We start from the raw sequence: 144,179 nt of genomic DNA, 5'->3' as shown, positions 1-144,179 counted from the left end.
CTGACTGAAATTAGTATCACTTACCACGATATATGTGCATTTAATATATAAAATTCGTTTCCGTTGTTATAAATATACACAGTAAATTTATTAGGTCATTTCTTTTTTTGGACAATGTCTGTACACTAGCATTTTATAAAACTGCCTTGAATTTAAAAAGGCGTAAACATTCAACACAAACATAAGTACCTTTTAGAGTTTTAGCCACAACGTTTTGTCCGTTGTAACGTGCTCTGTAGATGTTTGCAAAGTGTCCACTCTTCAAGAGCACGTCAAATGTAATCTGGTCCCTACTTATGTACCCTTTGCTGGATGAATTGAAGTCCATTCCCCCGTACAAGTACAACTCACTCTGACGGTTCTGAAATAGGGACTATTGACGTATGCATATGATAATCTTCACTATGTAGCTTATAAGCATACCAATCGAAATCGGATCAAGCATAAGCATGATAATCACAACACCGAATTATGCAAACAAAATCGTGTGTATACCTCATGCTGTCGAACTTATTTCCAACCAATTTATAGTTCAGTCAATATATCGGGGTAAAACATTTAAAACGGTATCAATCGGAATAAAAGTGATATTGAAATACCCATACATCATACGCATAGGCCTTGTTCTCGTGTGACTGTCCCTGCGTCTCAGGTGCAAACATTCTCGATTGCCGTACACGCTTCGTAACGGCTCGACGTATCTCGCCCATTTTGCGTTGCGGTTGAACGTCGATAATCCCACGACGAGTTAGGAAGAAGAGTACGACAATAACCAAAACACACAGCACAAGTATACCTGAAACAAATATATGTGTATATGTTTGTATAATTAAATAAAGAATGTGTCGGTTAATGATTTAAAGCAGATAATACGAATCAGGATAATGACTATTCAGATTCGTTTAAACTTGGCGTTTTCACGCCATGACATTACCATGTTGTTTCGTACATACCAAGTATTATTCCGACAACAGCGCCAGTAGAAACCCCTCCGGGTGACTCTTCTTTTGCTGAAGAAAGACTCACGAACATTATTGTGCATTTAGTAAAAGGGAAGGGCTAGTACGTTTAAGTCGGACAAAAAAGACACAAATGTGTTTCCTATAACAGGAGCTTTAACACAATATCACTTTTAAGATAGCAATACTGCATGGATACAATAACTCACAGTTGTCACAACAATCATCCGTTGTGGCAAAGAAATGAACTTATAGAAAACTTAACTGTTCCTCTTTAACCCATCGATGTACAAACATAGAGGCTACATGTGCCCTTAATAGACAATAACATCATTGGCTTCTATAAAAGCTTAGTATTACACATACAATACTCGCAACTATTTTGCTAATGCGTACGTACAAGTAACAACAGACAGGTCTTGCCCAAATGCCTGAGCCGTTCCACCTTCGGCCTTTATCTGAAGCCCTAAGTTGTATTCAACTTCAGGGTTCAGTCCGAGAAAATCAAAGTAAGTAGCAGTACTTGGAGTTTCAAAGGATTTAATTTGAATTTCGCCAGTTGGACCCTGTATAAAAATAAAAACAACAACTTTATTTTGTAATTATTTTTTATGGAACAAAAATTAAGCTTTTTAAGTTTATTTTTAAAGAGACAATTGAATATCCATTGCCACTACATAACAAAATACAAAATATTAATATTAGTAAATCCCCAATAAGTATTATCATATACAAAAGTGTAGTGCTGTTTGGGGCCATTTTATCAAAACCTTTATCGTACGATCGTTTTATTCGAATTAATATTTCGGTAAAGTTTAAATAACTTCTTAAAAACTAAGCTTTATTGGCCAGCTAACGGACAGTTTATTTAATCTTGCAAGGTTAACTGCCAGTTTGATTGGTGACAGTCGCTTGGTATTTAACAAAAATTCCTCATCTTAAGATGTTTTGTCGTACACATGTTGATAAGATGCCCCAATTAATTGCAAAATTTATTTTCCTCTTATGTCGATATAGCATGTAGTACAATATTTGTAATCATTTGTATGTATTTGTCTACATATACAATTGTTCCTTGTAATTTTTTATACGTGTAAATTAAGGAGCTACGTCCTATGTATGAAAGTAGTCGTTTTTTATTAAATGCTATTGTTGTCGGTTGTTTCCTTTCGATGAGTACCAAGTTAACTAGTAAGTATAAACTTCTTAACACCTGGTCAGTATGCTATGTCTTACCTTGTGTGTAAGGATAATGACGATGTCCGCTGCTCCATAACAGGACTCTGATTCAGGCAGGTCCCATGCAAGTCTGAAGCCAGTTGGTGATTTGTTTTCAATTCTCATGTTCGTTGGACCACTGTCTGTAGATTAAAACAAACTCATTTACTTTAATAACTGGGCTTTAATAGGGAAAATAGCTTATAATGATATAAGCGTATACAACCGCGTTCGAGTCCTTATCATGTGTAGAAACAAGCGGCAGTATCAATTAAGAGAGATCATTAGACAATTTCTCTAGTGGGGCTAAAACCCATAAACTCTTCAGTGAATGGCGAGAACCTTTTGGCAACAATATTTATATGAATAACTACAGAAACAAGCTCAGTAGGCAAAAGTTTAAACATAAACCCCGTTTATGGCACATGGTAAACAAACCACTCTCACCTTAAAAAGAAATCAACAATCATATTCAAGCTGAGCATCCATCCAATTATGGAAACAGAAGTGTCGATTTGAGAGAGACTATTCACGATAGAAACTTCTTCACGTTTTATAGGGTAAGATATCAAATGATTTTCGTGTGAAATGTGAACGAACAAAATGCTAGTAACAATGATTAAACACCATCGCAAGTTCAAAAAGGAGCTCTATTGTTAACATGTTTTTAATATGAGACATATTTTGCAGAATAGTCTTAAAATCGCTATCAAAAATTGATTGATAAGGCTAACATTTGCATAATGATGTTTAAATTGGTTTCTACAATTTACTATTTGGTTTTGTCAAACAAAGAAGTTAAATACATCAATTTACCCGTTTGATTTAGAGTTAACAAATGGGAAAAGGATCATCATCGATGCCTCCTAGAATCGGCTTCAGCGGTACTATATTTCAAAGAATCATTATGAAGCTGTAAATTTAAACCGACGGACCAGATAAAACAAGAATGTAGCAAAAGGCATACAGTCTTAACATTAAAATGAACAAAGCAATTGGTTTCTATATATTAATTTTACTTACATTTTTCCAAACCCTGAAGCTTTGTCAATGGACCCATCTGAAAAAGAGAGACCATATATAGTCTTTAACAAACCGATCCGCAACTAACTAACAAAATAGCATTTTGTACTCGTATGTTATATTTCTCTGGTTGGGAGAACATGCACGTGATATAAGGCTATGATATATCAGAGGCTTATTCTAATTCATTGTAGCCCTACAGTGCAAACATCCATTAGTTGACATGCTTAACGCTTTAGTCTGTTTGGTGTCTTTTTTAGGTGGTCATGAGGTGTCCCTGCTGGCACTCGACGCTTCTCAGTATAAAGGGTCAATCGTAAATTGCATTGAGCCGAATGAAACTCTGAGAAGCTAACGATCAATAACAGAAAATGATCCACAACCGACCTTGACATTAAATAAAATTGCTGCTTCATTTATATTACAAGCTAAGCAAAATTGATTCAATATTTTTATGAAAAACTACAGGAACAATCTCAGTAGTCGAAAGTTTAAACATAAACCCAGTTTTATGGCAAAGGGTAAACGCCAAAGACGTAGAACTTGATCTCGGGCTGCCTGGCCCAGACAAATGCGCTTAAGGCGGATCCCCCAGTTTCCCAATAGACCTCATTCCGCATGACATTTTTAACAAAAAGCGTTATTATGATAGCGTTGCATGCACTTGCCTTACAAGGTTAGAATAATCATGATGATACTGAAAGACTTAACATTGAATGCGAATCTTACATCAAATTTAGTGGTTGCTGTAAGCATCGCTTGGTTGTAAGCTGTGAGCTCTAGCTCGCCTGAAGCCGTCTCAAGGTCCTCCTTGCTTACAGTTAGCCAGCAGTTGTCAATTTCCACAATCTGTGATGGCAGGAGGCACATCCCGATTTTGTCGAAACCAATACACCGCGGATCTGTGATGTCATTCTGAAAATTACACCCGAAATCGATAGCGACATTATAAATGAAAAAATCTTATCGTAAAGAAGAAGTATTATTTCTGTTAATGAAAACATCCGTGTGTGGTCTGTTTGTGGAGTTTGCATCAGTGTAGAAGGTGTTTATACGTTTGTGTGTCTATCTCATTGTCGTTTTGGCCCTTAACTTTTGCAGCTAAACAGAGTGTTTTTGTGTGTTTTTTTCGATTACTAGGCTTGCCCCTATAGTGAACATTGTATTCAAATTAAGTTACGAGTATGTTATCCGTTTTGTCTGTCTGTGCTGTGTAGGTGGCGTTCGTACGTTTAAGTCTCTAGTTTATTGTCCTTTTGACCATATACAGGGTAAAATAAAAATCCAACTGCTGGGCTTGTATGTAGATCTTTTGCGATGATGTTTAATGGTATATGCAACCACAAGCCCTTAAATACATAAACTGTCGAATAATATTGAACCATTTGATCAACCATGTAACAATATGCTCAAGGTTTCACTAGCTCAACAAAAATCGTCTAAATTGGAGCTTGGACGTTTTATGCGTTTGCTACGTGCTATTTATGGGTTTTTTTTCTGAAATGATTTGCTTGACCTTGTAGCTTTCATTGCAGTCTTATTGATACAATAATGGAATGAAAATTCCAAGAACAAGCCTTGGTAATTTGCCTTATGATCAATATATTAAGTTTATTTTACAGGTAAAGACCTTATAATGAAATGTACAATTGTATGTATTCAAGAGTCAATACACATGCGGAATACTCCGTTAAAACAAGCACAGATATCATAAGATAAATTAGAGTACCCCTCTTCTAGCTTCTGTGAAATTACGATATGTGACCATGTCTTCCTTGCCAGGCGATTTCACTGTTAGTTTTATTTCGATCTTGTGAACACCACTTTGCAGATCAGAAGCCAGAAAGCTCGCTCTGAAAAGGAAAAATAACCTTTTCTGTCATTTGAGAAATTAAAAGACAGCCCTGGTGTGATTCGGACTGTTCCTTTATGATTAAAGAAACTGCAACATTGTAAACGATTGTTTGAGTTTTAATAGGAACGAAAATGTAAACAAATTACTGTAGAAAATGAAAAGTAATTTCTATACCAAAATCATAAATCGTATTACTGACTCGCACATGTAAAAGTGTATGAATAAGAAGCAACTATTGTTCAAACATATCACAAACCTTGACGCATGTTTGAATTCTTCACCTTCAATATTTAATACGACTTGATGTTCAGAGCCATTTCCACTTGAAATGAACGGAGGTGATCCGTCAATTCTCATGAACGTCGAGTCTGTATTTGTATTTCCCATTACGTCAGTAGCTCGGACCCATACGCGCAAACGGTCGCCATCTTCAAGGATTCTTTGTGTGGATATACTTTCTTGAAGTGGGATAACTGTCCATCCTGTTGTTGGCACTTCCTCTGATGGGGATTGGACATATGCTACCTCAAATTTGATGATACCATGGTAGTTAGTAATGGCTTCCCGTGTACGTTCACCCTCGTCGTCATCAAGAGTGTCGGCAACAAACCTGAACATTAAACTCATGGATTTACTTCCTTCATGTTTGCTTCTTAAATTCAGTGGACTGATTTGTTTTCAATGTGGTAGCCTTTATTTATAAATGTGCTAGTTGTTTTGTGTGCTTTTGTTTTATTATCCGTTTGTTCCTATAGTTTCTTTTATTAATGTCAATAACAAATAGCTCAATATCTTATGCAGGTTAAATGAACTTTATATCGACGCTTAATTTGATACCAATATCTCGCTACAAATCGCCATCATTTAATTGCCAACCTCTCATGCGAAAACGTGGTGGTCATAATCAAAGCATAGACCAATCAATTCTTACTTTAAACTCATTAATATTCCATCATCTTCTATGTCCTTGAACTGAATTGGGTACTTTTCGATTTCAGCAAGAAATTTCCCGTCTTCATGCAGTTTGTTTGCAAAGTGTCCATCCCATCTCACGTTCACCGTTACGCTGTTATCTGTTTAAATATAACTTCAAAATGTTGATACAAGCGCAAATTACGTAAACAATCAATCACCTTACAAGAGAAGAAATGTGAAATATAAATCCGGAAAATGAATTTCTAGTACGAAAACCGCGGTCTCGTTTTAAACTGTTCAGTGACGGTTATGATTAGTGAAAAATGTGATCTTTAACAGTATTAATCTCCGTAGGACAATTAAGATACATTTAATGATCTCGGAAGATTAGAAGATCACTTCACTTCATAACGCCACTGACCGCGAACGTATGATAAACATCGTTTTTAGATAGTATCCAATATTTTCATTAGATATACTTTTTCATGTGACCACGTTTATACCTTTATTGCAACAATACCGGTACTTATAAATTTATACATGTACATTGAGTAAGGGTGGATCAATGAACTTGCGCATATCGTAAAGCATGTGCATACCGGTCCGGTTAACCACGAAATATACAAGCAAAATGTGTATTGGTCGATCCCGGACAGACGATATTGTCATATTAGCGTATATATTGGGTATCGTACCCTCACTGTTCGAAGACGTTTGCCAAGCGTATCCAGTCTCTTCGACAGCACTGGAGATGTACAGTTTCTTGTCCGTCTCGTTACTCAATGATATCACCGATGTATCATCGTAAAGAACAAAGCGCCGAGCGATTCGAGAATTGTTGGCCATATCGGACACTTTCAAGAGCACACTGAAACAGATATTTCCGTTTATAGGTTTCGGACATCTTAAACATAAAATAACAAGTAACTGTATTTCGATTTGATTAAAATGTACAAAAGAAAGGTAACAAATTAAGGATACTTAAATTATGTGAAATGCGTTTATATCTCTTAATCCCATAGTAGATCTTTTTCTGTTATTAACAACGTGTATGTAAATATAATGGAACAGATGTATTTTGTTAATGAAATATTTAATTGTAGAGTTCCAGAAGATGAAATTTTAAAAACCAGTTGATTAAAGTCTCGCATTTCTGTCTCATTTTCAAAATCGTTATAAATCGAAAATACCTGTACATTCCAGGTTCCTCGGGCCTGTATGAACTAATCATTTCTCCTTTGGTGTGGTTTAGTGTTTCTTTGTAAACAGGATCAATGGGTGTGACCTCCACTAGTCTTTCGTCTCTGTTGGGTGCCAGTTTAAACACCTCGATATAGTACTGCCACATGCCAGACATCGCATCTGTCCAACCAGACCAACGGGCTTGAATATTACTCTTAAATAATGATCCAAAATATAAGATTATAACGTGGTTTTATTTCATTACTTACTGAGAACATACCATCAAAAGATGCATAATTCAACCATCAATTAATTCAGAACTTTGTACACAATATTCCGTGCCTTGGAAGTATTCAGAAATACCTTGGAAAAACAATCAACGTTAGGCAAAGTTGTCTGATGATTAACTCAGATGGCTTATCGTTTTATACTCTCATTATAATAAAGTCAATAAGTACTTACGTTGGTAAACTCATCGTCTATGTGAAGTGGCTTGGAAGGGCACGACCCGGAATCTAAAGAACAGTGCTCGGGTACAACAAAGTCGAATCGAAACTCCAACTGTAAGGAAATGGACCCATTTCATGAAATGCGAAACTATCTGATAAATACAACCATAGACTAAAGACACAGTTTGCACACTTAATGTTGAAATACATAGACACTTACTTTTTCCTCGCCTTGAAGTCCATTGTAATGTTTGGTCGTATACGGTTTGCCTTGGTCATCGATGTTTATAAGCTTTTGAAACCCACCGCTACGCGATCGGAACTTAAGAAGGAGTCTGCAATCAAAACGATTTACAATAAACATATACTGGCATTGTGTATGTGATACTGACATTTGTATTGCTGTTTCCAAATCAATCTCTTTAAGATTACAATGTTTGGGGAAATGATTCTGCTGCAAAAACGTTTTCATTACAAACTACGGAATTGTGATTTATCGCAACAAACGATTATTATCATAACTGGTAACAACTTACATATCTCCATGTTCAATCAAGGTCGCAAAGTTTTCATCGTTGATTTCACAAGTGTCCTTCTCTACTGCAGGATTATCTTCGCTTATACCAGTCTCACAGTTGTAGGTTTTGTTGGAAGCTATGTATCGATTAACACCTCCTGGTATAAAAGAAACATACCATGTTACAATAATATGTAATAAAAAGAATAAAAATATAGTTTAGCTATGTTACACTAGAAACTAATGTTTATGAATATCAATCAAATGGAGTGTTGACGAAATACTTTGCATACGCTGGCATCAGTAATAACATAAGAACATCAGTAAACAGATGCACTTACCATCACGTGGTATTTTGCTTACAGATGCCTCTATACTGCTTGCGACTATTCCAATTTTAGCGTCATGGACATAATTAGGCCTTTCCGGGATTTCAGAAATGTCAATCAGCGTATCAAACTCAAACCTCAGATTGTTGAATCGTTTTTGATTACTGTCAATATAAAGAAACTTCACAATCTACTAATTTTTTAAACAGAAAGTTGTGCTCATATTTCAAACATCCTTTTCTATTATTGTTAAAAAATAACTTTGACCTTTACGCCTAATCGAATACAAGAAATCTTTCCACAGCCTGATTTTCCCTGTACTTTTAAATCTATTATTCAGTATAATTGGGCCGATTTTGTTCATAATTTTGTTAAAAGTTAACAAGTTTTGTTAAAGTTAACAATGCTTTTCAAGTCATCGCCATTTACGTTCAAAATGTTATTGCTCTGAAAAAATAATTGAATACAAATTAAAAAAATAATTGAGCACATCATCAATATGTCACGTTTAAAAGTTAACAACAATGTCGTTAATCGCGTTCTAAACAATCTGCCCATTTTTAATATTTGGATGGTATGCCGTATTTTTTCAACGTATGCTTTTATTATATCTTGTATCATCATCAAGTATAATAGAAAAGTACATCATTCTTAAATATCAATATTCTTCGAACTATGAAACAAACCTCCACACAAGCGTAAAGTCATTTTCATCCTTCCCGACCACAGTAAACATGTACTGCGTTTCATTATCAGAGCGCCGTATGTGGGCCAGTGTTACATTGCTTTGGACGATTTCTGGACGAAACTCCTCTGCAGTGCCGTTAACTTAAATAATAAAGAGGTTCAAGCTCTAGCTATACCCTTATAGTTTTTTCAATAATTAATTGAAAAAAACAGCATATAACGTTGTATACCATGTGTGTGTGTGTGTGTGTGTGTGTGCGTGTGCCCGCGTGTGTGCGTGCGTGCGTGTGCGTGCGTGCGTGCGTGCGTGCGTGCGTGCGTGTGTGTGTGTGTGAGTGTTTGTTTTTTGGTTTGTTAGTTGGTTTGGTTGCATTCTGTCATTTATGCGCATATTGCCTTACGTTGGCGAGCACCGAGTCGTTGGTTATCGGACTCTGAATCAAAGAATCCTGGGTTTGATCCCCACTCGGAGCTATGTCGATCATAGTACTGGTTATAACCAGGAATGGAAAATGGTTATTAATGTAATAGCAGATTTTTAAAACTCTGCATGCGTTTATCGATTTAAAGGTATACATAGCTTATGTTACATGTTATTGACCGTCAATGGCCATTGCGATGTAAATAAATCTTACCTTTCAATTAAAATTTCATTAATATATGTATTTATTGATTAAAGAGAATAATGACTAGGTCATTCATCCATTGACTTTTTTATTTAGATATTCACGAATGTTCGTGTTAATTATTCTTACTGTTTATGCATCCGTCGTTTAGGTTCGTGGAATAAAACGAGGGTTCACACTTGCATGAGTTAGCTTCACAGTCCCCAGGATAGCAGGGGCGTTGATAAGAACAGGTAACTGCAGGTATAGTCCTAGGTTTAAATTGATTTTCTAGACGTTTCTAGAACATTGGTGTCCGTACTTTGATTAATAGCAGCACTAATTTATTTCAGTATTTCATGAATTGAAAGGTGTTTTTTTATCAAATGATGGAAACCGCACTGCATCAATCGACAACCTCGATAACATTTGCTTCATTCAATGTATGAAATATGTTGAATCAATTACAATTTTATACTCTATTTATTATATTAAAGACAATTCTATGCTCTTTTATATATCTTTCAAATTTTCTTAGCTTATACCAAATACAAATTTGAAAACAAACAACAATCTATACTCACGTGTCTGACATGATCCACCAGTTGACGTACTAGGGCAATCACATACATTTGGAGATTCACATGTCCCACCATTCTTACATGTTGGTCGACAAACAGCTGAAATTTGGGACAAATGGACGAAATGAATGATAAATGTTATGTTGCGACACGTGGGCATCCATGTCGTATTTATATCGGGCTATCTTTCGTACTCATCATGCTTAGTAACAACTCCTGATACGATACACATGCAACTGTTTTAATAATATTGATCTTTTAAATTTCTGCCATTGCTGTAGCAAGTTTACGCAGAATAAGCCAAACAAAGTCACAGTAACCAATGCGGCAGTTAGTGTATTCTAGTACGACCGGGCGTTAGACTCGATTATGGTAAGTGAATTTATTCTCGAAATAAGTATTAAAAATTGAATGCTTCGGATGTGTAATTACAAAATGGATCAATGTTCTGATAAAGGTTCGGTATTCATTCACTAAACGTTTGCTTTCAGAATGATATATTTGGTAATCGTGTTTCAATTCTCAATGGTTAAATCGAAAGAGACGATCAGTGACAAACAAAAAAGACAACAATCGCAGTTTACAATCTGTTTTAAACCCCCATGATGTTTTACTTAGATTTCATGAACGGTGCCATTGCGATTACCCTACAGTTTACAAATAACGAAATGTTGATAGTTTTGTAATGCATGTTGCCTTGTGTTATTACTCTCGTCTCATGTTCGATGTTTGTATATCCATTATCCGTTTGCCTTTTTCATTGTATTTACATGTGTTAACTAGATAGTAAGGATAGCTTTAGCCAAGACAGGGCACTCATTATTGTGCTCTATGAAAAATGGTGAACTGGATTTATTTTCAATTTAAAGATTAATATATGTCCGCGCGGTCCTTATTTATGATGATATCCGTTATATGCTGATATTGGCGTAAGAGCTTTACTTCGACGGTTAATGTTTACTGTCGGGGATAGGGTCACTCAATTGCATGTCTAGTCCATTTATTTGCCTTTTTTACAGATTTTGTTTCATTTGGAAAATCGAAAATTAAACATGTAAAGGGAAATAACTGCTGCGTGTAGTTTGAAACCTCTGGTCATGGATTGTTCACTTTAAGATTCTTACAGTGATGATGTAATGTTGATAAAGCAAATATGTAAAGAAAATTCAATGTAAACGTAAAACAAAAATGTTATTTATGAGAGGTTCACAAAAGGAAATACATTATTTAAATGTCATGTGGGTTTATTTTTGCTCAGATAATACGTCTACCGTGACTATGTTTGTCACCTACATTACAATAATGCATTGTTATTACAAGTAACTGTGTGAGAATAAATTGAACTTTGTATTGCCAGATAAGTTTGACTCGTACAACATGTACGTTTTGTTATACCGTGACGTAAGCATTGTACGGGTGCAATTTCGGCGGGACATTTATAATAAAGATAAATAAAGAATCAGAGACAGAATTTAAAAAAATAATGTAAAAGTGATAACGGTTGTATGTAACATATATTTTATTTATAGGTTTCACTGTATATAGTAGAATGTGCATAAATATTAAATAATACCCTCAATAAGTGTAACATCTGTACATCACTCACGTATATTGCAGTTCCAATTGCCGTTATGTGTCCAACCAGCTTTACACCAGTAGATATAGCCATACACAGCACGGCGGTAATAGCTGTAAGCGGGACACCTGAAATAACACAATATACATTCATAACAAAAACAAAATATCACTAATGCTTCGCTGACCGCTAATTCTACACACGATTTATGGCATTCGGCAATTATTGATATAAGTGAAATAATCAATGATAAACAAATGAAATAAAAAAAAGTGATTTACAATTTAATACTTCTCATACGCAATGTAAGACAATTTCAATATTGCTTCCTAACATATCATTAATTAAAGTACCCAATTAAGCAATAAAAACAACCGTACTTCATAAAACCAAAACACTTTCTTTTATGGTTAATGTTGGATGATTGCTTCAAACAAAACAAAAGAAAAAACAATAAAACCCTTAATAGTTTCCTTAAGTTTCATTTCCTTCACAATTTTAAGACAACTACGTTTTTATTACAGTATCTGTATTCCATAGCGCTACAAAAACAGTAAAACAATGGCGCTTAACTTCCTGTTTATGACACCATGAGTGAAAAAATATCTTAGATAATTGACAATATGAATTCAAAAAAGAATGGAGATGTAACGCCACAATGATTTATATATATAAGAATAGGGACACTGTTTCATTTCCTGGGCATTTATCATTATAAAAAACAAAAATACCACGGCAAGGTATAATACATATATGACAAAAACAGGAAACTATAGTCTTTAAGTTCAATTTGACCGACAATAGAATTGCCGCGCCTATGTACTTTAAAATATAAGGGCTCTTATAAATCTCAAAATTTCTTTCTTAAATGTAAAACGTACCTAATATAAGATAATACCGACAGCTGCAAATGTAACAGAAACAAACTTGAATACATGTTTTGCCTGTCACAGCTCACTAGGTCAATAACATACTTACCACCAACGCCTATACCATCCATATCCCCAATACCACAGGTACCAGTAACGGTAATAATAACGGCATCGGCAATACCAGACCGATTCGTAACGTATCACTCCATATCGCTTCTGGGTGTTTCTGCAAAATATCCCTTCGATAATCATATTTGAATTTGATTGCTTTCACATATTTCTCGTGTATTTCTAATGTAATGAAGTGATTTCTTCCGACAAAGACAATGAAATATTTTATTTGTAAGAAATGTCATTTGAGGTGTTGTTATTTGCTCATTCCAATGTTTAAATCAATCTTTTTTTACATAGCCATATGCCCTGAAGGCTTGTCAATGGAGTGTATATTGTATACTGAGCCAAACTCCTAACGCACGACCAGAATTACTTAATCGCCAAAATTACTTCTAAATTTATCAAAGTTGGTATATTTTTCATTTTGCAACAGAAATGGAAATTAAATGTTTACTCTTCTTCTGTGTAAAAGTTTGTGTTCTTTTGTACTTTTACCACTGTATTTTATTGTATGTTATTTTTGTATGGCTATGATGTTGTCACAACATTAATGCTAATAAAACTTATGTTATGTTATGTATGTTAAATGGTGTTTGATACATTGTCAATGTAGTTTCCTTACGTTTTTAAAGTACAAACCTTTCGGTAATCAAAGTACTCACGGTCAGGGAAACGGTGTTTATTATTTAGTATGTTGTTGCCCGTTTTTTTCCAAAACAGTCCAAATATTTAAAACAAATATAGCAGCAGAAAAACCCTGTTAATGTAACCCGTTCAATTAAAAAAATGAGTGCATGTAAAGAATGCATTAATGGCTTTGTTCAGCAAATGCGGAAAATCATGAAAGGACCTTTAGGCTACACACCAACATTGCCATTTCTTCTTTAACTCAATGTAAAAATGAACATTTTTAGACAGCATTTAAAGGCATTACGAGCAAATGCAGATTATGATAACCTTAAATTACCTTTTAAGCCAATATAACGAGGTTAAAGTTATTCCTAAGAAAAATATCTCAAAAAAATAAACCTCTGAACATTGCATGGGCTGCCATGACAGTTCTTCCAAAATGACCTTTCAACTTTAGGGCAGCAGTAAATGCTTTTATTTGTACTTTAAATGATTAATCAAGAAAGAAAAGATACTCACGGTTTCAAAGTTTCAGGAATAATGACATGTTTTATTTACAGTGTATTGAGCATGTGAAAACATGTCTATCACTCAAAGAAAAACATATGTAACTTCATACCTATAATACATAGGCAAAAACCTGCCTTTAAAATATTCACAATCCATAATATGTACATAAGTTTGCGTTTGGTAGAATGAAAATTAAGGTAAACATCTCGTGAAAAAAAATTCAGTGCTACTTTCTGTTATCAAACAGGGCTTAGGGTGAATGGTTTTGGTTGGATATTTAAATACAAGGATGTACTCCATTCTCTGTTTGGATGTCTTTATAAGAAATTGAATAAAAAAAACTTCGTTGATTATATTAAGCCAATGAATTATACTTTTCAAATCTTTAGTTTTCCTGTCCTTAGATCGAAATTTCAACTTAACATAAACTTTTGTGTGAAAAAGCAAGCATTCGGTGTCATGTATTAAGTAGCAGGAAATACGTCCGGGTCACAAATGATCCAGCTGAATATAACAATTAAATTGAAAGAAAGAACTATTCTTCATTTAAGATCATCCAACTAAATAACTATATTTTTACATGCATTAGGTAACTTTTTTAACATTTCGACATTCATTGTTTTTCCCTTCACGCCACAAGCACACCGATTTATACCAATTTAAAAAATACTCTTCAACTGTAACTCCACAAAAATACTGAATTGTTAAAAAAGGTTCCACATAAATGATATAGTAGCCAATACCTAATACTAATTCTATAATTTTAAACAAAGAACTAATGCAAATCGGCTTCTGTCAACTTTCCATCGCTTTTTGCTTCTCCGAAAGTGACATTTTATCTTTTCGATTATTAAAGGGGCTGTACTCGGTATGATGAAATAGCGGAAAAAAGAGAAAATTATCAAAAACTGACATAAACTTGGTATCGATGTGTACAATGCATAGAAACTTACTAACTGAAGTACCACTTAGTTTACAATTAATTCATTTTTCGCAGTTTTTTCGTATTTTCAATTGAAAAAGATTACTAGGTATGTCTACCTAGACATACCTAGTAGAATTCATTCTTTATGCGTGATTGGCTAGTCGATGTTATCACGTGGTATTACCAAGTTAGGTATATAGCTTAAATATTCCAAATGAATATGGTGAGCCTTCGTAGCATAGTGGATACGAAACTGGACTGCAATTTTGGCGACACCGGTTCGAACCCCTTCTCAGACTCGATCTTGTTTATATATTTTGGTATATTTTTTTACAATTATGATATCAAAGAGTAAAACATTTTATTAAATAATTGTCCTGAGATTCGTTACAGAAAAAAACTTTTTTTGGTGCCAATCTTGTGTACAGTCCCTTTAATAGGTGTGTTATCTTTACGCAAGAAGTTTTAAGCGCTAGGATTTTGCAGTCGACTCGCCCAAATCAAATATTGTCAAAAGACTCTGAAGCGGCTGTTTAAATGTACTAGCATCCCTTGATGTAGACAAAGAATATGCGTGTTCAAGGTGTCGATACACTCAAGTTGACAGTTTTTAAGGCATTTAATTAAGTTTTAAATGCAATTCACCCGATTTGTAATGTCAATTATTTGCAGAACAATCACAAATTTTACGGGGAAATTAAGAGAAAACTCACGTTGAGAAAAACTTTGGTCCAGGCTTAGATCGGAGCAACACACACACACATATTTATATTTGTATATATGTAGATCATTTTTTCATTGGTTTTGGGTTTTACCATGCTCATCATGGTCTAAATGTAGAACTTTATTAATTTGCATCCAGTGTCCTCCCTAGTTTTCGTCACAACCTTAATCGTTTGCAAACGAAGACGGGAATCAATATAATGGCAGTTCAAGTTGAAAAAAAATGAAGAAAACGATATCTGGTTTCAATGTATACCTTTTGATATTATTAAAACCGATTAATGCACAACCTCTCCAGATATTTACAAATCAGTAAGGCTACGAATTTAAGAAGCTACGATGGTTTTGGTTCGTGGGCCCGTTTCAGTCAATGGTCTTAGTCGTAACTATTGCACTTAAATATGTACAAACGTCAAATGACAACAATTCAATTGTTTTAATTTGTTAACTTTGAGATCATTTGACACTAATATGCAGCAAAATAATAAAAATATTGGACTAACATCATTTCAATTTTACGACAAAAATAAGATTTTTATTTAAATGGGCTACTTGGTCGCACTGATTTGGCCCGAAATCATAATTTATCATAACTTACTTACACTAACTTTAGCTTTTATTTTAGGAAATATATTCCAATGCTGAAATTGGTGTAACTCAGATTCTATTTTACAGCGCTTAGTTGGTCAGATAAGTTTAAGAATGTCAAAACGTTCAATTTGAGGAAAGGTCACATGTCATTGCCGTTCATAACTTCCACCTATCATCATTCACTAATATCATTGTTTTTAGCAGAAGGGATGATTGTATGCTTCAGAGAGTAAGTGTATGCTTGATGTTACGTACGTGGTCGTCGAAGTAAATAATAAGGTTTCCCTTTCATCCGTTCAAATGTACGTTGGTAACAATATAAATCAATATTATTTTTCTCATATATCGCCATTAATAAAGCATTTAAAACATTGGCAGGGCAGAAATGAGATTAATATTTTTTAAACGTGTCAATAAAGTTGTCAGTAGAAATGGTTCCGTTTTATGGCGTATAATCTACAACAAGTAACCTGATATTTTGGTAAACAAGAACTAAGACCTACCCAGACCAGCTCTGTGACGTTACGAATGTTACAGCCAAAGCAGCAAACACAACAAGTCCGAAACACATCCCCCGCATCATTCTGAATTTGTTTCAAATAAATTCACATCTACAATTACAATTTATAGTTATTTGAACCAGCTTTTGATATTTATATTCTGCTCGAACAAAACATGTACCCCTAAACGATGAGTTTATGCCGTAGACTATCCCTTTGGGCGGAAGATTGAGCTGTTTTATAGATCTGGATCCGGAAGTTTTGTAAGTAGGTTACCCGTACGGGGATTTTGTTTTGCAAAGAGCTTGCTGTCTCACACTGTACTGGTCTCTGCTAAAAGCCATCCGTTGATGCGCATATAGCCAAGCTGGTTCAGGTTAATTTTGAAATAAAAATAACGAACTGATTTGATGATGGAATTGCTTGGCTGACTTCCATCTATAAGCGCAAGATATGAAGGAGTAAAATTACAGCCATTCAAGTATAATTAAAGGTTATATTTTACATATTCACTTAATTAAACTGCAACGTGGTTTTGAATACGATATCAAATCTACATTATTTATACAAATGGGGGGGGGGGACTGTGTGCGGATGTTAAAGAACAATGTGGGTTCTGCAAATGATGTATGTTACGGTACAATTTCAATAAAATATTGGTAATCAGTATATATTGTTTATTTATTTATTTAATTGTTACTTAAATGCTAAGATATCGATTTATTGACTAAAGTTATCGTCTGTATCTTGACAGACACTGACAAAGTCAGAACAAATGTAATATGTATATGTCTTGGATATTCAATATATATTGTAAAAACACTGAATGCTATACACATAACATTTGGTTTTGCCTTGCACAGGAATAAATAATGCAGCTGCCTGCTCGAAACATGGACAATGGGATTACGTTGCGGACTGAGGCTGTATCATTAGGACTTATAAACTAAACTTGATTTCATGCAAAGAAAACAGGTGTTAATAATATGTTTACATTTCTATATTTTTTTTAAATAAACGATTCTTTGTTTTAGAAAAAGAAAAAAAGAAACGGGTGCATATAATTTGTTTACATTTCTGGTAATCATTTGTTTGTTTGTGTAAAGACAACAGTCAGTTCTTCACGTACGCATACTATAAGGGGAATATAAATTGTGTTAGGTGGTTTTGTCCTTACATAGAAATTTAGTATAGATAATGTTCACGAATGACCTTATGTATTTTAAGCGACATTCTCGTATTAGAATAGTTTTTCTTTTTGTTCTGTCTTTGTGTTTTAATTAAAGAGACACTTAAATATTTAAGAAAGCGTAAAATAGCATGCCATGCTTTGTTTGTTCATTCTTTAGTTTTGTGGATAAAAACAGGAAATTAATTTGAGGACATGAAATTTTACGACAACGTTAACAATCTGAAGGAAATTATTTGGAAGTTTCTTTAGTTGAAAGTAACACTTGATACCTTTTCGTTTTGACTACGTGTGCTTTCATCAAAACAATTTTTACCTCTATTTGTAAATAAACTCAGCATTTCAAGTTGTTGATGCATTGAATCATCCTGGCTTTAAGTCTGCCCAAATCCTACAAATGGCGTTCAGATCAAGTGCAACATCTATAGACTATCGATCGATCGACTGCTGATATAAGCGAGTTCGCATATTAATTTATCTTCATGAACTAACTGATAAAGAGGCGCGTTCATACCCCCACAAGTCATTCATATGATTGTGTACAGTTTGCATCGGTTTTACAGTAAGCGATCAAAACAACATGCATCAACATAAACTGATTTACATATGTTGAGATAACCACATTGCGACGGACTGTGAAACATAAGCTCACTTGGGTTTTATACTGTGGAACGGCTTATGCAAAGCTTAAAAATCTTGCCATCCTAAGAATTTCTCAAAAATATATTAACCCATTTGTACAGTGTTGTGCAACTGCAATAGACGATGTCGTGTATTATTTTATAGTTAATTTTGTTCACCCATACCAAAATCCACCGAGTCATGGTGAATTTACGATGAAGCGCGTTTTTACGAGCAAATTCTGTACGTCGCCTTCAGGTGGATTCACCTGTATGTACGCGGAGCCTTATCGCTTTCAAGCATTCACATTATGCAGATTGAGTACGTAGTGATATTTACTAAAATTTTCATGTCAAACACAGTTTGTATAAATACTAACGATTTCGTTTATAACGCGCATGATAACAATTTAGGTCCCACTTACCATACATATGTTGTACGATATCCTACTTTATCGTAAAAACTCGTGCTTTCTTTGACTGCATTGCACCTTAATAATTTGGCACTGATGCTCCGTCTGTGTCCATACGTCTGCAGGGGATGTCTGTTTCATCTCGTTCATTACTTTAACTGAATTCAATACTTTATAAGATTTGTTATTTTTAATTGACTTGGAGCCTATGTAGCCTCCGTGTAGGCTGGTATATAGGAAGCCTTGCATACACATTAGATTATGCAATTACATGTATCGTACAAAACTTTCCATATAAATATTGAAAAAGTTATAAACTCCTGCAAAAATCTCTCAAAATTGCGTACCATTAGTTAAGCTACATTTGTTTCACAAAGAATGTGTGGAAGATTATCACAAATGCATGATGTTGCACGAGAGTGTTGTCTTGAGCAATGGGGGGAAACCGGAATACCCGGAGAACCCACCTGTTCGGCTTGGTAAACCGCAAACAAAACTCACATTACCACGGTTTGGTGAGAAGCGAGTGTGCTAACCAATTATGATCGTTAATTATCAAAGAAATGTTGTAAAACAACGCAACTTCTTTAATACGCGCGACTTTCCTTTACGAGTCATCGTTTCAATAGTATTTTAGTTAAAATAATCATAAAATCTCCTATTCACATTTTTGTTTACCTTTTTAAAAGAGTATTCAAAATTATTGCATTAAATTAAATGCAATAGTTTTATAATTAAAAGTTATAAATATATCAGTTTTAATGATATTAATAATTATAAGCTTACATATCTAACCGCAGTTTGAAGTATCTACAAATTTAATAGTTAGCTTTTAAGGTACATCTGTACGTTAGATTGTAACATGAAGACAGTAGAATGCGGTAATAAATTATGAATAAACATTTGTACCACCCAATTGTAAAGATCTGTTTTTGTTTCAGCATTTTAAATAATTTTCGTTTAACAAAGAATTTTGTATTTTTTGGTAACAAGACACTCTACAGTTTAACCAAATATGGCTCATTTTCTAACCAAATAAAATGGGCTGGTATTTTGTATGACAAATATATAAAATCTATGAAATGCATGAAATATCATTTTCAATATCGTTGATATACTCTCACAGCTATAGGATGTTATATTATCCATATTAAGATGATCAAAAAATGTTTGTGTTTGTACCTTCTCCATTCATTATAAGTGCATTTATCTGAACATGTTTTTGTGTTTTGCGCAATCAACTTATCGACTCGTATTGCGTTCCATTTTAACCAGCAAGTGATGCAAGAGTCATGTTAGTGCGTATGTAAATTAAAGACTAATCTGTCTTAGTGAGTCATTCATTTGCTGCTGATGCTTGATTTGATACTCATTTGGATGCAAGATCGGGTTCGTTTCGATAAGCCTTTTTACTATCAACTTTGCTTTAATTGTCATTTTTTATATTGGTAAAAGGCAGAAAATAAATGTTTAAAGATGCACTCTTACTCCCAAATAAGATTTACAACATTAGTTAATATTGTTTTAATATTCAAAAAAGGATAAATAAATGTCAAAAACAATGGTTCTTATGAAGGATACCGAGTTTTATTTGAAAGAAATGAGCATAAAACACGGTATTTCTACATTACGAGACTATAGTACATCACGGTAAATCTTTTAGCATTCACCAATCATTTAATATTGTTTGCGCTTTCTGCTTTTAGAAACGTGGTTTCAATCTTGTTATAAGTGATTAAAACTTTACAAAAATGCATTTTTTAGTAAGTAGTTTAAGGTTTATCAGTCAAAATTCATGTTTGTTATACATGTGTATGTATTGATTTTGAATAAGAGTGTCATTTTAAGTGACCCATCCACCTTCACTTACCTCGAGTTAATAACCCAGTATCTTGCTTTCAGTCGAGCTTTTAATTACCATCTGATTCAACTTTTCCAATGTGCTGTCTTAAATAAACAAGAATGAAAAGTAAATGCAAAGATCAAGACATTTATCAGCTAAAACAGTGCTTTTTAAAAAATATAAAGTAGATAAATAAATAAATAAATAAATAAAAATCACTGAATGAACCAACTAAAATTAATTATAATGTAATAATTAATCTTATAAGTAAATAGTAAAAAGTAAGGGACATAATAAATAAACAAATGAGTAAATAAACTAAAACAACAAAAAAGAGACAATAAATCAAAGCGCGAGGCGCTGAAAGACTATCTGCGGGCAAATATGTGAGAGCTGCAAATTTTATTTGAACTATGGGAATGGGTGAAGGGCACATTGATATAAGTGAAAAATGTGCCGAGGGCCAAGCGCGCTTTTGCCCACACTGGGCGAGGAAAAAACAACATCTTTACCTATTTTATGGCGTCTTGTGTCATTTTGTTTATGTAAATGTCACTTCAATCGTCGTAAACTCCCCTCCGCATGTATTTAATGTGACAATGCATGCTAAAGATTTTTCGTTGCTTTTATTAGATATCATACGATATGAAAGTATAATACATCATATATCATTTCCTTTAATGAACATACACGTTTTGTTTAAGGAAAATCATTTTTTACAAACAACTTCAGCAATAATTCCGTTCAAGATGCACAGCTTATCACTTAAGTCGACGTATCCCCATGTATTTAAAATACAATCAGAGGCGTAGCCAGACTTTACCGAATGTTACGCAATAAAGGGGGAGAGTGGGGGATTGGGAATATCCCTGTAGCCGGTTGGGGGTTCGGGGGGTGGGGGTCTACCCAGTGGAAAACAATGGAAAATGGAACGAACATGTTGAGCTCTGAGGTGTATTTGGAGGGATTAATAGGTTCGAGGCAGCCGACTTTGTAGTTACCAAGTGATTGATTTCGGCTCAGAAAGCTATCTATCACAGGGAAGCAACGTTTTCTTTGGCTGCTCTTCCTTTTATTCTGATATCAATTTTTAGCTTAGCCCTCGACCTTTCATTTTTCAAATTAATGTTACGCACATGCGTAAGTGCGTAACGCTGGCTACGTCCCTGACAATGCATGCCCCTTTCAATCGCTTCTAAAGATTTTCAGTGCTTTGATTATATATCATACGTTATGCAAGTGAACATACACGTTTTAACTAATTAAGGATAATTATTTTATTTTTACGAAGAACTTTAGCAATAATTCCTATCCGATTTAAAATGCAGAGCTTATCAGATGGTCGTTTTCCCGCGGTGAGGGCAAACATGTGGTCAGTTAATGTATGTAGAAACTAATTTTAGAAAATCAGTGAGTTAATGTAGTTGAAACTATTTCTAAATTATCGGAAATTGTCTGTTCTAAGAATGGGAATATGATTGTGCCTTTTCAAGTATTATTGATAAACAAATGTTATTTATGTTTTATGTAAGTATCTGTGTAGAAATAATACTAGTGCTGTTATGAATGCTTCGCACTCTTTGGGTGTTTAACAGGTTAAATCCGAACTACTTTGCTTCATCAAAAGTATACATAACTCACTGTCGTACCAGGGAATGTGTGTTAGAATAAATTGAAAGGCTAATGTCCAAAACTATGCCAAGAATACACCGGAACGAAGCTTTTACGCAAAAAATGTGAACATCTTATTAGAAAAGTATACGCCTAAAAATCATAGAATGAATAGTATTTTGTTTTTGTATAGCAGGCAAATCATAGTATTTGAAGCATTAGCAACGCGAAACCTGGGATACAACTATATTGACTTTCAGACAATCATTTTTGTTTCTTATCTCATAAAAGTTATATTAGAAATACACCCTTACAAATAAGCGTGCTTCATGGTCACACAAGGTTATAATAACAAACCCTGCAGGCGATGGTACACTTGCGGTCGGTAATAATTTCTAAAACATCTTGGTCTGAACTCAGAGTGAATATCAGTATGTTACCTTCCTACCAGAGCATCTATTATTTTGACCCACTCTAACCTGATAAATATAACGATCTATAAATAGTTATATTCTGCTTAAAATAAAACGCCGGAATACAGAAATACAGCGCGGAAATAGCCTCACAAGCAAGAACTCATACTCGGATAATCTATTTTTATGGTTTCGACATCATTCTGCGTCTAAACATAGAGCGCATTGAGACAAAAAATGGGTTGAAACGACAGGAATAGAAGTAGTTCTTTGGAGTTTGCGGTCTTTAGACTACCTGCGCGCATGCGCAGATAGTCTAAAAATGAATCATTTCCTGAAAACGATAGGCAAACATTTACATATTTACCCGGCCATTTGCTTTTTGTCCATGACACTTCCAATGAAACAGGTTCACGCTGCAACACTGAATGAATGTAACGTAACGTGCATGTGTTCCTTCAAAGCGCTTCAAATAGTATTAATTCCGATATTGAACCCTTTGGTTCCAGTTTGACACCAGTAAAAATATGATGCACAATTAATGTTGAGTTGAATAAATGCCGAATAACAAAACTGTGCTGCTGAGTGATGGCTTAAAACAACAAACAAGCTTGATACAATTACATGCAAGTTTATTTGATTTTCTTGAAAAAAAAAAACGATTTTAATATGAAAAACTGCAAAAACAAGCTCGGTAGCCAATCGTTTGAACAAAAAACCCGTTTAATGGCACAGGGTAAACGCCAAAGACATAGAACACAAAAACAAACAATCACAAACAAGAACCATGTAACACAACACAAAATTTCACAAAAATATATATTCTAGATAAAAGAACTAGGTGTGTTTATCAAGGATTGGAAGTCAATTATGCCAACCCACTTATATAACCGCCAATATCTGAACACTTTGGGGAAAATTGTCAATTAACGTATTCAGATCCAATTTAATCCTTACTCGTAAGCGTTTTGTTGGTTTTGTTTTCAAAAAAGAAAAAGGACGGAATAAACATTTGTATACTGTTTAAACTTGAACTTGAACGTATATGTGTTCCAGTTTCAATGAGGCATCTTCAGACAGCTTCAGTATTAAGAAAATTTTGAGAAAATCTCGAAGAGCTTTGAAGGGTTCAAAAATGGCAAACTTCCAGGAAAATCCCCCTCTCTCTCTCTCTCTCTCTCTCTCTCTCTCTCTCTCTCTCTCTCTCTCTTTACGGAAAGGTTCAAGACATTATGAAGGCTTAAAACGCGTAAGTTTAAGCTTCCTAATAACTCGAAGTAACTTCTTTTGAATCACAAGAACTGTTTTAATTTACTGTAATAATGATACTTAGTATTTTTATCAGCTTGGGTCCTTTCCTTGAAACCATCGATTATGGTCAATCGTAATTTCATGTTCATTTCAAAATGAAGACACTTACCAGCTGAGTTAATCATATGTGGTAGTTTAAGTATTTAGGTGCATGTTAAACCATGTAAAGCACACTAAAGCACTCGAGTGCATTATTTATATTAACATAATATCATTTTTTTATATTCCTCACGTTTTTTCGTGTAGTTAAAAAGGTAGAATCGGATACCTACTCTACTATATCAGTTCTTGACCATTTTCTATGTCATGTAAATGCTTAATTTCAAATGGTTGTCAAATAAGTATATTAGTAAAAATTAGCGTGGAAAAAGTCGGACTTATAAAGTGGATACATACCTTCTACTTTAAAGGATGTGAGCGATACTCATTATGTGTGGAGGTTAGCCATCAAAACATTTTGGCAATAAGCATAATTATCAAACAGCCTGTCAGCACCGTTGAGGTGCTTTGATTCTCAATGTACGAGTCTCGAGTTTGTTTATCTTGAGTAACAATAACGAATATAATTGTGATGGTTAAAAACATTCAGTCAAAACCATTTATATTTACGTTTTAGTTTTTCAATCTATTTGAACGACGTATAGAAAGGCTTCCGTAGGAATCATTGACACAAGGCAGGCGTGTCACATTGACGGAAGCATAATAAATGTGCTCAAAATATGTTACAGTAATAGTTAGATGACATGAATCAAAATCTTAATGATTAAGCATGGGCGGATTGAGCGTAGTGAACGAGTCGTTCTTAATCATTAAGATTTAATTCAGGTCATCTAACTGAAATAAAATACGACCTCATTTGCTGACACATTGTCAATGTAAATTCTGACGCAGGGAGTGTGTATCAGATGAGTGGCAGTGGGCGGACCTTTAAACACCCGCGAAAATTGAAATTCTTAATGATTTAGCCTAGTACCTAATGATTGCCCTATATCTGCATTTCATTGGCTGTAAATGTGGGTTGTATTCTAAGTCATTTTTAAATGCAAAAGCTCTCATAAACTCATTTGAGTACATTTTACGACATTCCAGGTTTGTTGGGACGGAGCTGAATTTTAAAAAGCTTTACGACATTCATAGAATATTTAAGGGCTTGATTTTTCAAAAAACATCGCTCAAGATAATATATGAAACAAGAGAAGTATTGCCAATGGTAAGCTCGACAGCAGAGTGATGCAATATAATCAGACTTGATAATTTCATAATTTATCTGTAAAGTTATTTTGATGCTTGCGTGGTATGTTTGTAGTGTGTTTATTTATGTGCGTGATATTAATAAGTTTGCGTCTCTTAGTTCACTGTCGTTTAGGTCCTTGCCTTGTGGCTCTAAACAATGTGTTATTATGTATATAATAGGCTTGGACCTCAGTCTGTGTATACCACGTGATAAATTGCGTCATAAATGCTACGTCTGAAGGCAATATTTTGATTTGAAAAAAATAAATAAACAAAGATAACTTCACTTTTTCTTCACCATTTTAAATGAAACATAGCGCAGTCTACGCCGCTTACGGAGCCCCATCTTCGGTCTTTTACCGGAATTTGATTGCGAGTTTAGTTTCTTAAAACACTTCGACAAACCTTTTCACAATACAGCCGTCTGACGGAGCACTGTCAAAACATTATTTTGGAAACAGGTTTGTCGAAGTGTTTGATGAAACTAATGACTTCATCAAATTTCGGAAATATGCGGGGCTCATTAAGAGGCATAGACTGCCCTTTGTTTCATTTAAAATGGTGCTGTAAATGAAAAGTTATCTTTGATTTAAGTCTTCATTTTAAGAAAATGTTTGCCTTCCGACGTAGCATATATGACGTAATTTATCACGTGGTATACACACACTGGACCTGTAGTTTTCATTGTATTATTGAGAATGAGCGAGTCTGAAAATGAAGTAAAAATGGTATACTGTGCATAAATAACTTTTAAAAGGATACTAACATTTCAAGTAAGTAACACACCAACACACCACGCATTTAAAAACCATTTGAATGACAAGGAAATATATTTATATATATATATTCTGTATGTTTCCACAAAACAGAAACCTCGAGCAATAGAAAATATAACAAAGAACGAACTTCCTCTGATTTATGATGTTACAAAAACGTTCACAGTGTTAACGCGACAACGCCAACAAAAACAACCTGCATCTCCTTACTTAAAGTCCCGTATTTCTATAGCCATGCCATTGGAGTCCGATTTCTAAACAATTTTACTGCCTGTCCGTGTTTATGATTTTTATTCCGCGTCATTGAAACTAAATGAAAACTTAAACTTAATACGAAAATAATTACTGTTTTGCTTCATTTTTTTTTGCTTATGACATTATAATAATCGGCTGAAAATGTGAATTATGTTTGATAATGTGAAAGCAATCTGCATTTAAATGGCAATGCAATAAATTTATTTATACCTTTTATGATATTTTCTATGGGCGTTAACCAGTCATTTGAAACCTAGCGTGTGAAATCTGTAAGTTTCATTATTATCCAAATGTTGGTACGAAGTTAAATCATAATAAAACCCTTCCAACTGTGTATTTATCTAGCCCCAATCATTCTTTTTGATAAGGCCACACCAAATTAATGTTTCGTTCCTCGGATTTATTTATTATCCGTGTTTAGTACAAATGGATAATTCAAATTTCTAATATAATTAAAACCTATTTTAATATGGCGATCATTCATAATAAAAAATAGCCCTGCTTTTAGTAAAAAGTTTGAAACGACTTATATAAATCTAACCACTTTAACATCATTTGCAACTATATTTAGACATACTTAGGATTGATTTTGGATTTGTAAAAAAATATTTTTTACACAGGCATCATCAAACATCAGACTCTATATACATTTAAATTTCTAGACTAAGTTTTGCTTTTATTATCACAGGAAATGCAATGGCACGTGCTTATCAAAACAAAAAGAACAAGGGTTTGTTTACTTATATGGCATTTACATGTTTTTATGCCCCATGCAATTGTATATGGCCTCCCAAAGTCCTGAAAAGCGGGGACTTTGACTTCCGGTCCATCCAATCCCAGGTAAAAAACCTGACCTGGAGGGACAAACTGTTGTTAAAATCCCTGCCAAATACGCCCCCCCCCCACCATCACCCCGGGATACCTAGGTAAGGCCCATTCCCCGCTATTTTCAGTGTGAAGACAAAACCACTACATCCACTTGGCACGACGGGGCCACCTGAAAGGTTAAAACACTGCCCACTGCCCCCGCTGTCCCCGGTATACCCGGGTCGGGTGCAGTGATTACAATTGACTGGTGAATTATAATCGCGGACTATGCTGCAAATGAAAACAAAATTTAAGGTGAAAAACTTAGGCTTAGCTATGTTTTGGTCAATCCAGACCAGTATTTGTATAATGCTTTTGGTGAAAAGATATTTGTTCAAACTGTTACATCAATTTGGACCAAACAAGTACTCATGTTCCTGTTAAATTGAGCTGTCATTTTCAGCATCGTCGCAACTAGGTTAAATTTTGGTCACTTGTATTATGACTTGAATAAAATAATACTTAGTTGATCATTCCGATTTCCAACAGTCTCTAAAAACAATAACTCACAGTCTCAGATACAAATGCTTTATTGCGTAATTATTGCTTCAATTAATGATCCTTTAGTGCATGTGACGATGAACAATGACTTCAAGCATGCTCAAAACATATTTATTGTCAAAAATAAGATTTAATTTCCAGAATTCGAGCCACATCGTTTATACCGGAAGCCGCAATTTTGATTGAATTTATTAAAACCAATGCTAAACCGATCGATATACAGTATAAAACCACCACGCATCGGTAACTCCCTTTACATAACACGTAAACTAGCGTAGATAAACTATAATTGATTATTTTTCAGCCTTTTAAAAAAATATTTCCTGAAAATATCTGGTTGGCGATCAAAATGTAGGTGCGGGCGTACAAAAAAAAATACATTTTCAAAAAATAGGCGCGGTAAATCCGCGGAACGTAAGATCAATTTGGTGTGGCCTAAGAAATATGCTTGAAAAAAGTTCAATGATTTATTTGCAGTTAGAGCTCTTTTGGGCGGATTTATTACAAAAATGGATGCATCGTTTGCATAATATAATCACGGCCTTGATACGGATTGCTGTTTATAAATCCGTACAAATTTCGAAATATAAGTATAGCCTAGAGTGTAAACATCATGTTCAATGATATGGCGTGTAGCTTTAAGACGAGTTGACCGTCGATCACAAGGGCACTACTAAACATCATGTTGGTTACGAGTACAAAGTATAGGAGACATATCTCTAAATATTATACCCCCATCACACTAGACGACGACCATGAAGACCGCACTTCGTCCTGGCAATTTCGACGAACGCCGCGAGGACGCGGTCAAATTCTAAATAAGCTTCAATGAAGTCCCTGCCAGGCATTCGCACACGTTCCAAAAACGTTCTTGCTGCGCAAATCTCCACGCGCGCACACCACGTCCTATGCGTTCATTGCACGTTCTGACTACGACCAGAAAGATTGCACCAGGCGCTTATCACGTCCTCATTACGTTCTTATTACTTGAATTTATTTGTAAATATGATCGAGATGGAATTACCGTATTCTATTTATAACTGGCCTTTTGTTCCTAGTGTTGATATATAAAATGAATTTATAAGGGAGTTTAATCCCGTATTTATTTATGATCATTGTTAAGAACTTGACAGGACGTGGTAAGAACCTGATATGAACGTGTCTAAGACGTGTTTTGCACCGAAATAACGTATAAACAACCGAACAACGTGGCACGAACGTACCATAGTCGTAGTAAAGGCGTGTAGAGGTTGCGGTGAGAACTCCATTGACGTAGCAAGAACGCAATGACAACCTAGAGACAACGCGATGAGAACGGCATTCAATATTTCCAGTCCAGTGTCATGCTTCTACTACGTCAATCAAGTTCCTACAAGGTTTTAGGTACGCCGTCACTACGCCCATGTTTTCGTAAATACGCTCTCATTTAGTTCTTATTATGTCCTGATTCGGCCACGTCATCACTACGTTTTATTTAACATGTGTAAAGTCCGCAAACGGCCTTCATATCCATAAAGACCACACCACGTCCTCATCGGTGTCTACTGCGTTCCTTCTATGTTGACCAAGTTCTGACTGCGTTCTTCCAGATTTTTGAGGACGTAACGGGAACGTGGCCTATTGTGATGAGGGGGGAGAAGTACGCGCAATAAACCTTCGCAACAGACCCACCGATCGACCGTAGGGTGACTTTGTTTCAAGGGCGAGGAAGATTAAAGCAATTTGGCAGCTGCTATGCGGTACATTAGGAAGAATAGAGTATCTAGTGTTTGATTTCCTAAATTATACCACTTGTACCTGCACATCAGTTTTATTTTTCCTTCATCATATTGAATATCAATACTTAACTTACTTGATCCTCGTCCTTTTCATATCATAATTCATATCATAATAGTAATATTTGTATTCCGTAATTCAGTTTTATCTTATTTTGATAATATGAATGACAGGTTTAATGATTGTTTCTGTGTATCTGCCTTAAATATTTAGAATACAGTAGTTGGATTCGTATGCTAAAGACACCTCTTAAAAAGTAATAAAAATCTTTTATTCTCATTGTGAAACCGTTTCGGCTTTATCTGCTTGAAGCTTTTACACAATGTAATCGTCTATTGTTCGGCACGCGTTTCATTGTAAACGAAGAACCTTCATGTCATGCCGTGGTAAAACCACTGACACTGTGACGTACTCTGTATTTAGTTAAAATGATAATGTCTCCAATAGATAGATAACATGTTAACTACCTGCTGATAATTGTTTTACAAAGTATCACATCAATTATGGCAAGTTAACACGCACATCAATATAAAAATATTTTGTTTTAAACATTTAAACTAAGAGTCGAAAAATACAATTATAGAGAAGCAACTATTTACTTTGATAAATAAGATTGCAACAATATTATTCAAACTATATCATATCAGGGGCGTAGCCAGGCTTTACTGAATGTTACGCACGAAAGGGGGAGGGTGTGAGAGGGGGAATATCTCTGTAGCCGTATGGGAGTTCGGGGGGCTCCACAGGGGAAAAATGGAAACTGGAACTAACATGTTGAACACTGATGTGTATTTGGGGGGATTTATAGGTTCGAGGCCGCCGACTTTGTCGTTACCAAGTGATTGATTTATCTTGCATAGAAAAACAATGCTTACTGCGGCTGATCTTCCCTATATTCTGATATCAATATTAAGCTAAGCCCTCGGCTTTGGTGCTAATTTTCACCATTTTTTTTCATTTTTCAAATTGATGTTACGCACATGCGTAAGTGAGTAACGCTGGCTACGCCCCTGCATATTTACTTATGATGTTTCCTATAAAAAATGTGTTTGATAAGCTCATTATAAAGTTCATGCAGAAATAAAACTCATCGTATTCACATGATGGAAATAGCCATGTACAAGATTCGCGGACAATACTTCGGTTCGATGCCTATAAAATTAAATGCAAAATTTAATAGTAAGTTCAGTTATAAAAAGATTTAAAAATTAACGATTCAAAATAATGAATAAAACACTTTTGTCTCAAATCAGATAAACAAAATGCACTGACAATTTATTTAAATGATTTTAATGAATTCATTTACTTTCATTTATTGTTTGTTGTAAAGGACAATAAAAGCTCGTCCAATACCCTACATTCAATTCACTTAATACTTCACACAGTTGTTCAGGTCCATCACTTAATGAGGTTAGATAACTCCGTATTATCAGTTATACATATTATGGTCCCTGATTGACTATGGAAGTTCGGTTTAAGTTTTAGGTCAGGTCGGGATATTTATAAATGACTTCTATATCATTCATTCAAATAACTTGATACATCACACAGCTGTTCAGCACCATCCCACAATGAGGTTACATAACTCGATAGTATCCTTTATACAAGTTATGACCCCTGGTTGACTAATAAACTAAGGTTAAAGTTTTACGGCATGTTAAAAATATAGGGCAAGTTCGGATTTTAATAAAAAAACAACTTCTATACCCTTCATTCAATCGACTTAATTCTTCGCAGAATTATTGACGACCATCTTACAACAAGGTTACATAACTACATTTTAACCCTAAATACAAATTATGGCCCTTGATTGACTTTTTTCACAAAGGGGAAACTATTTATTAGAATGACTTGCGTAATTGTTCGGGCAGGCTGGTGTGAGAGCGGCGTCAAAGTCACCTTGTGTATCGAATAATTTTAGCTAGGTTTGACATATTGTGACCAAACTTGGTATATAAGAAGAATTATGGAGACCTTTTATGGGATTGCGTTTGAAGCCCCTAGGATCAAGGTCAAGGTCAAAGTTACTATTAATAGAAGAAAGGTTAGTATTAAATAACTTAAGTAAAAGTTAAAGTAAGGGTCGAGATTTCATGAGATTATGTTTTGGGCCCCATGTGTTATCGTCAAGGTCAAGGTCACTGTTGCTAAATATGGAAAAATGGTTAGTACTGAATAACGTATGTAGTGGTTGACATAGTGTGACCAAACTTGGTATATAGGGCAAGTTTATAGAGACCTTTCATTGGATTGCCTTTTGACCTCCTAGGGTCACGGTCACTGTTACTAAAAATAGATTAACGGTTAAAATAACTTTAGTAATGGTTGATATACTGTGACCAAACTTGATATGGAGGAAGAGATTATAAAGGACTTCCTTGGGATTGTGTTTGGGGCCCCAAGGATGTAGGTCTCTGTTACAAATAATAGAAGAAAGCAGTTGAAACTGAATCTCTTCTGCCAGTCATTAAAAAACCCGGTTTTGTCACATTGAGGCTCTTGTTTACTTTTTAATTTGATTTTTATTGCTTTTGACAGGCATATATTAAATCATTGTTTTCACCTCTAAGACAAAGCGGCGTAGTCGAGCGCGCTGTCTTACAACAGCTCTCGTTTATATATATATATATATACTGACTTAAACATAAATAGATTATCTCTGAAGGCGTATTTCAGGTATGGATTGACGAGAAGATAGGAAGCGCAATTGGTCGCACTTATGTCGGCACGTATTATACAATACCATCGAAAATTACTGATGAATAATTATCGGTGGTACAATAAAGATAAGGTATGGTTAAAAGTATTACACTTGTAAACACGTAGGTATGAAAATGCTCCAAAATCCTGTACTCAATCAAATTCTTCCCGGTGCCAACGTACCCTAAAGTCCTCCACCGCAGACGTTACATTAGAACGATTATTAAATTGAAAATGTTCATTTTTAAATTTATAAATTTATATTTTTAATGAGATATGAAACAAGCATAAACAACCCTGTTGACACTGGTTTTTTTTTTTTTTTTTTTTTTTTTTTTTTGCAGCAAGGTTTTTTGGATGATCAAAGCAACACCCAGAAAATCAACTATGACGGAAGATCAAAATGAGTTCTTGGCTATATTTTATAATTAAACTATTCTAAATTACTTCTAAATAGATTTTGAATCTACTTACCTTACCACACCAATTGGGTCTGGTGACGCTAGAACACAGTGATTTTATGACTTAAAATTTCCTCACAGCGGCAACTGCCCTTTCAGAACGTCCGCTTTATATCACGTGACGTTGATCTTTTTTATTTAATTTTTATATATAATTTAATTATTGTTTGATATATTGTATATATAAACCTTTTTAATATGTTAAGCATTCTGAAAAAGTAAAGCTTTTACGACTCATTATTTATTTCAGCTCTTTCATTCATTGGCACTTATATACATGTTCATTATCCATCAAATAAAAATCAAAACCATAATAATGAATAAAATAATATATGTCCAACATTTTTTCTTATTTCAGAATAATGTTGAGATGGTATAAAATATACCATTATTCCAGCAAATCTTAAAAGAACGGATCGGAAACCCGTTATTTAGCGCGAACACGTGTAGTACTATCCTGTGTTACAAGATTGCCAGTGTAACATGTTCAGCTCTCGGCCCTTTGTTTTATACCAATCGAGTTATTTACGAAGTTCAAAATCACCGATTTCAAAGTCCAGATAAAATCTTTTTCCTCATTTGCTCAAGTCCATAGCTGTCAGTATCGTTGTTTTACATCTTACTTCTTGGTTAACTACGATCTGTTATGCTTGTTTTCGGTAGGACAAAACATTTTCCAAGAACTGGATATTTGCCCATCTAAAAAGATGGCATATTTGGTTTATATTGTAGTTAAATTATATTTAATGATAATAATGATATCCAATTTGCTATACATTCAAAATTAACATCATACGCAATAAAGGTGACTCTAAAGTGGTCGGCCTTTAAATAGTATGTATTTTTACAATAGGCTCATTTAAATAAAATATTAACCAAGAAAATGCTGCTCACAGATGGTACTCTTAGACTAGATTTACCTGGTAAGGTTTGTGATACTAATAATTAAATTGATTTATCCACCAAGATCGACCTCTAGCTTTCAACACCTTTCTCAATGACAGCTTCTACTTTATCAGTAATACAGCCTTGTATAAGTATGCAGATGACATTACTCTGTCTGTGCGTTAGTAGATTCGTGATGGTGTGAAGACCACTCTTGAAGAAGAAAGTAACATGTTGATAAACTGGTTTACTTCCAATCAAATGCAGTCCAACTCTGACAAATTTCGAGCAAATTCTGATTGCTCCAAGTCTGTTACACAAATAAAGCAATTTGATATACATAATCTCACTATTGTTTGAGAAGATTTTCAATTTCAGCTACTGTCTTGTCGTTTGGCATTTTTGTAGCAAGAACAACACAGAAACAAATAAGGTTTAAGAAATGGATTTCAATGATTTCACCTAAACTTTAGAAAATCTTCCCTATTTAATTCGATTGCCAATATAACATTTGAGCAGTTTTATTCCCAGATATGAAAACTGTGTATATGTGCGATCCGTAAAAACAACTTAAAATATGGAAATAACTCTTACCGTTTTGATCAAAGAATACTCATGTGTGGAGAAGCCTCTCGCAGAAAATAAGGTGCTCATAAACCTACCTCGAATTCAGAAGGCTGATCTGCACCTGGACATGGCTCTCCTGTAAATGCTAAATGTGCAAATAACCTATTATAACCTCAGGAAAAGAAGAAATGGATAATTATGAGGTGTCTAACTGAAAATTCTTTTCTAAATATCAGTGTGTGTACCATGTGATAAATTGTGTCATTAATGCTACGTCGGAAGGCCATATTTTGCTTCGAATGAAGACTTTAAACAACGATGACCTTCTATTTTCAGTATTCACCATTTTAAATGAAACATAGCGCAGTCTACGCCGCTTATGAAGCCCCGCCTTCGGTCTTTTACCATAGTTTGATTGAGGGTGTATTTTCTTAAAACACTTCGACAAACCTTTTCACAATACGGCCGTCCGACGGAGCATTCACAAAACATTATTTTGGAAAGAGGTTTGTCAAAGTATTTGATGAAACTAATCCCCTTATCAAACTCCGGTAATTAAACGAAGGCGTGGCTCTTAAAGCGGCATAGATTGCCCTTTGTTTCATTTAAAATGGTGTAGTGAAAGAAAAGTTATCTTTGTTTTCAGTCTTCATTTTAAGCAAAATGTTGCCTTCTGGCGTAGCATATCTGCCTAATTTTTCACGTGGTATACACACACTGAATATTAATAGTCTTTAATCATCACAATTAAAATGTTTTCTTATATCATAATCATTTATATCGAACACATACGACTACTTCTCGAGGTTTTCTGCAAGTTTTTATACGTTGTTACGATCTGTTATTTTCAACTGACTTTTTTATAACAAGAAAACAACAACATCAAATAATAACTACAACAACAACAACAACAACTTTGTTACCAACAGTAAATTTCTATACCATGCTGTAATTTTCATGTACTTTTTTAAAACTTATACAATTATTAGGCTTTATTTGCTTAAGGATGCGTTCTTACTCCAAAATAAGATTTACAACAATTGTCATTTACCAAAAAGGATGAATAAATCTCGAAAACAATGGTTCTTATGAAGGATACCGAGTTTTAATTGAAAGAAAGGAATAGAAAACACGGTAATTCTACCTTACGACACGATAGAAAATTACAGTTCCCTGAATACCATTTTATAACCTCCTATAGAAAACAACAATGCTTTTCAATGGTATAATTTTGGAATTCTCATTGAAGCACTTGAACATGAGCAAAGTATGTCTTGGTAGCAACATGCCTACGAAACAATGGAGCTTACAGACGTGGTCGACAGGCCGAGGAAAAACTGAAATAAAACCCTCCTTCTGGGGAAAACTCAGAAACCTCTGCCCGTTTGTCATCCAAATTTACTGGATTTGTCTCGTACCACTAGATGTCGGGCCTCATCACCCATAAGCTCCTTAACAAAGATGGATAGAAAACAGATCATTTTTATGATTCATCTATACGTACTTTAACAAGTTATACAAATGTATATTACATGATTATGTTCTTTGAAGACAAATGAAAAAAACAACATATTTATCATTCATATGATGAAATTTCATAATAACAGAAAACTTTCACAATAAAAATTTTCTTGTAAAATTCAACCATCAATTGAATCGATGGGAACGGATCGGTTCCCCAAAGCTGAATGCCTTTACATTCATATTCGCACGAATTACTCGTGCTTATCAATCGCCACCTAGCGGTCATTTCATTATAAACAAGGGAAAATAATTTCCTTCTAATTCGTTTTACTCAAACGTAGGAAATTATATTAATTCTAGCATTCACCAATTTTTTAATATTTTTTTTTGCGTTTTCAGCTATTAAGTACACTGTTACATATTGTTATCAGTAATTGATATTTTCCATAAATGCATTATTTAGTAAGTAGTCAAAGGTTTATCACTCAAAATTTATGCTTGTTATATACATGTATATGTACTGATTTTGAATAAGAGTGTCACTTTAATATATTTTTTTAAAGAACTCACCATTATACAGTGTTATGTCAATATTTTGCGCGTGTGGACTGGCATTATAGCTTGGAATGCTAGTTGATGTTATCATGATATATTGTGCTCTTCTCCATCTTACTTTTTGTATTTGTCGGCATGAATATATCGGCTTTGTAAATACTTTTTCATAAGAGTAACCTTTTGAAAACGATATGCTTTAACTTTCAGGTCATCAATTCATTGTTTTGTATTGTTATGTTTGTTAATCATGATGGAAAATAGGTCATTGAACTAATTGTGTATTTCTTGTTATTACATACCCTACTTTAAAGAAAAAGTATCCTGTATCTTGTATCTTGTTTCCATTATGAAACTTGATTATTCAAACGGGCTAATGACCATTTATAATGAATTTTGTGTGCATACTTTAGAGTAAGTATTGTAGAATTCTTAGTTGTTTAGGAATATAAGTATATATCATGTGTTTCCGGTACGGATAGAAAAAACCGACCCGAGGGCACGCGCGTAAGCCGGTAACGAGGCTTGCCGAGTTACCGGTCACGCAGCGTGCCCGAGGGTCGGATTTTTCGTGTACCGGAAACACATGATTGATTTTTTTCTTGCATACCTAAAATTATGAATTTGTTGAAAAATTGACTTAGAAAACGCACTTTTGTACATTTCACCAAAAAGCGCGTGCGACGTTGTGTACTGACGTCATAAAGCGCAGTAATTTTAAATCACTATCGACGTCAAATAGTTCCTTAAAAATCGCGCTTTTACGATGACTAACTTTTCAATTTTAATTAAAAGTATTGTATACTTATATTTTTGATTCCGCTTTATTGAAATTGCATAATATAATTTTCACAAACCATACAATAAAAGAACTAAGAAGTGGCGCGTTGTTGCGCGTGACTCATCTTACATGGGGGGTGTAAGATGAGTTTTTCCAGCACTGGTCACATGACTAGAAACACACGTCCGGTATGCAAGAAATCAAACATTAACCATGTTCATATGTTACGATCTGGGACACATAATTCGATTATCACAGTTATGATACTGATAACAATACGCTGAACATTACGTCTTAAAAAAGAAACCATCGTGCGCCGGTGCAACATTAAATTTTGACCCCGTTGAAAAGTGACCCCATGGATCATTTTTCAACGATGAGAATAGACTCGGGGTCATTATTCAACGTTGAAAATTGGCCCTGCCGACAATTCAACATTAAGTTTTGATCCAAAAATCGTTGAAAAGTGATCAGTCGTTAAATTTTGATCACAAATGGGGTCATTTTTAACAGGTGGAAAAAAACGTATATGTACGCATAGAGGCGTTCTTAAATTTCAAGCAATTCAATAAAAGCTATGACAACAACAACATTAAACAACGTTAACGGATCCAGAATACAATGACAGGGCGTCAAACTCATCCTAAAATAATATTGACAACCAAAAGTGTTTCTTTCTCAATTATTCAGAATGAGAGAACAATATACTGTTTTACCACGGATGTATGGTCTCTAGTTTGTCCAATAATGGAACCACACATTTCGAAAGGGGTCCGATTTAAATTTTAGAGTGTGTGTGTGTGTGTGTGGGGGGGCTTTAAGTCGGGTTTTTCAAATTTCAGAGAGCTCGACCCCTCGCCACCCCATTCGGCGTTCGGAATTTGACGATATTTCTCATCAAAACGTGCATTATTATACAGCGTATTGGCTCAGCCTCCACGCTTTGGCTCAAGCTCCCTGGCTTTTGGCTCCAGCTCAACTCAGAAAAAGAGTATAAACATGCTTATTCCGGTGAACAGGCGGTCATTTTTATTCCCGACAAATAAAAGCACTCGATAATACTGGCTTCTTGAGTGAAATTCAGCTGAAAAAGTGGTGAAAATGTTCTACTTTCGTTTGTAAACATACATGTGTTTGATGTAAGAATCGGCCTTATAACATTTACCAAATAACCGAAGTACGTGTGAAGATTAAACATATTTATATGGTACTGCATTCCCCGATTTCTCAAATAAGCCCTCATAATTGTGATATTAGATAAAATAACGAGTAATACTTACGCTTTATGATGATGTCCGTTCTTTTGCTCTAGCTCGGAAGTGTCATTGGCTCTTTTTGTATATACATCTCCTAAAAGAGCTTGAGCCATTGTTTCGCATCCGTGAATAAAAGGGAGTCGCTCATGCTTTTGTGAAATGCACTGACGACTAGAACCCATCAACAAATGTTGATATATGCTCAAATACTGTCTTTAAAGTCCACGACTGTGTATAGCATAAGAATGAGCCAATTGTTGCGTAAATATCAGCTAACCAGTGATACAAGCCTACGTGCTGACTTAAGATCAGATCGCAGATTTTCATATTTCCATTCGAAAATGAATGTTTTATGGCTAAAAACGTTACTAACGATTTAAGTAAAATGCATAAAACATCAATTTTTGAACTAAACTATGAAAATCTGCTATTTGATCTTTTTTTTAGTCTCGTACCACTGGTTTCCATGCATTTTCGCACTAATTGGCTCGTTCCAAGACAAAAAATAAAAATGTTGTGAAAACGTTCAATCTGTGAGAGTGCAGCTTTAAAGGTTAAGTTGTCCTCATGTTTGTGAATAAGTCCATGTGAGTGTGAGGTGTTGTGGAAGGTTTTCTAATTTTTCCTTTACTGTACCCAGTGTAGGATCAGGATTTGACGTTGGAGGGGCTTAACCTTTTGACTTGCACCCTCCCTCAGTGCTGAAATGCAATTGGTTCAAATTTTTGGCATGGGGTTTTGGGTACTCCTCACAGAAAGTTAACAATATCTAGTCCGAAATGGTGCATATTGGGACGTATTTCACTACTTTAAAAAAAAAGTAAACTTGGATGAAATAAGGGGGGGGGGGGGGAGGGTGCCCCCAACCATTATTCCCATTGCTACAATAAAGTCATATTGCATAATTAAGGCAGTTATTTCCGCATCAGGTGCGCCCCCTAATTTCCATTACTACAAGTCATGTGCCATAATAATTTAGGCAATAACTTCCGCATTAGGTACGCCCCCTAATTTCCATTACTGCAATGAAGTCACATGCCATAATTTAGGCAATATCTTCCTTCCTATACAATTTAGCCATATATGATACACGATACAATTACTTCACTTCCTTAATCTCCTTACTATGCTAATAAACAATTACTTCTGCCAATAACAATGAACCCATTTTCAACTTCAATTTGTAATAACTACAAAGTATTATGCTATTCTTCACATTTAACTTCCCTTTCTTATAAATAAACTATTTGCTTTATCTTTCCGTTGTTCTTAGTTACCAAAAAGTCATACGCCTTATTTTACAAAATTGCCTACCTTTCTTCCAATTAAACTTTGCTGTTTTCACTAAATTACTGCATTTCGTTTAAAGGGGCTGTGTCACAGATTGGCACAAAAAAACGTTTGTTTCTGTAACGAATCTCAGAACAATTATCTAATAGAATGTGTTACGCTTTGATATCATAATTGTAAAAAAAGGTACCAAAATGTAATTTTTTTTTGTCGGAGACCGGGTTCGAACCCGCGTTGCCAAAAGTGAAGTCCAGCGTCTTACTCACTGAGTTATTAAGGCTCATTCTAATCGGGAGACATAATTAAGCTATACACCTACTTCGGTAATATCACGTGATAGCACCGACTAGCCAATCACGCATAAGGAATGAATTCTACCTGGTAGACATACCCAGTAATCTTTTTTAATGGAAAAATACGAAATAACTGCTAAACTTATATAAATTGTTAACTATTTGGTACTTCAGTTAGTAAGTTTCAATGCATTGTGCACATCGATGCCAAGTTTATGTAACTTTTCAACAATTTTCTTTTGTTTTCGCTATTTTATCATCTGTGAGACAGCCCCTTTAAGCTTTCCTATTTGCAATAACTTCGTGTTGTTACTACCCTTCCTTAAAAATATAACTTCATTTGCATGATGATTATTAAACATGATAACATTATTAATGACGTAATCTTTATCAGAAGTTTCATGAGTAAGTGAGGCATCTGCATGCTGACTTGAAAGCTATTAGGCATCTGCACGGTCATTTTTTTGAGCTGTGAGGCATCTGCGTGCTCACTTTTGAGAGCTGTAAGGCATCTGCGTACTCATTTTTGAGAGCTGTGAGGCATCTGTGTGCTCACTTTTGAGAGCTGTAAGGCATCTGCTGGCTCACTTTTGAGAGCTGTGAGGCATCTGCGTGTACACTTTTGAGAGCAGTGAGGCATTTGTGTGCTCAATTTTGAGAGCTGTGAAGTAATGCGTGCTCACTTTTGATAGCTGTGAGTCATCTGCATGCTTGCGTTCGAAAGCTGGGAGGCATCTTTACGCTCATTTTTGAAGGCTTAGCACTTAGGTAAGCTAAGCGGCATCTGCATGGTAGCTTAAAACAGCATGGTAACATTGTTAAGTTGGAAAAACTTTTGTGAGAATCTACATTCGTCAAAATAAGTTTGATGAGGGCCTAATTGTACATCAAATTGAAAATGCATGAAGGAAAGGGTTATAGTTAATATTAATAGTCTTCCTCAGTAACTGATACTTAGTTAATCATTGTTACTTCAATCAAAGATATTTTAAGGGTGCAAAAAACAAACAAACTCAAATATATAATTATTTACTATCATAGCGCATTTAACAATAAAAAGTCAATAATCATTACAAAGATGAAGTTTAAATTCAAAATTGCACATTCTCTGAAAATACTAGATCTAATATTTTATTCTATCCTTACCGGTGGTATATAGAATTTTATCAGTGAGATTTAATTGATATTGAACTGTTTTAAAACACTGAAGTAACATTTTGATATCCAAAATCAGAGCACATCAAGCTTGAACAAAAGTTCAATTACGCCACCTCATTTTGAATGAGTTTAAGCATAAGATATAAATTGTTTATTTCAGTGAGAAATAAAACATATTTCATCTCTTGAACACCAAAAAAATATTTCTTTCAGTGTTCAAATAACATAATTCTTAAGTGTCATCATAAATACAGATGAAATAAATCAATAAGCTTGAATATTACTAATCTACAACAGTAATCCTGAACCAGGTTGCCTTTCGAAGTTGAGATATATTTAAGAACAACATTAAAACCAAAAATCAGTCAAAACCATACATGCACAATAAAACATGTTGATAATCAAAGCACAATTTTAGAATATGTAAATGAAATCCATGTGTAGGAATAGATTTTTGCGAAATAACAAGTATCAAAAGTTTTCAATCAATGAGCTTAACATATTTTTTACAAGCAATGAGATTCCTAACAGCTATTAAAAAAATGTGCACCACAATTTTTATACAGGTAAAAAATCATACTGGTGGAAAAAAGAAACTGTGCTTGAAAACAAATCTCTCTGAATTTGTTTGAAAACATTTGATAGGTTTGTTTTCTTTATCCCCTTTATCTTACATATCAATGCACATTTTAAACAGAAGGGGGTTCTCGCTATTTGCCAATTTTCAGAAAAAAACTTCTGTGAGAAAGTTTTCAGCCCACTTACTTTATTCTGCAAGTATATTTATAAGCACAGAAGGAAATTGAACATTCAATGCAAAGTATATTTATCACAAACATTCAAAGTATCCTTAGGAAAATTCCATTTTAACACACAACACACCCCAGGAAGGCAAAATAAAGAAATTCATGGGGAAGGTTCAACATTTTTACGTTAAATAAACATCTAAAGGAAGGCGATCGCTTTTGATTATGACTCTCTGGGGTGGACGGCATGTTTAAATGGAATAGCACTTATATATTTAGGATAAAACTACAACAGATCATGATATCATTAAAGTTCCTAAAATAAAGTTTTTGCAATCACATTTTTCAGATAACTTCACTGACTATCTTTAATAATAAGACAAAACACAAGAAAACATGCACACTTGTTGAATTGATATTCACCATCTGATAAGACAAAATAGATGAAATGTAAAATCAAGTGTTTGTGAAATATTCCAACCAAAACATGCAATACACCTGCAGGTTGATGCACTTTAATTCACCTTGGATATATGAGATATGGGTTTGTTGGCATTTGTTTGAAAAAAAAGAATATTGTAAATAGTGTAGTATTTAGATTTGACCTAGTAACCTAGTTTTTAACCCTAAGTTAACCCAGTTTCAAACAAAAAAAACTAGATTTTATCAAGGCAAACATTCTGATTAAGCTTAATGAAGATTGAACCCAAAATATTGCAAATACAAAGCCTCTAGAGTGTTCACAAGGTTTTCTAAGACTTGACCTAGTGACCTAGTTCTTGACCCCATATGACTTGGTTGCAAACAAATCCATGATTTCAATTTTATGAAGATTGTAGTGGATATATTTCCTGTTTGTTCCCAAGATATCTCTAATATTTGACCTTATGACCTAGTTTTTGATCCAATGTAGCCCACTTTAAAAGTCTATCAAAATAACATCAAGTGGATCATTCTGACCAAAGATTGAATAACATCTGAGCAAGATTTTACCTAGTAACCTAGTTTCTGACCTTATGTCGAACAGTTTCAAACTAGTCAATGATTTCATCAAGGAAAACATTCTAAAAAAGTTCTATGTATATTGGACAAGATATACTGTCTCTGGTATGTTTCTAATATTTTTTTCTACAATTTGACTTAGTGACCTAGTTTTGTTCACATGTGACCCAGTTTTAATTTTTTTTACCAAGAGCTCATCAAGGGGAAACATTTTGAGTAAGTTTGATGAATAGTGAACCAAAGATAAGATTTGACCTTGTGACCTAGGTTTGACCCTATGTGACCCAATTTTACAAGCTGTTGAAACTTTAACAAATGGAACATAATGACTATTTTTTTATATAATCTAACCAATCCCTAACAAGAAAAGGTTTTGATGATACCGTTCCAGACGACAAAAATAGATTTGACTCTAAGTGACCTATATTTTGATTACATTTGGCCCAGTTTTAAATTTGTCCGAAAAAACATCACAAGAAACCTTCTGATTAATTTTTCATGAAGATTGAACCAAATATAAAGTCACTTGTGTGTTCCAAAGATTTTTGACCTAGTGACCTATTTTATTACCATAAGTGACATGTGTTTACAAGCAGTCAAGACTTCATCAAGGGGAACATTCTCAACAGGTTTGAACATTATCTGACCAATTTTTACCAGATAAGATATGGCAAAAAAAGTGTGACAGACAGACGGAAGGCATTAACAATATCCCCCTCCTAAAACCTGTTGTTTGGTTGGTGATAATGATCAGCTGATAAATACACACAAATATTGAACAATATCCTAGGCGGTATCAAAAGTACTGAGATTTAACTCTGATTAAAAAGTTGAAATAACTTGAAAATGATTATAGCCAAACATTGAAACAGGTATATCCATATATTATTTCAATACTACAATTTCAATCTATAAGCTTAAACATTCATGAACCATAAACATGAAATATACATATTCAGGATACAATCATTTTATCAATCAATCTCCAAATGTCAAGAGTCTATCTCCTAGAAATGGTTATCCAAACCTCATCACTCGGATGGGTAACAAGGCCATGTACGGGGGTGATCACCTGACCTTCAACAAGCTTGACCTTGAATTTGCGGAGAATCGTAACCATGGCAACAGTTACTTCTGCATAGGCAAATCGGTAGCCAGGACATTTTCGTTTACCCGCGAAACCAAATGGAACGAAGGATAGATGGTGGAGATGTTTCTTTTCTGGGGCAAAGCGGTCGGGGTCAAACCTTAAAATAAATACAAAATATGAGTGAATGTAAGGAATTAAGAAAAATATACATACGGTGGTCTATATCAGTTTTTACTTTAAATTATACATAATACATAAGACATCATCTACTGTGAAATCATTAATGTTCGTGGGCATGAAATTTCGTGGTTTGCCGAAAAAAAACAATTTCGTGGGTACTTGAATTCGTGGATTTTCATTTTTGAAAAAAAATCGAAGATGCGATCGTCCTAGATCTTCTGCATAATATCCACGCGCTGGCCCGTGATTTCCGTCTTCTACGTCACTCGCTTTATGACACTCGCTAATGTGGTACGACATGCCAATTAGTGCATAAACCCATGTCACTTATCGACTTAATTGGGAATAAATGTAATAAAAGAAGATGTACCCTGATCATAAATACAGATAGGGGAAGCCATTGAATGCCAATTAAGAATTTTGCAAACTGTGAAAACGCCGAAAAGGTGCGTATATTGTCACGTTCGGTGGTTAGTAACCTTCAATATACTAGTAATCGATTAATTATTTTATTAAATAAAAAAATCGAGTATGGACACTCATCACGCACATCTTGTAAACTTGCAGATTTTCATTAACAGCACACGTTTAAACACGTGCTTATAACTGTCATTTGCTGCATAAAACACATTTAATTGATTTGGTTCATTATTTGTTAAAAGCAGTTATAATATATTAACAGAATAATGATCGTAAGTTATACAGTGAGACAGGTTTTAACACTGTATACTGCGACCTCTGTAAAGAATATACTATGTACGTAACAAGGCAATTGAAAAAGTGAATAAAGGGTTTATATTTCGTGGGATCTTGAATTCGTGGATCACCCAACCCACGAAAACCACGAACATTAATGCCCCACGAACATTAATGATTTCACAGTATATCAGTTTTTATTTCAAATTATACATAATCTGTATCAGTTTTTACTTCAAATTATACATAATCTATATTACATAATCTATATCAGGTTTTACTGTACTTCAAATTATACACAATCTATATCTGATTTTAATTTAAATTATACCCAATCTATATCAGTTTTTACTGTAAATTATACATAATCTAATCTATATCAGTTTTTACTTTAAATTTCATAACATAATAGTTGACATTGATCAAGGATAATAAGACAAAAATATCCTGGTATCAAGGTTATTCCTGACCTTAATCATCATTATAATGAACTCTTTATGCTTATAAATATGCTTGTCAATGGATAACTTCAACATTTACCCATTTACCCTCAGCAAATTGTATAAAACCCGTTTGGTCCAAGTTATCCAAAAGGTTTGACTGATCACTATTTATTCAATAACAAAAATTGTTTGTTTAGGGTAACCTTCCCAAAATTTTTAGGTAGGGTAGGTAGGGATTGTTTTTTGTTTTTTTTTTCAAAATCTGTCTTAAGTTCAAAGTGTTTCCTTGCACATGGCAGTCTTTCCTACATTATTGTCATTGCCTGACTTTGTTTTATCATATAAACAATAATTCTGATTAAAATCTGCTTTTATCCACCCTTCGTAACTCTCTTTTCGCTAACGAATATTTTTTTTGCTCAGAAACAGAAAAAAATAGTTAGGGTTGGCGCATTTTTATAGGTAGGGTCAGGTTACCCCAAACAGACATATTTTTTTTTTAGTCCTAACTAGTAGTTACTAACTACTACCCAAATGTCTAAGTCAGTCAAATAACCAAACGATAACTTGTAGACATTCTATCAAAAATTTATGCAATTGGCTGCTGAGCTTTAATGCTGGTATTATTGTACATGTGCAAGAGCTTAAAAAATTGATGCCTGATTCAATAAGATATCTTAGTCATAAACAGGCAGAATCTATGCAATAAATGTCCCTCAATACTTTAATTGAAACAGAGTCACACGAACAACGGAGTTACGCAAACAACGGAGTCGCACATAGAAAGCTAAGTTCTTAAACCCTACCATCTTTATTGAAATGTGGAGCCCAGATGCCTTCTGAATTCATAGCTTACAGTTTTATATAGAGACAAAAGCTTACATAATACTACATTACAAACCTAATATTACAGCTACTCTAATATTAATGATAAATACTAGATGTAATCTAAATTAATGTGCTATCTTACCATAGAGGGTAAGACCAAATATTGGGACATCATGATTATCAATTGATACTTAGGGTGACTTGGAAACAGAAGTAAAACTATGTGACTCGGATACAGAAGTACAAATATGTGACTCGGAAACAGAAGTAAAAATATGGGACTCGGAAACAGAAGTAAAAATATGTGACTTGGAAACAGAAGTAAAAATATGTGACTTGGAAACAGAAGTAAAAATATGTGACTCGGAAACAGAAGTAAAAATATGTGACTCGGATACAGAAGTAAAAATATGTGACTTGGAAACAGAAGAAAAAATATGTGACTCAGAAACAGAAGTAAAAATATGTGACTCGGAAACAGAAGTAAAAATATGTGACTCGGAAACAGAAGTAAAAATATGTGACTCGGAAACAGAAGTAAAAATATGTGACTCGGAAACAGAAGTAAAAATATGTGACTCGGAAACAGAAGTAAAAATATAACTTGTAAATCTAATCAAGCCTACAGTAATACTTACAGTCAAAAAAAAAATATTTTAAAATATATCCCATTTACAATCAACTTGAAGAATTAAGGATTTGGAAAATTGATCGTTACAATATGACTGTGAATGAGATGGCCCCCTATGAATTTATATAAATGATTTTTTCATAAATTGTGGACATACTTCTCTGGTTCTGGGAAGACTTTCTCATTATAGCTGGCAACCCCCAGGGCGTGAATCACTGGAGTCTGCAAAAAAACATTACAAAGATGACCTTGTAAATTGAGTTTAGTCTGGAAGGGTTCACGTTTTCTATGATCTAACATTAAATAAAATCATTCTTTGTATAATAATCATTCTTTGTAAAATGTGAAGAAAATTGCTTGTTTAAATGATGTTTCTCTTCATAATTAAAATTAAAATGGGACAGAAAAAACTCTTTCTTTGATGAAAAAGTGTTATAGTAAAATGAATGAACACCATATAATTAATACCATTTTAATTAAACAACTACACTATATATATGAAATAAAAGAAATGTTGCCCTCTAGGATAGCATAACTTCTTGTTGCTTGAGTAACAATGTGTGTATACTACGTGATAAATTACGTCATATTTTGCTTAAAATGAAGACTCAAATCAAAGATAACTTTTCTTTTACTACACCATTTGAAATGAAACAAAGGGCAGTTTATGCCGCTTAAGGAGTTTGATAGGGTGATTTGTTTCATCAAACACTTTGACAAACCTGTTTCCAGCCATATTGTGAAAAGGCTTGTCAAAGTGTTAAAAACTCAACTCTCAATCAAATTCAAATGGTAAAAAAACAAATGTGGGGTTCAGTAAGTGGCGTAGACTGCGCCATGTTCTATTTAAAATGGTGAATAAATAGTGAAGTTTTCTTTGTTTAAAGTCTTCCTTCAAAGCAAAGTATTGCCTTCCAACGTAGCATTTATGACGCAATTTATCACATGGTATACACACACTGTGTAAAGATACATCAGACTCTATTCAAAGCCACTTTAAGTGATACCATCCCAGTGATCAACCAACTAACATTCCCTATTTATTGCTTACATTTTTGGGGATAATATGCCCGCCAAGCTCAGAGTCGTGGTCCTGGTAGCGGGCAGCATACGGGCCAATAACGGCACAGCGCAGTGTTTCATCTATAACCTGACTCAGATAGCTGGAAACAGAAATATGGCATTGTTATAGTGTTCACGCAAAATGTGACTAAATCTATTAAATATACAGTGAAAGTAAGTGAACTTAACTTGAATTACAACACGAGTAGCAATGAACATATTAAATTGGAACATCCTTAATAATATACATTTAGTGCATTATAAATGCTGCATTATAAATGCTATGCCTAATATATTACAGGAATAATCAGTATTAACCATAAAATAGTTGTTAAGACATTGGAAGTAAATCAGAAAAAAAACTCATACTGCGCTGGTAATTAATGATGAAAGTCTAGACCATGTAACATTACAACATAAATTTTTACATGAGTTACCGGCACTGGGAAAATACTGTCCAAATCACTGCAGCAAGGAAAATTGTTGCTTTTATTTATCAAAACCATAAAATGCTGAGTCATAATATCAATATCATCTATGTGCTGGTCCATGAGAATGTAGTATCAGTCAACAAAAGGGCTTACAGCAGCACAAAGCGGTGTTTTATCAGTCACTTGAACCAGGCATGTATTTATTGATTATCTGTAAACTATCTTTTATTTGTCATTTTCCTCTCTAAATTATCCCACTGGTCATATATTTTTATCACAAAATACTTTATTTTTATTGACAATATTGACAATAAAACACTTAACATTTTGAAGTCTTTTATCATATCAGGTAAAACAGGAATTATGTAAGGACGAATGTTAGAACTTGCAAACCATGGTATAAACTGACCATTTTGATTCCATTTTCTCTTCTTTAAAAATGAACCCTTTGTAACTAACGTTTTAATCAAGGCTACATGAAGCAAATATTTCTAGATATATAATAATGCAGCCAAAATGCAAATTTGATGAGTTTGTACATGCTTGAGAATACTTTTTCTCCCACCTCAGATAAGTAGATCCAAAAATTTAACCATGCTAGAAATTCTTATCTTGCCCACGGGTGAATATAAAATGCCTGTATGGAACTCCCTTTTAATGGTCACCACATTGTAATTACCTCCCTTGTTGAAGACTGTCGTCTGTAGCATCATGGAAATCTTGTCTTGTGGCAATATTTAGAACGCTAAATAATTATTCCTCGCTTCAAATGTCACCATAAAACAGTTTTCACACACCTTTTAAGAAATAATGCTTCACTCTCCTTACAAATACATGTATTTAAAGACCAATGTGACTATTAACATAATCTGAATCACTGCGCGCATATTCATGACAACCACCAAGTATCGCATATTCATACGCAATTATTTTCACTAAGCACAAAAGAGTTCCAGCAAAAAATACATTTTTACTTAATTTTGTTAAACTGAGGTGGGAGAAAAAGCATCTACCATAGCCACTCATGTAAAATAGGTTCATCCCAACCCTCGCGCAGGCTGTTTTGCAAAAACTCGGTAAACCTCGTTTCCACAAAACACACTATGCTCGGGTCGGAATTAACCTGTCTTATACTCTCGGCCATGGAAGATACTTATAATCATTGATCACATTCAATATCAGATAATGGACTGTAAATATTTGGTCCCATTCCTAAATATTTGGTCCGATTCCTAACAGTTAATTTCACCCATCTACTCACACAAGGTCATTCATGGTTGAAAAGTCTACATCATCATTTCCCAGCTTCTCCTTGATCTCCTTGTAGACTTTCTCCTGGATATCCTGATGGCTTCCAAGGAAGTAGAATGCCCATGACAACACTGTGGACAGAAAGTCAACTTTCATGTAGAAATATAGAATGATATAAATTTTAAAATGCATGAAGTACTTTAAAGTGTTCTTTTGTGTGCAAATTTTTTTTAAAGTTTTTATTGCAATATTTTGTGTTGAACTTTCTTGGAAAGGTTTAAATGTGTGATGATAAGTTGTTATGGAATTACTTGGAAAGGTTTAAATGTGTGATAATAAGTTGTTATGAATTGCTTCCATTGACAGGGCAGAAAGGGCATACAATTATTGCAATATTTTGTGTTGAACTTTCTTGGAAAGGTTTAAATGTGTGATAATAAGTTGTTATGAATTGCTTCCATAGACAGGGCAGAAAGGGCATACAATTATTGCAATATTTTGTGTTGAACTTTCTTGGAAAGGTTTAAATGTGTGATAATAAGTTGTTATGAAACCCTTCCATAGACAGGGCAGAAAGGGCATACAATTATTGCAATATTTTGTGTTGAACTTTCTTGGAAAGGTTTAAATGTGTGATGATAAGTTGTTATGAATCCCTTCCATAGACAGGGCAGAAAGGGCATACAATTATTGCAATATTTTGTGTTGAACTTTCTTGGAAAGGTTTAAATGTGTGATGATAAGTTGTTATGAATCCCTTCCATAGACAGGGCAGAAAGGGCATACAATTATTGCAATATTTTGTGTTGAACTTTCTTGGAAAGGTTTAAATGTGTGATGATAAGTTGTTATGAATTGCTTCCATTGTCAGGGCGGAAAGGGCATACAATTATTGCAATATTTTGTGTTGAACTTTCTTGGAAAGGTTTAAATGTGTGATGATAAGTTGTTATGAATTGCTTCCATTGTCAGGGCGGAAAGGGCATACAATTATTGCAATATTTTGTGTTGAACTTTCTTGGAAAGGTTTAAATGTGTGATGATAAGTTGTTATGAATTGCTTCCATTGTCAGGGCGGAAAGGGCATACAATTATTGCAATATTTTGTGTTGAACTTTCTTGGAAAGGTTTAAATGTGTGATGATAAGTTGTTATGAATTGCTTCCATTGACAGGGCGGAAAGGGCATACAATTATTTAACAAAATTTAATATATGCATTGCCACCGACTCTGAATATTAGCAAAATACATCTTTTACAAAAACAAAACTATCTACATTATATATACATGTACTGGCTAATTGTACATTTATTAATTAATTAATGCACTCATGCACGATACTGAAACCTTCAATGGCTCAGAGCAAAACTATGGTATCTGCATATATATAATATAGAAACATCTACCATAGTATTGCATTGAGCAATAGAAACATGATACAAATTTCTTTCATGCTATACGATGAAATATGGGGTTTAAACAGTGAAATAACAACAGTTAAAATATCAAATTTGATATTTTCACTGCAAAATAAGGAGTGAAAATATTAACTTTCATAACTACTTTTAAATGCCTTTGTAGTTACTTGCCTTAATCAAAACAGAACACTGGACTTTGAACCAATAAATGTTGTCAAAAACTTCGCCACTCATGAAAATATGTTTTTCTATGACACTTGTGAAATAAAATACGATCTTACACTGAAATAAACAAATATCCTCTATGTATACATGTAAATCATAATCTCAATAAAAGAATGTTTCTTACAATTCCCTGAAGTGTGGAACCCTCCAATCACATAGGCAAGAGCGTCACAGGAGATCACTTCATCATTGTCTCCATCAAGCAACACGTCCAGAAATAGTTCCTCTCCATGTTCTGGGGGATGAGCTCGGCGGTGTTTCACTATCTCGTTTGTGAGGGCAAACATCTTCTTCTTACCTATAATGAATATATATTTCATCAAATATATATTTCATCAGAGTAGCAAAACAGATGTTTGGTGCTGGGTCTCTGTTTAAATAAGATACTGTATGACCGGTTGTCTGGTTAGCTCACACACTTCTCACCATGGCCAGCAGGGTTTCGATTCCACCCCTGGGCGCATGTGATTTGGTTTGTGGTCACCAAGGCATACAATTGACTTTTCTCCAGGTACACCGGTTTCCCCCACAACACAAAACCACACTCACACGAAACATTGTGCCAATGAGAGTTACTTACTATAAGTTATCATTATTTCTTCACAACCATAGTAAAATATATAATGTTGAAACTAATAAGATATCTTATCTAACCTTACAATGCTTAAGAGTACCAGGGGACACCCATACAGTTACGTGCATAATCTAAACTATGAACGATCGTCAATACTTTTTTAGAAACACAATTAATGCCAAAAACAGGGTTATGCCTGAAAGTTTACATTTCAAAGCCTTGCAATCTTTTTTTGTTTGTTGATAACTCCACATTAAAATAGAAGCCATTGATTACTAAATGAAAACCATTCTGTACGTACCCTCTTGCAGAGTTTTTTCCCGGATGTCTGTAGGAGGCTCTTTGAGTCTTAGCTCCAATTCACTCCAAACCTAGAAAACAAACAGTTTATGATATAAGCATATATAAATGTGTCACCTGTTGGAAGTGCCAATAATTTTTCTAGTAAAAATTGGTCAAACTCATTCCCTTTAAAAGAAGAGCATGGTACAAATAACACATAAAAATATCCCGTGAAGGTACTTAAGTTTGAACGATTTAGGCCAAATTGCTGTTCTAGGATCCTTAAATTAGGATCAATTTTTAATCCATAGCATTTCCACAACTTTAGTGAAAACCAAGCAAATCATTAAGCTCACCATACCTGATCATAAATGTGTTTAAACTCTACTACTTTCTTGTCATCCTTCATATATTTGCCATACAAGGAGAGGAGCACAGCCTTCAGTGTAAACATGGTCATGTACTCCGTCACGGGAATGTGGTCCTCTTTCACAAGACCGTCCCACTTCTTGACCAGCTCATCGGCTATCTGTTCATAAATAAGGCCAAATAAAAAACATAATTAGTTCCTGGCCATCATCACATTCATCATTCTTCTTTACATCTTGCTTCAAATTTCAAATCCATGAAATAACTTTTCATTCCACATAATAAATAAGTTGACTTAAATATTTGGTCAATAATGATCCTATCTTTAAATTTTAAGGTTTTAAAGTGAATGTTTTGGACTATCTGCTAAGTACTTATTTATGAATCAACATCCTTTTATTGGCAAATGGTCAATTTCCAATGGTTCCATAGCTGAAATCAAAAAGTATTTCCTGAAGCACTTACAGTAGTGATGTCAGCACAGTCTCTCCTGGCAATTTGCAAGCGGATATAATTAACAAGGCTGTTAACATACCTCCTGGAAGTCAAGGAAGTATTTTTTGGTCGCCTCATGAGTAAAGACTGTGTCATAGTGACGTCTACGTGCACGCCCCTCCTGACCGTTTGCGTATTGGATACACTTCATGCCGATCAAAGGCTCGAATAGCCTAAACGGCTCAACTGGGGAGATATAAAGTTTACATTACCAGTACATCATTAGTTAAAGAGAATAAAAGCAATAAATACATTTCAATATACCCGGTAAAAGAGGGTGAGGGTAGTTTAGCTGTATAGGAGTCTGCGTCTCATCTAAGACATTAAGGGTTTGATCCCCGACGGGGGTCCTTTCTCGTGCCCTCTCAAAAGGACCCCAGTACTGGTTTCTACCCAGGAAGCAGACTCAAGAGTGATTCATAATTCAGCTAATATAAGTAAGTATAAATTGCTTAAAGTGACACTCTGATTCAAAATCAATACATACACATGCATAACAAACATAAATTTTGACTGATAAACCTTTAACTACTTACTAAATAATGCATTTATGGAAAATATTAGTTACTGATAACAAGATCGTAACAGTGTATTTAATAGCAGAAAGCGCAAGAATATGAAATGATTGGTGAATGCTAAAAGATTTACTGTGGTCTTCAATAGTTTTGTAAGGTAGAAATACCGTGTTTTATGCTCATTTCTTTCAAATTCAACTCGGTATCCTTCATAAGAACCATTGTTTTCGACATTTATTCATCATTTTTGGAAAATTAAAACAATATCATTAATTGTGATAAATCTTATTTGGGAGTAAGAGTGCATCTTTAAATTTAGAGATATTATAGTCACAAATCAGGCATAACAGGAATTTGAAACAGAGCACATATCAATTTACCTATGTTTACCATTGATAGAATAATGACTTCACAAATTAAACTTAAGGTCATCAAATCGGCCCAATGAGATATTGGGGTAAAATAAAACACAGAAAAATTGTTATTTCTACTGACAGTTTTGAAAAGTTTTTTTAAGGTGTTTAATATTCACCTGGTCTGTCAAAGACATTTGTGTGCTGCTTAAACAGGTCCTCCTCACAGATGGAGACGGTGTAAGTAGGTCCCCACCAGAATGAGGCTACAGGACCATAGTCTTCGTGAAGCTGCATGAGAAACTCGTGCAGACTGCCAGCACGTGCAATATCTCCCAAGTTGCCATCTCTGTAACAACAACAAACTAATGGCTGATCTCAAAAAAAAATAATTATTACACAAATCATGCCTTTCCATCACTCTGTACTGCAACGTGAAATGCTTTGAGCTTTCCATTTGCTGTATTCAGCTGCATAAAAGTTCTGCTTCTGGGCCAGTATTCGTAAAACATTTAAAGTCATTTCCTAACTCATTAATAAGACAATTTCCTAATATTAGTATCTATTTGGTCATAAATGAAATAAAAAGTTAAGAATTTCCAAAATACATCATTTTCATTGACCTTATTCTTTAATGTTAAAAACAATTTGACTATGAAAATTTAAAGAAATTGACATAAAAGTAAGGAAATCTTCTTCTGCTTCTGGGCAGGTATTCATATAACATTTTAAGCCATTTCTGAACTTAGGTCAATTTCCTAATATTTTCATAGTCAACTGTAACAAAAACTGAAAGACTAGTGTTTTTAACATAAAAGTATGTGTATTACATTAAACTTATTAAAATAAAGTATTTGACATATTTAATTATGTTATTATATCATATGAACAGTGTGATGCTTAACTTAGGAAAACAGAGTTAAGATTAAGTTAAAGGGACTGTACACCAGATTGGCACCCAAGAAAGTTTTTTTTCTATAAAGAATCTCAGGACAATTATCTAATAGAATGTGTTACGCTTTGATATCATAATTGTAAAAAAAAACGTACCAAAATGTGAAAAAAAAATTGTGTCGGAGACCGGGTTCGAACCCGTGTTGCCAAAATTGCAGTCCAGCTTCGTATCAACTGAGCTACAATGGCTTACTCTAATTGGATGACATAATTAAGCTATACACCTACCTGGGTAATATCACGTGATAACACCGACCAGCCAATCACGCATAAGAAATGAATTCTACCTGGTAGACATACCCAGTAATCTTTTTTAATGGAAAAAATACGAAATAACTTCTAAACTTAAATAAATTGTAAACTATGAGGTACTTCAGTTAGTAAGTTTCAATGCATTGTACACATCGATGCCAAGTTTATGTCAGTTTTCAACAATGTTCTTTTTTTTTCGCTATTTTATCATACAGAGTACAGCCCCTTTAAGAAATAACTCAATATGTTTTATGATTACCAGCTGAGAAGTATAAAGTTTGGTACAAATGTAGTAAAGTAAAGATCTAGTTATTAATGCAGTAAAACTCTTTAAAAATACAAGGTTGATGCCCAAACCTTTTTATTTTTTTATTTTAATGCATTATCACTTTTAATGCATTTGACTTGATCAAAACAATCTAAAAACGTATGATTAAGGTACAGATGAAAAATATGAGCAATGGGGCTTTTTAAACTGTAGATTTCATGGCCATGCAGCTATTAATAAAAAAACATTAATACAGGTTGATATTTAAATACAGGTTGATATTTTTTCATCTGAACTTTAAAGCTGCACTCTCACAGATTGAAGTTTGACAACTTTTTCATTTCTTGTCTTGGAACGAGCCATTTTTTGCAAAACACAAATGATATAAGACTGCTGACAAAAAAATACAGTTCAAAAATTAATTTTTTATGCAGTTTTCTTAAACCGTTAGTAACGGTTTTAACCATAAAGCATTAGTTTTGAACGGAAATATGCAAATCTGCAATCTGATCTTTTGTCAGCAAACTTTTATCATTGGTTTGCAGATAACTTACGCAAATTAATTTACGCAAATATTTGCTCTTTCCAAGACAAAAAAAATAAAAAAAGTTGTAAAAACAGTAAATCTGTGGGAGTGCAGCTTTAATCATATGCTTCTTTTTGTTTTGATCATTAAAGTCAAATGAATTATATAATGATAATGCATTAAAATTAAAAAAAAAATGCATCAAACTATATTGCGCAACTTTTAATGCATGATTGTGAATTTAGACATTATCATGTAATTTATGCATGCAAATGAAAGGAATGAATTAAAGGACTTAGAAGCAAAGAAAACTTACTCCTTGTTCACAGGGTCTAATCCAGGCACAGTTGATGGGCTTTTAGAACTCTGAAAAGCAGAATTTAAACAAATAATGAATTGATACTGTACAGAATGAGGCATATGGTTATTCTGCAGAAGTAGTGCCAGGAGGAAATTAATCGTATCATAGAAAAATAAAGTCTTAGATCTACATGTCTTGCAGGGGCTAGACACCAGATGGTCCAAAATTTGGCAAATACAGTACACTATCATGTTGCTGTCTAATCTGTGTTTCCCCGTTTACAATGGAGCATGGTTTCCAAGATTTCATACCTGCTTGTGCGTATAGATAAATGTACCGACACTATTTTATAATTTACTGGCATCTACATGGTAGACAACCCCAGTAAATTTTGATTTGAAAAATGTGCAAAAACTGGGAAAAAGCATGTGTCGAAAGCAAAGTAATACATCAGTAAGTAATATTCAATGTGTTGTACACACTGATGTCAATTTTATGAAAGTTTCTGACTTTTTTTTTCTTGCAGATGTATCATTATGGTGTCTAGCCCTTTTAATACCATTTCATATGCAGTCAGATGGTATGTTTATTCTTGAGGAAAAAGCAAACTTCATGGCACGACCTTGCTTACTTTAATTTTAGCAGAAAGGAGAAATTTGAAAAATAATGTAACTGCTGTTGATCAATATAATTATGTTAAGAATATGACATTTATCATGCAGAATAAATGATCTATCTTCCACCAGGGATTTGTATTAAACTTGTGTACACCCAATCTAGAGCCATATTTCCATTGAAGATGTGCACATCAGTACCAGTCACAATGACGCTATATTTGTAGACACAAATAATTTGTGTGCAACCAGGGGCAAGCAGCCAGATTGGCCATTATACATTTGGGGTAAGGCAAGACACAGCAAAAAAAAAAACTGACATGCAAAAAATCTATCAGACACTATTACTTATTTTATAACTTCAAACTACAATATCTATGGCAGCTTTTTTTTAGCCTTCCATTTTTCCTCTCATAATTAAATTCCCAAATTCGATTTCACACTCTTTCCTAAGAGAAAAAATGCCTGTTTATTTCAAATATCTTGTGAGGATGCAGACATTGAGCATTATTGTTCTTTAAATATAAAAAAGAATAATTGAACAAACTTTCCGTTTTTTTTTTTTATTTACACAGATGAATGTTCACAATACTGTATGCAGGGAAGAACCAGCAGTCTGGTTAGGCCTAAAAAAACATTTGGTTCGGGTCACTCGACCCTACCTACGACATAGGCGCCGACCCTACCATTTTGGTTCAAGCCCTTGACTAGATGCATTTTTTCTTTCTGGTTTAATGTAGTGGTGTAAGAAATAAAAGACAGAAGTGATCGGCCTCGGCTTAAAGCCATCAACGTAGTCCATATAAACAGCCACTTCAGAGTCTTTGACAATTTTTTATTTGGTGGCTCTACGCGTCCATATCCCACTTGTTGTTTTCCTAGCCAAGAATGACAGATCCCAGCGCTATGTATATTGAGTGGAAAGTTAACGGGCACCTGCTAGATGGTTTCAAAATGGCGATGCTTTATTGACGAAGTTGATCTATTAATGAAACTAATAACTTGTGTTTCATTAAAAACTTATATGTAATAAGTAAAAGGTATTGGCTTAAATAATTAAAGTGTAACTTTTATGTTTTTATTTAACAGTGAAGTGTTTAGTATTGTGGAGTAACAGTTGAAGAATATATTTAACATTGATATGGAATAGTCAACATGTGGGGTTTAGGGAACAAAATAAATATCCAAATGTAAAAAAGTTCCCTAAATGCACATTATTGTGGCTACCATTATCGTTATGCACCAGTCAATTGTAACCACGGCCGCCCCAGGTTGGGGGAATAGTGGGGACTTTGACTTTCGGTCCAGCCAAGCCCAGGCAAAGTCTCCGCCCTGCGGGAACAAACTACTAGTGAAACCCCCGCCAAATGCCCCCGCACCCAAAGGACTCAAGATAAGGCACATTTCTAGCTATATTTGGCGTGTAGACTAGCTACAATAATGAGCGATCAGGGATACTTTTTTTATTATTTTGACATTTCTTATGTATCCCTGTAACGCTACAACTCTCTACCATTTAACAATGGGCGAAATGATATACTGTAATAATATGCATTGATGTTGAATAATAATGACAATGTTGTTCAATTTTTATCCGACAGTGATCTGAACTGGATTTAATATGTCATTAGAGTTGTTATTTTCACATTAATATATTATGGGTCACGAATACCGTTATACATGTACACAACTAGTCAGATTTGTCCCAGATTTACTGATATCGGGATACTTGATAAACAATCGGCACTTGTAAGTGTTTTATGATAACTTAACATGTTTTTTGGGCATACTGACATAACTAAATACGTGTTTAATAGTAGGCAATAATATTTTCGTAGAAATTTGAATTTATAACGGAGATAATTTCAAAAGGACCGCTTGCTACTTTTTGCTGGGATGGTGGACGTCACGAGTCTGCCATATTAAAAAAAAAATCATCAAAAGACTCGTTGACGGCCATTTAGGTGGACTAGCGTGTAGACAAAACCACCGCATCCACCCGGCACTGTGGGGCCACATGGAATTGACTGGTGCATTAATGGATGAGCTTGAGTGTGCACTGGTAATTAGATGACATTATTTGACATACTTTTACTGCACTGTGAACTTAAACACCAGTCTTTGAAATAACTAGTCATAACATACATTACGTACGAACTACGTGACTTGTTCACTATAAAAAGTAAAAACGCAAAATATGCGAAAACTTGGAATTTTAAGAACCAATAATACATATTAATTACCGGGTATAAATAAATGACAGCGCCTATAAGTCCAAGAACAAACACTACTGCAAATATTGCAAACGCTAACATGCTTGACAAGTTTGCCAAACTGTGTTATAAAAAGTAGAAATTAAAAACAACGTATATGTGTCAATTTTTTGGACGGACGTTTCTAATCGGTGCCTTGAAATAAATTTCTGTCGTTGAAATCAGTTCGGAATATGACAGACGCTTGTTAGATACAATATCAAACAAACGCTTGGAAATGGAATCAACTGATTTGTCAGCTGAAAAGGGTATTCTTTATTTAAAATACTTTTATTTCTTCTTGAAAGTTTTCTTTATTTGTAATTCCAAACATGATTGAACCAATTGTTGCATGAAACAGTATATAGTTTTAGATACTTAACATAACATTCAGAGGTCTAGTCCTGGCATCCATCAGTCCATGACTCAGAACATTTTCATTATTATTATTATTATTATACCACATTTACATAGCACTCTTTTCATATGGCACATACGTTCAAAAGTGCTTTACATTTCTATACATTTTATAAATACAGGCATACAGCTTAAAAAGAGCATCAATCGTATTATACAAGTTGAGCATAAAACAATCATTTAAAAAAAATAAAAATAAAAAATATTCATATAAGACATAAAATCAAACATATTATCACAAACCAAGTAAAATATCCTTATATAAAAACAACAACAATGACAAGCTTTGGCATAGATGTGTCAGATATACGAAATCATCAGTTACCATATATTTTCAAAAAGAAAATGAGTTTTCAGAGATCTTTTAAAAGAGTCTAAAGTGTTTGAGTTCCGTATTCCCAGTGGAAGCGCATTCCACAACTTTGGAGCAGCATTTGCATAGCAACGATCACCATATGTAACAGTACGGGATCTTGGTATCACAAGAGTAAGAGTGTCACTTTGGGATCTCAAAACACGCTGTGGTCTATGTATCTTTAACATGTTTTTAATGTAGCAAGGCAATTGATCATTTAAGGCTTTATAGGTATGTGTCAGTATTTTAAAATCAATCCGGTATTGCACAGGAAGCCAGTGAAGTTCCTTTAAAACTGGTGTGATGTGGTTGAATCGAGGAGTCTTTGTAATGATACGAGCTGCCGTGTTTTGGACGATTTGAAGTTTGTTCAAGGATGTGTTAGGTAGGCCATGGAGCAGGGAGTTGCAGTAGTCAAGTCTGGATGTTACAAGAGAGTTCACAAGGGTCTTAGTTGCATCACTGGTTAGATATTGTCTTATGTGGCCTACTTGTCATAATTGAGCATAGCAAGATCTACAAACAGTATTCACGTGTTGCTCCATGTCCATTTTGGAATCCAGGAAAGCCCCTAGGTTTCTTACGCAAGATGTTGGTTTTATCTCGGAATTGCCCATCTTTATAGTCAAGTCCATGATACAATCTGCATTGCGCTTGGAGCTAAACAGTATAAGTTCTGTTTTGTTCGCATTTAATTTAAGCATATTGTGGTGCATCCAGGAGACAATATCATTGAGACAGGCTTCTACTTGCCGCACAGCTTCAACTTGTGTAATCTCGTCTGCAGGTTCAAATGATAAGTATAACTGAGAGTCATCAGCGTAGATTCATGTCAGTATATAGTCAAAGAATAGCTTTATATCATTTTTTTTTGCTTTTTTAGTTGATGTATTAATTATTGGCAGACTTTACAGAGAAATGGGTATCAAGCTTAAGGTATATTCCACTAGAGTGTGGATAAATCACGTGTAATGCTTATTTTAAAACTAAGCTCTTTGATATAAAAAACTCTTCAAATAAAGATTAAATCAGTGTTATGTAAATTCAATCTTACCATTCAATTCAGAGCCAGAGGAGAAGCCAATGCGCCTTTCCCTTCACATGATCTGTAAACGACATCTGCCGCCTGATGCACAGAAGTGGGACCAGGACAAAATGTAAGGAGTTGCTGAACTTTGTAATCAAATAGTTAGGAAGATCAGGAATGTCTTTCTCTCGTATTTAACCAGGTTGAGATTTTTTTTATTTATTTATTTAAATAAAGTTTTAATAACAAAGGAAGATCTAGGGTTATCAGTAATGTCTTATTTATTAAAGTATTATCAGTATAAGGAAGATCTAGGGTTATCAGTAATGTCTTATTTATTAAAGTATTATCAGTATAAGGAAGATCTAGGGTTATCAGTAATGTCTTATTTATTAAAGTATTATCAGTATAAGGAAGATCTAGGGTTATCAGTAATGTCTTATTTATTAAAGTATTATCAGTATAAGGAAGATCTAGGGTTATCAGTTATGTCTTATTTATTAAAGTATTATCAGTATAAGGAAGATCTAGGGTTATCAGTTATGTCTTATTTATTAAAGTATTATCAGTATAAGGAAGATCTAGGGTTATCAGTTATGTCTTATTTATTAAAGTATTATCAGTATAAGGAAGATCTAGGGTTATCAGTTATGTCTTATTTATTAAAGTATTATCAGTATAAGGAAGATCTAGGGTTATCAGTTATGTCTTATTTATTAAAGTATTATCAGTATAAGGAAGATCTAGGGTTATCAGTAATGTCTTATTTATTAAAGTATTATCAGTATAAGTAACAATAATTTACTTATTTTGCCTTTAACTTATTTGATGAAGGACTTGACATAGAAAAAATCTTTTTGGTATGAATTAACCTGGGAGTATGATTCAAATTAATCCCAGCAGATGTAATAAACTAGTATATAAATCAATTTGCTATTTTTTTATCTTTTTATTACATATGTATCTTTTAAAGAGGGAAAATACTATTGCATGTAATTGATTTATTCATGCTTAGCAGAATCTGATGAGCCGCTTAAATTAGGTAACATTTTGTATGGACATTCAGGTATTGAGACAAAACAATTATTCTGCTGAATGTTGGTAAAAACTGTATTATCAATATGAAACCTCCTTTGATATAGCAGTTTTAAGAAAAGTGCTCAAAGAAGAAAAAAAAATACTTAGAGCCAACTAGTTGTTGTATATCTATGATACGCTTCTTCTAGAAAAGACTCCTCTGTTATAAACTTAAAAAAAATTTACGTTTGTTTTAATATGTTTTGTTTTTTCTAATAACACATAAGGCATGGTATTTATTCCAGAATTGAGGCATTGAACAAGATAACACATGTGAGACTGGACAGAGAAAGGATCCCGGAGATAGACAGCCTGGAATTACTGGGAAAGGCTTGTACCAACCTTTATCTGCAGTCGGTATGATCTACTTACTTCTTCATTAACAATTTTGTTTAATAGTATCATTAAGATCTTTCGTAAACATATTAACCCAAAAGGTTGTGCATATATAAAAAATGTCCTATGTAAAAGAATAGACCCCAAAAAGACTCTTGTGTGTCTGTTAGGGCATGCCTGTCTAATAGGACTTAAAACCGTTTCTGCATAATTGCCGTATTTTACCATTTTAATTATTATTTCAGAACCTGATTGAGCGAATAGAGAACCTGGATTGCCTTGTAAATCTGACGTTCATCTCCCTAGCCAACAATCGCATCAGGCGGATAGAGAACCTGCAAAGATTACAGAAACTACTGTTCCTAGATGTGTCTGAAAATCAGATATCACAAGTGGAAAAATGTGAGTATTAATTTGTCAGAAAACCAGATATTTCTTTGTGCATTTAAATTTAAAAATGGCACTCAAATTAAGATGTAATTCCTGCAAGAACATTTTTAACTTGTATTTATTAATAAACTGGATATCAGTTTTAATAATTTAATTTGGTGTATTGTCATATGTGTTTCATTTGTGTTTGTCAATTTACCCTCTAAGGATTATAAAGTGGGTTATTCAGATTGTTCACTTAAAATGTCCTGGTATCTTCTAATGCATCCATTCATGTCACCAGCATCCATTTACGAAATCTGTTAAGTGTATTATATAAACTTCAAATGTTTTATTTCTTTGCTTTTGGCATTCATGTTTAGAACTCCTATTATAAACATGTGTATGCTCTGTTTTAGGTGATGTACCACCAAGTGTTATCATTCTTAACTTGAAAGGCAATCCATGCACAAGTTATCCAAACTATAGGTAAGTTTAAAAAGCCTGCCAAACTGACTACTGACTATTCAAGTTCCTTTGAAGTGAAACTATTTAAAAATTAATGTGACACCGAGCTGCCCCAAATTGAATATTCATAACTGTTAAAAGAAATGATGAGTGTAGAACTGAGACATACCTGTAAAATGTTCATTGTCTCAAGCAATAATATCAGAGTTAAGGATTGTTCTCAACATTTGGGAATACAAATTATGCAATTTATAAAATGAGCATTTCTTTTGCCACTTACAGAAAACACATATCTATTCAGTTCAGAGTGAAAATCTTACCTATTCTCTGAATGGTTTATATCTACTTCCACATCTGGTCCATGTAGACCATTCACACAGACAAACTCCTGCACCTATACCAGCTAGACCTGTGCGAGTTGACATAATACTTTCAGATTTGAGGCTGAAATTTGTGCTCTAATTCTGTGATATCTTTCCCTGTAGACAGAAGATGATTGCAGACTTTCCGCAGCTTCGTCAGCTGGACTTGTGTGAGTTAACAAATGCGGACAAAAGAGAAGCAGGCCTAGATGCTCCAAGTGACAGTGATGAAGATGATGATGATGATGAGGAAGAGGAGGATGAGCAGGAAAGACCAGAGCCAGATAATGGCCATTCTAAACATGGTAGGTGAAAAGTTTTTGCTGTAGTTCTCCATTAAGTGTAGTGATTATATTGCACTCAATTTCCTTCAAGGTGTTTGGTTTCTTGTCTGGGTGCAAGTATGATGGTGCATATATGCAGCATTCCATAATGCTATACCTGTTAGTGTTACCTTGAGCTTTAAAGCTTCACTCTCACAGATTTACCATTTTTACAACTTTTTTATTTTTTGTCTTGGAAAGAGCAAATTTTTGCGTAAATATCTGCAAACCAATGATATTATATTGCTGACAAAAGATCAGATAGCAGATTTTTATATTTCCGTTCGAAAATAAATGTTTCATGGCTTAAACCATTTCTAACCGTTTAAGAAATAGGCATAAAACATCAATTTTTGAACTTGTATATAAAAATCTGCGTTTTAATTTTTTGTCAACAGTCTTATATAACTGCCTTCTATGGATTTTCGCAAAAATTGGCTCTTTCCAAGACAAAAAATAAAAAAGTTGTCAAAACGTTCAATCTGTGAGAGTGCAGCTTTAAAGCAGACTGAGACATGTGGGTATAGGATGCAACCTGTCGTCTTTATGAATACTCTATGTGCACAAAATTGCAGCATTGCATAATGATAGAACTCGTAAGAGTGACCTTGAACTTTGAGGTAGGGTTGTGGGTCTTGCCTGCTTCTCATTGCCTTTATACAATGAACTTTTGCCATCTTCTTTCAAAATCCCTCTGTGCATGACAAAGTTACAGCCTGGACATGGAAAACTTGAAGTACCCACGCATTGATAGACCTACAAACAAATTGACGGACAGTGCAATTATAATATGCCCACCTTTCAGGGCATACAAATCAATATTTTCTACATTGTTTTTTTCCAGAAGTAGGAATTCAATATACTTCTTAAGACAAGTAATTTAGGTGCTAGAACTCTTTTGTATTCTTTCAGAAAGTTTCCCTGCGCTGACTGCTGGCATTATGCTGCGATCTCAACGTCGCGCTGAGGATTTACTGTGCGAACACAAACTACACACATCACAACTAGATGAGTTACGAATAAGCTGGAATGTGCCTCCGAGCGCACGAACTGCTCGAGCATCAATACCAGATTAAAGACCCTTGCTGAAACTTGTTATCTGTATTTCTATGTTAACTGTTGTATATAATTACATTTCAATTTATTGAATAGACTGATTAAATTCAATTCTTTTTTGAATAATGTACTTAACTCACCATCTCAGATATATCTTAGTAAAGAAATTCAAGGGTTATAACAACATTGTAATATATCCTTGTGTCAGTTGTTATGTCAACTTATTTTTGTTGAACATTAATGAATATAGCTGACTCTACTGCAGTTATTCATATCAAATACTAAATTGACTGTAGCTAAACATCAAGGAAAAAATCCCTTCTATGAATTTACAGGGTTTTATGAGTAGACTTGACCCATAATTAAACTTAGCAAACATATATACAAAGACAAACATTCTGACCAAGTTTCACTAGGATTGACAAGAAAATGTGACCTCTAGTTGCTCTTTAAGTGTTCTCCATTATTTTTTTAATACTTGACCTACTGGCTCATATTTTAGCTCACCAGATCTATAACCATAAAGTCATATCACACCTCCAACATGAATGACGCAACGCCATTGGCCCAGAACTGGTTATGCATTGCAAGTTGATCAAAGTAAAAAGTTGTCAACGTGATATACGCTTTGCTCTCACCCAATATGGTTTCCTTTGCCCAGTATATCACATATTGGGGTCACCTACAAACCCTGTAACTTATAATATTGCTCAAATAGATTGGATAGAAATTCCCTTCAATAAATTTACAGGGTTTTATGAGTAGACTTGACCCATTATTGAACTTAGCCAAGATATATATAGACACACTTTCTGACCAAGTTTCACTAGGATTGACAAGAAAATGTGACCTCTAGTTTCTCTTTAGTGTTCACAATTATTTCTTAATACTTGACCTATTGACCTACATTTGAGCAGACCTGATCTATAGTCACACATATTGCTCAAACTGCAAGAAGATTGGACAGAAAAAGAAGATGCTACAGTGTTCAAAAGCTTATGGTTGGAAGAGATTACAATCTCAATATTGACAAAGCAAAACTGTCAAAAGAGTTTATGGCTGGGCCTATGCCATGAAGCTGCAAGATTTTCCTGACAATTCATCATAATTGTTAGCTAACCAAAGTCACTTTGTTCTCCGGCGAGCTAAAAATGCTATCCCATTGTCGTTTTTTCAAGAAACAAGAATAAACAGTTTTACAAGTTTCAAGACAATTTATTAATGAATAAGTGTAAGTTCATTATGTAACAAACTATCAATAATGAATATATTACACCGACTATCACTTACTCAAAGTTAAATTAGTAATAGGCTATAAGCAAAATTTCTATTTAACAACCATAATTCCTTATGATGAAATCACAATTTTGCATACAGGGTATTTAATAAGGGAAAAACGAATTATTAAATTTAGGATTTACATTTAGGATTTAGTTTACTGAAAGTTCTAAAATTAATGTTTTCAAATTTATGGTAGCATTTTCATACAATAATAATGATTACACCATAAAAATGATGATTGTATTAACATAAACTTACAATCAAAATATCACATGTTTAAAAGCACTTATTCAAAAAAAGAAAGGAAAACAAAACAAAGTTAATGTGTCTGAATAGCTCAAATTATCTGCAATAAATCTTTAAAGATACCAGAAAAACTGTTTCGATTCCTGATGCTAGTCAACAAATACTCTGATGTTCAGAGTAAAACAATTAATTTGAGACAACTACTTAATCTATTAAGTCAAAATACTTGTGAAAGTGTGAGTGTCTTTTGTGAAAAACAAAACAAATCAAAACATGATGTTAGATCATAATGTTAAAGTAGAACATGAAATACCAAAAGCATTTTTTATTATCCAATATTTTGAACAATTAGGCCCTTTAGTCTAACAAAACATAAAGATACAGAATATTTTTCTATTAGTTTACCCCGTAATGTCTTTGAATGTTGATAAATAAATGCAATGGAAACAAGTGAACAAGAAAAAGTGATTAAACTAAGGAAATAAGTATAAATTAAAAGTTGTGATACAATTATTGAATTCTTTATCAATTCATTTCTATGACTGCATGTATACATGTATCAATACACAAAATGTGGGCATATGACCTTTGACCTCTAATTGTGACCTTGACCTTAGCTAGTTGAACCATGCTCTCTGCACATTGTCTCAATATGGTGGATATTTGTGGCGAGTTATTTCAAAATCCTTTAAATGGTTCAAGAGATATTGAGCGGACACAATTTGTGATGGACAGACCTTCAGCTATTTTTCAGGATTGACAATTATCAGCTGTTAGACCCCTATTTTACGAGCACATACTGTAATAAAATATGAAAATAATGCTCTAGTGCAAATCATGGGGAAATTAAATTTCTCAACCGTTCTTGGTTCAATTTGAAAAACTTCCTACTTTTAGGGTCCAATTCAGGAATGCATTGTTTGAAAAAGACTATTAAACTAAAATGATTCTTGCACTTTTTCTTCCCAAAAATACTATTGTCTTATTTCTTTTTGTGGACACATGGAATATTTAGGATTTAAGCCAGGTTTTAAAAATGACATGGTGCTGCAAAATATTGACATGATTGCTAGGAGTGAAAAGGGCACATTTTACAAGGCTGTAAAGAACTTGATCATAATAAATTTGACAGACAATGTGAAGGATGTGTTAATATGAAGGATGTGTTAAATTGAAGGTATATTAGGCTCAACTTTCAAATATGTGATGTGCATTTTTTATAATTATATAATAAGTTTTAAACTTAACAAAAGATATGTTTGATGGACTTAAGTATTCAATTTAATGCAAAAGGGTGCCTTTGCTGGTGTCCATGAGGGCAACAGGGTGCCCATGCGGGTCTCCATGTATGGGGGCAGAAGGGTGCCCATGCTGGTTTGTATGGGGGCAGAAGGGTGCCCATGCTGGTTTGTATGGGGGCAGAAGGGTGCCCATGCTGGTTTGTATGGGGGCAGAAGGGTGCCCATCCTGGTCTCTATGAGGGAAGAATGGTAATACAAAACAAGGACAGGGTGAGGCACCCTTCCATCACTCTTTAGCTAAAACCTAAAGCATTGTTTTAATTTGAAATGTGGAATACTATTGAATGTGCATGCCTTATTCAACATATCTAATAACAAAACCTGCTTTATAAGCATCATAGCACATTTGTAGCGAGTGAAAAAATTGAAGTGTAGAAACTGGCCCCAATTTCCTGAAACTTCTTAAGCTTAATAGGCTTAAGTAACTTATTTCAATTAGCCAAAAAAATACTTAAAATTGAATTTTGTTAAATGAAAAATGTTTTTTTGTGATTATCATAAAGATATATAAAAACTCTTAAAGAAATTAATATTACACAATTTATTGGAAACCAAAAATAATGTGATTAGCTTAATCCTGTTATAAGGGACTTAAGAAGTTTCGAGAAATTGGGTCCAGAAATCTCAATCATTCATGCTCTGTGACTTAATTACTAGTCTAAATTATTAAACAAAATGCTGCGTTATAGAAACAAGTTACCACCATCTTAATACATGTATAGTAACTTATTTGAATGGAAGTTAAGAAACACCAGACAATGCTTATCATATCGATATCAATTAGCAAACTTAAGGCTCTGCCTCTGGCAATACAATTTAATGACAGTCTAAGACGCCCTCGAAAGGTATAGGTATTTAAAGACCATGTATACTTCACTTCATTTACGAAAAATTTCATTACCCAGCCCTGGGTTGTGTCCCAAAACAGCAGATTAACTAGGAATTGTCACAAGCTGTTTTTTACACCTGGTTTGGTGAAGAAATTCTGCCTGTGATTGATATAGCTGAAATTGCATTATCAACTTGATTAAATATTGTGAAAAGGAAATAGTAAGTCAATTCAAAAATAGATTTAACACCAAGAAACCAGTCAAAAACTGGCTATCAGTTCATTAGACATACACATATTAAATTCATTCAAACCTGTGTTTTGACACAGATTTTAACTTCACAATATAAATATTCACTGTTTGAGGGTGAAAGTGAAAAGGCTCTTAGTAACATTACATATCGAGGCAGATAGATATTTGGATAACTGTTTGTTTCAGTGTAAGATCGTAATATATTTCAGGGTGAGCACCAAAACCTGTTCATTTTTGGTGTTAAGAAGGTGAAATATATTGCTATCTTACACTAAAACAAACAATTTTCTTTTTATCATATGCCTAAAATTGGAATTAAAAATCATTGAATTACACTTTTTTAGAAAAACATGCTTATTTGTATGCCCACGTAACGTCATTTCTGAAATGACATGGTCGAAATTGTGTCCCAGACGTTTGATTTGGAACCAACAGTGGACTTAAATTTCAAAACAGTGAAAAATATCAAATTGATATTTTAACTGAATGAAACAGTGAAATATCAATATTATTTCACTCATAAACCCCTTTACACCACCAGAAAACTAGAGCTGTCACAGGAGTGACGAATACCCCCAAATGCCGCCTGGACACAGGAATGGCAAACCATTCCTATGAAAAGAGGCCATAACTCCAAGGTTACTGCACATTGCATCTTCTTTTATCATGCATGTATTGTTTGTCCGGAAAACGTTTTTCTATTTTCGTAACAGTGCACAAAAACCTTTACTCCTCTGGCCCCATTTTCAATCTTTCAATCACAAGCTTTGTCTTCACAGAGGCTTCCTATACAGCAAGTTTCATCACAATATCTCATGCCCAATTAAAGTTATGAAGCAGAAACCATTTTTCTATTTTTAGTAACAGTGACCTTGACCTTGGCCCCACCAGCCCCAATATCGAACTTGATCTGTATCTTCTGATGTTACACCTGTGTACCAAAAAATGTTCAAATCTGTCAAGCCTTTCATGAGTTATCGTCCGGAAACCATTTTTCTATTTTTAGTAACAGTGACCTTGACCCTACCAGCCCCAATATCGAACTTGATCTGTATCTTCTGATGTTACACCTGTGTACCAAAAATTGTTCAAATCCGTTTAGCCTTTCATGAGTTATCGTCCAGAAACCGTTTTTCTTTTTTTAGTAACAGTGACCTTGACCTATGGCCCCCACCAGCCACAATATCGAACTTGACCTGTATCTTCTGATGTTACACCTGTGTACCAAAAAATGTTCAAATCTGTCAAGCCTTTCATGAGTTATCGTCCAGAAACCGTTTTTCTTTTTTTAGTTACAGTGACCTTGACCTTGGCCCCACCAGCCCCAATATCGAACTTGACCTGTATCTTCTGATGTTACACCTGTGTACCAAAAATTTTTCAAATCTGTCAAGCCTTTCATGAGTTATCGTCTGGAAACCGTTTTTCTATTTTTAGTAACAGTGACCTTGACCTTGGTCCCACCAGCCCCAATAGCAAACTTGACCTGTATCTTCTGATGTTACACCTGTGTACCAAAATTTTTTCAAATCTGTCAAGCCTTTCATGAGTTATCGTCCGGAAACCGTTTTTTATATTTTTAGTAACAGTGACCTTGACCTTGGCCCCACCAGCCTCAATATCGAACTTAACCTGTATCTTCTGATGTTACACCTGTGTACCAAAAAATTTTCAAATCTGTCAAGCCTTTCATGAGTTATCGTCCGGAAACCGTTTTTCTATTTTTAGTAACAGTGACCTTGACCTTGGCCCCACCAGCCCCAATATCGAACTTGACCTGTATCTTCTGATGTTACACCTGTGTACCAAAAATTTTTCAAATCTGTCAAGCCTTTCATGAGTTATCGTCCGGAAACCATGAAAACCGACCGACCGACCGACCGACCGACCGACAAGCTCACTCCTATATACCCCCTCAAACTTCGTTTGTGGGGGTATAATAACTAATAAAACCTTTTCACTTTCACCACTTCAAATGTTTGCATTCATCCTGCAGTCAGCAAAGTTTGTCGCAGATCACAGTCGAAGGTTATGCACATGTTAAAACACATTTCAATTCTTACAACTTATACACATTATACTGGTAAACTTAGTGTTGATCTTAGACACAGTTCAAATCAAACCCTCTGTACTGTACCAGTAGTCTGCTTATTAAAGTGCTTTTAACAGCACTTCAAAGCACATTTCACTCAAACTTAGCCCAGCGAAGATGCAAATACCTTACAGACTTGACTCTTTCATAAACAAACTTTGAAGTATCACAAGCCTTGCTTATATGCGTGTAAGCCAAACTTTCCTGTAGCGTGATATTAAAGTATCTTCCTGGATAATTGAGCACAGTATACACCTGTTTCTGCAGTTACTAGATTGATGAAACTACTATGCAATGTAACTATATTCGTCCGTGGCATTTTGAGTCCGTTCAAGGTACTGTTTGTCTATTAAAGCTTCTATACACTTCTTTATCATAGCGACATTAGGTGCAAATCGGGACTTGGCTTGACTTATCACCTGAAATGAAAAGAAAGACGTTAACATTTTAACAGCAGCAATATTAACAATATCAACATCAAGACAACTGTTGTCAACAGCAGAAGCAGCAATATTAACAATATCAACATCAAGACAACTGTTGTCAACAGTAGAAGCAGCAATATTAACAATATCAACATCAATATTTTTCTCAACAGTAGAAGCAGCAATATTAACAATATCAACATCAAGACAACTGTTGTCAACAGTAGAAGCAGCAATTTTAACAATATCAACATCAAGACAACTGTTGTCAACAGCAGAAGCAGCAATATTAACAATATCAACATCAAGACAACTGTTGTCAACAGTAGAAGCAGCAATATTAACAATATCAACATCAATACTTTTCTCAACAGTAGAAGCAGCATTATTTACAATATCAACATCGATTCCGTGGTCAACAGTTATAGCAGTTACATTAACAATATCAACATTAATAATGTTGTCAACAGTAGTAACAGCATTATTAAAAACACCAACATCATCATCCAATTGCCCTTATAATACTAGTGCATATTTTTTTCTGGCAACATGTGTAATTAATTTTATTTGAATATCTTTTTTGAGTTGTGACCAAGGCAACAACGCTGACTATGGCACTAAGGGTAGGACAGCAGCCAGACTTTTTGTCTTTGAAAAATGGAGAATCTTATGATCCTTAAACACATGCATGGCGAGTGAAAAACAGCACGGCAAGTGGAAGACAGCACGGCATGTGAAAGACAACACTTATCCCTTTTCTCAGTCCACCAAGACACATATAATTTTGGCCAGAGTGATAGGCTTTACTACCACCAACATCGCCAACCTACAACTGTGCAAACTCTATCATATTCAAATGAAAGTATTATTCCCTTCTTCTTATGCATACCTCTTGTATAAGTAGAGTATGTTTGAGCACTTTTCTGGCCTTCATAATGCGGACAATGGCTGCCTGTATGTACATTTTCCTGTCCTCATCCACGGCACTGCGAGTTTGCTCCATCTCCTATAAGACAAATGTTCAAAATTATGTTAATTTTTTTTAAAGGAAATTATGTTTAAAAAGGAGAAATTGTGTATATCATTGCTCAAATAGTGTTCTGGCCTCCTTAATACAGACAATGGCAACCTTGTTCATTTTCCTGACATATTCCCTGGTACTGTCTGCTCCATTTACTAACAATGGACTAGACATCAGATGATTGCAAGAAAGAAAGCGACAACATTGTGTACAACACATTAAATATTACTTACCGATGTATCACATAGCTTACAACACACGCATCTTTGCAGTTCTTCTACTGGTCAGGCTTAACATCCATGTCAAGTTTAATGATCATAGGTTCAGGCATTGTTGAGATATCAGTGGGAGAAGATTTGTTAACTTTTTTGTGTTAAAGGTTACTGTGACCTTGACTTTGGCCTGATGACCCCCAAAGTCGATAGGGGTCATCTATTGGGCAGGCCCAACCTTCATGTCAAGTTTGATGACCATAGGTCCAGGAATTGTCGAGTTAGCTTTCAAGGTCACTGTGACCTTGACCTTTGACCCCTAAAATCAATAGGAGTCATCTATTGGTCAGGCCCAACCTCCATGTCAAGTTTGAGGGCCATGGGTGCAGGCATTGTTGAGTTATCACTCGGAAAACCTTTTATCATTCAAGGTCACTGTGACCTTGACCTTTGGCCCAATGACCCCTAATATCAATAGGGACCATCTTCTGGCCAGGCCCAACCTCCAAGTCAAGTTTGAGGGCCATGGGTGCAGGCATTGTCGAGTTATCACTCGGACAACCTTTTACCATTCCAGGTCACTGTGACCTTGACCTTTAGCCCAATGACCCCTAAAATCAATAGGGACCATCCTCTGGCCAGGCCCAACCTCCAAGTCAAGTTTAAGGGCCATGGGTGCAGGCATTGTTGAGTTATCACTCGGACAACCTTTTACCATTCCAGGTCACTGTGACCTTGACCTTTGACCTGATGAGTCCCAAAAACAATAGGGGTCAGCTACTGGTCAGGCCCAACCTCCAAGTCAATTATGAGGGCCATGGGTGCAGGCATTGTTGAGTTATCACTCGGACAACCTTTTACCATTCAATGTCACTATGACCTTGAACTTTGACCCGATGAGCCCCAAAAACAATAGGGGTCAGCTACTGGTCAGGCCCAACCTCCAATTCAATTATGAGGGCCATGGGTGCAGGCATTGTCGAATTATCACTCGGACAACCTTTTACCATTCAAGGTCACTGTGACCTTGACCTTTGGCCCGATGACCCCCAAAAACAATAGGGGTCATCTACTGGTCAGGCCCAACCTCCAATTCAATTATGAGGGCCATGGGTGCCGGCATTGTTGAGTTATCACTCGGAAAACCTTTTACCATTCAAGGTCACTGTGAACTTGACCTTTGACCCGATGAGCCCCAAAAACAATAGGGGTCAGCTACTGGTCAGGCCCAACCTCCAATTCAATTATGAGGGCCATGGGTGCCGGCATTGTTGAGTTATCACTCAGACAACCTTTTACCATTCAAGGTCACTGTGAACTTGACCTTTGACCCGATGAGCCTCAAAAACAATAGGGGTCAGCTACTGGTCAGGCCCAACCTCCAAGTCAATTATGAGGGCCATGGGTGCAGGCATTGTTGAGTTATCACTCGGACAACCTTTTACCATTCAATGTCACTATGACCTTGATCTGTGATCCGATGAGCCCCAAAAACAATAGGGGTCAGCTACTGGTCAGGCCCAACCTCCAAGTCAAGAATGAGGGCCAAGGGTGCAGGCATTGTTGAGTTATCACTCGGACAACCTTTTACCATTCAAGGCCACTGTGAACTTGACCTTTGACCCGATGAGTCCCAAAAACAATAGGGGTCAGCTACTGGTCAGGCCCAACCTCCAAGTCAATTATGAGGGCCATGGGTGCAGGCATTGTTGAGTTATCACTCGGACAACCTTTTACCATTCAATGTCACTATGACCTTGAACTGTGACCCGATGAGCCCCAAAAACAATAGGGGTCAGCTACTGGTCAGGCCTAACCTCCAATTCAATTATGAGGGCCATGGGTGCAGGCATTGTCGAATTATCACTCGGACAACCTTTTACCATTCAAGGTCACTGTGACCTTGACCTTTGGCCCGATGACCCCCAAAAACAATAGGGGTCATCTACTGGTCAGGCCCAACCTCCAATTCAATTATGAGGGCCATGGGTGCCGGCATTGTTGAGTTATCACTCGGAAAACCTTTTACCATTCAAGGTCACTGTGAACTTGACCTTTGACCCGATGAGCCCCAAAAACAATAGGGGTCAGCTACTGGTCAGGCCCAACCTCCAATTCAATTATGAGGGCCATGGGTGCCGGCATTGTTGAGTTATCACTCGGACAACCTTTTACCATTCAAGGTCACTGTGAACTTGACCTTTGACCCGATGAGCCTCAAAAACAATAGGGGTCAGCTACTGGTCAGGCCCAACCTCCAAGTCAATTATGAGGGCCATGGGTGCAGGCATTGTTGAGTTATCACTCGGACAACCTTTTACCATTCAATGTCACTATGACCTTGATCTGTGATCCGATGAGCCCCAAAAACAATAGGGGTCAGCTACTGGTCAGGCCCAACCTCCAAGTCAAGAATGAGGGCCAAGGGTGCAGGCATTGTCGAGTTATCACTCGGACATCCTTTTACCATTCAAGGTCACTGTGACCTTGACCTTTGGCCCGATGACCCCCAAAAACAATAGGGGTCATCTAATGGTCAGGCCCAACTTCCATATCAAGTTTGATGACCATAGGTCTAGGCATTGTTGAGTTATCACTCGGACAAGCTTTAAAATTATTTTACCATTTAAGGTCACTGTGACCTTGACCTTTGATCCAATGAGCCCTAAAATCAATAGGGGTCATCTACTGGTCAGGCCCAACCTTCATGTCAAGTTTGATGAGCATACGTCCAGGAATTGTTGAGTTATCACTCGGACAAGCTTTGGTCTACTGACGGACCGACCGACATGCCAGTGCAAAGCAATATACCCCTCTCCTTCGAAGGGGGGCATAATTAGCATTTAAAATTTTCATGTGAGTAACTGTTCAACATTTTTCCCAATACTAACATCAATATTGCACCCATCAAATTTCAGCTTTAACAACAAACCTACCTGTTGTGATTCCTTCTGTACTGCGGCGGTGATCTTGAACTTGGTTCTCTTGTTGGCATAGTTCATGTTGAGCTCAAACTGTGATTGTGAACACATCTCACCCTATAAAGAGATAGGAAATGCATTTGTACTTAAAGTGTTCCATTTGCAACTAACTACTATGCATTTGTACTTAAAGTGTTCCATTTGCAACTAACTACCTTAATCATAGACCCTGGTAGACCTCATGTTGGTTGCCCACCATCTATTAGCCATTCTGTTGAATTGTGATGACTGGTAAACAAACACAATATTAGCAACGTTTGAAATGTTTTTTGCTTGCCAATAAAGATGTACATGACATCAAGACCAAAAGTTGAAAATTATTCAAAGATATGGATATATATAATTTCATAGATTTTTCTTCATTAATTTTTAGTCTTTTACAAGGACTTGATTACTATCACTAGAACCGTATTATCCTGAACTTGTTAAATAAAATTGTGTGTAATATGAAGAAACTGAAAAATGCAAAATTATTCAAAGAAATGAATATCAAAATTTTATGGATTTTTAGTGATTTTAATTCATGAAATTGTAAGTAGTTTACAAGGACTTCATTACAATCACTATAACTATCCTGCTCTTGTTAAATAAATATGTGTATTACATGATGACATATCCAATACTTCTGTCCTATACCTCTGTTGGAGTGGTGATAAGTTTGGCATCAAGCAGAGACTGTAGCTGTTTGTTCATTTCTTTCTCACCAAGCTTAGTGTGATCGGCCATGGTTGTAAACGAAATGACGTCCGAGGTGTTGAACATGAGGAGTAGCGCCATCTGGAAACTTCCCATTGTAACAATGTATGGCTTCTTCAGGTAGTTCAGCTTCAACTCAGCTGAAATAATGTCAGAACAATGTCACAGAAAAGAAATGTGAGAGTCATTATAGTTATCTGGGGAAAAAAGCATAGCAACAAATGTTTGATTAAGATACCAAAGGTAACATTCTGCCTGGTATGTTGTCCATATTTTGTCTAGTGACTTATTTTATCTGAAGAATCAGTGTTACAAAAGTAAGATTAATTAAACCATAGGACAAAGGACATTGATCGAAGAACTTAAAACAACGTTCTGAACAATTGGCCCATTGTATGAATTTATAAGCCACGAATATGTATGACAATCATATTTTAGATCTATTTAAAAGTGTTGCTCCTAAAACGATAATTTTGACTTTGGGAGATAAAACTAGAGCTATCACTGAAGGTGATTAATACCCCCGAACGCCGCCTCTCATTATGATTTATCATTGTATGAAGTATTATGCTATTCCATCTAGTAGTTTTCAAGTTACTGTCCAGACAAAAGTTTGACAAAAAAAACAACAGAACAAGGCAATAACTCTGTAATTTGCTAAAAAAGTGTAGTGATTCATGTACACTGAACTCTTTCTTATTGTGCTGTACCATTGTATAAAGTTTTATTACATTCCATCCGGTAGTTTTCAAGTTATGCTCCGGACAAGAAAAAAGTAACAAAGTGCAATAACTCTATATTTGGCTTAAAAAGAATTGTGGTTCCTGTACATTGCACTCCCTCTCATTATGATCTATCACTGTATACAGATTAATTAAATTCCATCCAATAGTTTTAAGTTATGCTCTGGACAAGAAAAAAGTAACAAAGGGCAGTAACTCTGTAATTAGCTGAAATAGAATTGCAGTTCCTGTACACTGCACTCCCGCTCATTATGATCTATCACTGTATGAAGTTTTATTAAATTCCATCCAATAGTTTTCAAGTTATGCTCCGGACAAGAAAAAAGTAACAAAGGGCAGTAACTCTGTAATTAGCTGAAAAAGAATTGCGGTTCCTGTACACTGCACTCCCTCTCATTATGATCTATCACTGTATGAAGTTTCATTAAATTCCATCCAATAGTTTTCAAGTTATGCTCCGGACAAGAAAAAAGTAACAAAGGGCAGTAACTCTGTAATTAACTGAAATAGAATTGCGGTTCCTGTACACTGCACTCCCTCTCATTATGATCTATCACGGTATGAAGTTTTATTAAATTCCATCCAATAGTTTTCAAGTTATGCTCTGGACAAGAAAAAAGTAACAAAGGGCAGTAACTCTGCAATTAGCTGAAATAGAATTGCAGTTCCTGTACACTGCACTCCGTCTCAATATGATCTAACACTGTATGAAGTTTTATTAAATTCCATCCAATAGTTTTCAAGTTATGTTCAGGACAAGAAAAAGTAACAAAGGGCACTAACTCTGTAATGGGCTAAAATTGAATTGTGGTTCCTGTACATTGCACTCCCGCTCATTATGATCTATCACTGTATGAAGTTTCATTAAATTCCATCCAATAGTTTTCAAGTTATGCTCCGGACAAGAAAAAAGTAACAAAGGGCAGTAACTCTGTAATTAACTGAAATAGAATTGCGGTTCCTGTACACTGCACTCCCTCTCATTATGATCTATCACGGTATGAAGTTTTATTAAATTCCATCCAATAGTTTTCAAGTTATGCTCTGGACAAGAAAAAAGTAACAAAGGGCAGTAACTCTGTAATTAACTGAAATAGAATTGCAGTTCCTGTACACTGCACTCCGTCTCAATATGATCTAACACTGTATGAAGTTTTATTAAATTCCATCCAATAGTTTTCAAGTTATGTTCCGGACAAGAAAAAGTAACAAAGGGCACTAACTCTGTAATCGGCTGAAATTGAATTGTGGTTCCTGTACATTGCACTCCCGCTCATTATGATCTATCACTGTATGAAGTTTTATTAAATTCCATCAAATAGTTTTCAAGTTTTGCTCCGGACAAGAAAAAAGTAACAAAGAGCAGTAACTCTGTAAGAAGCTGAAACAGAGTTATGGTTCTTGTGCACTGCACTTCCTCTCATTGTGCTTTACCATTGTATGAAGTTGAATAAATTCCATCTAGTAGTTTACAAGTGATTGTCAGGAAAACAAGAGCCGTCGTAAGACAGGCGCTCGACTACGCCGCTTTGACTTAGAATACAATAACGATGTAATAATACCAAGTTTGGTCTCTTTATGTCAAACCTAACTAAAATTATTCGATATATAAGGTGACTTTGATGCTGCCCTCCAACCAGCCTGCCCAAACAATGACACAAGTCATTCAAATAACTTGATTTCCCATTATGAAAATGTGGTTAAGATTAAACAAATATGCCTTTCAAAGGAAATTAAAAAAAATCAAAAAAATCAAGGGCCATAATTTGTATTTAGGCTTAAAACGGAGTTATGTTTCTCGTAAGATGGTTGTAAATAATTTTGAATTTTATTAAGTGCATTTAATGAACGATATAGAAGTTTTTTTATTAAAATCCCAACTTGCCCTTAACTTTGTAATTGCAACGAACCGACCGACAAACCGACCGACCGACCGACCACAGGGTGAATCCAATATACCCCCTTCAAACTTCGTTTGTCAGGGGTATAAAGATGGAAATGTACCAAATTTCACCTCAGTCTGCCAAATTTCAGCGCAGTCTGCTATTCATAAAATTTCTTAAGTCATTTCCATAGTATCTCATTGGTCATATGATAACATTTCTTGATAATGTTAAATAGTTTATCACTATGATACACTTATACCAATTTTTTTATTTTTTTATGTGCAAAAACACTTAAGAATATCTTTTACTTTAACTATAAACATTTTAGGAAATGCAAACGGCCTCAAGATGTTTTATGAATATGGTAATAGCGCCTCTAGCCTAAGATTACAAACCAAACAATAATGTCTTACCTGTACATAAAGCATGCATCCATGTTAATTTTCTACCATTATACTTTTTGTTGTAAAATTTCTCAAACTGAAAATACAGCAAAATAATACTGGATTTAATTATGTTATTCCATACTTAGTAGTGATAATTTTCGTAATGCCTTCGGTAAAATTTTAAGATACCATTTTAGGGCTATTCCATTTAAACATATAACCCCCAGGGGGAAGGCACTTCTAAAATATACCACCCCACTTCAGAAGCAAATTTACTCTTTCAGGGTCCAAATAAGCGAAAAAAGACACCCACCTGTATACTATTAAAAAAATTGCCTTCCCCCTGTGGGTTATAAAGTTTTACTGGAATAGCCCTTAGATTTGTTGTACAAAAAATATGTTTGTGTCTGCCTAAAATTCTGGGAAGTCTTTGTATATGTAGGGTATTATACTTTAAGTCTGCCTGTTGAACCCCTAGAGTGCTTTTTTGTATACACTCAATTAATTTCCTCTTTTTACTGATTTTTTTTTTAAGGAACAGCATATTAGTCATAAAGTATGCTCTGGAGACAGATTATCCCACTTCTTGAGAATTAGAGAGATCCCACCCCATCCTGCAACCAAGTGTAATTTCTGTCATTTTAGGAAGTGGTTCATTTCTCATATGGAAAGACACACGTTTTTTAATTATAAAATAGGGAGTTCCCATTTTCCCACTTAAAAATTAACAAGATTTTTATAAGAAACAGAAAGAGATTTCAATAACTAAGATCATGATATGGTTTGTTCCTTAAAGAAAACATAGAAACAAATTTCAGACAAAAAATTTCAGAGGTCCAATTTTTGTAGATTTCAGTCAAGGACTCATTTTTTTTAAACAGACATATTGGGAATTGTTTAACTATTGGTAAAAGGTTTTGCCAGTTTGCATTTGGTAAATTTCCTATCCCAAATTGGGTGAAAAAAAGACAAAACTGCCATCCAAACATCCCAATCATTTACACCCTCACCTCACTGACGCTCTTCTCTAGTTCTTGAGGAATGGCGAAAGTTGGCAGGTTACTCTGTCCAAGGGGCCACGCCCCGGCCTAAATGGAAATAAAAAACAAACTTAATTCAAGGACAAATAAAGCTTGTTTAATAAAATTATGTAAGGAACTACTGATCTTCATGGTGACCATGTGGATCAAGTTTCAGCATACTCTTAAATCTGCCTTAAAGTGTAAAAGTAGTTCCTTTCACAAACATTTTGAGACAGATTGCCTAATTGACTGACCCACAAACCAACTAGCCAATGTACTGAATGTGATTAGGAAATAAAATCTTCATGTCGTTGAGTTATACATGCCCTGGCACAATCATATTTTGTCCCCTAATTACAGATTTGTTTAACAAAAGTATCTATTAAAACCAATTCTGCATGCATTTGTTTGTTATATGCTTTCAAATATTTTCATCATTTTTGGTTTCATTACAGTAGCCCGGGTTTATATAAAATGAAATGGTGAGTTATTTGTTCTGCCCAAAATGCCTCTCTAACATACAGGTATGGAGAAATAACGGCAAAGGTCAGAGTTGCCCTCTTTCATTGTCAATAAACTCCCTTTTTCTCATTAAACTACATAATTTGTAATTGTAATATGTCGTTATCTGTAATTACCTACAGTACAAAGACCTGTAAAATCCAGCCTGAATGTGTAGGCCTGATTTTAGAAAGATCTGAACTCATTTTATGGACCTGTGCTCGCAGAAAAGTTCTCTTATTATATAGCAATGCTTATAAATCTTAAAAAGATAACTTTACCTGTAGCACAAGCATGGAGAAATTAAGGCCAAGGTCAGTAGTTGTCTCTTTAAGAGCTGTATTGAATTCATCCTGCAGCCCCGAGCTCACAGAGATGTCCGTGAACATCCGATGCAGCTTATTGGTAAACTCATAACCACATGCTTGCTGAAAAAATAACATGAAGAGTAAACAAGTTTTTTTCAGATTGATCATAGCTCAGGCCCTAAAATGGGGGCAGGTAGGGTAGGATTATAGTAAGGGCTACTCAAACAAAACACATAACCCGGGGGAAGCCAATTATTTTAACAGTGTATAGGTGGCTGTCTTTTTTCGCTAACTTGTACCCCAAAGGGTAAATTTGCTTCTGTAGGGGGGTGCATAATTAAAAAGCGTCTTCCCCCGGGGGTTATATGTTTAAATGGAATAGCCATAGGAATGGAAGTATGGGAATTTCAAATTGCTCTGACATCTATCAATAAGGGGTTGTCATTAAAATTATGCTATTCCTGCTATTTCAATAATCAAGATTTTTTTGTTTATTATATTAACAAACGCACCTTAAGTTTATTGATCATGAGTTCCTCAGCGTCCATGGAGGCCGTCTGTTGGTGTATGAGCCGCTTGGCCAGCATGCGGGAATAGTGCTGCAATAGAAGGTGCCGGGTTAAGATACAATACTGTGAAATCATTAATGTTCGTGGGGCATTATTGTTCGTGGTTTTCGTGGGAAGGGTTATCCACGAATTCAAGATCCCACGAAATATAGACCCTTTATTCACTTTTTCAACTGCCATGTTATGTACATACTAGTTTATTCGTGACAGAAGTCGCAGTATACAGCGTTGATTCCTGTCTCACTGTATATTTTTTCATATCATTGTTTTGTTAATATATTTAATCTGCCTTTGAAAAATAATAAACCAAATCAATTAAATGAGTTTTTATGAACCAAATGACAGAAGCATGTGTTTAAACGTGTGCTATTAATGAAAATCTCCAGGTTTACAAGATGTGCGTGATGAGTGTCGGTACTCAATTTTTTATGATATATTTAATCGATTACATTGGAGGTTACTGAGCACCCAACGTGGAAAGGAAAAACAAGGCATTCAATATATTTATTAAACAAAAACGTGTGAATAAATATTGAAATATCTTGTTTAGTCAAATATAAGCACCTTTTCGGAATTTTCACAGTTTGCAAAATTCTTAATTGGTATTCAATGGCTTCCCCTATCTGTATTTATGATCAGGGTACATCTTCTTTTATGACCTTAATTCCCTATTAAATCGATAATTGACATGGGTATATGCACTATAATTGGCATCTCGTACCACTTTAACGAGTGTCATAAACCGTGTGACGTAGAAGACGGATATCACGGGCCAGCGCATGAAGATTATGCAGACAATCCAGGACGATCGCATATTCGATGGTTGTTCAAAAATGAAAAACCACAAATTCAAGTACCCACGAAATGGTATTTTTTCGACAAACCACGAACTTTCATGCCCACGAATATAAATGATTTCACAGTATACTTTCAACATTAGCTAAGAACTCCTATGTCACTTAAGTTGCTATTTAAGAGTTTCTAGTTATCCATGCAGTCCACTTTTTATGCATGAGCCTCTCTGCCAGCATGCGGGCCAAATCTAATTCGATAAAGTATCACTACTCACCCTCTGATAGACGTCCTTGTCGTCTAGGTATTTGAACACAGTGATACAGCTCGCCAGTTTCTCGTCAAGTTCTGTCTCTGACGTTCCCTTGTGGCTCTTCTTTAGCAGGTTATCACAGTATTTTGCCAGCTGAAACAAAGAAAGTCAGTGTTCAAATAGAGGAAAAACATGTATATTTAGGAGGTGTCAATTATATTTTACATACAAAGAGGTCATACATTGAACATATATGTATGTGCTGTATTTCTGAACCAGATAAACAGTCTTTACTTATACATGTCTCCAAAATGTTGTATTCATTATGAGCTATTAATATGTATCAAATCATTTTTACCCACCTAAACACCAGATGTGAAGGCAAAATTATTCTATCTGCTTTTAGATATAATGTCACTTAAAACCTTTCATTCTTCTTTCGTCTTTACAACAAACATCACCATGGAGACAAACTTACCAGTTCAGGTGATTTGCAAGGCGTTTTCGGATTGTTTTTATAGTTGATTGCATGTGCACAGGCCTGCAAACATAGAAAAAATCCAAGATCATTCAACAAAAACCTTAAGACTAAATCATGCTATAGATGAAATTAATCAGAATGCATATTTGAGTATTAAACATTTTACCTTTCAAACCATATGATAATAATAGAATGAAAGCAATACTAATGCTAGGGATCCTTAAAATTAATGTAATTCATTTATAATGTGATATTTGACATAAAATAAAGCTAAATCTTCAGCTTTCTGAGGGCAATTACTGATTAGCGGTAACAGATCAATTTGATCGAAGCAAAATCCTTATAATCTTTACAAGGACTTTTTTCATGGAATATAAGATGTACCTTATCTAGAGCACCAACAAACTGTTGATCGCTACGGAACACTTTCTTGAGGAGTTCTGTAAACTTGCTATGTACTTGTAGCATTGACTCTACAAACTGGTTAGGAACCTGAAATATGAAAATGATCACTGTAATGTTAAGAATATGACAGCTGCGTCCATCCATTGTATACTAGTGAAAAACAGAAACCGTTTATGATGAAATGTCCGTCTTAACATTACGTCGAGACATTCGCAGATGGTTTACTTCAAATAATTGACCTATCAATGCAGCTCTGGAACAATACAGTATTCCCTCAAAATGTGTGAAAATTTTTATAATTTGCTCAATTATAAAGTCACATTTTAGAACATATAGGGTAGAGTATGTTTTTGCATTAAAAAATTCTTCATTCTGCTAGTATAAAAGATTATAAATAAAAAAATATATTTTTTAATAATTTGAACAGCTTTATTGGCACATGAGGCAAAGATATTTTTTAACCTAAAATCTTTCCATTTATATTGTAAGCTTCATAATTACTTTTGATAAATGTTAATAAAGCAGCTCAATCAAGTGTGTAATATACTCAATGGCATAAAACATATTATACCAAAAATTTACATTAATTTGCCTATGAAATCTTACAGATTGATGAGGTTGTCATGTTTTTTTGTTGTTTTTTTAAATATGTGAAAAAGACAGGTACCATTGCTAGTTGGAGACAATAATACTTAACGCTGAATAAACATTCTACCTGAAACCTATGACAACCTTAAAAAGCTATTTCATACATTGTCTCCCTTTAGTCGTTTGACGGCATCTAGTCCTGTGGCTCGTATATGGCTCTCAACTTCTTGCACTAAATGCTGCAATCCCCCATGGATTGGCTTTAACAACATGTACATGTTCTCCAAATCTGAAAGTATAAAATGCATGAATCAACTCCCTAGAAAATTCAGTTATCTCCCTTAAGTCAGATAACAACATCCAAAATCTTGAGAGGTGAATGCGAAAAGTTCTAAGTGACATTAAATAAAGAAGATAGAACCTTTTCACTTTCACCCCTTGAAATATTGTCATGTAGCCCTCAACTTCTTGAGCTTAAAGCTGTGAATTAAGAACATGACATTTTTCTCTAGTTCCGCAAGTAAACACATGAATTAACTCCCTTGAATCTAAATTATCTCCTTTAAGTCTGTTAACAACTTCCAGCCAAGAGATTCTTATATGGCCATTTTCTTCTTGTACTAATGCTGTTATGAAACAAAAAGAAAATTTTCTCTAGATCTGCCTATGAAAAAAATCATTTATTACTTTCCTTAACAAATTTAATGGCATCCTACTCCATGGCTAACATATGACACTTAACTTATTGTACAATATGTTGTGATCCACAGGCCACAATTTCATAAACATACGTATGTTTCTAATAAAAGAATCAAGCTTAATACATAACACTATTTTTGTTATGGTACAATTAGTTTTATATTCTCCATTTGAAGAGTTCTGACACGTTTAATGAAAATTATTTTTATGGTAATCATGATGAGCTATTTTTTCTATTGCGAATTATAAGGCCAAATGAAATATGATACTTAAGGGGCCTATGGATTACCTTCAACAAAATGTACATGTTCTCTATGTTAAAAATCAAGAAGCATGCTGTATGACTAAATTTTGAGGCCATACTCCAAATTTCTTACTAATTCATCGCTGCAAATGTTTGTCAAAATCAAACCAACTGTTGGGTTTTTGGACATGGGCAAAGATGAGAATCTAAAGATATTATTTTGATGGCCGTATAATAATCCAACCTTGAAGCATTTCGGCCTGGACCATATCATGGCACTCTCCATGTAGGAAGAACAGGTGATCCGCCACCATTCTCTGCTGACACTCGTGCGTCACTTTCCCATATGAGCTGGGGTGAAGGAACTTCCGACTTCGGAAATCTTCATCTTGTAGCTTCTTTATAACCTGGATAATAGAAATTTAAACATACAAAGAAAATGGAATACTTTTTCCCTTTTAGATTAAGTCCAACTTTGGGCTGAAATTCACATAAGCCTATTGATGAAATATAGGGCCCATTTCCTGTGTATTCGTTTATTGGCTCAGAGCCATTTAGGGTCCATTTCTATAATAAAACTTTCAAAACCACAGCAGGATACTCAGATCGAGATCTGATAAGAGGGATCAAGGCAAGTAGATTAAGACCAATAACAGGGATTGTGTACTATGTATACACAGTTTTTGGAGGGGTCACTTATAGAAGGCTTTAATTAGACCTTTTACACAGCTTCTTACACTTTTGGTCAATACAAAATGTTCCACCCCATATCAATGTGCCCTTTTCTCCCTTCCCACTCTGCCCTCGTTCAGCAGCATCTTGTGTTGGCTTAAACTCTAGAAGTATTTACCTTCAGGGCATAAACCCTCACATTATGCTACTAAACAGCTACCTTTTCCATGTATTCTGAACATGTACACTCATCCTTGAGTTTAGCTGCCTCGCTCCTGTAAAACTGCCCAGTCTCGGAGAGGAACTGTTGTTCGAATATCTCCTCGTACAGCTGAAGGGGACCTTTCTTCTTGTATTGTTCCACCTCCACAAACGAGGTGATTACCCCATGTAACACTGTCTGGTTTACACTGCCTCCATTACGATCACTGCAAAATTTATGTAAGAGAGCAAGGGGGATGAGTAATAAATCATGGAAAATTTGCATGCTTGATTTTAGACATAGTCATTAACACTACTCTAAAATATGACCTTCTAGTACAAACACATACTTTTTTAAGTATTTTAATAAAACCTTTTCCTGAAATATATTTCTTTTATTTGCTGTGTTTCTGTTTTAATGCTAATCTGAACATTATACTTTCATCAAACACATTACATGACTGAGCTACAATATTCTTAAAGGCACATAATAAACGTTCATGCAAAAAAAATAAAAAAAATTATTGAATGCATTATTGTTTGAATTGAATGAAAAAAACAACAACAAAACCTATATTGTGTGCCTTTAAAATGTTTGCACTCTTTCAGGAAGCTAATTATAATAACATGATAAGGTTACCTTAATATTTCATTCAGTATAAGTACAAGTATTTGTTCTTTGATAGGCTCTATCATGAACTTTTTCCAGGTGTCCAACGCAAGCTGAAACATTAAATAGTTTATTCTAAACAAAATGGATATTAAAGTCTCTTGAAGCAATTATCTTTTGAAACTTTCTCACATGATATAAATTTACTTTCATTCTTATCTTAAACTACCAGTGCTGGAAGCAACTGAAAATGTCATATAACCACATACCGAAAAATTTAGAAAATAGTCTTAGGAGTTCTCTATCACGGAAATGGACTCTTCTGTAAATTAGTCAGGGATGTGATTGACCTGGAAGCTGATGGGCTTAAAACATTTTGACTAGATAGAGTTTTGGGTGCTTTAATCGCCAAATAGGGGTCAAAGGGGGTGAAGCACCCTGACGCAGAAGCAAAACTGGCTTTTTAGAAGTCCTTTTGAGGGCTCTCAAGAACTTGAATTTGATGCAAATTGGAGTGTTCAATACTAACAACAAATAAAGTAACAACCAATAGCAAGCAGTTTACTTTCAGCTCTCTTGTTTTGTTTAAAGGTAGAGGGCGTCCCTGGAGCCATTAGATCTGCAGAAATCCACGAATCCGCGGACAAATCACATCCCTGGTACAGTAATGATGATTCACATAATTAATTTGTAGTCGAAAACAAGCTAAAATAGACTAGTTAATACCTCCCCTATTTCCAACATTTGGTCAGTCAGTTCTACCGCAAAACCTCCATAATTTATATCAGCATCACTGTACTTCTGTTTTTTTATGAAAGTGGAGTTTAAGTAACTGAAAAGCAAATTCAAAACATCAATGGAATTACATGAAATCCATGAAAAGTCAGATGAAACTATACATTAAATTAATATATGGCAATATTTTACAGGATAATGTATTTAAATACAGCAAATGAAACTTTCCAGAATTCTAAAAACATACATTTTGATATTAAAGACCAAAACCATAACAAAACACTGCACTTATTTGATATCTATTAATTGACTTGGAAATGAATTTAGTTAAGAAACTTAGTCAAGATGCTTTATGAATCCTGGACTTGGTTCAACACACATTGTGAAATAAACTATACTTTCTATGTACATGCATTTCCACTCAACATACTTATTTATTTTACAATTGTTGTAAATAAGTTATTACAGCATTATATTAATTGCTCTCTTTGGCGAGGGTGTGGTCCTGTTGTGGGGTAAATGGAAGTTCCCAGAGCAAACCCATTTGTCCAACTTGGTGACCACAAACTGAACTCCCAAAGTTCCCAGATTACCAGTAAGTGGCGACTATTTAGCTTTACCCACATAGTTAAGTTGGTTGCAAAAGCAAACAGCTTTACTGTACTGCTTCCAATGTGGCTGCTACAAAAGTGAGCCTTACCCATACAGTTGGTTGAGGAGTCAATATTAAAAAAAGTCTTACCCATAGAGTTGGTTGAGAAAGCTAGCACCTTGACTGTACTGATCCCAATGTCGCTGGTACACTGTGAGCAGGTTCTCTTCATTACAATCCAACACAGACTGAAATCATGTATTGTAAACACATTATAAAACACTTCCAAATGCATATATCTTTTTTTAAATTCAGAAAAAAAAGGCAAGAAACACCATCTAAAGGCAATCACGAAATGATATAAAACTCCCTTCTTATGAAACATGATCTTAGCAACATTTTTTTTAATATTTATCAATACTAAATTCTGAAGGAATTGACATGACACTGACTTTTATGTGTTTTCCAATCAGGGTGACTTGCAGTTATGTCTTATGTCATAAAAAGAATCAGTCCAAGCAAAAAATAGGATACAGAATGTAATGGAACACTAGTTAACTTTAACTAAAGATATACCTGATGTAATGTTTTGACATGGTTTTCAAGGAAAGTCTTTGTTTCTTGGTAAAGTCTGTCCCCCAGTGGATCTGGACAGGCCACACATAGTGCATAAACATCACTGTATACGGTTAAGGATTTAAACAGGTTGTCAAGTAAACTTCACAGAAGCAAATGGGCAGTTACCGTATTAAACAATTGAACATTGTAGTTACATGCAGGATTTTCAATAACTTTGGGTTAACCGCTATAAAAAGAAACGGTACCAGTTGTTATAATATTCTTAAAGTTTTACGTTTCAACTTTTTTTGAAAAAAATCAGCATCATCATCAATTGAACACAAACAAGTCATTCCATGTCCATAATATATGTAAGGTTTAAGCTGGGTTATGAAGGGTGCTGCATCTGCCCTTTTGCTGTCATGTAGACCAGCAAGAATGTTCATCCTAATGCTTTTATAGAATTAAATGCTTAAGATAATCAAGTATTTCTTTTGTTTAGATTCAAACTTATGATGCAGTTATTAATTCATATATGCTTGGCATTTACATGCTTAAACAGAATTCCAAACATTTTCTAACAAATTCATAAAGTTCCTAATTCTTTTTCCCTTAGAACTCTGTGGCTATTCTGCAGCACCCTGACCTTTTTAAAACCTGGTTAAAAGTAAAAACTTTATACTATAGATAAAATTTCTCACAATTTCAAACAAAAAAGCGATAATCATTTAGGCACAAGGAAGGCATAAACACTAAGAACATTTTTTAAAAGGAATTCAGCTGATTGTATATGCAGTATAAAACACGATGCCAAACACAAATATTGCTACACGCTCAAGCAACTTTTCACATTACTTTGGTAGGATTGTTTAAAACCTTTTAAAATCTGATATCATATATTAAATTAGCAATCATTCAAAGGATACGAGAATCTGTCATTCCAGGTCGCCCTGGCGACACTGCCACAAGTGATCACGCCGTTGACGGTCTCCAGAAGAGTTGCCCAAGTGGTGTCAAAATCTACACGCCTTGGGCGCAACGACATGTTGTCTTCTTGTTTGGTCCTATCTTAATCCTGAAAAAACAAAAAGTTTAGTGATGACTGAGTGAAAAGTGAAGTGCTAAGAAATTATATATGGAATTTTTGCATCATTTTTCGTGCAACTTGTTAGTATAGAGCATATTGTTCATATAAGGCACTTCCAACAGCTTCGTTGTTGAGTAAGCTTTTAAAGTGACGCGGTTGTGGTGTCGAATGCAGTTTGAAAGGTACAAGTTTCGAACCCCCATTCGCCCATACATTATTTCTTTCATTTTAATGGTGTCAGACGGAATTTGGTAGCGCCTGAATGTAATTTGGCAGTAACAGGCAGTAATGGAACCTGTACAGGTCAGTACATCCAGGTAAAGGTAGTTCCGGTCCAGTCCCAAAAAGTTAAAAGCGGGAGGAGTGTAATGTCAGCCATATATGGCACTTCCAGCAGCCACGATGTGAGCTAGTTTTTATAGTGAGCGGTTGTGGTGTAGACTGCATTTCATAGTAAAAGAGTTCAGGCATTTATTCTTTCCTTCACTTTAATGAGTACAATTTTGGAACAGTTATTCAACAATTTGTTCTTTTGTCATGCACTGGCATACAGTACACTCCACGCGGAACTACCACTTTCCGTTTTCCTCGGCGGATTTCGGTCATCGCGGACACGACATCCAATTGATCATAATCCTCTTTCCTCGGCGTTTTTACTCGTTCACCCACCGAGGCTGTACAGTGGACCGTATAATTACAATCGCCGCGTTACTCGGAGGTAAAAACACCGTGAAACTCGGAGGAAAACCGATAAGAATCTCCCACTATATCTAATTTTGTTTAATTTATTTGATAATTTTTGCTACACCCGTAATTGTTTATAAAAATAATTTATTTCGCGTACCTAATTTTCACACTTACCAAGTTTCACAGACGAAGATTATTGATTTTCATCTTTTATCCTGGCTTGATTACCTAACCGTATAGTACACCACTGTGACAAGTTAATTAGTAAATACCCATCTTAAACGATGTATTGCATGTAGAAAGAGAAAGTGTGAAATATTTATTGGAGGATTAAACAAACAACAAGGGCAATCAAGGAATTAAGAAAACAAAGACATGACAATTTTGTAAAACAAACTTTAAAACTTATAGACTGTAAGAAGCAATTATGTACAGTTATACTTATTGAATCATCAATAAAAGTCAACACATTCAATGATATAGGTAACTAATTAATGTGATGAATTAAAGTTGGAAATGCAATACTCCAGTTACATACGAAAACACCACTCAGACGCATTAATCCTGCATAACAATATACATGCTCTCCATGAGATCCTCGTGGGTAAAACAGTGAGTTATGTGACGTCACACAGAGTGACTGTTTGATCTGAAGCCGATAGAATGTGTTATTCATTTCAATGCATGTATAAAATGGTGTTTAATGGGATTTTAATAAACTTGATAAAGGATTTACATTTATATGCGTAATAAATAAGTTTAGAACCATTGATAACTACGGATAAATTAATAAGTCAGGTAAAATGCAAATTAAGAAAAAAAGACCGAAAAATATTCACACTTACAAAGTTCTCAACACCTTCATTACTCCAATCTAATTTAAGTTCTCAACACCTTAATAAAGTAAGAGAAAGATAACAATAACAAACACAAACGCACGCTATGGTATATCTTTTAATTACATAATGTGAAAAACAACAGTTGTTAGACGATTCTGATGAAAATTGATATGAAAATTTTCGATAATTGTTTTTAAAAAGAAACTTACTGTAACAGAAGCAATGTACTGTAGTAGCTATGCACAACACGCGGAGTTCCGCGATTAGGTCAATAAATCGATACGATCACCGGCGCTACCGGCAATAAAACCCTCCATAGAAAATGATTAACTCGATGCAACTCGGCGAAATTTAGCGAGGAAAAAGGTTGCGTACTCGGCGGAAATCCGCGATAAATTAAAAACGCCTCCGAGTCACCGAGGAAAGTGGTAGTTCCGCGTGGAGTGTACTGTAGCTTCCTTTTTGCAAAAAGGACCAGGCAAACTTCCTGTTCATAATTCCCCTAGCTACACCCCTGCCTTGTACCTGCATGAGATTCCACACATACACTCTGAAGCATGATGAAAGTAGTCATGATTTGGATTTACCCTGTTAGAAAACAACATAAAATCCACCTGCCCCTAGAAATGTAGAATAAATCAGTTGATTCGCAATTTCTGACATGATGCTATAAAAACATGATACTATGAAAGAAAACAAACATTCTCAATTTCAATAATAAGGATTTAATTAAATGTACTTTTGAGGAACATGAGATGACTAATCAGTCAATTTAACAATTTTCCAAGAACTGAAAAACAAATATTGGAAAAATCTTGTTATTTTTGTCTTCTTTTCAAGGGAATTTTAAGGTGTAGGAACTGCATCTTTGAAACACAACAGTGTTAGTGATTTCATCACACAATGGTATTTGATGTTAAAATCGTATTTCACAATACCTCATGCAAATAAACATTGAAGATGAGATTTTTTCTGATTTTGGCCAATGTTAGCCTCCTTATGGAAGAGTATTTCATTGGGGGTGGTGCTAAAACCCGGTAACCGGTATCGATATTGAGAAAATCCGGTATCACAGTTTATGATACCGGATTATGTCGATACCGGGTGTTTCGTCACAGTCGGTACCGGTTAATATAATATTCTCTAAAGAAATCCCGGTACCGATAGGCCCGGTATCAATGTCCAAAATAACTATGACTTTGATTATCTTTAAAAACAACAGAATAGTGAGTTTGATTGAATGAAAAATAGTGTAATTAACATGTATTAGTAGGTTGACAGTCACCTTAAATAACATACTTTTATCAAGTTATAAATCTTGAATACAATAGATTTGATTCCAATAATAATTGTCTTTTGATTTTAACGTGATATTTGGGGAATAGATTTGGAAAGAAATAATTCATTTTAATTAACAACCCAGTATGGGTTGTTAATTAAAACGCCGGCGTGCTCGTTGGATTTGGCACCGTTTTTTGGTGGTGCTAAAGCCCGGTTTCCGGTACCAGGTAGTGCCCGGTATCCCGTATACTTGTCGATGCAGTGCTATGCGGTACCGTGAAATTGTGTATGATCATGCAGACAATAAATCCGGGTTTTGACAGACTCGGCATTTATTCCTTATAGAAAACTTTTTTTAATAACAATACCAGCATAATTATGTTTTTTTTTTACTTTTGCGAAGAATATTTTGTAAAATTTACTTTTGCGAAGTGCAAAGCAACAAAACATTTATTTAGGTGTTTAATATTTCATTTATCTAAGCACTGCACTAGAGGCAAGTGACAACATTAAAAAAACAATAATATATATTATAAAAAAAATGACTGCACACACGGGTTTATCCTATTTTAATTGCCAACGGAATTCAGTTCATACTATTCAGGATAAATCACATTTTTTTTCAAAATTGCAATTCATCTATTTAAAGCACTTACCAAAGAATGGTTTCCCGACGTGTTTTACCTTTGACATTACGCAACGTTCAGGTCAACGTAACCACATATGTACTTAAAGACACCATGTTTTTCATTGTACAGTAATTAATTTTGTTTAATATAAATATACACATTTTCTTACGGTTTGAATGCACGTATATGTTTGTGGAGAACATTTTCCCGGAAATATGCTTTGGAGTTTGTAGTGTATCTATACTGACCATCCAACAAAAATGCATTACATATTGAGTTTCAATGTAACTCCGTACATGTGAACTTTATGTTTCTTGCTCTCTCTCTCTCTAGCTCTCTCTCACTCTTTGATTACATAGAGTAAACTTTTCCACAAAATACGTGCTGAAAATGATGCACTTACTATGACTTTGTGTTTTGTAATGTTTTGTATCTCCAGTGTCGTTCATAATGCTCTGCTTCTTCTGTAACGAACATGCTTGTAAATGCTAGGTATTATTTAATGCCACCGACAAAATACATGTGTTATTAATCCTTGACGGCATAATTGATTTCGCTTTCAGAAGGCGGACTTAGGGTGGATTTTTTCCAACTACTTTTCATATTTCCTGGATTCCACCCTCAAAAGGAATTCATTTACATATTTTGCTCTTCTGGTCAGCTAACATTCGCCGCGAAGAATCTTGAAAATAAAGGAGGGGAAGACGTCTTTTGTCCGCTTTTTGTGTGGACGGACTGTTTTGTACAGGGGCTCATTTTTTGTTTTCGTGAACACCTTTAGTCCCATATATTGGTACGGTTACAAGTATGCGGAGTTTAATCGTTCAATAACTATTTTGAAGTTAATTACAACGATATTCACTTACACCACCCGCTTGTTATTGAACGTCGTCTTTGACAACATGGTACAAAACAGTCACGTATCAAAATTCCATCGTGCTGAAAACGGGAGCTCATGTATAATTGAAATAACTTTAGTTGTGGGTGCCTTAACTTTTACCAATTTAAGCGCAATTTTAATGTGCTCAAATAATGGTTTCAGACTGCTGGTCATATAAATGGTTTGACAGCAATTTAAAAAGCAGTGCAAAACAAACAAACAAAATACACGAACATTTAAAACATTTAAAAAAAAACGAGAAAAGAGTCCTGCATACTGGAAAAAAAATCAAGAGCAGTTCGTGACGAGGCCGACAGTGTTTGCGCTGATGCTTCTGGCACAGTACCTGTGGAAGTCAGTGTCCTACACTTAACGCGGGAAGATACCGAACTACCCCCCTGTATGTCAGATTGATAACAGGGTTAGAAACCACGTCTGTCACTCCTTGCTGTTCCTAACGACTGCAGAATAAGCGATTTGTATTCAAACACATACTGAAGCTCCCGACGACAGGCAACACATGGTTTTGCATGATACGGCAAAGTCTTCCCTTACAAATAATTCAAACAATGTTATAATATATTTTAGGCGATAAGACATGATACGTTAAAATGTAAATATCATAGTGTCAAGAATTTCACCATAAAATGTTAAAAAATAAAAGTGTGTACGTTGAATAACATAACAAAACATTTCAAGAGTGTGCACGTTGGCGTTTCTACAGTACCACTTGTTTGTCGTTTCCTTTCAGTGATTTTTGGTGCAATTTTCTGCCTTCTGAAGGCTGTTTCACCTTGCGAAAAAATGTCCATTTTTCCCAAAATTTCATATTTTTTTCCCCAATTTGATTAATGAAAATTACATTAATGAATAAAAAAAGCAATGAATTTCTTGAAATATAAACAAAATCTTGACAATACATACTCTTTCACAGCATAATGTATGCATAAAATAGTAAGAACATGTATATTTACGATTATATTAGCTATTTTGGCCTGATTTTGTATTTTCCCCAAAGTCAACTTTTTCCCAATTTGCAAGGCACAGGCGTTAAAAATATTTCCAAAAATAAATCACTGCCTTTTTAAAACCTGCAATTTAAGGTATCTAAGAATACAAAAATATTATTTTACATTCAGAAGGCCACTTTAAAACACTTCCAACAAATATTTGTTGGTATTTGGAGGCCTTTTTATTACAAATTGGTCAAATCGGTGTACGTTGACATGCCGTGTTTGGAAAAAAGAGTAAAACGTTCTGAAAGAAAAATCGCACATTTTCGGAAAGTTTATGAATTGGTGCAATCGGAAGGCTTAGTTTCTAATTTGGGAGCGAATTAATGACGTAGATATATGCAAATAACGTACCTGATGTGTGCTCTTTTGCCCTACTTCCTGTGTGTACGTTACCATTTGTGTGTCACGTGATAAAAATTGTTTCCCCACACTCGTATGAATAATTAGCTGATTATCTTTAAATATTTCATCAGATCCAATATCAACTACTGTCTTGTTTGGCAGTGTTGTAGCAAGACCAGCACAAAACAGTAAGAAAAGGTCTTTAACAGCTTTAAAACTATTTGCAACTATTACACTTAAACTTAAAAAATCTTCATAGAGTTCAATTGCCAAAATAACATTTGAGCAGAGTAAGATACATCGCTATTGAAAACTTTTTCCGCTTTGAGGCGACTCCGGTGTGGAACAGCCTCAAAAAGGAAATAAGGTGCTACCTACGATTTATAAGGCTGACCCGCATCTGAACAGGTCTCTGTTGTTGATGCTTATGAAATGTGCAAATAATCATTTGTAACAATTTTTTTTTTTTTAGAATTAAATGTGTCCCACTGAATATCTTATATCACTTGTTTTTACGGAAAATGAGTTTTGTTTTCAGCGGGACGGTTTACACCCATTGGACAAGATGTGGTATGCTGATTTTTTAGACTACTCTGGGCAATGTCTCAGGTTTTTTCTTAGAAATGCCATTGCTGAATTTGCTTTTTTCAACTATCTTAGTAAAAGGGTTGACCATGTCATAATCTCGGATATAGTTAGCCCAAGGTATGGGGTTTCAGAAACTTGGTGTAATATATGTCCACACAGCGTGTAAAATGTGGGGTTTTATTATTGACACTCATAACGTAACATTTTTGGCAATAAAGTTGATTCCCGATTTAAATAACAGTCCAACGTTCAAATTCTTGAAGATCATTCTTGAGGGTATCAAGGTCTTTCTAATTCGGTATGTTCCGATATATAGCAAGCGTCTGCGAAGAGACGCACTTTTGACTTTACTGATAAGGGCAGGCCGTTTATTTGGCATCGAAAATGTAGTGGATCCACTATTGTTCCTTTGGGTACACCGGAGTCTACTATGCCTTTCTGGGAGCATTCAGCCTCAACAACAACATGCATGTGTGTCTGCGTCAAGAAAAAAAATCAACCAGTTGACGATACTGTCGGGCCTTTGACAACAAGCTTGTTTATTTGCAGAGATTTTTTTCGTGCGGGACTGTATGAAACGCCTGAATAAAAACCAAGTATGATGACATATACATCTGCTAACCTTATTCCTTTCCATGTGGTTAAGAAGCTGTTTATAAATGATATGCTCAAGTGTCTTTCATGATATGGACGTGAGGGACACAGGCCAATATTTCAGCAAGGTGGACCGCTCTATTCTTTTAAAAAGGTGATATGTTCGCATTTGCCCAGTCGGTTGGTAGCGCGCGTTTGTTCAAATTGATAGAAAAAAGAGGGTTAAGACATATATGTAATATAAAATATAACCGTTACACTATCCCAAATAAGAATATATTATTTTGTAGTATTAAGAGGGGAGATAACTGCTGTGTTGAGTTAGGGAAATTATGTGTAGTCAATAGTAATAGTGGTATGTAACCATAACAATTTATTCACCAGCAAACTTTGCTAATTTTACAGTAGGATTATTTTAAACAAAAATCGCAAAGTAACAAAGTACCGGCGAAAATGGATGAATTACAAAAAGCCATCGATTTAAAAGGAAACAACAAAAATGCTGCAATTGACATGTTTCATAGCATTGGTATATTCCGTCTTACTGAGATTTAGTTCACTTGTTTAATCATAATCAATCACTGTTTGCACATTTATTTCTGCTGATTCATCTCCCAGTATTGGCATAACTGAAACATTTTGACTCGGTCTGACTGAAATTGTAAGGGATTTGGTCCCGTATGACTGACTGTTTTCATGTTCACAAGAAAAGGAAGATGTTATGTTCATCGAAGAAAACATCATTTTTTCTCAAAGATATTGTCAGTTTACTATTTGTTTCTATCCCGATGTCATTCATTTAAGTGTAGATGTCAGATTGCGTATCACACTTGTTAAACATCATTTCCAAATATTTTAAACACCAATGCTATCTTAAAGAACATGTTATGCACTTTTTTAATTACGAAATAAAGTGTGGCAAATCATAAGGCCTAAAAAACAACAACATTTGGTTCGGGTTACCCGACCCTACCTACGGAATAGGCGCCGACCCTAACGTTTTTATAGTCAGTTTGAAAAAAAAAATGAAAAACTAAAAAAAAAAAAAATAGTGTCGACGGCTCTTTTTCTTTGCACCACTGTAAAGTGATGGAGCTGGAGTTTAGAGGCCGTGAAAATGTGAAACCTAATTCTAAAAAATCACACATTACCAGGGCTCTCACTAGGCTGAAATTTTTGGGAGAAGTGACTTCTCCCTTCAGTCAATTTAGGGAGAAGTGGGGAGACTTTAGGGAGAAGTGATACTTTTCGTAACACCTGATACAAAAACTATGCCATACCACACACCTAAGTTTACAGTCACATTCAAATTAATTGCTATAACTATATAAAATGTTCACAAATAATGTATCATTTTTGGCTCAGCAAAAGTGTATTTGTCAATGTCACATAGTTTATCTCCAAATAGCATCTAAAATGAATCAAACACCAAGACAGCTAAGGATTTGAAACAATCAAAATGACCTTATAAATGAACTGTCAATATAGTAGGGGGACGAATCTTATTTTGGTACGTTCGGGATGGGTACGAATGTCACATTCAGCTATGCTGTTATATGCTTGTCTCTGGTTAAATGATTTTCAATATGCTGACATTTAAGAACCAAATGACATTTAAATCACTGTTCTTGATGAAATTTTAACCAATACATAATGGGAGGTTGAAAAATATAACTCGGAAAAATGTTCTGACAAAATGGCGATCTCGCCGATTTTAAAGTCATCAACAGGAGAAAAATACTGTAAGTAAACACTACATAAAGCAAAAAAAGAAGATATTTTTGTGTTTACAAATCATTTTTATCATTTCATTTTATCATGAACAGTTCACTTAAACCAATCAAATATTTGTTGATACGTCATGTTATTGATTTTCTTAGCGCCACCTTGCCGATGGCCCGAGATGGTTATGACCGTCTGCTTCAAAAGCAACAATGTTTAAAATGTCTGGCATTGTTTGTTCAATACATATATCAATTACTTTTTAACTTCTTTAATGCTTAACAAGATTTTTCATAATTATGTCGCCTTTTCAATCTGATTAAAACAAACTTATTTCATTTGATCAGGGACTTCTCAATGTACATTCTGATTGGTTGACCATCAATAGCTCCGCCTACTGGATGACACGGCCCAATTATCGGATTAGGAGATTACCTAATTTTATGAATGGCTATTTGTGGTGTGTTGACTAATGTGACAGTGGCCAAAGACTGCTGATTGACAGATTTACAATGTGCTATTTTTTCGGCGAAGTCAATGTCGCTTTGATGATACAAATGGGCGAAGTCTGGGAATTTTAGGCGACCACTTCGCCCAAGTCGCCCCCTCGCGAGAGCCCTGATTACTAAATCCTTCCTATCCAAAATTGGTTAATAATTGCCTTGTATGATCTGTATTTAACTTATCATTCATTCAAATTGTCATCTGGCTAAGATTGGAGGAGTTGATACAACCAAGATTGAAATGGCACAGATCATTGTACCATAATACTCTGATCACAAAACCATTCTAAGCCACATGGTCTTGAAATCTGAAAAATACAGTTCACCAATCTGGGCAGTGTCAACTTTTAAGCAGGGCACTATCATCTACATTGTACCAATCTGGTCTGTAGTGTCCGATAATTTAAGTTGAAGAGTCCAATCGGTGATGGGCCATGTTACCCCATTCAATATTTGTCCTCATGAGGTAGATATATTTATCCATAAAGCGACAAGTCTACTACGGTACTCTGCTTATTTACCCCTCAGAGCTCTCCTAATCTAATGCTTTCATTAGCAATAACAATGAATATGCATAATCAATTAAACTATTATTTCTCTGTTTTAGTGCGGCGTGATGTGGATATGAACAGTGAGGAAAGTGTGAAGGTCAAGGAGCAGTCAATTCTTGAGCTGGGTGCTCTCCTCTCACAGACAGGACAGCCCGATGGTAAACACTCACATCATTCAATACACAAATCAAATACAGCACAAGCCCACAAACCCAAATCAAATATGAGCTCAAAAAAAGTCTGGGTTTTGTTTTATGTTTATATATTCATGCTTGTTGTTTATAATCTCATGTTTATAAATATGAACTTACTGTGTTCAGGTTCAGAGTGTGTATTCGGCGTGATAAATTGTGTCATAAATGCTACGTCTGAATGAAGACTTTAAACTGAGATAACTTCACTATTTTTTCACCATTTTAAATGAAAAATAGCGCAGTCTAAGCCGCTTACGGAGCCCCATCTTTGGTCTTTCACCAGAGTTTGAGAGTTTAGTTTCTAAAAACTCTTCAACAAACCTTTTCACAAAACGGCCATCTGACAGATCACTGTCTAAACATTATTTTGGAAACAGGTTTGTTGAAGTGTTTGATGAAACTAGTCACTTATCAACGTCTGGAAATAATTCAGAGGCGGGCTCTAGAAGCGGCATAGACTGCCAGTTGTTTCATTTGAATTGGTGTAGTAAACGAAAAGTTATCTTTGTTTAAAGTCTTCATTTTAAGCAAAATGTTTCCTTCCGACATAGCATATACGACATAATATATCACGCGGTATACACACACTGAGGAATGTTAATGAATTTCTTAATTTCAATGACTAAATACATATTTACACAAGTTCTTATTATGGGAAGTATTCATAATTCCTTCATTGTAATAGTGTACATGTAGTGTAACTAAAATATATATGTGTTACATATTGTTTTAAAAACTTAAAATAACAACATGTTGGATTTCAGTTCTTTTTAAGCATGATTGTCAAATTTTATTTGAATTTTTCCTCCAAGACATCCTCAATCATTTGTGAGATCAATTTTGATTATTTGACCATCTTAACATATTCATTGGGTCATATCATTATATCAACTATAAGGTTAACTAATCAAATTTGATATCACATCGTAAAAGATCAGTTGTTGTTCTTTTACAGAGTTGGCTGGGCTGATCAAGTTTACACGTCCATTCTTGGGGCTTGTTAGCAAGGCAAAGGCAGCGAAACTTGTCCGTGCACTGGTGGATCTTTTCCTGGACATGGAGGCTAAAACTGGCAAAGAGGTTGGTTTAGTGAATTGTTGCAATGACTTTTTAATACTCTTGAACTAACACAAGACCTGACCGACTGTATTTTTAAGTCTGGACTGTAATTATTATTTAACCTTTTTATGTGCTTTGGACCACTTGTGCTATTGTTATTATTTATGTTCATGTGCTGTACTTTTTAAATATAAACCGTGTGGTACTATTGATTGTACAATGTCGTACTGTTAACTTGTTTTATTTTCCTGGCCTCATTAATATCAGAATGTGTATGTTATATATATGTAAACAGGTACAACAATATACATACTTTGAACACAAATAAATAATTTTGCAAAGGCAAACAAATCTGTACCTACCTAGCCAGTTTGTATTTACAGCATGACACAAGAACCACAAATATATTTTTATTTGTCCTAAAGTAACAGTGCAGACCAAAATATTATTACTGTTTCTGTATAAGCTTCAGAAATAACACCTGCCCAACATAATGTTATTCTTTCTATATTCATTTAGAATAGTATTCAGTATAAACTTGGATTTCTATGTTCTATTAATCGGGTAGTGACGCACAAAATCATAAAATGTTTTCAGACCATCTTTAGAAAGATTTATGAGCATGTCAAATATCCTTTTGTCTGGTTAGTTATGATTATCTTTTGACTTGACTATACTGTACGCGAGTGTTCAAGGATTTATGTATGGGTTGTTTTCAGGTTGACCTTTGTAAAGAATGTATTGAGTGGGCCAAAGATGAGAAAAGAACTTTCCTGCGACAGGCTTTAGAGGTAAGATTTCTGTCTTAAGAATAATGATCTTACACAAATACAGGCATGTAAACGGTGTTTCAAGCTACACATTTGATTGCTTCACAATTATTTACATTGAATTTTATAAATCAAATGAAATAAAAGGTGACTATTTGTATTATATGAAAATTCTTGTTGAGACTATATTGCGACTGAGTCTGTTCACAATAGGAAGTGATCATATGGCATGTGCATGGACAACACAGAAATCATGGAAATATTAACAACCACTCAAACTAAGAAAGCTAAATATAGTTAAATAAGCTTGATACATTTACATGTACATCATTAATACATGTACAATAATTGTATGATTATCAAATGTGAGATACATGTATCTTGTATTTCAGGCTAGACTGATTTCACTGTACTTCGAAACAAAGTCATACACAGATGCACTTCTCCTCAGTAAGTAACTATGTGTACAAATAATGTTCTTCTTTTTAAAGATCAAACAGATAAGAAATAAATTTACCAATACCATTCATTAAAACAAGGACATTTCTTCATATATACACCATTAACCTATCCCTATCCCCATATATAAGTCTTTTAAGGCTACAGTTATGTTTGTTGCCCATTATGCATGTAAATATTTTGAAGACTGTTTTATTACATAAAAAATAGCACCTATATCAAAATAATTTTAAATTACAATTATGAGTTTACATCTGTTCTTATATACATTCTACCATACTTGTATTATTTATAGAATTATATACTACTCAAAGTTTGCTAAGCACCAAAACTATACACATGCATACCTTATACTACATTTGAAATACAGTTTTGAAAAGTATTTATACTTTTAGATAGATGATTTATTTAATGATGTCGACAGTTTTTAAAGGATTTTTTTTGTTCTCCGTGACTTTTTAGAAGTTAAGTAGGGTGACCCTTGAAAATAAAAAAAATTGATTGAATGTGAAATTTTGTAAATTTGCTAAAAAAGGAATATTGTAAGCTGGTATAGGATTAATATCGGGTATGTGACCCGTTGCTGTTAATAACAGCTTCACATCGCCTCCTCATTCTCCCTATAAGGTTCCTGATGGTTCTTTGTGGAATATTGTTCCATTCTTGGACCAACATAACACCAAGCTCCTGGAGACTTCTTGGTTGGACCTGACGTGCTGAAAGTCTAACCTGTAGCTCATTCCACATGTGTTCGATGGGATTGAGGTCAGGGGATCGTGCTGGCCAGTCCATACGTGTTATACCCTCTATGTACAGATACCTCTGTACAATATGGGCAGTATGGGGGCGGGCATTATCGTCCATTAAAATGAACTGATCACCCACTGCACCAGCATACAATCTCACCTGGGTATCCAGGATCTCATCTCGATACCGCTGGGCAGTCAGTGTACCTTGGTTAAGGACCACGAGATCCGTGCGTCCATCCCAGCTGATCCCGCCCCAGACCATAATGGAGCCGCCGCCATAGCGATCATGTTCAGCAATGTTTGCCGCATGGAATCTCTCGCCTGGTCTCCGCCACACCCTTGCACGCCGATCGGTGTAATCAAGGCAATACCTGGACTCATCTGTGAAGAGTACATGTCGCCAATCCATTCGACGCCAACCAACATGATCCAAGGCCCAATCATATCGTGTCTGGCAGTGGTTCCGAGAAAGCGGAATGCATATACACGCTCTTCGTGACCTAAGACCACGTTCGTGCAACCTAGATCGAATGGTTTGAGTAGAAACTCTGACCCCTGATGCATTCTGGAGGTCGGCGCGAAGCTGTGTCGCTGTCGCGAAACGACTTCTGCGAGCCTGAATAACCACAAAACGGTCTTCAGCTGCAGTTGTTGCCCTTCCTCTGCCACCAGCATGTCTCCTAAGTGGTGTACCATTCTGAAGAAACCTCGCCCAGGCCCTGGTGACAATTGTATGGTGCACACCAAGGGCCTCCCCTACCTGGCGATGGGTAGCCCCTTGTTCCACCATCCCAACTGCCCGCCACATTTCTCCATTTGACAAATGTCTTCTAACATTTCCGTTTTCCATAATTAACTCATACAACTTCAGATTTTTTAAGTTGAAGTGAAGATTAAATACCCTACACATTTCGAGTACATGTTTTCAATGCACCTAAAAAACGTGAAAACCGAGGGGTACATCATTTCCATGCCATGCACGAATGATTTACCCGTTATTGACGCTTATGTGTACACTGGTAATCATGTCAATACATCACCAAACCGTATCCAATAAGCATATCGCAAATATATTAAATGCATACTTCATAGTGGTGTGGGCATTTTTTGGTGCTTAGCAAATTTTGAGTAGTATACATTTTTCAACTGAAAGCCATGATTGACCATGTATTATTCTGTATAATACTCATGTTTTGTCATTTTTCAATGATTTGAAGCAGTTTTGAAATTTGTTTTGTGGGACATATCAGCAATATAGGAATTAATTAGCAGGAAGAATGGTAAAGAAATGAGTACTGTAATGACAAATTAATTTTGAATGGCATAAGCTATAAAAAAAGTAACAGGTAGATCTAATTGGTAATTGAAATAGCTAACCTTTTCTAACATGTTTTCAGAATAAGGCAGCAATATTTCCATTCTTCAAATATATCTTGTTTGTAAATCAGCTGATTTTGTTGTTAATTTCATTATGCGAGCACAGCTAGGGTCGATTAAGCCTAGGAGGAGTTTCAAAAGAATCTGTGCTTATATGACCCTAGCTATTTTTCTAAAATGATTAACATTTCCCAGCAGAAAAATAAAACGAAACTCTATCACTCATATTTTTTCACTTTTCCAGCCTCCTCCCTGTTAAGAGAATTAAAGAAACTTGACGATAAAGCCTTGCTAGTAGAAGTCCAGTTACTTGAATCAAAGATCTACCATGCATTGTCCAACCTTCCCAAGGCCAGAGCAGCCTTGACCTCTGGTCGAACCACAGCGAACGGGATCTACTGTCCACCTAAATTACAAGCTGCACTGGATCAACAGTCAGGTGAGTTAATAGGGCTTTTTTCTATTGTAGAGTATGACACTTTGAGTTGAGATTTTTCATGCATTGTCCTTCCAAGGTCTTGACAGCGCTAACCTAAGTAAGTGAATAAAGCAGTATAATGTATTTGCCAATTTAATCCTATTGACTGTTACTTGTTCCTTCAAACTCAGTTCACTTTTCATCACTAAACTTGAGACAGATGTCTCCATTTGTATTCATATCATTTGAAATCATGATGTAATGACTAATGATCAAGGCTGCTTACAAAAATGGCTGAGGAGGAGCTTAAAACAGTAAAGCTATAGCAGGATTTTTTTTTTTCATGTATAACTTTGTAGTAAATACATATTGTTTATTCTTGTTTATTACTTTGTATGTAGTGAAAAATGTTCATGTCATTATGTAATACAATGTTAATCACTGAATGAACTGAGATGTCTGGTTAAGGCAGTGATAAGTGCCCTCGATTGTTACCCAGGCGTCCCAGGTTTTGATTTTTGACCATGGCGCACATGTTTGGTTTGTGGTCACCAAATCTGACAAGTTGGTTTTCTCTGGGTACTCCAGTTCCCCCACAACTTAGACGACGCTCCCCCACAAGTGCTTGATAGAGCTACTAAGCATAAGTAAGTTAACATAACTGTTCTTCACAATCATAGTAAAATAAATAAAGTTTAAACCAACACTGCAATATTCCAGGTATCCTGCATGCTGCGGAGGAGCGGGATTTTAAAACAGCTTACTCCTACTTCTATGAAGGGTTTGAAGGCTACGACTCCATAGACAGCCCAAAGGCAATTACAGCACTAAAATACATGCTGCTTATGAAGATTATGTTGAATACGTAAGTGGTCATGTGATGTCGAGATAATAGAAACATTTAATATTCCTATGATTTATATTTTGAACATATTAGTTATCAAGTAATGGAAATTGCATTTAAGCTCTGTAATAGTTAAATAATACATGTTGTTTGTTGTATTGAAAAAACAACAACTCCAAACTAAGGGAGAATAATGATTGTTTAAAAAAGAAATGTTCACATGGGGAGACCTCCATCAGAAGCTCCTTCTATATGAAATAAAAATATGCATTGAAGGTAAGTAAATGCATGAAATCAGTGGTTCATACATAGTCAGCAACCACAGAACTTAATTCTGTTATACTTCATAATTACCGAGGGACAATTGACTGACAAAATCTTGTTTTAATGAATATGCATTAAGCAGGGAAGACAACTCTTAAATTATTTTCAATAGTTTCAGTAACCTTTATGGAGTTGTGGTCTTGGCTGCAGTCTAAAATAAGTCTGAAAAGGTGGACCCGGTTAAACTCAGCAAACTTTTCTATGGGAAAGCATATGGTACCTTGTGGAACACTGCCTCAGTAATTATTCATGATAAGGATATTTTTATTAGCGAAATCAGCAAAGGACACAATAAAGCCTAGCGTAGTAATGTGACGGAGGTAATCGACTATGTGGTTCATCTTGGTACATGTAGTCACAATTCTAACTCTTTTTCTTCATAAAATTAACTATTTAAGGGAAAAGGCCATGGTATATGAACATTGATAAGACAAAATATGTTGAATTGTTGAATTTCAGAGCTGATGAGGTCCAAGCTATTGTGAGTGGAAAACTTTCCCTCAAGTACCAAGGCCCTGCCATTGAAGCAATGAAGTCCATAGCCACAGCCAGCCACAAACGATCTCTTGCAGATTTCCAAAAGGTAGGGGAAACCGTATCATATTGTCAGTGAAAAGCTTAGTCTTCAAATATTTCCTGTTTTTACATCGGCTAATTTTGACGTTTATTTAATATATGAGTCAAGCTACAAATGTATGGTCAATCAAGCTTAGGAGCTCCCCCATCACACTTTCACGTTCACCGATTTTAAACTTCTGGTTACTGGTAGTAGTTGTTACTAAAACACGGAACATGTCATTAACAGTAAAAGTAATTTCACTTTCGTTACACTGATTAATCCTTTTAAACCCTAAACCCCCTAAAATGCTGTGCTTGTGTAAGTTTTGCCCACCAGGTACATGTATCTGTTGGCCATATTTATATCATGCAATCGATTACTATATATTAGGGATGGCAACGAGTAGTAAAATTAATACTCGAGTACTCGCACAATCGTTCGATCGAGTACTCGGGTACTCGATTACTCGGAAAAATTGATTATGTGTTCGCAAAGACAAGATTGTGTATACATGTATCGTTTATGACGTATATTGTGCGTTGGTCGTATTATTGGTCATTTTCACCTTTAAAGTAATCTTTCATTACGTATTTTAACATAAAATGATATAAAAAGAAAACAAATGTTGTTTCAGGCTTTTAATTTGTCTTATTCGTTTCATTTTATACAAGTTTGCACTGCAGAAATGAACAACAATCAGAATTACAATGAACGTAAATTAATAGCATACATAAAAATAGTGAACGAAATTCAATACGCAGTTCAGTTGTTCAGGTGTTTACTCTACAATTTTATTTTTAAATGATAGTTTTTCGTACTGTGTTATTGTTGTTTACCTCATTAATATTCATAATTCTTGATTTAAAATATCAACCAATCAATTGTGATAATCATTGCAAAAATAGTTAAAATACGCCCATTAACAAATCAATTCTCGATTACCTTTCGCTCGTTAGCGTCCATTGTTTGGTGAAAGGTCTCTAATTGGTATACAATAGAATTGTGTAGGTGAAAGTACCGCTATCAAAACTTCGCTTATTGACATCAGTGCTAATTTGAAATAGGTGTCCTTTGTTGACAGTTTGAACTATCACAACAACTTTCAACTAATTGATTGAGGTCAGTTGTGTACACAAGCGGGGATTAGAGGGACCTTAAATTGTCCTCTTGGCAACTAACCAAATCTGATATTTTGTCTGTAAATCGTGTATTAGGTGATTTTTATAGATTTTTTAAAAAAAAAATTCCGAGTACTCGAGTAATGATTTGGTACTCGAGTACTCGGATGTTCGATCGAGTACTCGGGTACTCGTTGCCATCCCTACTATATATAGTAACATGTGTGTTATACATGTATTATAAATGCTTATTATTTATGTTTCAGACCCTGGTTACATACAGAGCCCAGCTGGAGGATGATCCTATTGTCTCCGCCCACCTGAAGACCCTGTATGACAATCTCCTGGAACAGAACCTGTGTAGAATTATAGAGCCCTTCAGTAAAGTTCAGGTAATATTTGTTTATACTAGCACGGACCTATAAACCATGGATTGGCAACTCTCATCTGTGTTAATGCGATTAGCTTAAACTCACGCGTGCAGCGTGATTTCATTCCGAGATCTTATCGTGTTGTCGTTTTCGAGACGTCCGACATCGGCTGAATATATACATGTAGGAAAACATGAATTAAAACTAAATTTAAATTTAATCAGGAACATATTAGGTCCTGATTCATACTTCGATAATTAGAGAAAATGCAATAACGACAAACTACAAACATATTACTTGCGACATGTCGATTGGTGTTAAAAATAATTATCAGCAGAGCTGGCGGAAATAACCGAAGATTGCCATTAATCACCGATCGGAGATTCAGTGGAATTTTCCGATATTTGCCAAGCGCGCTCTAAGGATTGTGGGTAAATTATTATTTCTTATCGTTTCACCGATATTGGGCAGTTGCCAATCCATGGTTTATAGGTCTGTGATACTAGTAAGGCCTAAAAAAATGTTTCAGGTAACTCGCCCCTACCAAATCAAAGCTGCCGACTTCAGTATTTTTTTTCCAAAAATATAAAAAAAAAGAATTTCCACCATAGACACTTTTTTTAAACGAAACTTGAATTTTTTGACAGAATAAAGCTCCATAACAACAGCAATGTAAGAGTGGAATTTTGCAAGAATTAGTGCTATTTGCAAGTTAATGATCTTGACATGAAGTATATTTGAATAAATAAATAAATAAAATCCATACATTACCCTAACCGAAACCGAATACCTGGAGAGGAACGGTACTGTTTAACTTGCAATACTAACGATATTGAAGATGAATTTCATTTTATATGCATATGTCCATGTTATTCCGATGTTAGGAAGAAATATCTAAAACGTTGTTACTATATGCACCCTTCTGTATACAAATTTCTACGATTATTGAAATCAAATGATAGAAATGAATAAATTAAACTAGCTTTGTATATTAAATATGCTCTTGTTATTCGAAATAATTTGTTGAATGTTAAAAGATAAATATTAAGTTCAGCCTCCATTTTTTGTTACACATAGTAAATGATAGTATGTTGCTTTGTTACACATAGTATGTTGTGTTATATAAAACAAAAACGTATTTACCATTACATGTTGTATATACACGTTGACATGTTTTATGAAAATATATATGTCTATGTAGATGATGTATTTTGTACATTGTACAAGTCTAAATGAAATGTCTGTCTGTCTGTCCTTACCAAACTTTGTCTGTCCTTACCAAACTTTGTCTGTCCTTACCAAACTTTGTCTGTCCTTACCAAACTTTTTTTTAGGCCTAATAGATTACATGTTTATTGATTAAAGCAGATTATTTAGAAACATCGTCTATGCCCTCTAGAAAACTGTTTGACCATTTTCAGAACCATTATATCAAAGTAAAGATAAGATGCCAACATGACAGACATTTTATATATACAATTTTTTTCTTTCAGGTCCAGCATATTGCGAACCTAATCAAGTTACCAGTGGTAAGTATCAGTTTTTCCCATGCAGTATTTACTATAAATCCTGATAAATTATCAGTCACTCTATAAATAGCATTGAAATATGACATTTGCAATTTTAGATGTTTGTTTGAAAGGACTCATTTAGGTTATTGTCGGGTCAGACATCGAAAAAAAATAACCTGATGGAAACTGTTAACAAAATCCAGAGTGGTTTTTTTCAGCCCCTTTTGGCGCTGAAATAAGGGATCATTCCCCCTCAAAAAGTTAATATTTATATATATTTTTATAAATGCCCTACACAGGTAAAAAAACAACTTTTTTTTTAGGATTAGTGACCTTAACATTTAGCAATGTAGCAATATAGCGCCATCATGAAATTTGAATTATGTTAGTATTTTCCTGCTTTTTGCCAAAATGGTGCTTTTTCCCCCTAACAAAGAGCCACGTCACCCTTTCCAAAAAAAAATAAGTAAAATAATCCTGCCTTTCAACATTGACTTTAGTAATTTACAAATTTAACTTATTTGCACTATATCTATAAAAGTTTTCATACTTAAATTTTTCATTTGATTTTGATTTATACTTGGCAAAACATGTACCAACATTTTTATTTGAGGATGTCATTAAAATTTACATGATCAAAGCATATTTGTGATGGAGTATGCGAAGTTGATTCACTGACACTGTACCATTCAATGATAGCTCTAGTTTTAATGATTGTGAAAGCAATAAAAAACAATCAAGCAGTATTTCAGTAAAGATAATCTATATTGTTAACAAAATTAAGCTCAATAAATTGTATTTGTTTCTATTGTTAGCTTACTAATGAAAACCTGACTCCTGTTTTGCAAGATTTGTCATAAAAGAAGCCTTCATAATAAAATGGTTACATGATAAACTTAATTTTCATCAGGTACAGGTTGAGAAGAAGCTATCTCAGATGATCTTAGACAAGAAGTTCCATGGTAAGTGAAATTTCGACCTTAACATGTTGTGCCAGTGTGTGTTTGTTCGTGTTCTTATGTTATTCTAATAACGCTGAAAGATAACACAAAAACAAGATGACCAACACGTTTAACAGCTTGTATGTTATAATATTGAGGAAACTCATTTTCCAGTGTGTGTATACCAAGTGATAAATACGTCATATATGCTGCATCGGAAGGCAACATTTTGCTTAAAATGAAGACTTTAATCAAAGATAACCTTCCTTTTTTTACACCATTTTAAATGAAACAAAGGGCATTCTATGCCGGTTAAAAAGCCCCACTTTCGCTTTATTACCGGAGTTTGATAAGGTGATTAGTTTCATCAAACACTTCGACAAACCTGTTTCCCAAATCATGTTTTGACTCTGCTCCATCAGACAGCCGTATTGTGGAAAGGTTTGCAAAGTGTTTTAAGAAACTAAACTCTCAATTAAACTCTGGTGAAAGACCGAATGTGGGGCTCCGTAAGTGGCGTAGACTGCGCTATGTTTCATTTAAAATGGTGAAGTTATCTTTGTTTAAAGTCTTCACTCGAAGCAAAATGTTGCCTTTCAACGTAGCATTTATGACGAAAATTATCACTTGGTATACACACACTGTTTTCCTGGGGCCTCTTTAAATAAAGATATTTGTTGTAAATTAAAATGAACTTAGTGTAATACTTTTGTATTTTTGTGAACTAACTTTAAGCCATTTGTAAAGATGAATATTAAGTTGATAAAAACAAAACAAAAACAGCTTGTTGCCATAAGTAAGCTGATATTGAAGTTAGGACTAAAGTCCATTAATAAAACACAGCTTTTATCTACTCGCTAAATATCATGTATCAAGAAAAGGTCAGATTGAAAAATAAATTAGTTTTTATTTCTGGAATATTCACAGTCATTTAATAATGTAATCATTTTTAGCACTCCGTGACATTCTTCAATGTGTATTGTCATGCAATCACGACATTGTTTTTTCTATCATATTTCGTTATTTGATATAAAGAATATTATTCTGTATTTTTCATGTTTTATATGAAAGCTGTAAACAACTTGGTTTGGTGTTAGGATTGATTATTATCATCATATTTTTTTGTGATTTGTCGCTGACAATTTGCAATTATCTCTTATATCTCTTAAATTGTTAGAAATAGAAGAGAAAATAGAGGATTTTATTATATACCCATTATAAATCCACACGCAATACATGTATCACCAAATATGGTAGTCCGTAATTCTTTTCAATGCAATACAGCTGTTTTCATTTTGCTGTTATCACATAATAAGAAGTATTATTGTGAGATATTAAAATGACAATCTTAAAATAGAGTAGTGTGTCCTTAAATTACATTTATTATCATCTGTCTTTTAAGTGATTTATACCAGTAATGTATTTATGAAAAGGTTTATTTGTACTGCATTTTGTTCTGGAATGTCATGTTCGACTATTGTAGATTTTGGAAAGACTCTTCACTAAACTAGCAGCTGGAGAAATTCAAATATGATATAATCAACTAAAGTCAAATACAACCTCACGGTTTAAAATTTAGTTCTAATAACTCTATTGTATATATATTTCATCTTTTCAAAGATGCCCTCTTACTCCCAAAAATATATGTACCACAATTAATACAATTGTTTTAATCTACCGAAAAGGATGAATAAATATTGAATACAATGGTTCTTATGAAGGATACCATGTTTATTTTGACAGAAAATTGCTGAAAATTTTGACTGTAAATCTTTTAGGACCCATCAGTTATTTAATATTTGTGTGTTTTCAGCTATAAAATACATTGTTTAAATGCATTATTTAGTAAATAGTTAAAGGTTTATGAAAATTGATTATTGATGAAACAATTCACCGTTATTCAGAATGACAGAATCTGGAGCATGCAACAAAGCATGGTTATTCAGAATTACAGAATCTGGAGCATGCATCAAAGCACCGTTATTCAGAATGACAGAATCTGGAGCATGCAACAAAGCATGGTTATTCAGAATCACAGAATCTGGAGCATGCATCAAAGCACCATTATTCAGAATCACAGAATCTGGAGCATACAACAAAGCACCATTATTCATAATCACATATCTGGAGCATGCATCAAAGCACCGTTATTCAGAATCACAGAATCTGGAGCATACAACAAAGCACCATTATTCAGAATCACAGAATCTAGAGCATGCAACAAAGCACCGTTATTCAGAATGACAGAATCTGGGGCATGCATCAAAGCACCTTTATTCAGAATCACAGAATCTGGAGCATACAACAAAGCACCATTATTCAGAATCACAGAATCTGGAGCATGCAACAAAGCATGGTTATTCAGAATCACATAATCTGGAGCATGCATCAAAGCACCGTTATTCAGAATCACAGAATCTGGAGCATGCATCAAAGCACCGTTATTCAGAATCACAGAATCTAGAGCATGCAACAAAGCACCGTTATTCAAAATGACAGAATCTGGAGCATACAACAAAGCACCATTATTCAGAATCACAGAATCTGGAGCATACAACAAAGCACCGTTATTCAAAATGACAGAATCTGGAGCATACAACAAAGCACCGTTATTCAGAATCACAGAATCTGGAGCATACAACAAAGCACCGTTATTCAGAATGACAGAATCTGGAGCATGCAACAAAGCACCATTATTCAGAATAACAGAATCTGGAGCATGCGTCAAAGCACCTTTATTCAAGATCATAGAATCTCCTCCCATATGGGCAAGAATCTGCTCCATTTGTAAGGGAAGTTGCTTTGAGACTGAAATAAACATTGCTTTATATTTCTTGTTACAGGTATTTTGGACCAGGGTTCAGGTGTTTTGGTTGTATTCGACGAGGCAGAGGCTGATCGCACGTACGAAAATGCTCTCGATACCATCCATGATATGGGCAAAGTCGTAGACGCCCTCTACAACAAGGCAAAGAAACTGTCCTAATCCATATAGCGATAAAAGTGGGAAAAGTGTTGTTTTGGTAAAGCTAATATTCAAGCACAGTTAGTTAAAAAAAATTAAGGATATATCCTTTTTGATAAACCAACTTTACGAATTTTCTTTACTATTTCTGTCTTCAACAAGGCAAAAGAATGTCATAGTCCACAAAATGACAATAGTGGGAATATTGCTTTTTTCTTTGTTCAATTCTCCATGTTGTTTAAAGAGTTCTTTGATATTTGACAATTACATTTAAAGGACTTTTTACTATTCAGCTTCTATATGTACGTACCACAGTGCAAAATATCAAAAATCCAGAAAGTGAAAACATTTACCATGAAGGCACTGTTCTTAAATAAATAACCATTGATGTCAAATTCTTAATTCTTTGCCTCGTTGCACAGGCATATGAGCAAAGTTACTGCAGTTGTAACATCATTCATCATTGAATTGTAGATGACAGTTATACAAATAATTATTTTCATTATTCTCATTTATATAAGCAAAATGTGCTCATATTGTGCTACATGTATTTAAATTGATAGAATTTTTGAAATAAACATTAAAAAGTTCACTTGGTCTATTTTTTTCATTTTATTCAAGATAATTTAATACAACAAAATTAGTTTCTATTGATCCTTAACAAACTACATAATATCAATACGAATCCTGTATTACCTAATATTTATAACGAGTAACAATTTGTAGCTGACGTATAACAACATTCGTGACAGATAATCACAATCAACATCTCAGATTATCATACATTTAACATGGAATAGAAAACAACGTCCAACAATATTTTCGATACAAGTGAACATGTGTATGTGTATAAGGCTATACTTAAAAAATCTTTGTTTGCAGTGAACCGACCGACTCATTGACACACGGTGACGAAAAAGGCAAAATGTAAATTGTAGAATATTTAATCTTTAAATAATATTTATGCAGCACCATTTCTTTTTTAAAGCCAGACTAAAACCCTAAATATTGTTTTCTTGCTTAATTTCAAGTCACTCAGTCCCCAATTAATAGATTATATGGCATTTCCTTGTACCACATTTTAAAGTGTAAGTAGTTAAAATGATTTTTTTAAACTTCATATGAAGTAAATTTCCACCCAAATTCCATGATGTAAACAAAAACAAAATCTGTCCACTGGATAAACTAAAGTAAAATTTGATTGGCATCTTTTCTTCTCGCTATAAAAAATTAAGTTTGGCCACTGTAAACAAACAATTTTTAAAGAATAGCCTAAGCAAGGATTAATGATGGCATTGGACCATGATAAGGAACAGACTCAAGTCAAGTCGAGACTTGGACTCAGAAAAGCGAGACTTGGACTCAGAAAAGCGAGACTTGGACTCAGAAAAGCGCTGTTATTATATTACAAAGAATCCACATTATTTTCATTTCAATTTTGTTTTTACAAAAATAAATGCGAATAACTGAACAAATTCGAATAGTAATCAAATTCAACAAATTTCAACATCAAAACTAAAATAGAAAACAGTTACAATGAACTGAAGATTTGCAGTTTTGCCACTTGAACTGTTCGTTATCATGGACTCTGGTATAGAGCTATCACTTTAACTATCTATGAAAACTTTTTGATACATATACCCTGAAAAAGTTTCACGAAATATAATGCAATGAAGCTTCCGGACCTAAACAAACATCCACGAAATAGCTCATATCGGGTAAAAAAATCATTTACACCGTATCGTCAACATAAAAATCATACAAGGGAGACAATCAATATAATTGTTTCATATATCTGCCTTTGTTACGTCCCTTTCATGCTTCTCAACACATACCCATGTTCAGTAAATGGTCACTGGTTTCGTTAAAATCAGAAATAAGCACGTATTCCTTCAAAGCCTTTGGCATGTTTACAACTTCTATTTTTGTCAACAAGTTGTGGCCTATCCGTCGCCGGATTACCTTCCGACAAAGTTGCTGCAAAGATGGCGCTGTTTGCATTTTCCGACGGAGCCAATGAAGGACCTCGTCTTGTTCACTCCCGACGCGCGTCGGGACATACCCGGCGTAAAAATGAACGCGCGCCGAAAAGTCAACATACCCGTATGTAGCTAGCAGACGACAAATATCAAAGTGGCCCTTTTCGGCTGCTAGCTGAAATAGTGACTTGTAAACCCCGGTACAGAAGTATTTAATTGGCTGCTCCAAGTCACAATTGTGAATTACCATGAGTTTTATCACATCCAGTTTGTTGCTAATAACCGCCTCGTAAGCGGCTGTTTCCCCCTGATGGTTGTAAATATCGTGACGCGTGCCAGCCGCGAGGAGTAGCTCCACAACCGCGGTGTAGTTCCGCTTTATGGCTATATGCAGGGCTGTGTCCCCGGTTTTAAACTCACGACGGTTCAGATCGCACTTGGCGCGAATGAGACGGGCAACAGCCTCTTTGTGGTTGTAGCACACCGCCTCCATTAGTGGGGTCCGGCCCCAGTAGTTCTGAACGTCAACTTGGCTATGTGACGCTATGAGAATGTCAATGATATCAGCACACCCGTTCCGAGCCGCATAGTGAAGCGCCATGTCGCTGTTCCGGTCTGTGATATTAATGTTACAGTTTCCTCTCAAAAGCCGGAGCACAGCGTCAGTTTTGTTGTTGCGTACCGCTTTCATGAGTGGCGTCTTCGACGTAATGTCCTGAATGTCAACGTTTACCCCGCGTCGTATAAGGACGTCCAGGAACTGACAGTAGCCATCGTCGGCAGCGTAGTGGCAGGGAGAGTTACCGAATGTATCCTTAATATCTAGTTTGGCCCCAGCGGCGATCAACAACAACATACAAGCCATCTTGTGTCGCAACACCGCGAAATGCAGCGCCGTTCGACGTAACGTCGATGTTGTTTTATTCACGTCACATTTCGACTCGATCAAGTACTGTAGCATGTACGTGTACCCCCTGTATGCCGCCAAGTGTATCGGGCACAGGTCTGCATGGTTCTTCTTACGAACCTCAACAAACTTGGCGTTTAAATCATTCTTATACTGCGCTACGATTCTCTTAAGCGTTGTCAGTTCGTTGTTAAGAACCGCGTCATAGAACTCGTAGCCCGCCATTTGGACCCTCAAAATCATTTAGCTAGCACCCCGAAGTTTCCATTCGCGACCTTGTCATCGTCACAGACAGCCACACATCACACTACGGCCACTTTCCACGAACCAACATCACAATATCTCACAAAAACATGGCGGATAGCAATGGACTTTTCTTCAAATCAATACCAGAATTCCCTGCCTTGTGACGCAAATCTTGCCATTTTGATATAAATTACATACATTAAATCATCACCGCGTAGCGAGGCTGGTTTTATCGATCAATATGTTATTTCTGGTAAACTATTTTCTTGGGAAACAAGGGAGGCTACCCACTTACAGACAAATAAACATTTTTACGTTTGTTACCACTCTTAGTCATAACGTATCTCTCTCTCGTGCGCTCTGTGACAAAGTTTGCATTCTTTAAAGTTCACGAAAACACTTATTCGTTTCTCGTTTCCGTTTTGTTAATGTTTTTAAGGCGATTGGTTCGTTATATTATCAAGTACATGTCGAATGCCAAGATGCGTCAGATGGTTGAGGTTGGAATCAGGGGCGGTTCCATGATTTGACGTTATAGGGGGCGTTATCTTTATTTGCGCCCCTCTCTCAGAACCGAACTTTATTTGGTTGATAGTGTTGGCAGTGGGTTTGGGGGTACACATGCAAGAAATAGTTTAACAATTTCTAGACCGAAATGGTGCATTTTGGGCAAATGTTACTGCTTAATTTATTGAAATAAAAAGTAAAGTTGGACGATTTTTTTCGTGGGGGGTGGGGGAGCGACTGAGCTCACTCCACCCATTCTTTATCATTCAGATTTTACTTCATGTCATCAAACTATAACGTAAACACAGGCTGAATACGCTCTATTTTGTACCTATTGTACAGCCATGGGTTTGTTTGGTCACACTTATCTTATTTTACTTCAGTTTTTTCAAGCAAGTCATCTGCATTCGTCATTGTAAGGATTATTTGCGAGCATGTATCCCCAGCGTAGATGTATGGATAAACACGTGAGAAAACCGAGACACATGTTAGGTGTTCTATGGACGTACTTATTAGACCTCCTATTAACAGAACGATCCTATTGTCCACTAAGTGAACTTCCCACGTTTGCCGTCACCATCACCACAACCTGGAAGCCGGGTAAACCTTAATCCCCTACTAATTTTGGCGGATATGGTCAAAATCCCTTCGCTTTACAATTATGAGATTCAGTTTTTCGATTAATATTAACTATACACTCGAGCCCCGTTGGTTCGAACTCGCTTGGCTCGAATTCCTCTTTGGCTCGAACTGGATGTAAAGGCCTGATTTCTATATACTGTGGGTAAGCATTTCCGCTCGGCTCGAATGACCCGATGTTGGAGGTGTTTCCGCCGGTCCCTGAAAGTTAGAGCCAACGGGGTTCGACTGTATATAGATATTGTTTAAATTGTTTAACAATAAAAAAATATCACAATAGAAATGTGTTTAAGGCTATTCTATTTATAGAAAAAAGATGAAATAATTTGGATATTGCCGAACTATGCAAAAATTGTTGAGGATGATTTTGTCCTCAAAATACGCAATCCACCAACTTAAGTATCTCTTAGTACATGTACAGTTTTTTGTATTCGCTCAACTAGTATTTTGCGGAAAACTTAATCAAAACTTAATCACCCCCCCCCCCCACACACACACACCCAATCTTCCCTCAATCCCTGTCCCTGTGTCACTGCGTACAAAACAAATTAATTAACTGTCAAGTGTGAGAAGGCAATTCACAGGAAGTCTACGTGCATGGTTTTCTTTCATATTAGCTCGTCGAGAAAAAATGCGCTGTTAAAGCCTTCGCATCGTTTTTGTCATTGATTTTTTGATTACGTAAAATCAGATTAATAATATCAGCGTGTCCGAGGGTCGGATTTTTCTATCCGGAAAGGATACACATGATAGATATTTTTTCTAGCATACCTTAATTATTTTGTGTGTGAAGAAACTGCATAAAAAAGCTCATTTTTGTACATTTCAACAAAAAGCGCGTGCGATAGTGTTTACTGACGTCATGACGCGCAGTAATTTTTATTCACTGCATACGTTAATAAGTTCCTTCGCTATCACGTCTTTTAAGGGTTTTTTTTTTTTTTTTTTAAGGAATATTTTGTAATTTTAATGTTAATGGAACTCATCTATTAAAATCTCATAACTATGGTTACATTAAGTGTTTAATAAAAGAAATTGAAAGTATTACGTCACAGCGCGTGACTCATCTGGTAAGGGGGGACCAGATGAAGTTTTCCAGCACGGCTGAAATCACCGGAAATGCCTATCCGGTGTGCTAGAATTAACATTATTGTAAGTTATACGTTCCTTTAAATACCGAAAAGGGTCCAGGACTATTAAGCGTAACGAACAATGACGTCATCGGAAATATTTATTGTTTAGTGCAGTATTTAGGAATTAGATAGTGTCAGTTCTTTAGTTAAACAAATAACAATCATACACCGGGTTTATTTATATTAAAGAAAAGTAAACGTGCAGTCGAGCTTCGCTGGCTCGAACTCACTTGGCTCGAATTCCTATATACTGAAGGTAAGTATTTCTATATACTGAAAGGTAAACATTTCCGCTTGGCTCGAATATTTCGAGGCTCGAGGTATTTTAGCCGGTTCCTTATTGTTCGAGCCAACGGGGTTCGACTGTATATTAAAATGATTTACATGACCATATATATTGTATTTGATGGCTCCATATACTTAAATCTTTTTCGGTTTCAAGCTACTGTTATCTAACTAAAGAAATGGCAAGAAATATACATCACCTTGTGTCAGCATTCTCCAGTTGGCCTGACCTTTGATGTTTCGTCTAAATGATTTAGAAGGGTGGATTATATTGTAATAGGTCACGTGATGTAGATTATAACGTGTTTTCAGCAGACAGGGAACTCAAATATGATGTCATGTCTGTGTCTGTGACCTTATAAACCTGCGGGGAACTTATTTATGACGTCACAAGTTGCAAATCTGCAATTCTTAACGATTGCTTGGTCTGCATGCAATAAGTGCTATTACGTATTTATGTAACATGGTCAGTTACTCTGGCTAAAGTATGTGTCCAGTGATATCCCTTAATCGACTGTGAAAAACGGACGCTTTAACATTTCCGGTTATGTGTTTTTTCCTTCCTTAAAAAGCCCCTTAAACGTGTAGTGTTATGTGGTTTCCATTGGAAAACATAACCAAATAGCCCCAAACCCTAATGGACACAGCCCCTAAGACCGCTATGTTGGTCCAGATGAGCGTTGGCATCCGCTTGTGGCGCTCTTGTTTAACAAAACCATGATGGTGCCAATACATCACGTTGGTAATTTTGTGATCTCAGATCAAATAATGCCATTCTTGGCAGAGCTTGTTCAAGAAAGATGAGACTGCCTTTTTCTAGTTTTCAACTAAGCACCCACACGACATATCATATATTGTAATATTGTTTTTCTATAAAATGCAATAGACCTGTTTTGTAATGCGATTCTCTTTTGTACTGACTGTTACATGATAACGTCATCAGTTTGTAAACAATAGAAGCACCCATAATGGAACTAGACAGAATTCACATGTTTTATATATATAATACCAAGACTGATAATTACTGTTATTAAACATACACGCCTGTCACGAAATCCTTATTTCTGTGAAATATATATAATAAAGATGCGAAATAATGACGTCATCGCAAACAGTCATCAGTAACATGTTTTCGATCTAGTATATCAAAAGTCTTGTCTGGTTGATAAAATATTTGTTATCAAAGAAAAAAGGGATACCATCTTCAGCTGACATGAAAATGGCGCCACGTAGATAGAAAAAAAGCCTTCGTGTTATTTCTGAGAAGTAAATCAAAGTTTTTTTTGATTGAAACTCATCATAAATCTTACACTGTTCCAAGTGCCATAGACGTCTCATTTTATTCAAACAATAACGACTAAATCATCAATTTCATTAGATTGTCCATTCTTTCCTATAACTTATCCCGTACCAGAAGCGACATTATAGATTAGTCCATATCCAGAGGAATTACGTTCAAAATCTCGCAGTGATAGAAAGAACCAGGGATGGTGTTCATTCACTCTAATGGCCAGTAATTAAAAACAGATTATCCGATTAGCTACATCGTTCTTAGATCCAATTAAGACCAATATTGAATACCAGCACAGGCCAATTAAAGGGACACAATGTAGGTTGTTGCAAAAAAGAATCTCAGTTGACTTTAATGATAAAAAACAAAAAGCATATGATTTGTGTACGCATAAAAATCTAAGCGATATTTTGGCGCTTTTTAACCAGGGAATTTGTAACCACGTAGCTATTAATTGAAAAGAAAATTCAATAATATAAAGGCTGATATCTGTTTATCTGTAAACAAATCATGTTTTTGTTGTTTGTTTGTGTTTTTGTTTTTTTTTATGGGTGGGGGGGGGGGTGGAGGTGGGGGAAATCCTTTTTTTTTTGGCGGGGGGGGGGTGTATAATTCAAGTAAAATGAGTTCAACATAATAATATAATAAAATGAACTAATTAAAAAACAACAAGAGGTTTTCCATCAACCTATAGTGTGCTCCTTTAATTATACACCAAACGACGCCAGTGTTGCACAGAATTGCCCCTATGTCGTCATTGAAGCCGAGAAACCAGTAGTGGCAGTAATCAGATATTCACACAAGAGCTGTCACTTTCTCTTCTCTTGATCATGGCCATGATCATTGATCCAACTTGCCGGTGATTCATGAAGGAAACCGCAGCAGCCATTCCAAGTAAGGCCGCATCAAATTGGTTCCGTGCTAAGCGCCGGGATCCAATTTTAAATCCTTCGCACCAGGCAGGAAAATAATAAAGGCTGAGAAAAGCGTTTTATTCGTAATTCAATATCTATAATAGATACACAGCAGACGTTCAGAAAAAGTTATACTGCAATGTATAGAGAATATTTTTTTTGTTTCAGTGTAAGATTGTTATACATTTCACCGAGTGAGCACCAATAGTTATATTTTATCCAACGTAACATAATTTCGACGTTGAAATTATGTCCGTGCCCTGTGCGCAGAACAGGCTAAACATAAAATCACAAAAAAGTGAAAACTTTTCAATTGATATTTTAACTAATTGAAACAGTGAAATATCAATTTCATTCCACTGATGTATATTTATTTAGCCACCGGAAAGCATTTAATACAATATTGTATAAGCTTCAAAGCTGCCGTCTGCTTAAAGCATGTGTGAATTTTGATTGTTAAAATCGGGCCAAATGTCCCTAAACATACAAGCAATTGTGCATGGCCGTAGGCTGTTCAATAGTGATATTTTTAACGCACGTCTTAAGACATGTAATAAACCATCCACGGACTTCAGATTTCACAACAAGAACAATATGGTTTAATCCTTTCAAAGAGTGTTAAAGGTGTAATGTACATCTCATATATATATATTCAAATGTAATTCAAGCCTAAAAATGTATATCTCATGTTGATATTGGATTCATCGAGCTTCTGAAATGTAAATTCGATGTGAAAAATGAGATTTATTGCTGTTAAATTGTACTCCTTTTTAAAAAAAATAAAAATAATGTTCGTGTGAACTTTTTATAGAAACACTTATCTAACGTAACCATGTGACTTCATGTTGAGAAAAAAACTTCTTACATTCACCATTAATGTGAAATCGATTCATTTCCAATCATTTTGTACCTGCTCGTTGGTGTGGTGTTTAAATAACCTCATGAAAGGACAGTTTTATAATTGATTGATTTAATGATTGTTTGATTGATTTAATCGATTTATTTTCGATTTATTGATTTTTTATCGATTGAGTAATTGATTGATTGATTGATTGATTGATGAAGTAATACATTGCCTAAATGAGTTTTGAAAACCTACCATGATATTTAACCGTTCTTAAATAATAGGTGAACGGTCCACCACAGCATCGGGTACACATAATACTAGAAGCCATTTTGCTGGTTAATTTGTTTTCTGACTTGGCCTCGTTTTGATAATGGAATCTTTTAGCCTCGTTCTGATAATGGAATCCAAGGTAAGCATATGATTTGCGAATGACCCATTGGCCTCAATCCTAATTTTTTATAGCTAAACATTGAACACATATAGCGCGGCATCGCGTGATGAAGGCAGCTCGCGAAATTCTCTTGGAGGAAGATATCGGATCAATACGCGATGTCTGTGTTTCCACAGATTGGATTAATGGAATAACTCGTCCTTATATGTACTTTAAAGCTGCTAGCTCCGGAAAGCGATCGACTTATTAACGTATGTTACTTTAAAGTCGGAAAAAACTGAGTGCGTTGCTAAATAATCCACTGAATAAAATCAATTACTGACATGATATTATAACGAGGTTGTTTTCTTTAGTGGCCTTTTAAATAATTTGATCAGATTCCATCCGGCGGTCCCATTGTCAGTGACATGAGCGCAAACACATATTCCATTTAATGTCAACACCCAACAACTTGGACGTCGTCAACCTTTCATCGCCATAATCAGGGCTATGCACCGGCCATTCGGAGCTAATCGGAACACCTCGGCCATTATCCAACAGATATGACTCCCGGACCTTGTCGGAGATGGCCGAAATGTTACGATTGTTTCAGAGCAAGTTGAGATATAGAAACTGTTTAACTGGCCCCTTTACTCTCTTCTCCTTGGTTTTGATCTTTGGGTTTAAACTCCTTGAACTTTAAATTATGGGATTTTTTCATTTCAGGTTCATACTTTACCAACTGCCTGGCTGATAGATAACGTAGAAAATAAGCGAAATTTTTGAAAGAAAGAACATTATTAATTTGTCTTATAAGCAGTACTAGGATTTTTAACAGATGATGTAAAGACTTGAATTACTACATATTTGTAAGGTTCGTTCTCAATCTTTATTAAGATAACTCTGAACACGTTTGTGAACAGGTTTATGACCTCAGAAAAAAATGGTGCTAGTCAAGTTAATACATTTAACTGAATCAGGACTGTAGGTACAGTCGAACCCCGGTGGCTCGAACTCTCAGGGACCGGCGGAAATACCTCGAGCCTCAGGAAGTTTGAGCAAAGCGGAAATGGTTATATTCAGTAGATATAAATCGGTCCTATACATCCAGTTCGAGCCAAGCGAGGAAATCGAGCCAACGGGGTTCGACTGCACATTTTTTTACCGAGAGTGCAATATCAGTTCATCCCAACCCGAGCGTAGGGTGTTTTGCGGAAACGAGGTTGGAATGGTTAGAAAGTGATCTCCTCTGACCGGCAATTTCAAAAACAGAAAAGAGGTGCATTTAAAAAACACACATGTATTATTACGTTCTGTTATAATTATTTGAATAAAAAAACATAACAGGGTTTATCTTGTGTAAGCGTATGTATTTATAAATAGCATATACACCACACATGATGCAATGGTCACTAGCTATGTCTGGGGTAGGAGTCTTTACGACATCGATCACTGTTTTAATCAGTTTGTCTGTATGGAACCACATATACTTGAATGTATGATGTAGATCCCAACAGCTGCCCCTGGCTTACTTTAAAGTGTTGCCTGTGGCCTCTGTTGGGTAAAATCAGAGGCCACAGGTAACTATTTAAAGTAAGCTAGGGTCAGCTGTTGGGATCTGCATCATACATTAAAGTCTCTGAGAATGGAATGCCGAAACCTACATACACTCAAATATTTAAAGAGCTCTTCAAACTAGAGACATCTTCAAATGATCTGAGGAGCTTTTTAAAAAATATTACAGACCGCTTAAGTTGATTTAAAACTGCACTCTCACAGATTTACCGTTTTTACAACTTTTTTTAATTTTTGTCTTGGAAAGTGGAAAAGTTTGCGAAAAGATTGCTGAAAAAAGATCAGAGCGCAGATTTGCATATTTCCGTTCAAAAATTAATGGTTTATGGCTTAAACCATTACTAACGGTTTAAGAAAAATGCATAAAACACGAGTTTTTGAACTTAAATATGAAATTCTGCGATCGATTTTTTTGTCAGCAGTCTTATATCACTTGTTTCCATGTAATTTCGCAAAAATTGGCTCGTTCCAAGAAAAAAAAAATGAAAAAAAGTTGTCAAAACGTTCAATCTGTGAGAGTGCAGCTTTAAAGGGTTCTCTAATTATGTGTTCTTTTCATTTTTTAATTATTGCTAGCAACAATGCAGTTGATGCTCTCACTTATTGCAATAGAGAGCTTAAAAACGTCCACCGTATTGTAGTGCTTTCAAAATGATTTGGAGAGATCTTCAATTCAATTGATGATATCAATAATTCGATTGGAGCTCTCTTTTATTAAATTAAAGAGGCATATATGTTTTTTAAAGAGCTTTTCAAACATTTGAGTTTATTTAGATAAATATATAATATGTTTTGTAAAAGACCACAGGGTATCAAAGACCAGGAACATCCATAACAAAATAAAACTTTTTGAAACCAGTTAACATTAAGACAATGCCATACTTTGCTTGAACATTTTTGTTTTTGAATAAAGCTATGTGTGTTGTTGCTTTAAATCTTATCTGGTTGTCTTTACATTTCCTTCGAAGTCTGAGGAATTGTGGCTTGGATGAGAGAACAACCGTCGTCTATTGGAATATTCATGTCGCCATGGAGATGATGTCACTGCAGTTGCCCGGATGCAAGAATCATGACTCGACCAATCGATTGGCTGCTAGCAGAATTCAGTACATTATCAGGTTTGGGTGCCAAGTAAACACGGTCATTTACGGACTTTTCTCGTTTATGGACAAGTTGTGATTTTTTGTTCAGAATTAAAAAGCAACCTTTTGAAGTGTATACATATTTTGAATAATTTAATACTGCAATTGTGAGGATTTGCGGATATTGAATTGATTATCGAAGACTTTTACTTGTGGAAGCGCATTGAAATTATAATTCCAATCAGGAATCAATAATTTTATGCAAACGGAAAACAAAATGGCTGAACGTTGTGTCAAGTTATGAAAAAGGATTGAAAAAGGACGTTTTGTAATAAGTTGAAGGGAATTTTAATACATTGTTATCAAAATGGGCACCGTGCTTTCATTTTCTCCTCGACCGAGGAAACCTCTCTATGAGGAAATAAATCTGAACAATTTTAATTACGAAGTTCTCAATAACAATAATAACAACACAAAGACCTCTCATTCCAGTTTTCGAGAAATTAAAGACAAGAGTTTCAAAAGACACACTATATTTCTCAGTGGACTGAGTTGGAAAAAGTTCACGGTCAATGGGAGCAAAAAGAAAGAGAAAAATATATTCAACCGACACTCGGCCGTTGGCGTTTTACCGGGAAAAATTGATAATAACTGTAACATTGAAAATCTGAACATCAACAAAAATGTTCAAAAATCCGTGTCGTGCTACAACCTCAAAGCTCCGGAAGTTCAGTTACAAAGTCTTCGCAACAACAATAACAATGAAGTTAACATTAACAATAACATTAACAACAAACACAAGAACAACGTCGCCGAAACAAAACCGGAAGTCAGACTTGTCAAGAAGGTTGACAAAGGTACGAGCCCCCGCAAAACCGTTATACAAGCGTCTACGTCTGAGTTACTCAAATGCTTGGGCGAATTCCTGTACCGCCGCTGTCGGCGTCTCAAGCATTTCGAAGGCATGGACGCCATTGTCTGGCTGAGGACGGTGGACCGTGCGCTTCTTCTTCAAGGATGGCAAGACATCGCGTTCATTAATCCTGCGAACGTAGTGTTCGTGTACATGCTGGTCCGCGACCTCGTTACACCAGAAGGACCGACGGACGAGACGGACCTCCAGGCCACGGTACTGACCTGTTTATACCTCTCGTACAGCTACATGGGCAATGAGATCAGCTACCCCCTTAAACCCTTTCTTGTCGAGGACGACCGGGACCGGTTCTGGGACCGCTGTCTCCATATTATCAACACCCAAAGCTCCAGCATGCTAAAAATCAACAGTGACCCTAGTTATTTTACCGAAGTGTTCACGGAACTGAAGGGATACTCCCCTTTGATATGCTAGTGGCAATATACATGGTCCACATATTCCCCTGTGATATGCTTGGGGATATAGGATGAGGTCATAGACTCTCCTTATATTAACTAGAGAACTAAAAAGGGATCCAAAACTCCCACTTGATTTCCTAGATACGTTATAAGAGATCACAGACTCCCATTTGAATTTCTAGATGAATCAAAAAGGGATCATAGACTCCCCTAAAATATGTTAGGGGACGCAAAAGGGGCCAGACGACTTGAAAATTCCACCGGTGTTTAAAACCACATTACTTTCAAACTTAAAAGCATTAAGTGTTCAACACTTTGACAATGGAAGTATAATGTTATAATGTATTGTAAATAGTTTAATAGATAGAAATTATATATAGTTGAATTTTGTACACTGATGTGTCTAGTCTAGGATTTAGACTAGACTAGTTATTGTGATATTATTATTATTATTATTATTATTATTATTATTATTAATAATAATAATAATAATAATAATAATAATAATAATAATAATAATAATAATAATAATATTATTATTATTATTATTATTATTATTATTATTATTATTATTATATTTATTATTATATTTATTTTTAATAATAATAATAATAATAATAATAATAATAATAATAATATTATTATTATTATTATTATTATTATTATTATTATTATTATTATTACTATAACGCCAGTATGGTAGAATGTATATGACAGATGTACATTTATAATTGTACAATTGACTTGTCAATCGGCGTGCGTTTTTATTGACATATTTCCCCCAAAGGGAATAATCGCTCTGTGCCATCAATACAATGACGAATGCCTGGCAATTTGTATAACGATATAGAAATCGATCAGCTTGCACTGTAGTTGGTGCTAGTGCACTGATATTGATTACAAAATCCTCCACATGGAGACTCCCCATGGATCGAATTATTGTACAGTTTGATAGGCGATTTAATTATGGAATATATCGTACATGCGGATAATTAAGCTCCAATTGCACGATCCAACTTCATTAGATTTTCTAAGTTTATTAAATCTTATCAAAACTCGTGTTACGAATTCATGAATTATGACACAATGAGCATCAACTTAGAATTATTGTAAAGGTAGACAGTTCTACCGAACAATATTTATTCTCAGGTGCATACAAATACTTTTTGGTTTAGGGTAATATGACCCCTGACCAGACCATGCAAAAAAAATATAAAAAAATATAGACTGATTTCAATAGTGTTTATACGCGGAAAGCTTTTTTTAATCAATGCATTTCCGAAAATCAGTTCAATTTAAATTATATAGACAATATCTCCACAATTTAGTAATTTCTGCTGTCCGTCGAACAGTTCTGTGTTTTTCATGTAACGTTTTAACGAAAGCTCTCCAACTTGGAGGAATAAAAGATATATATCTATCTATCTGTTATGGATAGGCGAATAATATCTTTATGAATAATAAATAATCGCTAAAGAACAAAAGAAAAATGAGCGCGATCACACTGTACCTCTAGACAAGGCAATGCCAGTTGTTATCAATATTGTTATTGCGGTCATAACAATACCATTGTTCTGTACTCTGTACTTTTTATATTTAATTGTAAAAAATTACATCATAATTGTTTACTGATGTGGGCGACTTTAAATATTGGTACTTTTTTTCAGACACCGTTGGAAGGTTGATTTTCAATTTTCGTTCTTTCGCAGTTATCCAGTGATAATCACCTTCCAACGCTTTTGAGTTTTGTTATTTCTTGTTGCTTTTTTCTAAAATCTCTAGTATATTTTATAAAAAGCTCAAGGTCAATTAACATCACTATGCGTTTTTATCCCGTCAAGCCTTCAAGCCTTCAGTTCTTCGAAACCTTTTATCAATAACCCAGATATTGTTTTATCATGTTTTGTATTTCTAGAATTGTTTCAATTGTCACAAACGATTAAACAGCTCTGATGCTTTTTTTCCGATTGTTCAAAAAAGTTAACATCGTCGTTGTTAACCATCAAATCGTTGCTACTCTAGAAGTTCCATGCACAAACTTGTGATCTGTAGTACTTATTGTACATATCCAGACAACTGGTTCAGCTGTGCTTGTTTTTTTTTTTTATATATGAAGACATCATTAAGTAGTTCACCTTAAAAAGTTAACAACGATGATGTGAACAGAATTGTTAACTTTATCAAAAATGTGAAAAATCAGCATAAAATGGGACGAATTTGGGACATTTGGTCTTCGTGTAGAATTTGGACATGACGTAGTGGCTTAAATTATTGCTACATACATCACAAACTTGTAAGCTCTGTCTTGTCGTAAATTCCAATTTAATCCCCAGTAATGCACAGTCTTAGTTTTTTATTTGTATTGATTCTGAGAAAAGCTTTCAGAAACGGATACATTTATTTCATAGAAAAGCACTTAATGCTCTTCTCTGTCAAATTTGTTTCAGAAAAAACAGCACATTTTTTCCCATTTCGGCGAAGTACCTTAAATTGGTTTAATTCTCTTTCCTGCCAAATGTGTTTCAGTAAAATCGCACATTTTCCCCATTTTGTCGAAGTTTGTATTCTTTCTATAGTTTATCACATCATGTATTTGTGGTCAGTATATGTACTGTTAAACAGGACAAATCACATATAACAATCATAATTGTAACTATAATTATATGTTAAGGCTACATGTATGTTCAGCCCCAATGATATGTGTACTGTTTCTTGTATGAATGGTTAATCATAACAATACGTGTACTGTTACATGCATGTATTTTTAATTAAAATGGTACGTGTACTCTTACTTTAATGGTTTTTTTTTCAATACTTATGATACATAAATTGTTACATGTATGTATTTTCAATTATAATGGTACGCGTTCTATTAAATCTTTGGATTTTCAACCACAATGGTACCCGTACTATTACATGTATATATGTTCAATTATAATTGTACGCGTACTGTTACTTGAATGCATTTTCAATCATAATGGTACAAGTACTGCCAATGTATGTTTTTTTCCAATCATAATGATTCGTGTACTGTTACATGTATGTACTTCCAACTAGAATGGTACGTTTACTGTTACATGTATGTTTTTTTCAATCATAATGGTACATAAACTGTTATAAGTATGTATTTTCAATTTAATGGTACGCGTTCTGTTACATGTATGTATGTTCAACCACAATGTTACGTGTACTGTAACATGTATGTATGTTCAACCACAATGTTACGTGTACTGTAACATGTATGTATGTTCAACCACAATGTTACGTGTACTGTAACATGTATGTTTTCTTCAATCGTAATGGTACATAAACTGTTACTTGTATTTACTTCCGACTAGAATGGTACTTGTACTGTTACATGTATGTATGTTCAGTCACAATGGTACGTGTACTGTTACATGTATGTATGTTCAGTCACAATGGTACGTGTACTGTTACATGTATGTATGTTAAATCATAATAGTACGTGTACTGATAATGTATGTATTTTCAATTATAATGATACTTGTACTGTTACATATATGTAAGTTCAGTCATTTTGATACGTGTTCTCTGTACGTGTACCTGTTCGTGTAATTTGTTTTTATTTGTTGCTTGTTGATGCTGATAGAGAGACGTACACAACTGTTTTGTAACAAAACTTATGACAAAATAAACTTTGAAAAAGTGACCTACCTTTATGTTTGCGCATCCTAGCGTCAGAAGTCTCTTTTTCGTCACAAAGAGACAATGTGACTAGAGTTGGACAGCCAAAGGTTCACAGTAAGTCCATCCAAATCTGATATGAACTGAGCATCATACCACAAAGATGTGGGGTGACTTCGGTCTGTAATCATGGCTCATCTAGTGCCATGTCAAAACCTGCAATTGGTTTGGAATTTATATTTAATTCATTTGGAGTATACAGATTGCTAGAACAGCACAAATTGCGCAGTCTGCGAGTGAAAGAATTGCCTAAATTTGTATGGGCTGGCGTATTTTAAGCGTAAAATAACGGTTCACAATGACCCAAATGCGAAATAAATACACAACAATAGAAATGGTGTCAGACACTTAGCCGTTACTGATATTAAATATACATGTACTCATTGGCCAATCGGTGCAACTAGCAGTACAACTTTATCGTGGAAAAACGAATTTTAAATGCTGAAAATAATATTTTAGTAATACAATTTCCGGAAACCGAAACGAAGAAGTAAAAGATCAATCTAAAAAAAACAATAACAAAACGAGGCCGATCTGAGGTTAGATACAACCATACAATTCTGACAAACAAATCGCCTGCCATCCACCCTCAGACAGACATTAGGTAACTTACTGGTTTGAATACGGGCGTTTTTGGTAGTGTTTACGCGCGTGTCTCCACCAATCGGAAAGCAATACTGTCAAATTTCCAAGAAGATAAAGTTTAAGTAAATGGGCTTCGAAGCGGTCTGCGCATGCGGGCTGGATATTATGCAGCAATTCGCGCCAAGCACTAAGAAAGTTATGGTTTACTTTTGCGGAAATAATTGTTTTGTAAAGCAGAGATAACTTTTTTACGGAGATAAAAATTATATGCGTTGAATTTTAAACAAACTACAGTTTAGGCGAAATTGTGTTTAAATGTAAGATAACGGTCAAATTACTATTGTTACCATCAATACATGACGAAAATAGCTTGGGTAATACAACTTAATACACAGGTAAATTATGTATACTTAATTTTAAATGACTAGCAAAAAGGGGTATTTCCCGAGGCAAATCACATTTCAGATTGCTGCTGCTACTTCATTAAGAAACCATGCTTTTCGTCCTGATATTGGGTGGTATTCTATATGCGACTTAATTCAAACTTATAGTCATACATCATTGACTCATTTCACTGTATATGTCCGATATTTATATCGAGCAATCCGATTAGCTACATCGTTCTTAGACCCAATTGATAACAGTATTGAATACCACCCATGGACTACGTTGATAGATATTGTTCTCTTAATTTAATATATAACACATCTACACAATGAGCCGATTGTTCAGAACTTAGATAAAATTAACAACGATGTCAACGGCATTGTTTGTTTTAATTTTTAAGGGTGAAGTATTTTATAACGAGCTGTTTTTGTTGTTGTTTTTTTTAAATAAAGCATAGTCGAAATAGAAGTTTCGAAATGTGAAGTAAGTATTACAGATCACAAGCGTGTCCCCGAGTCTTGCAGAGCAGTGAAAATTTGAGGCCGATCAAGTTGTTAACATTAACAGAGTTCTGAACAATGATAACCATCTTTAATGCCATTTGTACAAACATAATCAATTTGTCGATGTCTAACACAGAAATTGCTACGAGTTTAAATACTCAGCAAAATAAAATAGAGCAACGAACTCACCGAGTTTCCCATAGTGTCAATAGTGATAATGGCGCTTTTGGTCACGGCTATGTCAGTTAAAGGGTCTACCGTGTCCATTAAAGTTAAAAGCTTTAAGAAATAAAGACGTCGTTAAAATGTAAACAACTTGCAAATGTCATGGGCGTAAATCACGCGGTGAATACGAAAACGCTTCAAGTGACATTAAATGAAGAATCAGTTAAAGCCTTTCGCTTCCGCCCCTTGAAATGGTTTACACATTCCAAAGACTAAGACCAAGCCAGACGTCATTAAACTAAAAAATACAATACCATTTAAGGGAAAACAACAATCTTTTAAATGACTTTCTAAGAACTGGCTATTATTTAAATATCTGAAGAGAAGTTTATTTTGTAACCACTTAAAAGTTTGCTATTCACAATGGGATTTTTAAAAAAAAGTTTGAACTCATTTATTCGGAAATATATCGGTAACAACAATAACTTTTATAATTGATGTTTACACGACGGAAAGTGATATTTGCTTGTTAGTTCAGTTGATAATTAGTTGTCTTTTATCAAGGACACAATCCATATTGAATGCGGACGTAACGTCGTTGATATTGTGTCCCAGCCCTATACGCGCTGATGTTGGAAATTGTGTCCCAGCCCTTTACGCGCTGATGTTGGAAATTGTGTCCCAGCCCTATACGCGCTGATGTTTGAAATTGTGTCCCAGCCCTATACGCGCTGATGTTTGAAATTGTGTCCCAGCCCTATACGCGCTGATGTTTGAAATTGTGTCCCAGCCCTATACGCGCTGATGTTTGAAATTGTGTCCCAGCCCTATACGCGCTGATGTTTGAAATTGTGTCCCAGCCCTTTACGCGCTGATGTTTGAAATTGTGTCCCAGCCCTATACGCGCAAATGTTTGAAATTGTGTCCCAGCCCTATACGCGCTGATGTTTGAAATTGTGTCCCAGCCCTTTACGCGCTGATGTTTGAAATTGTGTCCCAGCCCTATACGCGCTGATGTTTGAAATTGTGTCCCAGCCCTATACGCGCTGATGTTTGATTTGGGATGTGATAATAAAACGCACTGGTTTTACTAGTATCATTGTTACAATGTGGTCTTCAACTTTGACAAAGAATAGATTATACAATGTAAATGATTTTAAAAATAATAGTGAAACAAATTATAAATCATCCACCCATACAGCAATAATTATGAAAAACAATCATCAACAATCCTCAAAATGCAACAGACATCCATAAATATAAATACGTGCATTTCATCATTCGGTGAAAATAATGAATAACGTCATGTTGAGCAACAGTCATTTACTAGGCTGCCACAAAGTATCCTTGTTTATAGCTTTAAACCAGTTTAATGAAGTGCCATCACAAATACTGAGTTGAATAGAATTCCAGACATTATCAACAATACTGAACAAAGACCAAACGGTCATTCATGTGTAATACTTATCATTATGTAAAAACAATAAATACAGCAGCATGTTTTACTCTCATAACATGGCCATTAGGAGTGGGTGTGATGAGTGGGACAAGTGTTAGGTTGAGTTCAAGTAAAGTGGTTAAACACCAAACCCCCAACAATGGTTTACCGTTCCAAGGCGGTATTACATCCAGTGACTTTTGTCTCACTGACCGTTCCAATGCGAGAACCCCTAATGACTTTTGTCTCACTGACCGTTCCAAGGCGGTAACCCCCAGTGACTTTTGTCTCACTGTCTCACTGACCTTTTCAATGCGAGAACCCCCAGTGACTTTTGTCTCACTGACCGTTCCAAGGCGGTAACCCCCAGTGACTTTTGTCTCACTGACTGTTCCAAAGCGAGAACCCCCAGTGACTTTTGTCTCACTGACCGTTCCAAGGCGGTAGCCCCCAATGACTTTTGTCTCACTGACCGTTCCAAGGCGGTAACCCCCAGTGACTTTTGTCTCACTGACTGTTCCAAGGCGGCAGCCCCCAGTGACTTTTGTCTCACTGACTGTTCCAAGGCGAGAACCCCTAATGACTTTTGTCTCACTGACCGTTCCAAGGCGGTAACCCCCAGTGACTTTTGTCTCACTGACCGTTCCAAGGCGGTAACCCCAATAACTTTTGTCTCACTGACCTTTTCAATGCGAGAACCCCCAGTGACTTTTGTCTCACTGACCGTTCCAAGGCGGTAACCCCCAGTGACTTTTGTCTCACTGACCGTTCCAAGGCGGTAACCCCCAGTGACTTTTGTCTCACTGACCGTTCCAAGGCGGTAACCCTCAGTGACTTTTGTCTCATTGACCGTTCCAATGCGAGAACCCCCAGTGACTTTTGTCTCACTGACCGTCCCAATGCGAGAACCCCCAGTGACTTTTGTCTCACTGACCGTTCCAATGCGAGAACCCCCCCCCCCCCCCCCCAATGACTTTTGTCTCACTGACCGTTCCAATGCGAGAACCCCCAGTGACTTTTGTCTCACTGACCGTTCCAATGCGAGAATCCCCAGCGAACGCTTGTTTCGCTGACCGTTATAAGGTGGTAACCCCCAGTGAACGCTTGTTTCGCTGACCGTTATAAGGTGGTAACCCCTCGGTTGAAGTTTGCTAGGGCTTTACCTTGTATCTCTGAATAGGGTCTTCGTCAACGTTCTGGTTAGTGGGCTTGTAGTTTCCACAGAAGTTTGATGGGAATTAACTCCTGCTTTCGTGTTATATGATCTGTAAGTTTTAGTTACATTTAACCTTTTCAACAAATGCTACAACAAAGGGTTTCAGCTCTTGGTATTTAAGTTTTAACACTCCTAATGATTTGCCACACTTTATTTCGTCAAAAAAAGTGCATTTTACAAAAACATGAGCGAATCCCCTTTATGCGTAGGTTAACAATACAATTTCATCTGAAGCTTAGAATAGGACAGAACATTTATTTACCAGAATGTAATAGACTGATGCGGCCAAAAGTACATCATATGTATTAATTTGCTGGCAAAACACCCCACAAACTTGTCTGCTCTAAAATCCAACTCTCGGATTTGTGCAGCATTTGACTAAATTTTAAAATTAAATCAAATAAAAGTGGACGACAAGTCATCTGCAAGGCAGTTCAATGGCACACTGTCAAAATGGCAGACCAATTAATACGTCAAAGAAAACAAACCTATGTGTACCAGACGGCCTAGTTCAACATCCTCTCGTATCTAGGTCATGTTTCCATAATTCGACAGAAACATTCAACAAAGCAATCAACAAATTGATGAATGGGATGATCGCGAGAAGGGGATCTTATCCACAAAACATAAGCCGTGTGACAGGGTTTGACCTTAACCAACGATACATTTCCGCCCTTAAGTTCGGCGAATAACTCCAATCTAGTTTAGGTACAGAGGCTGATGACCGTTTGCAGAAACAACTGTGTCAGATAAATTCTCCCCGCGTAGTTTGCATAAACGCTTTCGTGAAAAAAGAAAAATACAAACAACTGGACTCCATAGAAATATTGTAAACAATCATGAACGTTATCTCTATAAACCATTATCATGGTGTATATGTCCATGCCCTTACTAATATAAACATCCCCCGAAAAAGACAGCTTGTCCTTTTGAAAAAAAAACGTTTTGGGTCAGCAACACATGTTAATGTTTATGTTTAATTATACCAAAAGGTTTGGTTCTAAAAATACACTGAATGATGAAACATTCACAGTGGTTTGATGGCAGGAGCTCCGTAAGTCCATCTGGTCAGCCACAATAAATCTGTTTAAAGTTCAGGTATATGTTACGAGTTCATTTTGGCGGTCCACAGAAAACGAAGCGAGCACAGCTCGTACCATTTTGAATTTTGTGAAATCTTATTTTATATTTATGGCAATGCATTATGTCGATGATCTACATGTTCAAGAATATATAAATTATACATTTGGCTTCCTGAGATGTTTATAATGGCTAGATGGACTAATATGAGCTTCTGTATTCAAGCCACTGTGAAAACATAATTACATATATAGGTGCTGTCTGGTAAACTCCTCTTGTCTGCTTGCGTGTGTGTCATTCAATCAGAGCACCTTGTCGCATAATAAGACTAATTAATGATATATAATACTATTAGTAAAACAACAGGGTCTTTTTAAAGTAAAAGTTTTATTGATACATACACTAAAATAGCAAAGATTTTACCAGATTTACGTCATACGTGTAATGAATGTATAATTTGAATGGTCATGTTCAAGAGGAGACGTTTACTTGGAATAATGAGTTGAAATAGTCCTAAAATATCCATGAACGCACACATAGCAATTCCAAACATTTATTAAGTATGATTAATATGGTAGATACGTGTATGGTAGTATAATTATTTATGAAATGTATCATAAAATGCACGTTTGGCTATAATTGCTGTACATTCTTGTCAAATATATGTGTTGTTTAATTTTGCTTGTCACGATTTGGTCGGCTTTAAATCATAAAGCAGGGTACTTTTCAGTATCGGCAGTTAGTTTTGGTGATGGGCTGTAGTCGGATTTTGAGGCAGACTACAGCCCATCTCCAAAACTAACTGCCGATACTGAAAAATACCCTGCTTTATGATTTAAAGCCGACCAAATCGTGACAAGCAAAAATCTGTACTTTCCTGTCCTCATACGATTACGCTCTAGAACATTAAAGAATCCATTTGCAAATACAACCCCCAGTAATGCCCTGTTTAACGAGACAATGCATTAAGGCCTCACATATTCTGGGCGAGACACACAAACCGTAAAAACCAGGGGCGGATCCAGGATTTGAAGTTAGAGGGAGCGTAACTCGGGCCCAAGCTTTTTGGCTTGCGCTCCTTTCTCAGAACAAAAAATTATTTGATTTAAAATATTTGCATGTGTGTAGGGCAATTTTGACAATTTCTAGGCCAAAATAGTGCATTTTTGGCGTATTTTACCCTTTTTGTCATATACTGAAGGAAAAGGTGTACATGTACATATTTAGATACCCCCCCCCCTCCCTGTATCCGCTTGCGCTCAAATGCAGTTGAGTTTACATAATGATATAAAATATCCCTCAACACAATACCACGCCGGGTGCCCCCCTCCCTGTATCCGCTTGCGCTCAAATGCAGTTGAGTTTACATAATGATATAAAATATCCCTCAACACAATACCACGCCGGGTGCCCCCACCCCTTCTCCCTCTGGATCCGCAAGTGCATACATCAAGATATCTTTATCAACTTCTGTTGAAGTGGCTGTCTCGGAACGGTCAGATAAACAGGAGTTCAGTGGGTGTGGAATGCTTAGCTACACGAATCTAGATTGTCAGCTCATTAAACCTAATGTTGTTCCATTTGCTTGGACAAGGCCAGTTATAGAAAAACATGATGTCCAGCAATCGATACGCTACCGTAAATATTAAACGAGGTAGACAGAATCGTAGTGCCAGAATGCATCAGAATTTGTTCTGCGCAACAGCTCCCAGAACTGTTAAAATCTATAACATCGGTTCAGGATTTATATCCATGATCCGTTTAAACAAATTAAGGCTAGAGCAGGAGTTCCATCGATTACAGTTTTGAATAATTCATGGAACCTTAGTCAGACATTATGACGAGGGAAGAGTAGCATTAAACAATGCCTATTCATCATCCATTTTTTCAGACTTAAAAGAACCATTGAACTGTCTAGTGTCCCAGTATAATAGAGCGCGTGACAATCTTTGAATCATTTGGTTTTCCATATGTTCTCTAACAGTCTACCGAAACAAAACTCGTCAAAGGGTGTGTGTAAGCTTATTTATACTCGCACTCGGGCCTTGCCTATTCGACGAGTGCTCCGTTAAGATTGTTAGTCATTTTAGGTTTTTGGAGCATAGTGCACAGACAGAATGTAACCCTGGTTAGAGCTACCCTGGTTCTTTAACGTGCATTAGTGTATAGCACTGTCACACGGGACCCCCATTTAACATCCCTTTCGGAAGACGTTTAGTTTTGTTTGTTTGTTTTTTTGTGATGCGACGGGGGATCGAATCTTCGACCCCTGGATTGATAGTCAAGCGTGTTACCTCCAAACCACGGATCCGCCACACTCGTCATATGACTTTGAGTGCGGCTTATTATACTGACCATTATACTAATAATCAGCGAGATTTAGCCTCTGCCTGTGGAGTTGTTAATGCAACGTATGAATGTTCGGTCAATTAATGGCAAGTTTCTGATAATTGTGATATTAGACACTAGAAGTATCTTTTAAAAAAAGATAAATGACGATCAATTTTAAAACAAGGTCATGCAGAGTGTACGAGAAAGCAGTATGAACTTAACATGTGTATATTGTTTTACTTGAATTATCAAAGTGAGTATTGTTAATGTAGAAAAAAGTTAGGTTCTGCAAACATTTCTTAATCAATAGTAGAATTATATTTATTGGACAAACATCCCCAAAATCCAAGATTAGTTATTCGCTACATTTTAAATACCAACATAATGTGTTGACCATACAAAATGTTCTGTTGATTTTTTACCAGGATTCTAAAGAGATCAGTTTGTTTCGATCTATGTAAAATGAACGACTAGAAAATTCGTAAAAATCCCATTTACCATTGGCCAAGTTAAAATGCATACACATAAATTTATATTTTTTTTTCTCGTATTTGGGAGATTTTAAAGAATATTTTACTTTTTTTATCAAATTCCTGACTTTTGGTCAGCCGAACGCAACAATGTAAGATCAAAGATTAGCGACCCGTTCTCTTAATAGATGTGCCATGATTTCCTTATTTTGAATTAAGCGTTGTAACTCTCTACAAATGGTCAAGGGTCAAAGAAGGGGTGACATGAGATACATTTATGGCAATACAACATCTGTAAGTGACATAGAATATGAATGAAACTATTTGACGTAAGCCAGTTTTTAATACAGAATAATGCCATTACAGTGGTCTCAACATACACTGGTTACAGGGTAAAGCCTACACTAGGGGCGGAGTCAGGATTTGACGATAGAGGGTGCGTAATTTAGGGGAACAACCTTTTGACATTCGCCCCACCTTCTGAACTAAAATTTAAACGTTTAAGCAAATTCTTGTCCGAAATAGTGCATTTTTTAGTATAGTTTATCACTTCTTTCTTCAATATTGACATAAAAAGTATATATGGAATATTTTAAGGGGGTGGGGGGCGCCGGGTGCGCCGGATGCGCCTCCTTTGGATCAACCAGTGCGCACGGTTTAGGATGAACAGACGCTAAACGAGATACACGACGTCACAAGAAAACAAAGACTGGTTACACATGCATCGAACTCTCGTTACCTATACATGTTTTTGTTACCGGCTTAGAAAGGTCAACATGACAGGAGTTCTCTTGGTGTCAGTAGGTGTTTCTGTAATTCTGTGTTTGTGTTTACAAGACAAGTAAGATTATTGCGCATTTGTTATTGATTAGCCTCAGCTTCAACTCAAAACTAGTGCAAATATGATGCAACAAGATATTGGAAATCAATGTAGTAGTTTCTATTCAAATACTTTATCAAAGCCTTTGGTATTTGCACAAATAAAATCGGCAGCCAATAAAATCCAAATAATATTTGTTGAATATTCGAATAGTCTGTTTCGGGACTTGATACATTTACTCTACAGTGAATGTGCAAAGTTTGTGCGAAGGGTGTTAGAATCACCGAATTTTGCATACTTCTACTATAGAACATGAAGTTTAAAAAAGTGCGAAGGGCAATTCTGAGAGGCCCTTCGTCTTTAGAAATCGAGGACCTTTAAAGGGCCCTAGGATATAGAAGTATTTTAATATGTAGCAGATAATTTTAAATGACAAAGAAGGTTCATATTGAGATCATTTACAAATGAGGCCCTTACTGAATATTTTTTTTACATAAACTGAGTAAATACATGTATGAACAAATCATTGATTTTTTTTAGAAAGAAACTTAAATTGTGTATGCATGGATATAATTTAGTCAAGTCAAAACAAATAAATGTTATGCTTAATTGAGTATTTAAAACCATTTTTACCCAAAGTGGAAGGAAATATCAGACAATCAATATTTGGAGTAACTTCCCCTTGTATCAAATTTGCCACATTTTTCACAATCGTTGTAAAATAAATAAGATTTTAACTTAACAACGGTAGTCTATTAAAGTGTATCCGACCAACAAATGCAGAGTATTTGTTGCTGAGTAATTTGAATTGATTGAATTTAATTGCATCAAAGACCGGATCTCCCAAAATAACAGCTTCCAAAACAAGCTAATGTCAACTGTAGCCGATGTCTAGACAAACACACAATGTTTGCGGATATAAAACGGCCATACAGATTTGAAAACATTATGTGTGCAATTGTTCCAATCATATATGCATTGACTGTTCATGTTCTTCCAAACATCCGCTACATTTGTGTCAATTTTGATGATCCTATCATTTTTTACAATGAGATTAAGTTTACATTTTTTTTAGATTTAAAGCTTTCTTGTATAGGGACAATTAAGTCAAGGGAGAGAGTTATTACAATTGGTGCTTTCATCATTGACCTCACTTTGCTTTAAAGCCATCGCTTGTATGAGGACAATTTAGTCAAGGTCAAGGGATAGAGTTTATATTTAGATGCATATTAATGGGCGCTTTCATTTTTGACCTCACTTAGCTTTAAAGCATCCTTGTATGAGGCCAATTTAATCTCGGGAGAGGAATATTATAATAGGCGCTTTCATTTGTGACCTCCCTTGACATTGAAGTCTACTTCTTTAATGACAATCAAATCAATTTTTCATGGTATAATTTTTCACTGAGCGTGCAGAGCGGTAAGTATGCTATATTTCGAGCTTGTCTTACAGTGTTATGTGTCTCTTGCTACGTGTTTGTTCTGCGATGATCATTGTACCATTTAACATGATCTTGGTTAAAATGGTTAAATGTTCGGATAGCGGGCTTGTGCTTGTACTTGCCAATGTGTTATGGAAGTACACTGAACTTTACTGACGTATATAAAACCGGTTGCCTCTCCCCATGCATGGGCTATTAAATAAATGAATTCTTGGCATTGCAGTGCACATAATCGTATTGCTGAAGATATACGTTGTTATTGTTTCAAACATAAAGTCGCTCGTCGATACTTTTATGAACAAAAACAAACAGCAACTGATAGATATTTATTTGAACATAATTTTGTAAATCCAAGCTAAATGTCATCCCATTTTCAAAACCCTTCTGCAAAATATTTTATTTTAATAAAGATTGTTAGCATTATAACTCTTAATTTTACTACCGACAATCACATGAACGTCTTTCACTAAAGACCATAACTAGAACCTTTTAATACTTTTAGAACATTGTAAACACATCTTGTTTACTTGTTATCTAACATTTTAGATCTCGACAAATATAGCGCTTGTTGACACTGAAATATTAGCGCTTTCATTGCTTGTGGTATCGCATGTCGTCTAAATGGACGCACACACGTCAGGAAGTAAACAATATCATGTAACCAAAATAAAAAGTTATCAAACGGAGCATTAGGTCAACATCCACTTATATTTATTTTTGTAATATTTTCACAAGTAACTTAGTCATTACACATTTGTTAGGCAATTAAACCATAATGTGCCACTAGTCAAATAACCATTTTGTAAATGCAATGTACATGTATGTGTCTGTTCGTCGTTGTGTTATTTGCATTGTATTTTGTTGAAATGTTTGATCTGGGGTCATATTGACCTATTTCAAACACATCGTTTGTATATACTATTTCGATAAATAAACGTTCTTCTTCTTCTTCATGCAGTAACATTGCTCCATTGGATCATCTCGAAATTGAATATTTCTTTATATATTACCATGACCAAGAACGTTTTAGGAGGAAGTTCATCATGCATATGTTTGAGTTTATTTTGGCGATCAACGGTGAATGGAGCGAGCGCAGCGAGGCTGCAGCCCGAGAAAGCTCTGTAGGAATCTACAAAGCTTGCACCCTTTTCTGTAGAACGCCAAAATAAACTCTGAACTTATTTTTGGCATTTGCACTTATTTGTCTCACTAGCTCCGCCCTCTGTGTATGTAGTCATGTGGTACTTTGGGTCGTTATCAAATCTGGAAATTAAAATGAGTGCCGTGCGATTGAAAATTGTCTCGACTTTATGAATTTCAATTCAATTCAGTTCAATTCATTTGATTCAAGTAAATAAAGGCCACCGGCCTAAAACACACAAAATGTACAAAAAACAAACATAGTATAAAGTTTACACCTCAAGTTCCATTCCTTAAATGAACTGCCTTTCGGCAATTGCATCAATCGATGAACGCAACATCTTCGGATATGTTCGGGTCGTAATTCATTGCATAACAATATACATGAAAGCTATTGATCTTGTTATTGGCTGTATTTTGTCTGCAGGTCCCGTAACATATAGATCAACAAAAGTGTTAGTTTATTATATTTTAAATATATTGATACCAGAAGTGTTTCAATTTTACGTTTTAAAGTGATTTTAAGTGGTTGATCTTTTCCCGCGTTATTGTGACGTCATTTGAAAAATATATGTTTACGGTTATAGTCGGATCGTTCTATTTGCAGAATGGGTAAGAACGGATTTCTGAAAGGTTTTCTTAAATGAAATGAAGTATTTTTTTAACAATTCTTGAATGAAATAATGAACTATTGGTGAAAATATAAGGAATGAATTGCGGGGTTGATGTCATTATCAGAGATATGAACGCAATTGGGTTGGTCAAAGTATGCGTGGAGTCCTTCGGACTCCACACACATTGACCAACCCAATTGCGTTCATACCCCGATAATGACATCAACCCCGCAATTCATTCCTTAAGTAGTTGCAACATACGATTTACACATTTATCATGTCTAACAGATGGTATACATAGATTGTTAACTTCAATATTGTATTATCATTTTCAGTAGACATTAAACAGTAGAAATCATTTAAACTATTACCAGATGAATACCAGTTAAAAAGATATTGTCTACGAATAATATCGAATTTAGTACATTGAAAGAATGCATGATATTCACAATCAATAACTGTCAAATGTTGATTCAGACAATATATACAAAGTCTCTCATCTTGCGGAGTATTTATATATCTTCCAAGTTCAATATTCAGCTTATGGTTGGAGCAGCGAAACCTAGCAAACGCAGTCTTATATTTTAATGGAATTTCCAGATGTAAGTACCTTTCTGTATTTAATGTTGTTTTGTAATGTTTATAATGACACCTTGAGGGCTCACTAATGTCGTTATGCCAGTTTTGGACGAAACAGTCAATCAACCGTTGTCTAAAAGTATATATAAATAGATCTATATTTCCTACATCTTACTTTTTTATCATTGAATGTACAAAAATGGGAAAAGCACCGAAATATGAACTTTTAAAAGTGGCAAAAGCCATTTCAATGTTATCTCCAAATGATATTCATTACTGTTGGAATATATGGGCAGATCATTGAAGTTGAAATAACAGTTGCTTTAGACAGCTTTGCCCGACTTACAAACAAGGAGTACTAATTAACTATCATCTATTTTGGATCGAATCAGCTTGATTCCAGTTTTGAATAAGTTATAAAGTTGTACCATGGAGGGTCACGTTATCTAAATGGACCAGCCAACATTATTTTTGTATAATAAAACTATAAAATATGTTTGTTAAACAACTTTTATGAACAAACAATTGTATAAACTGATTTAAGAAAAAAGAAACATCAACGTATGTTTTATACTGGAATCCTATGGATACATTTAATGGGTATTTAATAACGTGTCCCCAAACTCGTATGCTACGTTTTTTATAGCTTTGTTTACGAACCAAAGGACACGATTCATCAAAAGTAAGAAAAAAACGTTTTGAATAATGTTTTGCTTTTTTAAGATAATCTGATTTAAAAAAAATAGTTAAACTTGAAAATTTAGTAACAATTCATAACATTTCAAACAGTATGAATGATATTATGTAATAACATTATGTAGCCCAACTATGTGATTAGCTCTGTATCATTGTCTTATTCCTTCCCTGTCTTCAAATGAATATAATTTTGCTTTCAATTGAATTGAATTATATATTATCAAATTTATAGTGTAATTATGTTGTAAAGATATTAAAACAAATTACTTTTTAGTTATATCAAAACATTGACATAATGAGTACATAAAGCAATATGGCATTTATAAACGCTGGGTTACCGCCTGAAAATGGTCAATGAACACGTTGGAAATGTCAATAAAATGATTGAGATGACTGCCTTTGAAATGTCAATGACCACGCTGGGGTTACGGCCTTGGAAAGGCCAGTGGAACAGTAAGGGTATCGTACGTCTTTAAAATGTCAATGAACACGTTGAGGTAACTGCCTTTGAAAGGTCAAAGAACACGTTGAGGTAACTGCCTTTGAAAAGTCAATGAATACGTTGAGGTAACTGCCTTTGAAAGGTCAAAGAACACGTTGAGGTAACTGCCTTTGAAAGGTGAATGAATACGTTGAGGTAACTGCCTTTGAAAGGTCAATGAACACGTTGAGGAAACTGCCTATGAAAGGTCAAAGAACACGTTGAGGTAACTGCCTTTGAAAGGTCAAAGAACACGTTGAGGTAACTGCCCTTGAAAGGTCAATGTCCACGTTGAGGTAACTGAATTTTAAAAGTCAATGAAAAGGTTAATCGCCTTGGAATTATCAAAATGAAAGGTTCGAATACATTTGTAAGAAAAAAAAAACGTTGGGGTTATTGCATTGGAAAGGTCAGTGAAAGGGTTAGAGTACTGCCTTTGAAACGTCAATGAGCACGATGGAAAGGTCATTTTAAAGGTTCGGGTTACTGAATGCCTTTGTTAGGACAATGAACACGTTGAGCTGACTGACTTGGGATGGCAAATAAACGTTGGATCTACCGCTAAGAAATTCCAATGAACACGCGTGAAGTTTCTATCATATACAGTGTGTTTACACCACGAGGTAAATTGCGTCATAAATGTTACGTCGAAAGGCAATATTTTGCTTCAAATAAAGACTTTAAACAAAGATAACTTAACTATTTCTTCACAATTTTAGATGAAACATGGTGCACACACTGATATAACCGACGTGTTGAAACACACTCTACACTCCCAAAAGAATCTTCAAGCTAAGTTTCGAATAAAACATGTATATACACATGTATAAAATGATTGAGGTACGCGACAAGACCAGAACATGTAAGTGACAGTAAATATCAATGGAACTTACAGACGTGAACGTTTGACGTCAGCTTATTCTTGAAAAAGCAGAAA

General features: G+C 35.1%; 7 protein-coding genes across 9 annotated transcripts in view; 3 read left to right on the top strand and 4 right to left on the bottom strand.

Annotated features, from left to right (window-relative positions):
- The window catches only part of LOC128228685 (uncharacterized), a 21,565-nt gene extending 4,597 nt beyond the window's left edge, over window positions 1–16,968 (bottom strand). The window contains exons 1-22 of one of the 2 annotated variants that reach the window (XM_052940137.1): window positions 16,765–16,968; window positions 12,875–12,994; window positions 11,927–12,024; window positions 10,324–10,419; window positions 9,890–9,997; window positions 9,134–9,275; window positions 8,460–8,611; window positions 8,138–8,276; window positions 7,822–7,936; window positions 7,615–7,713; window positions 7,161–7,366; window positions 6,666–6,838; window positions 5,987–6,128; window positions 5,312–5,665; window positions 4,930–5,053; window positions 3,930–4,115; window positions 3,201–3,237; window positions 2,196–2,320; window positions 1,360–1,525; window positions 954–1,010; window positions 606–796; window positions 190–373 (exon numbers count right to left, since the gene is read on the bottom strand). In XM_052940137.1, the coding sequence (XP_052796097.1) occupies window positions 190–373; window positions 606–796; window positions 954–1,010; window positions 1,360–1,525; window positions 2,196–2,320; window positions 3,201–3,237; window positions 3,930–4,115; window positions 4,930–5,053; window positions 5,312–5,665; window positions 5,987–6,128; window positions 6,666–6,838; window positions 7,161–7,366; window positions 7,615–7,713; window positions 7,822–7,936; window positions 8,138–8,276; window positions 8,460–8,611; window positions 9,134–9,275; window positions 9,890–9,997; window positions 10,324–10,419; window positions 11,927–12,024; window positions 12,875–12,994; window positions 16,765–16,844 (3,094 nt within the window). In that variant the 5' untranslated portion in view covers window positions 16,845–16,968. The remainder of the gene's footprint in view (window positions 1–189; window positions 374–605; window positions 797–953; window positions 1,011–1,359; window positions 1,526–2,195; window positions 2,321–3,200; window positions 3,238–3,929; window positions 4,116–4,929; window positions 5,054–5,311; window positions 5,666–5,986; window positions 6,129–6,665; window positions 6,839–7,160; window positions 7,367–7,614; window positions 7,714–7,821; window positions 7,937–8,137; window positions 8,277–8,459; window positions 8,612–9,133; window positions 9,276–9,889; window positions 9,998–10,323; window positions 10,420–11,926; window positions 12,025–12,874; window positions 12,995–16,764) is intronic. The other variant, XM_052940147.1, reaches the window with a different exon arrangement.
- A 23,866-nt stretch (window positions 16,969–40,834) lies between these two features.
- On the bottom strand, window positions 40,835–58,880 carry LOC128235177 (cytochrome P450 20A1-like). Its single transcript, XM_052949924.1, has 11 exons — window positions 58,726–58,880; window positions 55,884–55,933; window positions 53,747–53,916; window positions 52,740–52,885; window positions 52,197–52,364; window positions 51,855–51,924; window positions 51,104–51,277; window positions 49,347–49,467; window positions 47,644–47,755; window positions 46,750–46,814; window positions 40,835–43,971 (listed from the first exon to the last, which is right to left on the bottom strand). Exons 1-11 carry the CDS (start codon window positions 58,795–58,797, stop codon window positions 43,725–43,727), a joined length of 1,395 nt encoding a protein of 464 aa, XP_052805884.1. The 5' UTR covers window positions 58,798–58,880; the 3' UTR covers window positions 40,835–43,724.
- A 48-nt stretch (window positions 58,881–58,928) lies between these two features.
- On the top strand, window positions 58,929–64,771 carry LOC128235168 (leucine-rich repeat-containing protein 46-like). Its single transcript, XM_052949913.1, has 7 exons — window positions 58,929–59,003; window positions 60,573–60,663; window positions 61,856–61,967; window positions 62,192–62,348; window positions 62,735–62,804; window positions 63,269–63,450; window positions 64,381–64,771. Exons 1-7 carry the CDS (start codon window positions 58,973–58,975, stop codon window positions 64,542–64,544), a joined length of 807 nt encoding a protein of 268 aa, XP_052805873.1. The 5' UTR covers window positions 58,929–58,972; the 3' UTR covers window positions 64,545–64,771.
- A 947-nt stretch (window positions 64,772–65,718) lies between these two features.
- Window positions 65,719–91,739, bottom strand: LOC128231835 (cullin-2-like). 2 transcript variants are annotated; one of them, XM_052945067.1, is made up of 20 exons: window positions 91,658–91,739; window positions 89,033–89,181; window positions 88,125–88,227; window positions 87,699–87,796; window positions 86,948–87,053; window positions 86,252–86,334; window positions 85,631–85,838; window positions 84,983–85,145; window positions 83,960–84,084; window positions 83,187–83,294; window positions 82,800–82,862; window positions 82,346–82,474; window positions 81,220–81,306; window positions 80,681–80,827; window positions 79,887–79,964; window positions 78,904–78,970; window positions 75,802–76,001; window positions 75,121–75,222; window positions 71,841–71,957; window positions 65,719–70,945 (listed from the first exon to the last, which is right to left on the bottom strand). In XM_052945067.1, the coding sequence occupies exons 2-20, from the start codon at window positions 89,149–89,151 to the stop codon at window positions 70,814–70,816; spliced, it is 2,235 nt and encodes a 744-aa protein (XP_052801027.1). In that variant the 5' UTR covers window positions 89,152–89,181; window positions 91,658–91,739; the 3' UTR covers window positions 65,719–70,813. The 2 variants fall into 2 exon arrangements, with proteins under 2 accessions (XP_052801027.1, XP_052801018.1); XM_052945058.1 differs by lacking the exon at window positions 91,658–91,739 and adding an exon at window positions 91,245–91,357.
- Window positions 91,740–96,438: 4,699 nt separating this feature from the next.
- On the top strand, window positions 96,439–113,076 carry LOC128232320 (26S proteasome non-ATPase regulatory subunit 11-like). The gene is made up of 12 exons (XM_052945813.1): window positions 96,439–96,578; window positions 98,882–98,983; window positions 99,975–100,099; window positions 100,798–100,869; window positions 101,241–101,298; window positions 103,678–103,872; window positions 104,572–104,716; window positions 105,479–105,602; window positions 106,963–107,088; window positions 108,561–108,596; window positions 109,489–109,540; window positions 112,363–113,076. The coding sequence occupies exons 1-12, from the start codon at window positions 96,503–96,505 to the stop codon at window positions 112,503–112,505; spliced, it is 1,254 nt and encodes a 417-aa protein (XP_052801773.1). The 5' UTR covers window positions 96,439–96,502; the 3' UTR covers window positions 112,506–113,076.
- A 5-nt stretch (window positions 113,077–113,081) lies between these two features.
- On the bottom strand, window positions 113,082–115,763 carry LOC128232312 (ankyrin repeat, PH and SEC7 domain containing protein secG-like). The gene has a single exon (XM_052945802.1). The coding sequence runs from the start codon at window positions 115,611–115,613 to the stop codon at window positions 114,309–114,311; it is 1,305 nt and encodes a 434-aa protein (XP_052801762.1). The 5' UTR covers window positions 115,614–115,763; the 3' UTR covers window positions 113,082–114,308.
- Window positions 115,764–124,321: 8,558 nt separating this feature from the next.
- Window positions 124,322–125,953, top strand: LOC128239141 (cyclin-dependent kinase 5 activator 1-like). The gene has a single exon (XM_052955635.1). It carries the CDS (start codon window positions 124,627–124,629, stop codon window positions 125,605–125,607), a length of 981 nt encoding a protein of 326 aa, XP_052811595.1. The 5' UTR covers window positions 124,322–124,626; the 3' UTR covers window positions 125,608–125,953.
- Window positions 125,954–144,179: the final 18,226 nt, after the last annotated feature.

The sequence above is a fragment of the Mya arenaria genome, chromosome 1, assembly GCF_026914265.1.
Source record: "Mya arenaria isolate MELC-2E11 chromosome 1, ASM2691426v1".
NCBI classification, from domain to species: domain Eukaryota; kingdom Metazoa; phylum Mollusca; class Bivalvia; order Myida; family Myidae; genus Mya; species Mya arenaria.
The sequence above is the reverse complement of the archived record's forward strand: the minus strand, read 5'-3'. Positions and strand labels throughout refer to the sequence as shown.

Bases quoted from the DNA above. Each gene is read 5' to 3' on its own strand.
- LOC128232312 (XM_052945802.1), bottom strand. From the start codon at position 115,613: ATGATTTTGAGGGTCCAAATGGCGGGCTACGAGTTCTATGACGCGGTT.
- LOC128239141 (XM_052955635.1), top strand. From the start codon at position 124,627: ATGGGCACCGTGCTTTCATTTTCTCCTCGACCGAGGAAACCTCTCTAT.
- LOC128232320 (XM_052945813.1), top strand. From the start codon at position 96,503: ATGGATGAATTACAAAAAGCCATCGATTTAAAAGGAAACAACAAAAAT. The intron at 101,299-103,677 runs GTAAGTAACTAT...TCACTTTTCCAG, and splicing joins CACAGATGCACTTCTCCTCA to CCTCCTCCCTGTTAAGAGAA. The intron at 103,873-104,571 runs GTGAGTTAATAG...GCAATATTCCAG, and splicing joins TGCACTGGATCAACAGTCAG to GTATCCTGCATGCTGCGGAG.
- LOC128235168 (XM_052949913.1), top strand. From the start codon at position 58,973: ATGGAATCAACTGATTTGTCAGCTGAAAAGG. The intron at 59,004-60,572 runs GTATTCTTTATT...CATTCAATTCAG, and splicing joins TGATTTGTCAGCTGAAAAGG to AGCCAGAGGAGAAGCCAATG. The intron at 61,968-62,191 runs GTATGATCTACT...TTATTATTTCAG, and splicing joins CCAACCTTTATCTGCAGTCG to AACCTGATTGAGCGAATAGA.
- LOC128231835 (XM_052945067.1), bottom strand. From the start codon at position 89,151: ATGTCGTTGCGCCCAAGGCGTGTAGATTTTGACACCACTTGGGCAACT. The intron at 81,307-82,345 runs GTGAGTAGTGAT...CTTCTATTGCAG, and splicing joins ACAAGGACGTCTATCAGAGG to CACTATTCCCGCATGCTGGC. The intron at 76,002-78,903 runs GTAAGACATTAT...ACATTATTTCAG, and splicing joins GATGCATGCTTTATGTACAG to CTGAGTTGAAGCTGAACTAC.
- LOC128235177 (XM_052949924.1), bottom strand. From the start codon at position 58,797: ATGTTAGCGTTTGCAATATTTGCAGTAGTGTTTGTTCTTGGACTTATA. The intron at 53,917-55,883 runs GTAAGTTTTCTT...TTGTTGTTACAG, and splicing joins TTAGACCCTGTGAACAAGGA to AGATGGCAACTTGGGAGATA. The intron at 47,756-49,346 runs GTGAGTAGATGG...TTCTGTTTCCAG, and splicing joins TCAACCATGAATGACCTTGT to CTATCTGAGTCAGGTTATAG.